General features: G+C 48.4%; 1 protein-coding gene across 2 annotated transcripts; it reads right to left on the reverse strand.

Annotated features, from left to right (window-relative positions):
- Positions 1–7,865: 7,865 nt before the first annotated feature.
- UCK2 (uridine-cytidine kinase 2) lies at positions 7,866–92,104 on the reverse strand. 2 transcript variants are annotated; one of them, XM_075321991.1, is made up of 7 exons: positions 91,923–92,104; positions 52,885–53,044; positions 41,731–41,827; positions 32,859–33,001; positions 23,020–23,117; positions 10,551–10,599; positions 7,866–8,882 (listed from the first exon to the last, which is right to left on the reverse strand). In XM_075321991.1, exons 1-7 carry the CDS (start codon positions 92,016–92,018, stop codon positions 8,740–8,742), a joined length of 786 nt encoding a protein of 261 aa, XP_075178106.1. In that variant the 5' UTR covers positions 92,019–92,104; the 3' UTR covers positions 7,866–8,739. The 2 variants fall into 2 exon arrangements, with proteins under 2 accessions (XP_075178106.1, XP_075178107.1); XM_075321992.1 differs by lacking the exon at positions 91,923–92,104 and adding an exon at positions 91,222–91,240.
- Positions 92,105–144,179: the final 52,075 nt, after the last annotated feature.

A 144,179-nucleotide genomic window follows, 5' to 3' on the forward strand; every position in this document is an offset into this window, starting at 1 on the left:
CCAGAGGTTTACATACATACCAGAAAAAGTATTCTCTCCAAGTGTGATGATAAATACAACGCAAAGAATTTGTGCACTGATCATTTTCTGGATGACAGAATCAACGACAGCTCATCCGAAAACCTCAGCTTCAACAGCCGAGTCATTAAAATGAGAAACTGTAAATTGTGATGGAAGAACGGACCCTGGGACAAAAGGTCTGGGCATTCCAGAAAGGCCATGTAACATTACCTAGCAGATTGAATCTGGAGCTACTAAATTGACTGGAATTCCCTCTGCTCTGATCTTATTGAGAAGTCTAGGAAGAAGAAGTAGAGGTGGAAAGCGCTATGACAGCGAGAATTATGACCATGGGATTGCTAGAGTGTCAACCCCAACAGCCTGAGATTCCGCATTCTGGGGACAAATTTCAGCACCTTGTGGTTTCACCTGAAAGCTTTCAGATCGATATCTGTTGTGCCCAGGCGAAGACAGACTTCACTGAACACCTCCGGATGAAAACCCCATCCTCATGGATCTATTCACTGGTGACCTAAAAAGTCTGCCACCCAATTGTCCAATTCAGGAATGTGACCTACTGAGATCAGAGGCACCTGGTTCTCTGCCCAATCCAGGACCCTTGCAACCTCCATCATGGCGGACTGACTCCTTGTCCCCCTTGACGGTTGATATAGGCTACTGCTGTGGTGTTGTCTAACTGAAACCTGATTGGCAACCCGAAAAGTAGGTGCTGTTAATGGAGAAGAGCCCAATAAATAGCCAGGAGCTCCAAAATATTAATTGGGAGAAGCCTCTACTGACTGTCTCATGTTCCCTGAGCTGAAAAACTATGAAAAACCACCCCCCAATCCTGTGGCTGGGATCCATAGTCAGAACCTGCCACAATGAGTCAGAAGGAGCAACCCTCAGTGATAAGGGGAAAAATTAACCACCACATGACAGACTGGCGGTAACAAAGTAGAAGGCGAATAGGCCGATGCAGGGATTGTAACAACCTGTCCCAACAAGCCAGAAGAGTGTTCTTCAACTGCCTTAAATGAAACTGACTGAATTGGACAGACCCGAAAGCCCCCAAGACCCATGCAAAAATGCTTGTCTGGATGCCTCAGGACCCAGACAGAGGATGGAAGAGCTAGCCTTTTCTCCTCTGGGAGAAAGACCGACACATGAGCAGTGTTGAGAATCATTCCCGAAAAGTGCAGACGCCGAGTGGGAACTAACATGGACTTTCTCAGGTTGATAACCCACCAAAACAGCTCAAGGTGTGTAGCACAACTTCAAAACTCCAAAATGTTCCGAATGTCTTCCCACTTGTGTATTGTAAGTCGTAATCATACCCAGAGGACTCCGGGTTCATATCTTTCCGGCCTGGGAGGATGACCAGGATTTTAAAGCCAAATGACAGCAGGGTTTGGCTAAGTGTTCATCTATTTTGATTGATTTGTTGTTGGAGCACAATAGGGGCCAGCCTTCACATCTTAAGAGTGTGATTAAAACTAGGGAGCAACTTTTAAGTAAGTTTGACATAAAGGGTATGGTTGAGCCATTTCAGCAAAAGCTCAAGGACACCATCGAGGTCTTTGAAAAAGATATCATCCAGGGGAAAAAAAAGGAAATTGGCCCAGGACAAAGCTGATTTTGAAAAAAACAAACAGATTTACAAGTGGTCACATTCTGGTAATCAAAGGAAATCAGTACGTGTTGACACTACTTTGACTTCCGCTCCGCGTGAGTCTGCGTTGAGCGATTTTTTTTATCCTCAGAGGTGAGCGACCTCGAAAACGTACCTGGAGGGGCCGTGGCAGATCCGCCAAGAAAAAGGGGCAAGAAGTACAAGCGATGGTCACCTGCATACAGACGGGAGACGAGGAGAACCAGGAAGGAGCAATGAATTCTGAGAATGAAGGTAATCTGCAGATTATTAATTTATAAGATACTTTCAGATACAGAGATTAAACTTTCAGATACAGAGATTAAACTTATGTCCAAGGGATTGTCCTTCTCTCCTACAAATCGCCTTGATAAATTCATTCTTACAAAGGATCTTTACCTTTTTTGCAGGCAACTTGCCTTCAAGCTCCTTTATAAACAACCAGCCCTTATTGATTCAATGCCCTTGGATGAGAGACAGGCCTTTCAGGATCTTCTGGAGCTTTTGGAGAACCATGGAGGTGCAGGTAGGCGACCAGTTTTTACGGGTAGATTATTGTCGCAGGCTACTCCATCCCTTACATTTGTTCCCCGCTATCCAAATTTTCTTTGACAAGACATGTAAAGATATCCATGGGCTGAGTGAGGGAGCCTCTGTGAGTGGTAATCTTACCAGAGAAGAACTTGGGATTTTGAACAAACTGAGAAGAGATAATTCATTTCTTATAAGGGAGGCGGAGAAAGGGGGAAATATAGTTCTATGGCCCATTGAACTATACCTTAAAGAAGCTAAGAAACAGCTAACACCTTCTGTTACCAGGTGCTGCCCTCTAACCCCACGGCCATTTTTAAGAGGAAGTTGGATCAACTATTGGAGAATGCGTTTAAATTCAACATCATCACCCAGAAAGAGTTGAAGTTCATGACCACGAATAAGCCTGTAACACCGACTTTTTACATGCTTCCGAAAGTTCATAAGGATGTGACCAAGCCCCCAGGTAGGCCGATTGTCTCGGGGATTGGGGGACTCTTTGAGCGCCACTGTATTTATCTTATTTCTTACAACCCTTTGCCCAGTCATTGTTATCATATGTTAGGGACTCCACACACCTCATTGTACAACTTGAGGAAGTGATTGTACCGGTGGGTGCTTTACTTGTTACATTGGATGTGGAGTCCCTATATTCAAATATTCAACATGATTTGGGCATTGCGGCGGTGACATTATGGACCTTCAGACATCTAGGGACAGAGGTCATGATTCTTTCTTGATTGATTTATTATGCTTTGTTTTGGAGAGCAGTTACTTCATCTTTGACCACACTTACTATAGGCAGGCGGCTGGCACAGCGATGGGCGCGTGCTGTGCCCCGGCCTCTGCTAATACGTTCATGGGGTGGTGGGAGGATACATTTGTACGCACCCAGGATCTGTTCAAGAAGCATGTCATGCAATGGCTTCGATTCATCGATGACATTTTGTTTCTTTGGTCAGGTCCGTGTGAGGTGTGTGAGGAGTTCATTGCTGTATTGAATGGCAACCCCTATCATATCAAACTGACCTCGACAATTTCAGATGTATCAGTTGAATTTTTGGATTTGAAGATCTCTGTGGATGATTGTAAATTGGTCACCTCCATCCATCGTAAAGTGACAGCTACGAATAACATTCTACATTACTTGAGTTTTCATCCTCCCCATGTTCGCAGAGGGATCCCCAAGGGACAATATATTCGTATCAGAAGAAACTGCAGTAGCCTAGAGGATTTTAATCATCACGCCCTGGACCTGACTCAGAGACAAAAGAGGATACCCACAGAAAGTGGTATCAGGGGCTTTTCAGTTCTCTAGGAATGTAAATAGGTCCGAACTTTGGGTCACAAGGAAGAAAAACCAGCCAAACACTGTAAATTTGACTTACGACTTACAATACAGTGGAAGACATTTGAACATTTTGGACCGTAATTGGGGCATTTTACAGAGCGACGAGAGATTGGTACATCATATCTCTGCACGACCCACGCTGATTGCAAGGCGAGCTGAAAATCTGAAGAGCCTTTTGACAAAGAGCCACTTTAGAAGACCAGTGACCAGAACAGGCTCAGGAACAAGGTTAAAGGGTATGTACCCATGTGGGTCGTGTAACGTTTGTCCATTTATGGTGGCCTGATAATGTGGAATTATATATCATCCCCAGAATCATTAGGGCCAGGAGATTCCATAATTGTTGCTCACGAATTGTCATTTATGTGTTAATATGTGCTTGCCCAAAATTGTACATAGGACAGACAATGCAGGAATTACGCAGAAGATTGCAGCAACACCTATCAAATATCGGCACAGCCAGGACAGATAAAGAAAAAGGTAAGAGTATTTCATCAGTGGCATCGCATTTTTTGGAACATCATTCGGCACGTCCTAGAGCATTATGGTCGACTCTGTCAGCCCAAACATTCGAGGGGCTGATTTCAGCAAGGAACTGCTGTGCCGTGAGTCCAGACATATTTTAGAATTACGGAGTCTGGTTCCACAGGGACTTGAGGAACTCCTATATACCGGTTTTTACAAAACAATGTAAACTTGTGAACTATTTTTGTTTCCTTTCCCTGTAGCTCATGTGATGATGTTACGGATATTGGATATGGATTTGAGCTCTGAATAAGGAAGGTGGAGTTATCTGGACACGTCTAATGGATGGATATCTATTAAATATATTTTTATTAATGAGGACTATTATTTGTCGTTATCTGGCACTATCATTTATTTTTTGGCATGCAGTGTTAAATTTACATCTATGCTCTGTGATTAATCTCATTTCTGTATGCATGTATTGATGTGTATTTTGTCTAAATCAGGAATAATTATCTCTGAGTATAAGAAATTCCATATGAAATTTGTATCAGTAGTTACGCGAGAGACCTTATGGTGATCAGTACAATTGGTTCACTTTGTAGTTGCGACGATTATCTCCATATTATCGTGTAGGGGAGATTTAATGGAAGTGAAATTACTTCTACTTAGATACATCAGGGAGATTGGCCCTAGGCTACTAGACATGGGATATGAGTTTGTTCACATTATTCATATACCGCGTTAGATACTGGTATAGACAGAACGCTTTTCACATATATGTCACTTACTATATTGATGATAAACAATTCAAATTAATGAGATTGTATTTTATACGGATTACTGGATAGATTTGTAATGTAATGGATGATTACATGTAGTTCGCCATTAATTCAGTCTTTCTGTATCATGAATGCGGTTCCCACCCTCAGTTATGTTGGCTATTATGATCGGGTTGAGAATATTTTAGATCTCCCCCTTGTTTTGAAAAAAAGAGGAAGGAGAAAAGGGGGGAGAAAAAAAAGATTTTTTTAATTTTTTCAAGGGGAATTTTTTTTTTTAATTTTCTGCACTTGCGTTAATTCTCTAGGGTGTGTGTGAAACATACCCGAACAAACTATGCTCATAAGCAGACCCTGGTATATAGGCTGGTTCAGTGTTGGATATTCACAAAATTGATAGCCTTTTTTCCATGTTTAAATCCAGTCTATATACGTGTGATAATGTGTATACACTTATAAGTTGGTGTTACTTGTTGACACTGTGATATATGGCAAGCTTCGTCCGACATGTACATGTGCGCCGACTGGGTCTTTACAGGCTTGTGCGATGTATTGTGGTGGTTTACGTCTGGACTCTGACCCATTTACCCGTGTCACTAGGTTACAAGACATGCGCATTGCTGGCAGTCCGCCGATAATACAGGTTGTCCAAGAATATACTTTATCTTTTGGTAGACATAGAATCTAGGTGGACTATTGTGTGGGGAAATATATAACAATTTATTGTATTATGCAAGTAGGAGTGCACATGGTGAGGTTGATTTTCCCACCGTTGATCTTTTCCTATCACGCACATACTCAGTTACCCACATAGGGATACGTGCCGCCTGTCTTCATTGCACGGACCTGATTATTTCCGGGTGTCAGCTAAACATTGCATGCTGCGCGCTAGCATGATTAGGTACAGCTGATAATTGCTCGACTCCTGGGATAAATAGCACTTTAAACGGTGTTGTGATGGTTATTTTCTGGCCCTTGAGGAAGCCACATCTCCAGTGGCCATATGCGTGGGGAAACACCCCATACTTGCGCCGATCCTGACACCCCACACCACCTTACTTTTGGGGCTTCCAGCAGGTGGTAATAAATCTTGATGATGATTTTCTGGACGAACTTGGTTAGTCAGTGACTTATTCAGGTAGGCATTGAGTTTGGTATATTGATTTCCTTATTATAAGGTTCCTTTCATCACTTTTTCTGCTAGCATTTTGTACCTATTATATTGTACTTCTTGATGGTGGTGCCAGATAGGGTACTATACGGCATATTGGTACAGTGACAATTTATACACAAATCCTGCACTTATGCCTGCAAATATTAATTGGTACGTGTAGTACAGTTTTTTTTCAGGATCTTTGTGTCGGTTCTTAACATGGGACTGTGTTTTGGGGTGTTTGTTGAATATCTATATTTTAAATGTTTTTAGCCTTTTCACTGCTCCGTGTGAATATTTTGTATGCATAACATTTGTACCAATAAATTATATATTTGTTGATTTGAACAAAGTCTCATAGGTTGATCCCAACATACAGCAATTCTTTTTTGAAATTCCCAACCCTGCTATCACAGTGACCAGCGCCACATTCACAACCTTTGTACCGCAGTGACCAATGTCAGATCTTGGCTTTGCACTGAGTGGTTTCCAAATGATTAGTGCAAAGAGAGAGTTCTTTTCCTGCAAGAGGACTCAGGATTCCATGATCCTACAACATTGAAGTTGCCGTAAAAGTAAAGCCCTTCTTAGGGACCATTCCCAACACGTTTTATGTCAATTTTTCTGACTAATCACATTCGGCTGCATGACCTTTAAATATACTTAACATCTCCAGACTGGCAATAGGTAGTCTTTATAGTTCTGGTTGTTACAGACCACGATATAAAAACAAAATTCCAGTTTGGTCATTTATTCTTTCCAATAAGCAGTTAAAAGTTAGAAAAGGGAGATCTTTTTTTCATGGAATTCCTAGGTTTTTATTTTTCTAGCTGTAACAACAGTTTTCCAAATGCCAAATTATGAAATAGACTTCAAATAAGGTTGACAGTACTGACTGCAAGAATAAGGATTAATTCAGACAACCGTATAAAATTTAGACAGATCAGACCGAAACGCACGAACTGTCCAGCAGGTCTCCCGACCAGACTTCTACAGCTTCTTACATTTCTATATAACTGTCACAGTTGGGCTGGGAGACCTCCCAGCTAGTCCGTGTATTGCGGTCAAATTTGTATGGTGTGCATGCACCTCAACACTTAGGGTGAAAATGTAAAGTGTCATGTAAAGTGTCATAGTTGACAAACAACCCTGTGGTGTCCGGCCAAACAAAATGCTCCTTGATAATTCACACGATAGTGGAAAGGATGGTATATGTGTCTTCTCTGTTAAGGTTTAGTCTTTCCCCTTTAGGAAAAGATCTCAGCAGGATCCTATCAGCTGTTAATAATTATCCCTCTGCATCTTTATATGCCTGTATTTATCCTTGGTATGCTGCTGGTGAGTAAAAAAATTTTTATACCGTCCGGCTTGTAATCTTCTGGAGAAATTGTGTTGCATGTTGCTATTCCTCTCCTCAACTCACCTTAGAAAGAAGTTGTTTGTTCGCTTTCCCCTGTATGCACGCTTTAGGACTTAGTAGGGTTTTCTAGTGCCTATCACACCTGTTCATTGCCCAGGTCAGAGTCAGGCAGGGCCAGGTATCCTGCTTGGCAAATAGATTCCATACCCATCTAGAGATGTCAGGGGAACAGCGAAAGGTTTTATCAGGGGTCACTATCTCCCCCTCCCCTAGACAGTTTCTTCCCATCACTTTTGGTCTTTCGCTCTATTTCCCCATACAGCACCTCACAAGCAGGGTTAGACAGTGATTTTTTTTTGTTGCAGGCCATGTTCACAACAACCAGATGCCAACCTTCACTTTACTGAATAAGGCATAAATATGAAGAGATCCATCTATATCAATTTTAAAACACACACACACACACACACACACACACACACACACACACACACTTGGAGGGAAGGCTGAAGCCTTCACAAATTATAATATACATTATGTATACACACATTGCAATCCATAATACAATAACAGATCATTCAAGTAAAACTTTATTTTTTTTTATTCCAACGTTTTTACTTTTATATTTGTGGCACCCAAACATTAGATTGTATAACTTGATCCACAAAAGAGTAATGTCAGTAAAGATTAAAAAAAAAAAAAAAAAAAATATATAATAAGATAAGCAATATCACATGACAAAGTAAATACAATAAATATTTGCCAACTTCAAAAACAATGAAACTTGAATTTCCCCAATTATCCACACCACTGGCACGCGAGAAGGGCAAGGGTTTTGGTCTGCCAAGGTAGGAATCGCCGGTCATATTAAACCCTTGTTTAAAAGGCTGAAACAAATAGAATCAAAATGAAACTTCCATGCTGACAATTCAGATTCCAGGTATAACCCAATACACTCACAATTTTCTCTCAATGAACACTTTGAATTCAAAAACCTTTGAAAATACTTTTGTGGAAAATTACTGTATTGTACAGAAATTCACATTGAGAACAAAAAATACAAATATTGGATTCCACAAGATGGATGAGTTTCATCTTACAGTAGTCACTGAGCGTTCAAGTTTTGATAACCGTAGCCACCATACCATTTCCCTAATTCGAAGTTAAAAAAGGGAAAAAAAAAAAAAGAAAAAAAAAGAAAAATAAAAAAAAACCCTCACCATCAGCGTATTAAGCCACTGAGTCAACCCCTGCACAGCCGCCAGGAACATCCAGCAGGTTTGGTTCTAGTTGCAGTAGTCAAGTAATACTTTTCTTGCAGAGCACTTGTCAGCATGTAAATATGCCGGAAGAAAACATTTTGCTCCAAGTAAAGCCTCGATTGTAGTCTCTTCATGGCAGAGCTGCAAGGAACACGTATTGGTTTGCTTGTACACGGCTGGCATTTTAGTGAGGTCGGCTGCTGCTGGACTCTGAGGAATGCCTGCTCCGATGGCTGCTGTAACCGTTCATACAACCATTGCTCTGACGCTTCGTTAATCCACCATTTAAAATATCCTGGATGTGCTGAACAATCAAGTTGATTGCAACTGTGCCAGGAAAAAGAAAAAAAAAAAAAAAAAAAAAAAAAGAAAAGAAAAAATAAATAAATATATAAAATAGTAAATACGTTTCATATAAAAACACAAAACACTACATATCTATATATTTCAGAATTGTGCACAGGATTTTTTTTTTGTTTCCTTGTGGTGAAGGTTCTAGCAAGAAGTCCTATCTAAAAGGAGAAGCAGCAGCTCACTGGAGGAAATGTTAGGGGTAGCGGTGCACGGACAACCTGATCCAGCTCACAGGTAAGCAGCAAAAATTGAACGCCAACGTCGAAAATTTAGAAATTAGTATGAAATTAAAGCGCCCATAAGAAAAATATTAGGGCATGTGCAGAGCAAGGAAATGTCAAAGTGTTTCAAGCAAAAAAAAAAAAAAACAAAAGCTCAATCATGAATAAGCTTTTTTGCTTAAAACACGTTGACATTTCCTTGCTCTGTACATGCCCTAATTTAATTTTATACTAATACATTTCTAAATTTTATACGCTGGTGCTGGATTTTTTCATCTTCAATTCTAGCAAGCTAGATGCGCAGCAGCAGATGCGGCACCCCCAGGTGACGGGCGGCTGATCACCATGCTAGCTTTAGTTAATTAGAAAAAAAAAATAAAAAAAATATTGCAAAAAAGGTTGGTCTCATGTGGTTGTCAACCATTAGAGACTTTTTCCCCACTCTCACTTGATTGCATGTACTGGGGGAGATATATTTTTTTTTTTTACAACTGGGCTTTGTTAAATCTTTTGCAGAAATTGTCTTTACAGCCTCTGTTGCATAGTTTACTGCTGGCTGCAGATTAAGTTAACTGGTAATCTGTCAGTGAGCTCGTTCTGAATGGCGGTTTGTAACAGAGGCTAGGTGCTTACTGCATTTGTGCTCCGGAACCATCTCATTGAAGGGACTGAAATACTTCAAGCGTATACCGTGCAAACGCTGGCCATGATTACAATGGTGGCGATGATTGGGAGGGGGGAGGGGGGGGGGGGGGGGGGAAGGGAATTAATTTACACAGAGGCCATGAAACTACATGGGGAAGGAATAATAAGAGGGATCCACATAGTCCGGCCCCGCTGCACAGATTTTCTGAACCTTATACAAATTTTTACTGCAATGAAAGCTCCTATTGATTCACCATCCTAGCGCCAGCATGGCACTGCCTTTATTTTATATGTGCAAATCCTGATGGTTGATTCTCCTTTAAGGCCAAAATGGTGGCTAACCCTTTGAGGCTATGTGCCCACGCTGCGGAAAATGCGCGGATTTTGCCGCGGATTTCTCAGAAATCTGCAGCACAGCTACTCCCCAGCCATTTCTATGGCATTTGGGAAATGCTGTGCCCACGCTGTGGATTTTTCCGCAGCGGAAATCATGCGGATGTCCGTGCGGAAAAATCTGCAGCATGTCAATTATTGTTGCGGATTTACCTGTGGATTTTGCCTATTCAATTGAATGTAAAAATCGCAAAATCCGCAATGAAATCAGCGTCATATCTGCAACAAATCCGCACAAAATCAGCACCTATGAAAAGGTGCGGATTCCGGGAGAATGCTGCGGATTTAGCTGCAGAAAAATCCGCAGATACAGAGTCCCATGGGCACATAGCCCACATTTTAATGTGCCCCACTTGGCTTAAAATTAACTCCCGCTACTTACCCAGGTTGTCAGCGCCTCTGGGAATGATCACATCAGCATATTTCTTGGTCTAGGATACAATAAAGGGGTAAAGGGGTTATAAAATGCATTCAGCGCTCATGCCCACAGCTCATCTGTGACCGCTGTCTCTTAGGAGTTCTAGTAAGGCACACGGAGTCCACTATACACCAGTGACTGCACCACCACGGACGAGGCCTACTTTGTCCTGCATGACCTAACATTTTAGCTTTTTTACCAAAAGGCTTTTAGTGATTTGATGTCGCAGAATTTCTTCAATCAATTATGTAAATTCAGTTACTTGCATTTTTATTGGATTATTTTGAAGCTGCGGATTTTTTTTGCCTCGGTTTGGTGGGTTAGGCTTTATTTAAAGCTGGTTTTGATACTGCCTGGTATTTTGCTTTGTCAAAGCTTTGATATACTTAGGCTATGTGCCCATGTTGCGGAAAATGCGCGGATTTCTCGCGGAAAAGCCGCGGATTTCCTGAAAATCTGCAGTTCAGGTATTTCCCAGCCATTTCTATGGCATATTGGAAATGCTGTGCCCACGCTGCGGATTTTTCCGCAGCGGATTTCGTGCGGATTTTGATCTGGAAAAATCTGCAACATGTCAATTATTGTTGCGGATTTTCATCCGGATTTTGGCTTTAAAATTGGGAAGAAAAAAAAAAAAATCCACACCAAAATCCGCAGCAATTCCGCGGTAAATCCGCACCTTTGAAAAGGTGCAGATTTTGCGGGAAAGCTGCGGATTTTGATGCAGAAAAATCCACAGCTACATTCTCCCGTGGACACAGCCTTACAGTGAAAGAAATAATTCTTTGATTCTTTGCTGATTTTGTAAGTTTGCCCACTGACAGACATGAACAGTCTATAATTTTAAGGGTGGGTTAATTTTAACAGTAAGAGAATTTCCAAAATAAAATCCAGAAAAATCACATTGCATAAGTTTGCATTTTGCAGAGATTAATAAGTATTTGATCCCCTACCAACCATTACAAGTTGTGGCTCCTACAGACCACTTAAGACGTTCCTAATCAACTCGTTACCTGCATTACAGACAGCTGTCTTACATTGTCCTTTGTATAAAAGACTCCTGTCCACAGACTTCATTAATCAATTCTGGTCACCGATATATAAGAAGGACATAGCTGAACTGGAGAGGGTGCAGAGAAGAGCCACCAAGATTATTAGAGGAATGGGTGGGCTGCAATACCAAGACAGGTTATTAAACTTGGGGTTATTTAGTTTGGAAAAACGAAGGCTTAGGGGGGATCTAAATCACAATGTATAAATATATGAGGGGACAGTACAGAGACCTTTCCAAAGATCTTTTTACACCTAGGCCTGCGACTGGAACACAGGAGCATCCGCTACGTCTTGAGTAAAGAAGGTTTAATCATAATCACAGACGAGGATTCTTTACTGTACGAGCAGTGAGACTATGGAACTCTCTGCCGCATGATGTTGTAATGAGTGATTCACTACTAACATTTAAGCAGAGCCTGGACGCCTTTCTTGAAAAATTTAATATTACCAGTTATGTATATTAGATTTTATGACAGGGTATTGATCCAGGGAACTAGTGTGATTGCCGTATGTGGAGTCAGGAAGGAAATTTTTTCCCCATTGGAACTTGTTTGCCACATTGGGTTTTTTTTTTGCCTTCCTCTGGATCAACATGTTAGGCTACGGGTTGAACTAGATGGACTTAGAGTCTCCCTTCAACCTTAAAAACTATGATACTATGATACTATGAATCACTCAGACTCTAATCTCTACAACATGGGCAAGACCAAAGACCTTTCTAAGGATAGACCTGCACAAGGCTGGAATGGGCTACAAAACCAAAAGTAAGACGCTGGGAGAGAAGGAGAAACTGCTGGTGCAATAGTAAGAACATTGAAAAAAAGTACAAAAGGAGTGTCAATTGACATCGATCGGGGGCTCCATGCAAAATCTCACCTCATGGGGTATCCAGGATCATGAAGAAAGTGACAGATCAGCCTAAAACTATACGGTGGGGAACTTCTTAATTATCTCAAGGCAGCTGTGACCACTGTCACCAAGAAAACCATTGGTAACACATTACACCATAATGGCTTTTGATACAGGTAAAATATAACTTTGTACCGTGTTAGCCAGTATAGATAAAAAATTGTTTAAAATTCTTTTTTCCTTAATTGTATGGAAAAAAGAAAAGATCTACCTGTGGCCAAACATTTTTGTTACCCAGACCACAGCATCATGGACATGAAACTGCTGGTATTGAAAGGAAATTTCAAGTCCAAGAGAGATAGGAGACTATGGGAGTACAAACTTATGATGACCTTTCACACATTCAGAGTAGGAATGAATGTGTCTCATGGATTCATGTCTTTTTACATCAGTTAAGAGATGTGCTCCTCTGACCATTCGAGCGTGTCACAGCCCGGACCAGACTCTAATCAGAGGACAATAAAACTTTCACACTGAACTGCAGCAATATTTATGGCCACAACAGTTTGCCCCCTGCCATAGTGATAGTTCTGTTTCATGTAACTTTTTTTTTTTTTTTTTTACTGCCCCATTCTATGTTCTGTTGTGTATAAATATGTGACTCTTCAGATTTTGTGTTATACCATGCCTGATGAAGAGACCTGAGTAGTCTCGAAAGATTGCCATTACCATCTTTTCAGTTAGCCATTAAAAAAGGTATCAACCACTGAGGACTTCGGTTCTTTTAAACAATTTTTTAACCATAATGGCTTAAAATCCTGCAGTGCCCGCAAAGTCCCAGTGCTCAAGAAGGCACATGGCAAACTTTAGACAGGCCTGCACAATGAACACCTGGATGATTCTGAGAGTGATTGGGAGAAGGTGCTGTGGTCAGAGGAGACAAAAATTGAGCTCTTTGGCATTAACTCAACTCGCCATGTTTGGAGGAAGAGAAATGCTGCCTATGACCCAAAGAACACCGTCCCCACTGCCAAGCATGGAGGTGGAAACATTATGTTTTGGGGGTGTTTCTCTGCTAAGGGCACAGGACTACTTCACCGCATCAATGGGACAATGAATGGAGCCATGTATCGTAAAATCCTAAAGTGACAATCTCCTTCCCTCCACCAGGACATTAAAGAAGGGAATTTTGTTTACTTACCGTAAATTCCTTTTCTTCTAGCTCCAATTGGGAGACCCAGACAATTGGGTGTATAGCTACTGCCTCCGGAGGCCACACAAAGTATTACACTTTAAAAAGTGTAACCCCTCCCCTCTGCCTATACACCCTCCCGTGCATCACGGGCCCATCAGTTTTGGTGCCAAAGCAGGAAGGAGGAAACTTAAAAATTGGTCTAAGGTAAAAAACTCAATCCGAAGGATGTTCGGAGAACTGAAACCATGAACCAAATAACAATTCAACATGAACAACATGTGTACACAAAAGAACAGCCCGAAGGGAACAGGGGCGGGTGCTGGGTCTCCCAATTGGAGCTAGAAGAAAAGGAATTTACGGTAAGTAAACAAAATTCCCTTCTTTGTCGCTCCATTGGGAGACCCAGACAATTGGGATGTCCAAAAGCAGTCCCTGGGTGGGTAAAAGAATACCTCGATAAAAAGAGCCGAAAAAAAAACGGCCCTCTCTTACAGGTGAGCAACCTCCTCCTGAAGGACTCGCCTACCTAGGCTGGCATCTGCCGCCGCATAGGCATGAACCTGATAGTGTTTCGTGAAAGTGTGCAGACTCGCCCAGGTAGTGCTGACACACCTGCTGAGCCGTAGCCTGGTGACGCAATGCCCAGGATGCCCCTACGGCTCTGGTAGAATGGGCTTTCAGTCCTAAAGGACTCGGAAGCCCCGAAGACGGTAGACTTCAAGAATCCGTTCCTTGATCCACCGAGCCAAGGTTAACTTGGAAGCCTACGACCCCTTACGCTGGCTAGCGACAAGGACAAGGAGCGCATCAGAACGGCGCAGGGGCGCAGTGTGCGAAATGTAGAGCCGAAGTGCTCTCCCAAAATCTAAGAAGTGCAAATCCTTTTCACACTGGTGAACTGGATGAGCCAAAAGAAGGTAAGGAGATATCCTGATTGAGAAGAAAAAGGGGGATACCACCTTAAGTAGGAATTCCGGGACCGGACGCAGGGCCACCTCGTCCTGGCGTAACACCAGGGAGGGGGCTTTGCATGATAGCGCTGCTAGCTCCGACACTCTCCGAAGTGATGCGCCTGCCACTAGGAAGACCACCTTCTGCCAAAGGCGTGATAGAGATAACTCCGAGGACACTAAGAGCCAGGCCACAATGGCCACGCAGTGAGGTTGAAGGCCGCAGAATTCAGATGGAAAATGGCCCTTGAGACAGCAAGTCTGGTCGTTCCGGGAGTGCCCACGGTCGACCCACCGTAAGGTGCCACAGATCCAGGTATCACGACCTCCTCGGCCAGTGTAGAGCAACGAGGATGGCGCGGCGGCAGTCGGACCCGATTTTGAATGACACTCTGGGCAGCAGTGCCAGAGGGGGCAATACATAAGGCAGTCGAAATTGCGACCAGTTCTGAACTGATGCGTCCGCCGCCAGCGCTCTGTGCTGGTGGTTGATGTACGCGACCGCCGTGGCGTCGTCCGACTGTATCCGGATCTGCCTGCCGTCCAGCCACCGCTGGAACGCCTGTAGGGCTAGCTACACTGCCCTTAATTCCAGAACATTGATCTGAAGGGAGGACTCTGTCGGAGTCCAGGTTCCCTGAGCCCTGTGGTGGAGGAAAACCGCTGTCCACCCTGACACTCTCGTCCGCCCAGGATGGGAGCAGGAAGGATTTTTCTTTCGACAAGAAGATAAGAAGCAACCACTGAAGAGAGGTTTTGGCTGCCAGAGAAAGAGAGACGTTCCTGTCTAGGGACGTCGACCTCCTGTCCCATTTGCGGAGAATGTGCCATTGGAGTGGACGCAGATGAATACTGCGCAAAGGGAACTGCCTCCATTGCTGCCACCATCTTCCCTAGGAAGCGCGTGGGGCGCCTCAAGGGTTGTGACTGAGCCCGAAGGAGAGAGTGCACCCCTGTCTGCAACGAACGCTGTTTGTCCAGCGGAAGCTTCACTATCTCAGAGAGAATGAAACTCCATCAAGAGGTAAGTCAGTGATTGGGTCGGTGTCAATTTTTACTTTGGGGAATTGATGATCCAACCTAACCTGTGGAGAGTCTCCAGAGCAATGTTCGGACCGAGTTGACATGCCACCCGAGAGGGTGTCTTGACTTAGGAGATCGTCTAAGACAGGGATCACCGAGTGTCCCGGAGAGTGTAGGCCCGCCACCACTGATGCCATGACCTTGGTGAAGCCCCGTGGGGCTGTCGCCAGGCCGAAAGGCAGAGCCACAAGCTGAAAGTGTTCGTCCCGGATGGTGAAACACAAGGCGCGTTGATGCTCTGGTGCAATCGGAACATGGAGATAAGCATCCCTGATGTCGATTGATGCTAGGAAGTCTCCTTGGGATCGAGAAGATGACAGAGCGGAGAGATTTCATCCGAAAAAGTCTGGTTCTCACGTGTCTGTTGAGCAGAATGAGGCCCAGAACTGAACGGAATGATCCGTCCTTTTTTGGTACCCCGAACAAGTTGGAGTAAAGCCGCGACCACGTTCTTGAAGCGGAACGGGGATCACAACTCCATCTGCCGTCAGAGTTCACCGGCTGAAAAAATGCACCGGTTCGCTCGGGGGGCGGAGATGTTCTGAAGAAACGAGTCGGAGGACGAGAGCTGATCTCTATCCTGTAACCGTGAGACAGAATGTCTCTCACCCATCGGTTTTGGACATGTGCCCACCAGGCATCGCAAAAGTGGGAGAGCCTGCCACCGACCGAGGACGCGGTCTTGGTGAGGCCGAAGTCATGAGGAAGCCGCCTTGGAGGCGGTTCCTCCGGCGGTCTTTGTAAGACGTGACTTAGACCGCCATGCAGAAGAGTTCCTCTGGCCCTCCTCTGACCTGTTGGACACGGAGGAACGGAACTTGGCTGAGTACCGAAACGACCGAAACCTCGATTGTATTTTTCGCTGCTGAGGTCTGTTTGGTTTGGACTGGGGTAAGGACGAGTCCTTTCCCTTGGACTGTTTAATAATTTCATCCAATTGCCCGTCAAACAAACGGTCGCCAGAAAATGGCAAACCGGTTAAGAACTTCTTGGAAGCAGAGTTTGCCTTCCATTCACGTAGCCACATGGCCCTGCGGGCTGCCACCGAATTGGTGGATGCTACCGCTGTACGGCTCGCAGAGTCCAGGAACGGCGTTCATGGCGTAGGACGAAAAAACCTACGCTTGAGAAGCCAAGGACACAACCTGCGGGGCAAAGGTACGTGCGACCGCATTAATCTCAGCCAGAGAAGCTGAGATAGCTTGGAGTGCCCTCACGGCTGCGAAGGCCGGAGCAAAACATGCGCCTATGGCTTCATAGATGGATCTCATCATAAGCTTTATTTGCCTGTCAGTGGCATCCATGAGAGATGAACCATCTGCCACTAATACTACGGATCTAGCCGCCAGTCTGGAGACTGGAGGATCCACCTTGTGACACTGAGCCCAACCCTTAACTACGTCAGGGGGAAAAAAGGGTAACGTGTGTCATTAAGGCGCTTAGTAAAGCGCTTGTCCGGAAAGTTCTGTGCTTCTGGATAGCCTCTCTGGAGTTAGAGTGATCGAAAACCGCACTCCGTGTACGTTTGGGAAACCTAAACTGGTGTTTCTCCCGCTGTGAAGCCAACTCCTCCATAGGAGAAGATGGGGGAGAGAGGTCTAGCACCTGGATGATGGACGCTATAAGGACATTTACTATGGCGTCCCCTTCAGGTGTATCCAGATTGAGAGCAACATCAGGGTCAGAGCCCTGAGCTGCGACCTCCGCTTCATTCTCCTCAAGCCGAGACCCCGAACAGCGTGATGAAGTCGTGGAAGGTTCCCAGCGAGCCCGCTTAGCCTGTCTGAGGCCGCGGTCCGTGTCGGAGTTCTCACCGTGGGATCTGGGTGTTACCCCAGGAGCCCCTTGTTGTACCGACCCAGAGGGGCCTGGGAGCGATGAACTCACAGCGCCCTGGCCCTGTGTTACCGGTCTGGACTGCAAGCTTCCAGAATCTTAGCAGCCCCTCTGTCCATAGACTGGGCCATGGAATGTGAAAGCGACTCAGAGAGTTGCTCAGTCAAACGTGCAAACTCTGTCCCTGCCATCTGTGTAGTGAAAACCGGTGGTACCACCTGAGCCGAGGGTCCCACCAGTGCCGGAGGCTCCGGCTGAGTGAGTGCCCCAGGGGCCAAGCATTGCACACAATGATAGGTGGAACCTGCCGGCAATATAGCCGCACAAAAGGTACAGGTTGCAAGAAAGCCTGTGCCTTGGCACCCTTACTGTTTGCGGACGACCTGCTGTTGTCACCTCTTAGAGTAATCAGTGAGGGTATATAGCCAAAAGCAAATAGTGCTGCCGAACAGTGAAATCATATAAAAATATATATATATATATATATATATATATATATATATATATATATATATATATATATATATATATATATATATATATATATATATATATATATATATATATATATATATATATATATATATATATATATATATATATATATATATATATATATATATATATATATATATATATATATATATATATATATATATATATATATATATATATATATATATATATATATCTATCTATCTATACACACACACACACACACACACACACACACACACACACATACATACATACATACATACATACATACATACATACATACATACATACATACATACATACATACATACATACATACATACATACATACATACATACATACATACATACATACATACATACATACATACATATATATATATATATATATCAGCACCTGCTTGGGAAACTGGTGCCCCACAGTGCTCAGTGAGGGGGGAGGAGGATACCAAGTATGCTCCAGCCCTCACTGCCGACGTCCAGTCGGCCGTCCCGTCGTTACCCCTGACTGGCAGGCCCGGGAACGGGAGTATATGGTACTAGGCCACAAGAGCCGGGGACTAAAATTAAAAACGCGGCCGGCAAACAGGCGCGGTAGTCCCGGTCTCACAAAGCACACAGCAACCGCTGCGGCGTTTGTAACCCAGGTGCTGCATGCAGCGTCCCAAGGGGGACACAGAGTACCTTATGGATGCAGGGCTCTGTCCCTGATGATGTCCAGTCTCCTGTCCGTCAGAATCCCCCAGGGGCTGCGGATGGAGCCCGGTCCCAGTGCATGGCGACCGGTTAGGAACCCCCTCTCCCAGAGCTGCAGAGCACAATCTGAGATCCTCCACCGGCAGCATCATACTGAGACCCATATAACAATGGCTGCCGGCATTCCGAGGGGAGGAGGGAGCCGTGGGCGGAACCACAAAAGTGCGGGAATCTTGCCCCATAGTGATCAGTGAGGGGGGAGGAGGACAGCGAAGTGTGCTCCAGCCCTCACTGTCGGCATCCTACCGACCGTCCCGCCCTTCCCCCTGACTGGCAGGGCCAGGGGCGGGAGTTTAATACACTAGGCCGCAAGTGCCGGGGACTAAAGTAAAAACCGCGGCCGGCAAACAGGCACGGTCGGCGCGGTAGTCCCGGTCAAAAAACCACACCGCAGTCGCTGCAGCGTCTGAAGGCCAAGGTGCATCATGCACCGTCCCAAAGGGGACACAGTACCTGTAGATGCAGGGCCATGTCCCTGACGATACTCAGTCTCCTGTCCAGCAGATTCCCCCAGGGGCTGCGGAGGGAGCCCGGTCCCAGTGCCTGGATGACCGGTTAGGATCCCACTTCACCCAGAGCCCCTAAGGGATGGGGAAGGAAAAACGGCATGTGGCTCCAGCCTGTGTACCCGCAATGTGTACCTCAACCTTAACAGCACCGCCGACTCAGTGGGGTGAGAAGGGAGCATGCCGGGGGCCCTGTTAGGGGCCCTCTTTTCTTCCATCCGATATAATCAGCAGCTGCTGCTGACTAAAATGTGGAGCATTGTGTGAATGTCAGCCTCCTTCAACACAAAGCATAAAACTGATGGGCCCGTGATGCACGGGAGGGTGTATAGGCAGAGGGGAGGGGTTACACTTTTTAAAGTGTAATACTTTGTGTGGCCTCCGGAGGCAGTAGCTATACACCCAATTGTCTGGGTCTCCCAATGGAGAGACAAAGAAAATGGGTCATGGCTGGGTCTTCCAGCTCGACAGATGACCCAAAACATACAGCCAAGGCAACAAAGGAGTAGCTCAAAGAAGCACATTTAGGTGATTGAGTGGCCCAGCCAGTCTCAGAAAAGTTATGGAGGAGCTGAAGTTCCTAGTTGCCAAGCGACAGCCTCAAAATCCTAATGATTTAGAGATGATCAACAAACAGCAAAGCTAATACTTTAAAACGTAATACTTTGAGAAGTTTGTGCATAGCATAAATTGTGTGAGTCAGTATTTCTATTTGTGTTGTCATATTCTGAGAGGTGCAAGTATCTGTTGTGAGAAGTCTTACTTTTCATGAAGTTGAAATAGTACCATATTTTTCGGACTATAAGACCCACCCTGGTTTTAGAGGAGGAAAATAGGAAAATAAAATTTTAGAGCAAAAAATGTGGTCATGACACTTCTGGGGCAAGGATCTGCTGCTGACACTGTTATGGGGGTAATGTCCCCAAATTCTCTACTAAGGTACCCCATCCTGGTAATGATCCTCCTGCCTTGAATATAATATATTATATATTATATATGCCCTCATCCTGATAAATACCCCCATCTGTGTATATGGCCTGCATCCTGTGGCGCACACAAAAAAAAAAAAAAAAACCACACCCCACAAACCACACCCTACAAACATTTATACTCCCCTTTCCTCTCACTCCACGCAGCATCGCTCATCTTCCTGTGTGTGCCAGCAGCAGTGCTGCTGACCTGTGTGGAGTCGTGCACACAGGGATGATGTCATCGCTGTGCGCACCGCTCTCCACACACATCAGCGGGCCGGCAGACAGGAGGATGAGCGATGCTGCAGGGATCGATGGCTGGTGAGTATACTTATTCACTGCCCCCCGCGCTGATGATTATGATGAGCGGGCCCACGTGGTCACGGCAGGCGCTGCTACAGCCTGCTCATGCCCCCGATGACCCGCTCCACTCTCATTCCCCGCTTATGGACTCTGACCCCTACATTCCGACTAAGACGCACTCCCCACTTTCTCCCAACAATTGTGAGAAAAAAAAAAAAATCTTATAGTCCAAAAATTACGCTAATTCTATTCGTTTTAAAAGGATATGTAATTAAAAGGAATAATTATATTATTCCTCACACATCTATCCATCTCTAACCATTCAGTATAGTCTACATGATAGAGGAAAATATACTATGTAGGTTAGTTTTGGCTATGTGTAACTAACAGTAGACGGCCCATACAAAATCCTATAGAAACTAGGTATTGGTAAGCAGAAAAAAAACCCAACATGTGGACTATGAGATCGCTCTATGTAATTATATATATATATATATATATATGCTAGCTATCCAGCTAGATAGCCCAGTTTCCCCTTGTGCCATTTGTGTGTACAGAAGACTGATCCTTTTCACTGCACTTTTTTGTAGGAGAGATAGACAAAACTAAATTTGTATAACCACATGCCAACCTTCGCAAACACCGAATAATAAAGTTATGATTCTGCAGAATTTACTTCAGTTGTAAACTTTTTTTTCACACCTAATAAACTAAAGTGCTCCAACACTGCCAATCCCTTTAGTTGTCCATACCAGGTACAGCAGCTGTAGGGTTAACCCCTTCAGCCCCCGGGCACTTTCCGTTTTTTGAGTTTTTGTTTTTTGTTCCTTTTCTTCAGAGAGCCGTAACTTTTTTATTATTCCGTCAATCTTGCCATATGAGGGCTTGTGTTTTGCGGGACGAGTTGTACTTGTAAATGAAACCATAGGTTTTACCATATATTGTACTGGAAAACAGCAAAAAAATTCCAAGTGTGGAAAAACTGCAAAAAAGTGTGATCGCACAATAGTTTTTGGGATGTTTTATTCACAGTTCACTATATGATAGATACATCAGTTTTATGTGATGCCTCAGGTCGGTGCGAGTTTGTAGACACCAAAAATGTATAGGTTTACTTGTATCTAAGGGGTTAAAAAAAATTCACAAGTTTGTCCAATAAAAGTGACGCACGTTTTGCGCCATTTTCCGAAACACGTAGTGTTATTTTTTGGGATCTATGGCTCAGTGATGGCTTATTTTTTGCGTCTCAAGCTGACATTTATAATGGTACCATTTTTGCGCAGATGCTACGTTTTGATCGCCTGTTATTGCATTTTGCGTAAAACTTGCGGCGACCAAAAAACGTAATTTTGGCGTTTGGTAAACGGCGTAGTAGCAAAAAAATTCCAATCAAATTAATTTTTATATTTTGATAGATCAAGCATTTCTGAACGCGGCGATACCAAATAAGTATATTTATTTTTTAACCCTTTAATTTTTAATGGGGGGGGAAAGGGGGGTGATTTGAACTTTTAGGTTTTTTTTTAAAAAATTTTTTTTTATTTTACTAGTCCCCCTAGGGGGCTATAGCGATCAGCAATCCGATCGCTATCTGCTGATCACAGCAATACAGCTGTAAACAGCAGATTCAGTCACTTTGGTTTTCCCTCTGCTCTCGGCCGAGGGAAAACTAAAGTGAAATATCATAGCAGCAGGCGTCATCACATGACCCTGTGCTACGATGGCAACCACCGATAGTCACGTGATAACACACGTGACTTCCGGTGGGGGCGGTGGTAAGTAACAAACATGGCCGCGCGCATTTAAATCTTGCTGCCAGACTTTGACAGCAAGAGTTAAGGGGTTAATGGCCGCGGGTGGAAGCGATTCCACCCGCGGCTAGCAGGCACACATGTCAGCTGTTGAAAACAGCTGATGTGTGCCGATCCACGCCGCCTGCCCGCGGCAGGGGGCGGGGCTTAACGGGACACGATCCTGGACGGATAGATCCGTCCAAGGTCGTGAAGGGGTTAAAGAGGTCATCCAGGACATCAGACACTGATGACCTATCAAGGCAAGCTCATCAGTGGGAGTGAGGCACCCAACAATATGTTGTCAGCCAGAAATACAGGAGTTACTGCTCTGCACAGCGCAGCTTTGAACATGGCCGGGTACCGCACACCTGCCCACTAATGACTGAATAGGAAGCAAATGTTCAGGATCGGAGCCAGTCCCAGCAGAAGAAGCGAAAAATCGCATACACGTCCTGATGTGGGAACTTAGTCTTAGTATACATGTATAAAATACACAGCCTTCTGCATTTAGGGCCGAATCAGGAACAGATCATTAAGGGGCTTTTCTCACAAAGAAAGTGATTTTTTTTGTATTTTTGATATACAAAAAAAAAAAAACAAAACAAAACAACCACACACACACACACTTAAGTGTACTTACGGGTAGGCAGAATTCTTCAAAGGCTGGCTTCACAAACTTTATATATTGTGAGAGCACCTGCTCCAAATCCCGGCCTCGTTCATTGATGTCTCTGAGAACTGCAAAAAAAAAAAAAAAAAAAAAAAAATCAATCATGTCAAGTATGCAATACAAGAAAACAGTGGCACTTTTCATTAGGAAAACTTGCAATTTGTTGGTTTTTTTTTTAAAAATTTTTTCCCACTAGGTCTTACTCCCAAAAGTGGATTTGAACATGTGACAGAGCATCTATAAGACTCTGCCATCGGTAGGATCTGACAAGCCAAGGTGCGGGTCAGCAACTGAATGGATCACACTGCAATTAGGCAATAAAGGCCGATATAGGGAAGACCACCAAAACCCTCAGGTACAATACAAGAGACTGATCACAGATTACAAGGAGCCAACATGAGAAGTGTGGCTCAATGTGCACGCTGTCCAAGTACCACAGGCCTCAGGATAGTCATGGGTTCTGCAATCAATACATGAGACGCACGGGAATAGTGACTAGGATCAAACCATGAGCAGATTTTAAAATTAAAAAAAAAAAAAAAAAAAAAAAAAAAAAATTTAATTCCAAAATTGAAAAATATGCAACATGCTGGAAATGAATCCCAAAAACCATCAAATCTGAAATCTGGACTAATATATGATCAGGTTTCAGATTCAAATAAAATGAGACAAGCCTCATCGGAAGTGGCACTTTTCACACTCCTTTACTAGTGAAGCGGACATGGCTACTCCAGGCGTCTGATTACAGATCCTAACAATTTCCCTTACTTTACAAAATGGAAAAAACAGTTAAGGCATCACCATGAATCATCCACAAATCATAAGACCACCACGAAAGCAGAGCTTATGTCCTGTGGGTAGTGGTGATTACACAGCAATAAGAAGGGGCGAAGTTCCTCATGAGCTCACCCTTATTCAGGAGACAGATTATCCAGCTGGGTGGGTCTAGAAACTCGAGAGGTCTTGCCAACAGACAGAAGAAATCATTAGACTAAAGTTGCAGCTCTGGCTATGTACTCAACCATAAGAATTTTTCTACTTTTTATATAAAAATAATGCTTTATTAATATCTAATGAACATACATACATGAATTACATAAAAACAGGGGGGAAAAAAAAAGGAAGGATGATTAGCCCTGTCCTTTCTCCTGCCTCTACTACGGGGGTCGGCGTCCTACAATTACAGACGCCCCCGTTCCACGACGGCTGACCCTGGGTTGCCCTCCCTACTGATTAGTATGTGCATCCCTCTAAAGAATGAATCAACCCCAACAATAGTATCACCACTGTGAGGAAGAGGTGCTCAGTCAATAATGGCTAATTTGTCTGTATCACCAATATGACCTACGGGGATTTGGGGCCTAAAGGTCCAGTCACACTAAGCAACTTACCAGCGATCCCAACAACGATAGGGATCGCTGGTAAGTTGCTAGGAGGTTGCTGGTGAGATGTCACACTGCGATGCTCCAGCGATCCCACCAGCAACCTGACCTGGCAGGGATCGCTGGAGCGTCGCTACACGAGTTGCTGGTGAGCTCACCAGCAACCAGCCCCCAGCGCCGCGTGGAAGATGCTGCGCTTGGTAACGAAGGTAAATATCGGGTAACCAACCAGATATTTACCTTGGTTACCAGTGCACGGAGCTACAGAACAGAGCAGAGAACAGGGAGCAGCGCACACTGAGCGCTGGCTCCCTGCTCTCCTAGTTACAGCACACATCGGGTTAATTACCCGATGTGTGCTGCAGCTAAATGTGCACAGAGCAGGGAGCAGCGCACAATGCTTAGCGCTGGCTCCCTGCTCTCCTAGCTACAGCACACATCGGGTTAATTAACCCGATGTGTCCTGCAGCTACATGTGCACAGAGCAGGAGCCGGCACCGACAGTGAGAGCGGCGGAGGCTGGTAAAGGTAAATATCGGGTAACCAAGGACAGGGCTTCTTGGTTACCCGATGTTTACATTGGTTACCAGCCTCCGCAGAAGCCGGCTCCTGCTGCCTGCACATTTAGTTGTTGCTGTCTCGCTGTCACACACCGCGATCTGTGCTTCACAGCAGGACAGCAACAACTAAAAAATGGCCCAGGACATTCAGCAACAACCAACGACCTCACAGCAGGGGCCAGGTTGTTGCTGGATGTCACACACAGCAACATCGCTAGCAACGTCACAAAAGTTGTTCGTTAGCAGCGATGTTGCTAGCGATGTTGCTTAGTGTGACAGGGCCTTAAGGGTCAGAGACTGTCAGTCGGTCTGTGTGCTCAGTAACAGATACAGATAAATAAACATATTAGATGATTTGCTATTCAAGAAATGATTATATATACCCATAAGAATGTTATGGGCATTAGTTACAGTACTCAACTTACTAGTAACTAGTCATTTATGACTTATTACATATATAAATAACATACCACACTTTATATTAGTCCCTCGTCCTCCAATTTGTTACATTACGGTAGATTATTTCCATCTATATATCTATATTAGGTGTCCTAACATAACAGAATATCAGAGCCAACTACCCCGGACAACAAATGATTATAGTTCCAGGGTTAAATGACCTATATACACCTGGGTACTACGCCATAATAAATCATAACTTAAGTTACAACCATCTATACATGCGCTTATACTTCCCCTTTAGAACGGGAATGATATTTATATTGCGCATGCGCGAGTACGTGGGACAGTTGCCACCACGGAACCTTTACTTCCAAGACATATGGAAGGGAAACAGGGTTGCACACCACCCGGTCACATGATCGGGCGATGACGCGAACTCAGCACTGGAAACCAGAGGAGGTGGGGAATAAGTGGCGTAACGTCACTTCCTGTCTCTCCGGATTATGGCGCCAAACACCGCTTTAAATGGGGTGTTCAGTCCAGCTAGGTGAGCGATCACTGAGCACCAGACCTGGGACCCTTCATACGGACCTCAAAAGGTAGGACCCCTTATGCCATGTGGGAATGTAGGTTTAAAGATTGAAAACAGACCTACATACTTTTTTATATCTTAGACACCTGCTGCTGGGGATTACTGTTACACCATTGTGGGATATTAACCAGGTATTTAATTTTTAATAATTAATTAACTTTTAATTAATGTTTATATTGCCATTTTCTGGGGTACTGGGCATGGCCTATAATTGTGATATAGACAAAGTATTGTATGTCTTCATATAGGTCTATGGGTTTGCTGGTCCCTGCCTATTAATGCAGGAGTTAGTACTGATCCAGCATAGTGTTACTACAGGGCGATTGACCACCTGGAAGTATCCACTCCCTCAGATCTAAGCAAGGTATTTCCACTCCTTTTACTTGTTCCAATGTACTGTATTTTATCTTGGTAATCCTTATTCCATGTGCCCTCCCTTAATTCATAGGTTGTTGGTGTGATGATCACATGGGCCACACTTTAAAGTTATAGGCGTTGTGAACTCATTGAGTACCCATAGAAAAATATACAGAAAAATATATACAAGAAAATCAGACCAATCTGGAGCCTGAGACCAAGTATGGAATTATTACTGTCATACAACATTATGCAAAATTAGCTCTTACTGATAATTATGAGCAATAGGTTGTTCTCTGTTCCTGTTAGGGTCCAGCTATCCTCTGGGCACAATATTGACAGACTACGGATAAGAGGACCATCACGTGGAAAGGTATTATTCTGAGCACCTGTACACTGAGTGATAGGAATGTCAACCCATGGAGGGTATTAACAAATTGTGTATATCAATATAGGCAATATCCTCGCCCTGATACATCCCAGGATACACTAGCTGTGAAGCAATACTTCTTCATCCCACTTATCCCTTAGAGTGGCGAAAAGGATTTTATCAGTACGGGTTAGTAGTAGTGTTTTGATATACACCGACACCTTTGAGATAATTATTGGATTGTAATGAGGGCATTATTTATTTTGTGTTTTTTCAGAATTGCCAAACGGAATATCTTTCAAGATACAGTTGCAAAGCCCCTGATGAGCCCTTAGATTTTAAAAGGGCGAAACGCGTCGGGCAGTCTTTGAAAAACTAATCTGGCATTTCTTGGATAGCAAATCATCTAATATGTTTATTTATCTGTATCTGTTACTGAGCACACAGACCGACTGACAGTCTGACCCTTAGGCCCCAAATCCCCGTAGGTCATATTGGTGATACAGACAAATTAGCCATTATTGACTGAGCACCTCTTCCTCACAGTGGTGATACTATTGTTGGGGTTGATTCATTCTTTAGAGGGATGCACATACTAATCAGTAGGGAGGGCAACCCAGGGTCAGTCGTCGTGGAACGGGGGCGTCTGTAATTGTAGGACGCCGACCCCCGTAGTAGAGGCAGGAGAAAGGACAGGGCTAATCATCCTTCCTTTTTTTCCCCCCTGTTTTTATGTAATTCATGTATGTATGTTCATTAGATATTAAAGCATTATTTTAGCCCCCAGCTTTCATTATAAGAAGGCGGACATTCCTTTGAAACGCGTAGACTTGGCCTAAATAAAGAAAATATAGCAAAGAATTCATCACATCGTTTGGCTTCATGGTTTTAGCGCAGTGTTAAACCCGACTTTCTTATCCATTCATGATTCCCCATTAGATATTAAAGCATTATTTTTATATAAAAAGTAGAAAAATTCTTATGGTTGAGTATAATACCTACTTTAATATTGGAATCGGTATATAATTTAAGCTCTGGCTATGTATTCTTTCCCCTCATCACTGCTGGTTACTTGGGTGTGACGTGCTGCGTCTTAGGCCGGCTTCTCACTTGTGAGTTTCTCGCAGTAGTGCAATGCGAGAACGTCTCACATTGGAATCGGACACGTTAGTGAATGATTCAGCTCGCATTTGCTATTCAGTCCAAATCGGACTGAGGATATAAAAAAAAAAAAAAAAAAAAAAAAAAAAAAAGAAAATCGCAGCATGCTGCTTTTTTGCGAGTCTCTCACCATTTTTCTCAATGATTTCCTATGGAAGCGCGTTTAAAGAAGGATCACACACGCGCACCAGCATTCTAATTTGCGAGTGTGGCAGTAACTTCGCTCATTCATTATTCAACAGATGAATGTGACATCACATTTCCAAAGGTTAATTATCTGACACATATGTAATCGAATTAATTTTATTAAGATGTTGCAGGAAACATGCATCTCAATCGCATCACACACGCGAGTCAAATCATTTAATTATTCAAAACAAGCACTTGCGTTGTACTTGCACCTAACGTGAACTAAAATCAGCCGAGTTTATTTCAGCCCAGTCGGACCGATTTTACACGCATAGGCGTGTTTCCAGCCTTACAGGTCTCAGATAGTCTGACTACCTCTAGTGGCTGTTGACTTCAATTAAGTGAATGACATCGGATTATAAACTCCATTTCTGCAGCATGGTGTACTGGTACAATGTATTTGTACTTAAAGTGTCAGCTGCTATCATAGTGTGGTCCTGTTCTTAGGATCAGCTGGTCCTGTTCTTAGGATCAGCTATAGACGTTTTGAGCTGTCCAACACCCCCACCAACCAGCCATCATCACCTCTGGGGTCGGTCAGGGGAAAACCGTGCAGCTGCATCAATAGTAGTGGCTCTGCTACCCGGACGCAGCCATTACATGCACATCAGACCATTGTCGGAGCTGGAAACAGCCGGTCAGCAAGGGCAACTGACCTCAACCCATCTTATATTGAGGACTTTTGCTGAACAGGGCCTCAATATAAGAAATAGTGGATAACTCCTTTTATTTGTTTATTACAGCTACTAATTTTACACAAAGCTAAATAAATCCCATAATGATGAAGTAAGGAATTTGATAAGTGCTTTAGCTGACAGTGAAATCTGGTAACAGATCAGCTTTAATATATACGATACACTTACTACATAATTTCGTGAGCGCGCAAACCTCACCAGCGGTCACACTGTGCTCACGGTAGATGCTAGACTGTATGGGCCGCTTCCAGGGATGAGGTCCCTTTTGTCACGTGATAGTATTTTGAACACGCCACTATCACGTGACAAAAGGGACCTCATCCCTGGAAGCAGCCCATACAGTCTAGCATCTGCCCTGAGCACAGTGTGACCGCTGGTGAGGTTTGCGCGCTCACGAGATTATGGGTGGGTACTTGCTGATAACAATCAAAGTCCCGCCCATAATCACTTGCCTGCGCACACGTCACCAGCGGTCACACTGCTCAGTCCCGTGAGACTGGCACTGGGCATGCGCGGGGATGGCTGGAGCAGTGGGCGGTGCATCAGCTATGGAAAGGAGCGATGGGGGGGCGGCATACAGGACCAGGAGGCAGAATAACTGACGCCAGAAAGCCCGCCCCCGTGTCACATTTACAGTATCTGAATACAAAAAGGTACCACTTTATAAAGTCTTTATTTTGGTCTCACATGGGGCACAATCATAACAGGGACCTTTCTAGAATGCAGCCCAGGAGCTGCAGAGGGGGAATCTTTTAAGTTTTGGGCGAAATTTCTGCTGACAGGTTCCCTTTAAATACAAAAATCTAATAAAAATGTATGACGTTTGTATTAGGAAACAAGAATGGGTATGATTGCCGTGCTTGTAATGTGTGTAAATTATATATAATAAATATATAAAAAAAAAAAAAAAAAAAAAAAAAAAAAAAAAAAGAAGAGGAAAGCGAGGGTTCTCTGAAACGCGTAGAAATAAAATCACTATTGACAGACTCCTGGATGTTTGTATGGCAGCGCGGCAGTCATACCCATTCTTCTCCTGGTGTTTGCGGTTACATTTGTGGGGCTGCTGCAGCCGGCATTTTGGTCATTTCCACTTGGCCTGCCATGGTGAGCATTTCCAACTTTTTTTTAATCATAGTTTTCAAATAAAACCCATTGTACTTATTTCCCCCCTCCAGCTTACTGCATCCATTAGGAATTCTTATGAGATTGAAGACTGCAAAGTTGTAAGTGAACACAATGTCTGAAATAGAAGACGTTTGTAGATGGCAGCAGAAATTGACTGGACTTTTACTTGGCTAATGCCATAAACCAGCTAAATTGTGTCAGATTTTAAGCAATAACTATGGAATTTTTTCACATTCACCTACAAAGCTATACAAGACAACACAAAAGGATTTAGATCTTTTAGTACCAAGTGTAGTAGTCATAGGTGCCACATTTGGGATTATAGACCGCCATTTGCTTTCATACTGCAGCAAAATGTTATGGAGCAAGAAACCTTATTTTGCCACAATATAAATAATACTGAGTAGGCTATGTCCGCACTTTGAGTTTTTACCTGCTTTTCAGCAGCGTTTTCAACTGCAGCGTTTTCATGCCAAAAGGCATGCGTTTTGATTTTCCAGCTAAGTCTATGGGAAATGGGGATTTCCTGTCCGCACTTTGCAGTTCAAAACGCTGAGTTTAATTTGCATAATTTTGGGCAAAAAAAACTCAGCGTTCAAAGAAACAGCATGTCAATTGTTTTTGCCATTTGGGCTGCGTTTTGCTAACATTGAAGTCAATGAGAAATTGTAAAAAGCAAGCAACATCAAAATTCCAGCATTTTACATGCTTTTTGGCAGCAGAAAACATGCGTTTTGGACTACATAAACTCATGCGTTTGACATCAAAATAATGGAATAATATGTCCCTTTACACACACACAGTATGACAATTAAATTGATGAATATTAATTTGTTATTTTAGCAATAGTATAAAACTGCTATAATATTAAATATAACTATTTTCGTTATGATTTAAATTAGATTTGTTTTCTTTTTTTTTCCATAGTGTTTGACTTTAAATTTTATTCAGCAGTGTCATGTTCAAAACGCGTCTGTTTAAGCAATGGAAAATCATGTAAAACGCGGTAAAAACGCATGCGTATTTATCGCGTTTGTGCTCAAAAGCAACTTTTGCAAAAGAAATTTCTGCCAGAGGATGTGTTTAGAACTGCAACTAGGACGACGCAAAATGCGCACATAGCCCAACGCTGAACTCTGAAGTGTGAAACTTTAAGTATTAGGCTAGTTTCACACTACGTCTTTTTAACATCTGCTGAAAACGTTTTTTTAGCGGAAGTACGGATCCTGCTTTTACAGCAAATAACGTATGCAAACGCATATGTTATTTTGCAGGATCCTGCACTGGATGTTTAGGGCGGGCATTGTAGTCATGTGATCGGGAGTGAGGGGAACTAGACTGGGAGGAGGCTTCTGACAGCTGCAGACGCTGGTAACCAAGGTAAACATCGGCCTTGGATACCCGATATTTATCTTGGTTACGAGTGTCTGCAGCTGCTAGGAGCAGGGCTGCCTGCACGCGTAACCAACGTAAACATCGGGTAACTAAGAGAAGTGGTTACGCGATATTTACCTTGGTTACGAGTGTCCGCAGCTCTCAGGTGGGGGAGAGGGAGGGAGGGAGGAAGGGGGAAAGACAGAGATAGAGAGAGAGAGAGGGTGAGGGAGGGAGGAGGAGAGAGAGAGAGAGACAGATCACGCGAGACTGGTTCTGGGCATGCTCAGTACTTTCTGGGCATGCTCAGTACAAAAGCAGGATCCTGTCTATCAGCACGCCAGCGTTCACCTGCGTTTGCGTGCGTTATAGTCAGGATCCAGCAATTTGCAGTATTTGGACGGAGCTCAAAAACGCTACAAGTAGCGTTTTTGAAACATGTTAAAAAACTGCAAGTCACTGGATCCTCACTATAACGCACGCAAACGCAGGTGAACGCAGGTGGACGCGAGTCCATTGCAAATGCATTGAAATGAAAACGCATTTGCACTGGATCCGCTTGTCCGCTAAAATAACGTTAAGGACGGATGTTAAAAAGACGTAGTGTGAAACCAGCCTTACAAAATATTGTGTCTATGTACAGCACAATTCTCAGTATCTAAAGATTGCATAGCCAAGTGTTGGAAGTAGACAAAATCAGGATTTTCAGCATAAAAGTTTTTTTTTTAATAATAAAACTAACACCACACAGCACCCACTTTGTGGCTTGGAGATTAGTGGACCTTACACATTTCTGCCATATTCAAACAATAGTTATTTTTTATTTGCCTTAGTATATTGGGAGGGAAGGGGAGGACACACCACACAAACTGTTCCACCCTTACACCCCATACAAAACAGCACTTGAATGGCATTGGAGCTCTATATTTTTTTTTTACTATGGACTGTCTCCGTTGAATGCGCTTGATGCACTTTTTTTGGATGGGCAGTGGGACGGAGGGGGTGGGGGGGGGGGGGGGGGGGAGAGGTTTGGTCCATCAATCTTTCTCATCCCTCAATAAAACCCACCAACCTGTGCACAGCTCCATAAACTATAAGTGGGTTATGCGTTCTCCCCATGACGGCGTGTGAACGGAACCAGGCTACAGCTATGTTCACATTGCGTTTGGCTACTGTCAGTGGCTCTGTTGGGGCTTAGGTCTGAAGCCCCGGAAAAAATGGGATTTGACTGCTTGCCAGGGCTATTGACACTAATGATGCAGGCAGTAACCGTGCTCTGTCGGACATCAGGATCCGTAGTATCCACCCATTTGAAATGGGAACCAAAATGTGGTTGACCACGCATTGCTTTCCAGCACAAATAGGTGAATACTGCAGAAGGTGTGTCTACTAGGGCTCATTACGACTCCATCAGCACTAAAATAAAAAAAAAAAAAAGTCAATAGCCCCTTTCGTGCAAACATCGGACCCAAGCTTTCCAGGGCTTCAAATATAAGCCCCAACTGGGTCACTGAAAATAGGATAAAACACAATGTGAATATAACCCAACAGAGAAGGTAATTTGCTGATTTAATATCCTCACATCTAATTTATCAGACGAACCTCTTCTTGAGAGCCTAGTGTCTGCATCTGTGTCCACAAACAATTTCATCTGGAACATGTCCCGGATGTCTTGAACGTAAAATGCCAAAATGCCCTCAAAGAGTATTACATCCGCTGGATAAACGGTTACAGACTCCTCTTTCCTTAAGAGAAAGGAAAAGAATACACAATAATTCATTATAAGTCACATCCAGATCAAGTGTCAGGACGCCATACACAACGGATGATGGAACGATCAGGAAAGTCATTCACAAGACAAACCCAGTCACACATTTATGCCCATATTAGCCATTACAAACATGTTCTATCACAATAGGCAAAGCACACAAATATTTTCAGTATATATGATATATATTGCTCAAAAAAATAAAAAGGGAACACTTAAACAGCACAATGGTATTTTAGGGTTCCCTTTATTTTTTTGAGCAGTATATATATTTTTCACCTTATACATGACAGATTTAATATACAGTGTTTTTCGTTTTATAAGACGCACCAGATTCACCAGAGTATAAGACCACCTCAAATTCAGAACAAGAAAGTGAGAGAAAAGAAAAAAAAAAAAAAAACAAAAGAAAGGAGAAAAGGTGGTCTTGTAATCCGGTGGTGTCTTACCAGAGGGGGCAGTAGCAGAGGAGGCTGCGACGGAGGAGGCAGCAGAGGCTGGGGTGTCTGTGCTGGGGCAGCTGTGCTTGGGCTGAGGCTGGTGCTGCCGTGCTGGGGCTCAGGCTGCGACAGCTGCTGCTGTGGATGGTGAGGACATCAAAGAAATGGCGCCTGGAGTCAGCGCTCTAGGTTCGAATGGCAAGCGGAAATCTCATCTGCGACAGCGCCACCTTTGGGCACCATTTTCCTGAAGTCCACTGGAGGGAAATCGGCACCTGCGCAGATGAGAGCTTGAGCCAAGAGCTCCAACTGCACACGCTCCAACTCCGGGGCGGCATTATTTGAAGTCCTCATCGCCCGACCCGCAGCGCCAGTAAAGCTGCCGGAGACCCCGCACAGCAGCTGGTGACACTACACAGCTGCTCTGGCACCAGCCTCTGCATACCCCGCACCAGCCCAGCCGCCGCAGCATTCCCCGGCCCCTTGCAACCCCCTTCACCACCCCGGTGAGCTACATTCAGATTATAAGACGCACCCCTCACTTTCCTCCCAAAGTTTTGGGAAGAAAAGTGAGTCATATAATCCAAAAAATATGGTACATTTTTGTTAGAGGGAAGCAATCACCAGGATCTCAGTATATAAGCTAAAGCCAGTGCTATACTGGCACTATCAGCCTGATCTCTACATACCTGTAGTGGTCAGCTCGGATGTATAGGTATTGAAATCCAAGAAAGTAAAGTTTATAAAATCAGCAGCTTGAGTGACAGCAGCTGAGGATCAGATAATATCTGGGGGGTATTCATAGTTCTCCCCTCCCCCTGTTAGAATTAGCAGAAGTATTATACCATCAACCTAGCAGGACCTGTGGTGAGGTCATACCCATGTGACTAGAAGGGGCGTGGCCTAAGCCAACAAAGCTATCAGTCAGCAACATTTGTTGGCTGAGGCCCCACCCCTTCTAGTCACATGGGTATGACCTCACCACAGATCCTGCTATGTTGATGGTATAATACTTCTGCTAATTCTAACAGGGGGAGGGGAGAACTATGAATACCCCCCAGATATCTGCTCTTCAGCTGCTGTCACTCAAGAAGTTGATTTTATAAAATTTTACTTTCTTGGATTTTAAAACCTACACATCAGAGCTGACCACTAAAAGTATGTAGCTAAGCAGCCTGATAGTGCCAGTATAGCACTGGCTTTAGGTTATATAGGAAAATCCTGATTGGTGCTCTTTAAATGTGTGTCATGTATAAGGTGGAAATATACATCATGTATAGGCGTCACTTGTAATTACATTAAATATTTCTCACAAACGTGAGTGACTTATCTATACCTCTTACAAAAGTGAGTACACCTCCCCTTTTTTCAGATATTTTATGTTTTCATAGTACATACTAGAGATGACACACAGAGCAGTCAGTGTGCAGCTTGTATAAGGCCCAGTGCCCACACTGTAGTTTTGACTCGTATTTCCAGAAATCTGCAGCAAAATCTGCATGTCCATTGTGAAGCCAGCAAAGTCTGAGAATTCAGAAGTGCTGTGCCCACGTTGCTTATTTTTCTCTTGCGTATTTGGTGCAGAGAAAAAAAAAAAAAAAAAAAAAAAAAAAAAAAAAAAAAAAAAAAAAAAAAAAAAAATCAGCACGCAAGGGAAAAAATATTCAAAAACATGGGCACAGCACTTCTGAATTCTCACACTTTGCTTGCTTCACAACGGACATGCAGATTTTGCTGCAGATTTCTGAAAATCTGCGTCAAAATCCACGTTAAAATATGCAGCATGGGCACAGGGCCTAACAGTTGTAAATTTGGTGTCCTCTAAATAACTAAACACCCCATCATTAATGTCTAAGCCACTGGGAACAAGTGAGTACACCCCTAAGTGAAAAATGGCCAAATTGAGCCCAATTAGCCATTCTCCCTCCTCAGTGTCATGTGACTCCGTGTTACAAAATCTCAGGTGTGACTTGGGAGCAGGAGTGACACATTTGGTGTCACACGCACTGCTCACTGGAGGTTCAACATGGCAAACAATTCTGAGAATTGGGGGGGGAGGGGGGTTTGAAGAAAAAAAAAAAAAAAAAAAAAAAGTATTTTTGGTCTGCATAAAGATGGTCTGGGCTATAAGTGTTGAGTGTGTCATGGCTTGTGGCTGTGTGAGTGTGAGTGTTGCGGGGAGCTACAGTTCATTGAGGGAACCATGAATGCCAACATCTACTGTGCCATACTGAAGCAGAGCATAATCCCCCTTTGTATTCTAATGTGATAACGACCCCAAACACATTTCCAAGACTACCCTCAGTTTCTTTAGCAAGGCAGTGGTAATGGTGCTGGACTGGCCAAGCATGTCTCCAGCTCTAAACCCTAGAGAGCAGGGGTGGGGGAACCTCAGGCTCACGGGCCGTATGCGGCCTGCGACGACTTTTTATGCAGCCCCTGGGCACATTGCCCGTGACTGTACTATTCCAGAGGCAGCCACGGTCCTGTCAGCTGCCGGCTCTTTAAAATCAGAAAGTGTGGTGCGCATAGCATTAGGCTCTCAGCACACTGGCTTGTACCAGTGTGCTGCCGATGTACTTTGTGGGCGGGATAAGCGTGAGATATGCTGTGCTCCTGTGTGTCGTCCCCCCCCCCCTGTGATGTACATATGCCCCCAGCCCCCCCCCCCCCCCCCGTGATGTACATATGCCTCCAGCCCCCTCCCCCCCCCCGTGATGTATGTACATATGCCCCCAGCCCCCTCCTCGTGATGTACATATGCCCCCAGCCCCCTCCTGTGATGTACATATGCCCCCAGCCCCCTCCTGTGATGTACATATGCCCCCAGCCCCCTCCTGTGATGTACATATGCCCCCAGCCCCCTCCTGTGATGTGTATGCCCCGCATCTCCAGTGATGTATATGTCTCCAGCCCCTCCTGTGATGTATGTGCCACCAGCATCTCCTATGTGATGTATATGAGTTACCAATCTGTTGACTGCGCTCCAGACTAAAGCCCGCTTTACACGCTGCAATGTATCTTACAATGTGTCGGCGGGGTCACATCGTAAGTGACGCACATCCGGCATTGTAAGGTACAATGCAGTGTGTGACAGGTACGTGCGATTGAACGGTAAAACGTTCATCGCATACACATCGTACCTGTCTCTGGAATTGCACGTCAGATTGTTAATCGTACCCGAGGTAGCACACATTGTAGTGTGTGACACCCCGGGAACGATGAACAGATCTTACCAGCGTCCTGCGGCTCCCGGCCAGCAATGCGAAAGGGAAGGTGGTGGGCATGATGTTTACGTCCCGCTCAGCTCCGCCCCTCCAATTCTATTGGCCGGCTGCCGCGTGACGTCGAACGTCCCTCCCATTCCAGGAAGTGGACGTTCGCCGCCCACAGCGAGGTCGTATGGACGGGTAAGTACGTGTGACGGGGGTTACTGGTATGTGCGGCACGTTCAACAAATTGAACGTGCTGCACATACGATGGGGGCGTTGCAAATCGCATACGTGTAAAGCAGGCTTTAGACAAACCTGGAAAAGCAGTTGTGAGAGAAGCAACATGTTCAATGTCGCTGAATATCACAGCAACACCAAAGAGAAGCAACTGCAGCCACCACAGTTGGGGTGTAGGGGTGAGTTAAATTGTTTGACGAAATATATTAGGGTAATTTTCAAGCTGTTAATTTTTTGCGGCCCCCGAAGGTTGGTAGAAATTTCCAAATGGCCCCCGGCAGAAAAAAAGGTTCCCCATCCCTGCTTCTGTGGGGAATCCTCAAATCAGAAAGTGGAAAACAAGGTCTCTAACATCCAGCTCTGTGATGTTGTAATGGGGAGAGAAGAGGATCCAGTGGCTCCTGTGAGTCTAATGATCTGCATGTCCAAGAGAATTAAGGCAGAGCTTGAAAATAATGATGAAAATAGACACTTTGAGCACAATTTGGCCATTATCAGTTTGTTGCCAACGGTGTAGACATTAATGGCTGTGTGGAGTTATTTAGAGGGCACCATATTTACACTGTTACAATGTAAACAGTGTACAGCTTGTGTATCACTGTCATCTTCAGTGTTGTCCCATGAAGCGATGTAATAAAATAGTTACAAAAATGTTAGGGGTGTATGCACTTTTGTAATGCGAGACTTTATACAAACATTTAAGTCAGTATAATGTATAAGTTGAAAATATATATCGTGCATAGGTGTCATTTACATGTTAGTAGTTCTGTAACTTGACATTACATATTCTGAAGGTGCGCGATAGGCCATGAGTGTTCAATTTATAATGGAGAAGCAGAAGTCCATTGTCACATGACAATAAGTTGACAAAATACTTGAGTGATCACGAAGTCAGCTGTCAGAGCAAAATCCTAATGGTGCGCATATTACACCCCTATAAGTGGCTACGGTGAAAGAAGAAATTCAGAGTGTAGCTTTATCTCCTTAGGACTATGAACGTTGATAGGAAGCACATTGTGTCACACAGACTTCCAAACCCCTGGCATTTAGTACACCCACACATACTGCAGGATTCCAAGCCTTGTGGGTGGTACTCTGTGCGAGATCTAGGCTAACGAGCCCGGACCTGCGATGAAGGAGCTTTAAAGTATAGGATAGTTTCAGACATTTGTTACATTAATGGGTGCACCAGATCTATGCAGAAATCCTCGTGAAACATCTCCCCATCAGTGGTAAATTCACAAATTAATGGTAAAACTGAAGTCCAGACCACCTTGCAACTGTCAGCAACTATTATGCTGCGGACATGGGAGGAGGATGTAGATTGGAATGCCCCCATAATGCCAAATTGGCCCTCATCCTATAGCAAAATTTGCAAACAGAGCACAAAATCTAACGAAGGTACCTGAAACATGAATAAACAGAGGTCTATTCTCTCCTCAGATGTGGACATAACAGGACTAGGTTTTGAGAATAAGGCACCATACTAAATTTAGAGTAGTGGCAATTAAAGGGAATGTCACCAGGTTTATGTCACCTAGTTTAAGAGCAGCAGAGACCCTTATCCCAGTGATGTGTCACTTACTAGGCCATTTACTGTAGTGATTTTCCAGGTACACCACTAGTGAACCTGCTGACATGTAGTCCTCCATTCATGAGCCATATAGTGGTGGTGTTTGAGTTATACAGAGGTCATCATTAGAAGATCTGGTAGATATCCAGCAGATAAAGCTGAAGCAAGCAGCCCAGTAAGTGACATCGCTGGAATCAGGGCCTCTGCTCCTATATCATTGTGATATTAGATGGGGCAGCAAAAACCTGGTGACAAATTCCCTTTAACCCCTTCACGACCGCGGGCAGTAAAATTACGTCCTATTTTAACGTGACTTAACGACCAGGGACGTAATTTTACGGCCTAAACTTCATTTGATTGCCGTGGCCATAGCAACGGCTTTCAAATGATGTCCCCTGCTGTTTCTTACAGCAGGGGACCTTTGCTTGACCCCGGGGGGGGTGGCATCGCCACCCCCCATAGGCGATCGATGTGATTGGCTGTTCAAATCTGAACTGCCAACCACATCGTTCGCACTAATTTCGGCAAAAATAATGCCCGAATTAGTGCGATACTGTGAGATCCTGCTATGATCTATTGTAGCAGCTACAGCAGATCATAGCCGGATCTCTAAAATGTCGCCCCCAGCCCCTGCAGCACTGATTGGAGCGATCGTGCTATGACGCGCACTCTCTCCAATCAGTGTGCAGTGGGGCGGTCTGATCTGCGGGTGGCTGCCCTCCCCAGGCCTGTCCTGGTCTGGGGACCCTCCTCCAACATGTCTGCAGCGTGGAGTGGCTGGTACTTTTGGTACCACGCCACCGCTGCTGCTGCCGCTGCCTCTGATGTCACCGCCGCTCCTGCTCCAATGGTAAGTATTCCGCTCCCTGCGCGCTCCCGTGAAGGACCCTGCCCGTGCCCCCCCCCGATCTGCCCCCCTACGCCCCGATCTGCCCCCCGCGATCTGCCTGCCTCCTCTGTCATCTCTATTCTGCTTCCAAGGTTCCTTCCTTCTGCCTTTGCTTCTCCGCCCCCTCTGCCCCCCCCTCTCCCCATCCCCCTTCGCCCCCCCCCCCACCCTCCCCTCACTGTCTCACTGCCTTCTTGTTCCTCTGCAGCTCTTCTGGTCAGTGATCCTCTTGGTACTGTGAGTGAGTATAACTTTTCTTGTATCCTGTCCATTTTTACACTTCATCCGTCCGTGCGTCCCGCCAAGCGCTGATCAGGGATGCAGATAACGGATCGGCATCCGTGGTCAGTTTTTGGCGTGACTTTTTTTTTTCCCGTATCCCCAACGCTTTTTGTATCTCATCCGTCCGTGCGTCCTGCAGCGGCCGATCAGTGCACTGCGTCTGTGCGTTTGAAAAGTCAAATGGCGTTCCTTCTCTTCTGAACCCCACCATGTGCCCAAACAATTACTTTCCACCACATATGAGGTATCTGCGTACTCAGGAAAAATTGCACAATATGTTTTATGGTACATTTTTTTCCTGGTACCGTTGAAGAAAAAAGAAAAAAAAAAAAAAAAAAAGCTACCTGGTTGATCAAAAATTTTGTGGTTAAAAAAAAAAAAAAAATTAAATAATTTTCCCGGTTCAACGTTATCAACTTCTGTGGAGCCCCTGGGGGTACAAGGGGCTCACCAAACATCTAGATAAATTCCTTGAGGGGTCTAGTTCCGAAATGGGGTAATTTGTGGGGGAGCTCCACTGTTTTGGAGACCCCCTATGGTGCCTAACGTGACATGGCGTCCGCTAATGATTCCAACCAATTTTGCTGTCAAATGGCGCTCCTCTTCTGAGCCCCGCCATGCGCCCAAACAATTACTTTCCACCACATATGAGGTATCTGCGTACTCAGGAGAAATTGCACAATACGTTTTATGGTGCATTTTTTCCCAGATACCCTTGTGGAAAAAAAAGCTACCTAGTTGAAGCAACAGTTTTGTGGTAAAAAAATTTTTCTTCTTCTTTTCATAGCTCAACGTTATAAACTTCTGTGAAGCCCCCAGGTGTTCAAAGTGCTCACAAAACATGTAGAAAAATTATTTGAGAGTTCTAGTTTCCAAAATGGGGTCATTTGTGGGGGAGCTCCATTGTTTAGGCACCTCAGGGGGGTCTTCAAACCAGACATGGCGTCCGCGAATGAGTGCAGCTAATTTTGCGTTCAAAAATTCAAATGGCGCGCCTTCCCTTCCGAGCTCCGCTGTGCTCCCAAACAATTGATTTTTAACACATATGGGGTATCAGCGTACTCAGGAGAAAATGCACAATAAATTGTAGGGTGCACTTTCTCTTTTCTCCCTTGTGAAAATGAAAATTTTATGGCTAAAGTAACATTTTTGTGTTCAAAAGTAAAATTTTCATTTTTTCCTTCCACATTGCTTTGGTTCCTGTGAAGCACCTAAAGGGTTAATAAACTTCTTGGATGTGGTTTTGAGCAGAGTGAGGGGTGCAGTTTTTAGAATGGGGTCACTTTTGGGTATTTCCTGTCACCTAGGCCTCTCAAAGTCACTTCAAATGTGATGTGGTCCCTAAAAAAAAAAAAAAAAAAAAAATTTCTAAATTTTGTTGGGAAAAAATGAGAAATCGCTGATGACCTTTGACCCCTTCTAACTTCCTAACGAGAAAAAATTTTGTTTAGAAAATTGCGCTGATGTAAAGTAGACAAGTGGGAAAGTTTATTTAGTAACTATTATGTGTGACATATCTCTCAGATTTATGGGCATAACTTTTCAAAGTTTGAAAATTGCGAAATTTTCAAAATTTTTGCAAAATTTCCTAAATTTTCACAAATAAACGCAAAAATTATCGGTTTAAATTTACCACTGACATGAAGTACAATATGTCACGAAAAAACAATCTCAGAATCGCCAGGATCCGTTGAAGCGTTCGAGTTATAACCTGTCAAAGTGACACTGGTCAGAATTGCAAAAAATGGCCAGGTCATTAGCGTGTTTTAGTGGCCGGGGGTGAAGGGGTTAAAGCAGTTTATGGAATACAGTAAAAGATTAATGCAAAGGTTTCTGTTTAAGTGAATCAATCCCCAGATATTTGCTATAATTTACAATGGTGTATGTACACGAGGAGGCCATGTAATGTATGTCACTGCACCAACCAACGTATGATCAATAACCGAATATCAAGAAGTCAAATATTTGGCAAACACATTTTATATTATGCTTCCCCCCCCCCCCAATTCACTTTTAGGATGAACACATTGATCTACTTTTATTATAGTCTATGTAAACTCCTTGTCCAATTACCTGGAGTGGGTAACAAAGTCATAAACTGGGATCTGCACAGTTTTTCCTTCCATTAGCTCTTGGAGAGTCTTCAAGATAAGTTCATTGTCGAAGGCATCTGTGGAAAAAATGATTAATTACAAGGAGGCAAGTGCGCCACAAAAAAAGGACTTTGGAAGTCAATGTATAGTTCTACATAAGACACACACTGAGGGCAAATCAAAGTACTGTAGTGCACATGCTGGCGGTCTGACCCTTCCTCGGGCCCGAGCATTACAGTACTTGCAGGGCAGATCATAGTGCGCATGTGCAGGAGCACAGTGGTGGCCTCTGTCGTGACAGACGCGTCAAGAACACAGGGTTAGGAAAGAGGATAGAGACTGCATAAGACTGAGGAGGCGCTGGACTGACAGCAGCGACGCCCATCGGACAGGACCACCCCCTAGGTGAGTATAATAAAGCTGTTTATATGGTATACACAGCAGCTTGGGCTCTTATATACAGCGTTCAGGCATTCTATATACAAGATTACTGGTGGTGGCCGCAGCTCATAAGGAAAAAACCTGGTGACAGGTTCCCTTTAAGATCATACGGGAATCCAAAATATTGAGGATTTATGCTTTGTACTACATACAAGGAGGCAAGTTTTATATTTTGGAATACCAGTTTACAAAATCCTGCCTACCATCCCCTGATCCAGTAACTTTATAATGAAATTAGTTCTCATCCATTAAACATTGTTATCCTCTACAAGACATGTGATGTACTGGGTACGTCATTAACGTCAGTGCCATTCTGACCAAGGTCATACCCAGTAAGTCATGGCGATTGCGGGGGTTCCTGTGCTGTACTCCCGCCGGATCTGTGGCTTATCCTTTAGCTGGGACCTGGCTCTCACTGCCTGGAACCGTGCCACCGCCGCTCCCAGCGGTTAAACCCCCTAAATGCTGCGATCAATATGATCACAACATTCAGGAGCCAGGGAGAGGAATCACTTACATTTCCCTAACGATCAGGCCCCTGTAATGTGATTACAGGGACTATCGCTGCCATGGTAACACTCGGTCATCACCATGACTACACTAGGTCACCCAGCTACGGATTGCCTCACAGATCATGTCGGATGTACAGTCTGAGGTGAAGCAACGATCACTGATGTTCCCGCGACATGGCACCCGCAAACCATTCCAACTAAATGTCATCTCAAATACGGTGCTGCTTCCCTTCACTTTGCCTCAAAAGTAGTTTTCAACCACATATGGGGTATCTGTGAAGAAATTCCACAGTACATTTTATGGTGCATTTTTTCCTGAAGCCCTTATGAAAATGCAAGACTTTAGCCATAAAGTAACATTTTTGCGTAGAAAAGTAAAATTTTCATTTTTTCACTTACACATTGCTTTTGTTCCTGTGAAGCACCTAAGGTAACTCCTTGGATGTGGTTTTGAGCAGAGTGAGGGGTGCAGTTTTCAGAGTGGGGTCACCTAGGCCTCTCAAAGTCACTTTAAATGTGATACCTCAAAAAAAAAAAAAAAAAAAAAAAAAAGTAAATTTTTGTGGAAAACTGAGAAACTGCTGATAAACAGAACCGTGCTAACTTCCTAATATTAGGTTTCAAAAATTGTATTGATTAGAGTAGACATGTGGGAATGTTATTTAGTAACTATTTTGTGTGACAATTCAGATTAATGGGCATAAAATGTCAAATTTTGAAAATTATGAAATGTTCAAAATTTGCCAAATTTCCAATATTTTCACTAAAAAAATATTGTCCCAATTTTACCATTATTATAGAGTATAATTTGTCACAAAATAAAAAAAGTGTCAGAATCAGCAGGATCTGTTGAAGCATTAAAAAAGTTATTTATAAGCTGTTAAAGTGACACACTGGTCAGAATGGCAAAAAATGGCTCGGTCATTAACCCCGGAGCAAGGTTTTCACCTTAGTGACCGGGCCATTTTTTGCAATTCTGACCAGTGTTATTTTGACAGGTTATAACTCTGGAATTCTTCAATGGATCCAGGTGATTGACCGTTTTTTCGTGACATTGTACTTCATGACAGTGGTAAAATTAAGATGATATTTTGTGTTTGTGAAAATATTGGCAATTTGGCAAAGATTTTAAAAATTTCAGTTTTCAAAACTGCAATTTTTATGCCCATAAATCTGAATTATGTCACACAAAATAGTTACTAAATACACTTCCCACATCTCTACATCAGTGCAATTTCTGAAACAATTTTTTTTTTTTTTTTTTTTTTTTGGAGTTAGAAGGGCTCAAAGTTTATCAGCAATTTCTCAGTTTTCCCAAAAAAAAAAAATAAATTTTTTTTGGACCATATCACATTTGAAGTGACATGAGAGGCCTAGGTGACAGAAAATACCCAAAAATGACATCACTCTAAAAACTGCACCCATCACACTGCTCAAATCCAAATCTAAGAAGTTTATTAACCCTTTAGGTGCTTCACAGGAACAAAAAAAAGTGTGTAAAGGAGAATTTTTTTTCTTGTTTTTTTACTTTTCTACACCAAAATGTTACCTTAGCAATAAAATGTAGCATTTTCACAAAGGAATCAGGAAAAAAATGCACCCTACAACTTATGGGGTTTTCAGTGTACTCGGAAGAAATTCCACAATATGTGGCCGAAAACTACTTTTGAGGCACAGTGCAAAGTCAAAAAGGGAAGGAGCACATTTAGTTGCAATGGTTTGCGGTTGCATTGTCACATCAGCAGAGTCCTGAAGTGCCAGAACAGCTGAAACCCCTACACAAGTGACACAATGTTACAGGCTGCACGCCTCAATAAACTCATACACTGGTGCAGTGAGTATATTGACACTACAGGTGCGTCACAAAATGTTATAGTATTGGGCAGTAAAGAAAAAAAATAAACAAAAAAAAACAACAAAGGATTCAGATGAAACCCACGATGGATCCATTCACTAATGAGGCAGTAGAGTTACTCCAAACTCAGTTTGGTCTCTGTTCAGTGGTGTCCGTCTTTTCAATGGTGAACAAAAACTGTTGCAGACTGCACTTTTGTGCACGTCTGAAAAGACTCAAAAATATGGACATCGCCGGATCCCAGCCCACACCTCATTACGGTGAATTTTCAGTTGGGAATTGTCTGAATCACATTTTGTCAGATTTGCACAATGTCCAGTGCAAGCGCTCAGTGTAGAGCACAGGATAAATATGAGCTGCGCTGTACTGAAAGCTTGAAGAATTGTCTTTATTTTTAACGCCATTTACCTCACGATCTGGGGGGGGGGGTTATTAGCTGGCTTTATTCTTTAGGTAAGTACAATTACAGCTATACCAGGTTTATATAGTTTTTAGTTTTGGTTACTATCACACTAAAATTTGCTTTTTATAAAATAAAGATTTTTTGCATCACCGGATTTTGAAGACTGAAGTTTTTAGATTTTTTTCTGCTGACAGTCATGTGATGGCTTGATTTTTGCAGGATAAATTGGAGTTTTTATTGCTACCATTTTGGGCGCACATTTTTTGATCTCTTTATAATTTCACTTTTTGTGAGGCAGAATCAAGAAACAGAATTTCAGGAATTGTTTTGTTTTTACTGTGCCATAAAAGCGATAAACCAGTTTTATTCTTCGGGTCGGTATGAAGACAGGGACACCTCATTTATATACCGGATTTTTCGGACTATAAGACGCACTTTTCCCCAAATTTTTTTGGGGGAAAGTGGGGGGTGCGTCTTATAGTCCGATGGCTGCGGGGAAGGGGTGTGCAGTGGTGATGGAGCAGGTCATCAGAGGCAGGAGAAGGCTGTAGCAGCACCTACCGTGACCACGTGGGCCCGCTCTTTAGCCTCATTCCATAGGTATTGGCATCCAGACGCACATCATCTCTCAGCCCTGAAGCCTGCGCTAAGAGGTGGGCGGGATGATAGGCGGGGGATGCACGCATACTAAACAGCCCACCCGCATGATCATCCCTGGCTCCTACAGCCTTGAGTGAACATGTGTGGCTACTGCCCCCCGCGTACCATCATCAGCACAGGGGAGCAGTGAATAAGTATACTCACCGGTCACCGTTCCCTGCAGCATCGAGATGTCCTCCTTCCCGCTGCGCACAGCGATGACGCCATTGCTGTGTGCATGGCTTCACACAGGTCAGCGGCACTGCTGCTGGCACAAACAGGAAGACGAGCGATGCTGCGTGGTGTGAGGAAAGGAGAGTATAAATTGTGTGTGCGCCATAGGATGCAGGCCATATACCAGGATGGGAGCACATACCAGGATGGGGAGCACATACCAGGATGGGGATAATATACAAGCTAGAAGGATCATTACCAGGATGGGGTACCTTAGTAGAGAATTTGGGTACATTACCCCCCACAACAGTGTCAGCAGCAGATCCTCACCCTACAGCAGTGTCATGACCACATTTTTTGCTTAAAATTTTATTTTCCTCCTCTAAAACCAGGGTGCATAAAAAAAATATATTATATTATAATATATATATATATATATATATATATATATACACATACATATACACATACATACACATACATATACACATACATATACGTATGTATGTATGTATGTATGTATGTATGTATGTATGTATGTATGTATGTATGTATATATATATATATATATATATATATATATATATATATATATATATATATATATATATATATATATATATATATATATATATATATATATATATATATATATATATATATATATATATATATATATATATATATATATATATATATATATATATATATATATATATATATATATATATTTATATTTATTTATATTTATTTATATTTATTTATATTTGGTATATTCTGAAAGCTACAGTTTATTTTTTTTCCCCCGATGGGGCTGTATGGCAGCTTGTTTTTTTGCAGGACAAGGTGACGTTTTCAGCTGTAACATGTTTACAAAAAATGTGACTTTTTGATTGCGTTTTACTCCATTTCTTTGGGCAGGTGTATGATGAAGACAGAGTTTTTGCTAACTTTTTTTATTTTTTTTTTTTTTTACTGTGTTCACTGAAGGAGTCAACTAGTGTGACAGTTTATTAAGTTTTTTACTTTACTTAGCCCCTTTCTGGGACACTAACTTTCAGTGATCTGATCACTGATATAACCCCCTGCAGAGCTTGATCACGCAGTGTATTATAAAATGTCAGGGCTATAGTAGCTTTGCCACTTCGCCTTACACATCATGCAGGCCACATGGTGTCTCAAAGTTTAGTAACCCTGGGTCGTCATGGTGAGGACCCAGAGTTACCATGGCAGCGATCGGGTCCCTGTAATTGCATTACAGGGGCCCGATCGATAGGGAGAGGTAAGTGATTCCTCTTCCTGCCTCCTCAATGTTGCGAGTATATTGATTGCAGCATTTAGGGGGTTAAACTGCCGGGAGTTGTGTGGGCACCACTCCTAGCGGTGAGAACAGGGACTCAGCTACAAGATTAGCCGTAGATCTGGTGGGGATACAGCACGGGAACCCCTGTGATCACCATGACGTACTGGGTACGTCCTTGGTCAGAATGGCACAGACTTTCATGATTTACCCAGTACATCACATGTCATGTAGAGGTTAAGGTGAAAACCTTGCTTTGGGGTCAGTGGCGTAGCTAGGGTTTCAGCTCGGGCGGGGGGGGGGGGGGGTGGGGGGGTGGGGAGGCAAAAACATCTGAGTGGGCCCCTTACCAGGCAACTATGATAACACTGATGGCGCAGACTAATCGTGGGTATAGTGGAACCTCGGCAGATGACACTGATATTACCGCTATATGGTGACTATATAGTGGTAGATATCGGTGCTGCAGCACATACAAGAGATCACAGTGCAGTTATAGATGGTGACTTACAGCTGACGTTCATTCAGATGGAATTGTTCACCTTTTCCGTCTGGCCCAGACAGACATGACAACTTCTTCCAGCCACAACTCATCTACAGAAACTACCACAAAGACACTTTACTCCTCACACTTCCGGCCCCGTACCCCATCTAATCCCAACCTGCAAAAACTCCTCATCCTGCCGTCACCCCAATATTGAGCCGCTGCTGCCGTGTGTGTCCCTATTACTGCTCCTGCTGTATGCACAAAAACCGACTCTTACTGCCACACATAATAATGCCCCCACTGTGTCCCCCACATAATAATGCCACCACTGTGTCCTCCACATAATGCCACCACTGTGTCCTCCACATAATGCCACCACTGTGTCCTCCACATAATGCCACCACTGTGTCCTCCACATAATGCCACCACTGTGTCCTCCACATAATGCCACCACTGTGCCTCCCACATAATGCCACCACTGTGCCTCCCACATAATGCCACCACTGTGCCCCCACATAGTAATGCCACCACTGTGCCCTTTACATGGTAAAATGCCTCATTTGTACACACACACAATCCTATACACACACAATCCTATACACACACACACAATCCTATACACACACACACACAATCCTATACACACACACAATCCTATACACACACACACACACACACACACACACACACACACACACACACACAATCCTATACACACACACACACAATCCTATACACACACACACACAATCCTATACACACACACACACAATCCTATACACACACACACACAATCCTATACACACACACACACAATCCTATACACACACACACACAATCCTATACACACACACACACACAATCCTATACACACACACACACACAATCCTATACACACACACACAATCCTATACACACACACACAATCCTATACACACACACACAATCCTATACACACACACACACAATCCTATACACACACACACACAATCCTATACACACACACACACAATCCTATACACACACACACACAATCCTATACACACACACACACACAATCCTATACACACACACACACACAATCCTATACACACACACACACACAATCCTATACACACACACACACACAATCCTATACACACACACACACAATCCTATACACACACACACACAATCCTATACACACACACACACAATCCTATACACACACACACACAATCCTATACACACACACACACAATCCTATACACACACACACACAATCCTATACACACACACACACAATCCTATACACACACACACACAATCCTATACACACACACACACAATCCTATACACACACACACACAATCCTATACACACACACACACAATCCTATACACACACACACACAATCCTATACACACACACACACAATCCTATACACACACACACACAATCCTATACACACACACACACAATCCTATACACACACACACACAATCCTATACACACACACACACAATCCTATACACACACACACACAATCCTATACACACACACACACAATCCTATACACACACACACACAATCCTATACACACACACACACAATCCTATACACACACACACACAATCCTATACACACACACACACACAATCCTATACACACACACACACAATCCTATACACACACACACACAATCCTATACACACACACACACACACAATCCTATACACACACACACACAATCCTATACACACACACACACACAATCCTATACACACACACACACAATCCTATACACACACACACACAATCCTATACACACACACACAGACACACACACACAATCCTATACACACACAGACACACACACACAATCCTATACACACACAGACACACACACACAATCCTATACACACACAGACACACACACACAATCCTATACACACAGACACACACACAATCCTATACACACACACACACACACAATCCTATACACACACACACACACACACACAATCCTATACACACACACACACACTCCTATACACACACACACACACACAATCCTATACACACACACACACACTCCTATACACACACACACACACACTCCTATACACACACACACAGACACACACACACACTCCTATACACACACACAATCCTATACACACACACACACACACAATCCTATACACACACACACACACAATCCTATACACACACACACACACACACAATCCTATACACACACACACACACACAATCCTATACACACACACACACAATCCTATACACACACACACACACACAATCCTATACACACACACACAATCCTATACACACACACACACACACAATCCTATACACACACACACAATCCTATACACACACACACACAATCCTATACACACACACAGACACACACACACAATCCTATACACACACAGACACACACACACACAATCCTATACACACACACACACAATCCTATACACACACACACACACACACAATCCTATACACACACACACACACTCCTATACACAGACACACAGACACACAGACACACAGACACACAGACACACAGACACACAGACACACAGACACACAGACACACAGACACACAGACACACAGACACACAGACACACAGACACACAGACACACAGACACACAGACACACAGACACTCACATGCTGGGGGGCATTTTACTTTTGATGATTGGAGGACACTCCTCTCTTGTGCGGCCACAGACTTTGATGGTAAATCCCTCTAGGCTAAAGGACCTGTGGTGACGTCACGCCCATGTGATTAGAAGGGGCAGGGCCTCGGCAACACGGCTGATAACAGAAAGAAACTCCAGGTGTCCTGGAGTTCTTTATGATAGAAGCGGGAACCGAGGTAAGACCTCCAGATGGGGGGGTACAGGGGGGCCGCAGGGGGTGGGGGAGCGAAGCCTGCATGATTATAGTGGACGGGAAAAACATGGCCACGCCCACTAACAAAGCTGGTCACGCCTACTACACAGGCAGCTCCTAACCACTGGGATCTTGCCTGATGTTCCTCGGCTGGATGGAGGCAGCGCGCGCTGCATGACGTCATAACACACATGGCCGCACAGTGAGCGGCCGAGTCTGCTCTACTATGCGGCGGTCAGCACTGTCTGCGCCTGTCAGTGTGCCCTGCCACATCATAGTATAAGAGACACGGCCGCACGCAATTCACTGTGCGCAGCCATGTGTGTTATAATGACATTATGCAGCAGGCGGCCGGCCCTCTAATAATAGCTGGGAGAGCAGCCTGGTGGGCAATTGCCTCTCCGCCCCTACCCGGCGCTGTGCGATGACGTCACCACGCTGTGTCCTGCGTGTGTGCCGTCATCAGCAGCAGTGCAGGGAGATCATGTCTCCTCCGCACTGCCACAGAGGTTACTATATCGGCGCGCTGTGCACGCTGATATAGGTAATGGTATTGCAGCTCCGGATGGGCCCCCTCTGAGCACGGGGCCCGGGGCGGCGGCACCCTCTGCCCCCCTGCTAGCTACGCTACTGTTTGGGGTAATGGGATTATACAAGTAAATAAATTGGAGTGTTAACACGCTAATGAATGCGCAAAGTGAGAGGCATGGTTGCCCTCACCTGTGGGACGCTGGTGTTTGACTCAGTGCGCATGATCAGAAGTCCTTGAACTTTCAGTCATGCGCACTATGAAGCCAGGTGTGTGCATCACGGCTTCAAACTGGTGTAGTGCGCATGACCGAAAGTGCCAGGAACTTCTGATCATGTGCCTTGACCCTATGCACAGCGCTTTGAGGTGAAGTAGCGCTGGGCAGTGGGCATTGAATAGCATGTTAGCACGCAAACAGGGGCGTGCTAAGAGGGCGGAATGAGCACAGGAACTAACACCCTTGGGACTAGTCTCTGTGCTCATTACCATATATACCCCGTTTTTCCAAATATAAGACCTACCCCAAAAATAAGCCCTAGCAGGGATTTTCAGCATTTTCGGAGCAAGGCTTAAATATAAGCCCTCCCCCGAAAATAAGCCCTAGCAGGGATTTTCAGCATTTTCGGAGCAAGGCTTAAATATAAGCCCTCCCCCGAAAATAAGCCCTAGTCGCGCATCAATAATGAAGTGTCCATGCAGCTAAGTTAAAGATACTGCAGGACACTTCATTATAGACAGCGGGCACCCCGTAATCACACTCACCAGACGCCGAGCGGGAGGACCTGCAGTGGATCATACACCCACACACATCCGATTACATCCACACACATCTAATTTCACACACAAACATCGGATCACACTCACCACATCCAGCGACAACAATTTCTTCTCGCCGGCAGAATCCTGAGAGGCTGTGTGGTGGAGCGCAAGGACCTGCTGCAATGATAGCTTACAGGACCTGCAGACACGTTACTTCCTTCCATCATTCCCTGCGGCCAGAAGCATTGTGTAATACTGGATGTGATGAGTGTATGTGTGATCTTCTGTGTGTGAGGGTCAGCCAGAAGCAGGGGAGGACAGCATGCAGCACCCACCAGAGATCACAGGGAGGGCTTGGGAGCCACGCAGACGTCCGTGTCTGGTAAGTATGAGTCTCCTGGGAAGAAGGGTGTCTGCTTTCTTGGGGGGTAAGCTTACCCCCAACCATGTTTCTCCAGGAGTAAAAACCTCAAAAAATAAGCCCTAGTGCTTTTTCAGGGGGCAAAAAAAAAAAAAGTATAAGACAGTGTCTTATTTTTGGAAAAATATGGGTAAGATCTTTCTAAATACTTTTTCTAAAGATCTCCATCTATGCTAGTGTATATAGGGACGGTTAGACAGGGATTAGAAATATGCACCAGAACTGCTCGTGGCTCTGGGTGCATATTGCACCAGACAGGTTCCCTTAAATCAGTTTTCTACTAGGGGCTGAGAAAATTGGTATCATGTAATAAGCTACATACAAGACTGGGTGACAAAGGAGAGCCAACGTTAGCACGGAGGTAAAAAAAAAAAAACCAAAAACCTCACAACAGCAGATGTTTTGTGCTTACAAGAGACTCGTTTAGCAGGAAACCCTGTTCCGGCCTCAAGGAAAGGAGAAAAAAAAAAAAAAAAAAAGGAAGAAAGTGGGCAACGAGGAAATATTCTCTGCACAGCAACAATTCGTAAGGAGTATCATATATAATGTGTGCTGTAGACAAGAGTTTTTTTTAATCCAAAAATATCCTGATAAGAATCAACTCCTCTAGAATATCACATAATCTCAGCTTCCAATGATGAACAGGTGGGGGCCTGAATCTGGGATTCACAGGCAAAGTGTCAGTCAGAACATACAGCCGGTCTTACCTGGGTGATCAAAATTGAACTGGCCTTTGAGAGCTTTACTCTTCTGCTCCGGGGTCAATATGCGATAAAAGCTGTCCTGACTGATCATAACCACCTGCTTCTGGCGATGATCCACCTCATTCTGGCCCAGGAGCTGCACGATCTTGGAGCATACAGATGACTGTACAAGAATTAGACAAAAAAAAAAAAAAAAAAAGGATTTATGATATGTTCTGATGTATGCAGTGCCGTTTACCTTTCAGACTCCTCTAGCACAGTGCAGACATTGTCATCACCAGCGTCATCCAAGTAGCCGCCCATAACCTCGCGCATGCGCAGTGGCACCATCGCTTGACACTTTTCAAATCGCGAGCGAGTAACATGAGGGCAGCGGCCTCATCTATGTCAATCAGCGCTGGAGGAACGGCAAACAGCGGCAGGAATGGGAATAACGGACGCAATACAGCCCGCCCCCGTGGCCAGCAAAGCTCATTAGCATACCAAAAGGTAAGATTTTATAAAGTGTTTTAGGTCTGAAAGGGGGGCCAGTAACAAGATGAACCTTTCTAGAATGCAGCCCAGGAGCTGCAGAAGGGGATTCTTTTAGTTTCATAGCGAAAAATTCTAGTGACAGGTTCCCTTTAAAGTCACACCTTACTCCACTTACCAAATTATGCAAGTTTGATTTAAGGGTCAGATATCTATTTTTTTTTGTTTTTCCACAAATGCCTGTATGATAGTGCGTCAGGGCTAATGGATCTGAAATTATCACAGGTGTTTGAGGTTACAGTTTGTCAGGACAGCCCAATAAAAAGGAAAACGACACATCATAAGGCTGAAGTCACACGGGTGTGAGTCGCGCAAGAATTGAGTAGCAACACCCGGCTCAGCCTGCCGCTCTACGGACAGGCGTGTGCAGCAGCATAGAAATACATGTACCTGAACGCTCCTGTCCAGACAGCAGGCGGCCATGATTTATAATGCTACTCCAGCTTTAAGCAGGTCACAAACCATATGGGAAATAAGGATCTTTGCTCCCGAAAAGCTTCAAATAGTGCAATGCCTTGGACAAGTTATGAAAATATTAGCACTACATTGTACTGTGAAGATGTTTGTGGCAGATACACAGCACAGACTGGTTTGTGCAGATAAAGGCATAATGAGGAAGGTTTCTACCAGGCAAATTCATTGGCTTAGGCTACTTTCACACGTGCGTTGGACGGCTTCCGTAGCATTGCGTTGTGTGACGGATGCGTTGCATATAGTGGCACAACGGATGCTACGGATCGTAGAAAACAACGGAAAGCTTTTTTTTTTTCTTCTTTACCGGCAGCAGACTATTGTGAACGATCAGCTGAGCGCTCTCAATTGCCGACGGGCGGGCGCTCAGCTGAACGTTCGGCCACCGAGAGACAAAATAAAAGTTCGTGATTTAAAAAAAAAAAAAAAAAAAAACAAAAAAAAAATTACATGCTGCATTTCTTCCGCCCAACGCAGCATCAAAATAATGACACTGCGTCGTCCAGCGGATGCAACGCTGACACTTGCGCTACAGTGCGTTGTCCATACAAGTCTATGGAGAATAGCGGAGTGCGTTCGCTAGTCCATAGTGACGGACTCCGCTGAACGCAAGTGTGAAAGTGCCCTTAAAAAGGGAACCGGTCATCAGAAATTTAGCTATAAACCTAAAAAAAGTTTCCCCCTCTGCAGCTCCTGGGCTGCATTCTAAGCAATGTTCCTCTAGTTTTTCTGGCCCCTTTTATACCAAAATAAACACTTTATAAAGTTGTACCTTTTCGTATGTAAATTTCGTAAATTATCCATGGGGGCGGGCTGCCTGGTGTCAGTTACTGTCCTCCTGCCGATTTACGCCACCCCCGAAAGCTGAATTTCAAACCTGAGGACGCCGCCCCTGGGCGCCCGAGGTCCCGCGCATGCGCTGTGCGACTGTAGCGGGACTGTGCACTGCGTGCACGTCTGACCGCTGGTGGAGTTTTGCGCAGGCACGAGGTTATGGGCGGTGCTGTGAGTGTCATCAGCAAGTGCCGCCCATAACCTCGTGACCGCACTTTCCCCTCTGCCTCCAGCGTTCTGTGCCGGCCAAATGACCAGACGTCACCTCCTTCCCATTGTACCCTGCAGCAGGAAATAGATGGGAGGAGCGGAGCAGGCCACCACAGGAGAAGAGAAGAGCGCCGCCACGAGAGCATGGGCGGGCACTTGCGATGCAATCACAGCGCCGCCCATACTCTCGTGCCTGCGACACGTCACCAGGTGTCCTGGCGTGCATGGGACCTCGGCGCAGTGGGCGGCGTCCTGAGGGATGATTTGGAGCGGGGGGGGGGGGGGGGGACGGCATAAGGGACAGCAACGGACACAGACGGTCCGCCCCCATGGGGAATTTACAAGATTTTCATACCAAAATGTTTAACTTTATAAAGTATTTATTTTGGTTTAAAAGGGGACACAAAGTACAGAGTACAGAAACCTTACTAGAATGCAGCCCAGGAGCTGCAGAAGGGGAAACATTTAGGTTGAAAGCCAAATTTCTGATGACAGGTTCCCTTTAAGTGAGCAGCTGCTAATTTACCATTACAAAGCAGCACACGGGTATTTGAAGCTGCTGGTGCCTCTAGAGTCCCACGGACCTCAAGGTGTAGGAGCCTCCAGTCGTGCATAAATCTACATTTTGGCTATTTCTAAACAGTGCTACTCCTTACAAGCAAAAACTGTTCCAGTGGGCCCATATACACATGAAAACTGTAAAGCAGTCTAACAAGGAGTGCAATGCAACCCTATGTGGTCCAGATGGATGGCCAACATGCCCTGACAAGGCTGCAAGGAGGTGGCAGAGTCATGTGTTAGTTATTGAGGGGGGGGCAAGCAGTTTCCCAGGCAAATGCATGAAGCCAGAGTTAGGCCTTGTGAGCACTAGGCGTTTTTGCCGCGTTTTTAGCGGCGTTTTTTACCGCGTTTTTGTGCTGAAAACGCAGTGACATTGCTTCCCCAGCAATGTCAATGGGTTTTCAGAAGTGCTGTCCGCACACAGCGTTTTTTTTTAGCTGCGTTTTTGTGGTGACCACAAAAACGCAGCATGTCAATTATTTCTGCGTTTTTCACTGCGTTTTTCACTCATTGAATTCAATGAGATGTTAAAAACGCAGTGAAAAATGCATATAGCCGCGTTTCTATGACTAAAAACGCAGCTATAAACGCAAGGGGTGGGCACTACAGTGACGTGTACAGGAAGAGGATTCCTTCTGTTGGTAAACACAGAAGCATGAATCCTCCCGGTACCGCCACTGCTGCTTCCACCTCCCGTCCTGTGCATGTCAGCTCCGTGCGGCGCCATGTCTGGGCGGGAGGTGGAGGCAGCGGCGAAAATCAAAGTGAACAGTAGAAAAAAAAAAAAATGTCATATATACTCACCTGTCCGCAGGGTCCCGGTGCCATGCCCGCTCCCATCTCCTCCCGGTCCCGCCGCTCTGGCTGTGTGCAGTCTCCCCGGGGCAGGACCTGGCCGTGGATCACCTGATGCAGTCACCTGACGCATCAGCTGATCGTAGTCTCGCCGGCTTTTTCGCGCCCGGCCGGCTATCAGCTGATCCTGCCGTCAGGGGACTTCATCAGCTGATTACCGGCAGCTCTTGCAGCGATCGGACGGGATCAGACTCCTGTCCAATCGATCGCTCCAGGAGCTGCCGGTAATCACCACAGCACATAAGTGAGTATTATTTTTATTTTTCTACTGATGCATCAGCTGATTGTATAATCGGCTTTTATACAATCAGCTGATGTGTGATGTGATTCACATCCTTGAACCTGACATCATCTGATCGCTTTGCCTTCCAGCAAACCGATCAGATGATATTGGATCCTGATTGGACGGCGCGGGACCCTGACCCAGGATTACTGCGGAGGGGGGTTTATTTCAATAAAGATGGAGTCACTAATTGTGTTGTGTTTTATTTCTAATAAAAATATTTTTCTGTGTGTTGTGGTTTTTTTTTATCTGTACTAGAAATTCATGGTGGCCATGTCTAATATTGGCGTGACACCATGAATTTCGGGCTTAGGGCTAGCTGATAATATACAGCTAGCCCTAACTCCATTATTACCCGGCTAGCCACCCGTCACCAGGGCAGCTGGAAGAGTTGGATACAGCGCCAGAAGATGGCGCTTCTATGAAAGCGCCATTTTCTGGGGTAGCTGCGGACTGCAATTCACAGCGGGGGTGCCCAGAAAGCATGGGCACCCTGCACTGTGGATTCCAATCCCCAGCTGCCTAGTTGTACCCGGCTGGACTCAAAAATTAGGCGAAGCCCACGTCATTTTTTTTTTTTAATTATTTCATGACATAATTAAAAAAAAAGGGCTTCTCTATATTTTTGGTTCCCAGCCGGGTACAAATAGGCAGCTGGGGGTTGGGGGCAGCCCGTACCTGCCTGCTGTACCCGGCTAGCATACAAAAATATGGCGAAGCCCATGTCATTTTTTTTTTTCTTTTTGGGCAAAAAACTGCATACAGTCCTGGATGGAGGATGCTGAGCCTTGTAGTTCTGCAGCTGCTGTCTGCTCTCCTGCATACACTAGTTCTGCAGCTGTCTGCTCTCCTGCATACAATGAACATTTTGAAGAAGGAAATGACTTTTTTTTTTTTTTTTTCATCAACAATCTTTAATGGCATTGTGCACTGATTAAAAACGCAGTGAGCAAAAACGCAGCAAAAAACGCACCAAATCGCGGCAAAAACGCACGCGTTTTTGCCGCGGGTGCGTTAAGACAAAAACGCACATAAAAACGCAGCGTGAAAAAAACGCCTAGTGCGCACATACCCTTAGGCTATGTGCGCACGTTGCGTACAAGCCCTGCAGAAATTTCTGCAGCGATCTGAAGAGCACATGTGCGCTTTAGATCGCTGCAGAAATGTCCGTAGTGAGCGCCGATTCCATGCGCTCTGCCTGCAGCTCCTCCCATAGACAGAGCAGGAGCTGCCGGCAAAGCGCAGGAAAGAAGTGACATGTCACTTCTTTTTGCGCAGCGCTTCGGCAGTAGCCGAAGCGCTGCGCTCTTAGACGCCACGTGCGCACGGCCCCTGCACAATCTCCATAGACTGTGCAGGGGCCGCAGGACGCATGCAGTTACGCTGCGCTACAAAGCGCAGCGTAACTGCATGTTTTTACGCAACGTGCGCACATAGCCTTAGGCTGCTTTCACACTACGTTTTTTTAACATGCGTCATGAACGTTTTTTTTAACGCAAAAACGGATCCAGTGCAAATGCGTTTTCATTTCAATGCATTTGCAATGGACTCGCGTTAACATGCGTTTGCGTGCGTTATAGTGAGGATCCAGCGAGTTGCAGTTTTTTAACATTTTCCAAAAACGCTACTTGTAGCGTTTTTGAGCTGCGTCCAAATACTGCAAATTGCTGGATCCTGACTAAACAGCACGCAAACACATGTGAACACTGGCATGCTGATAGACAGGATCCTGCTTGCTCTACTGAGCATGCCCAGAAACCAGCCTCCGTGATCAGTGTCTCTCTCCCCCTCCCTCTCTCGCCTCCCATCTCTCTCCTCCCTCCCTCCTCCCTCTCTCTCCCCCACCTGAGAGCTGCGGACACTCGTAACCAAGGTAAATATCGGGTAACCACTTCTCTTAGTTACCCGATGTTTACGTGTGCAGACGCTCATAACCAAGATAAATATCGGGCATCCAAGCAAGTTACCCGATGTTTACCTTGGTTACGATCCTCTGCAGCTGTCAGATGCCGGCTCCCAGTCTGTCCCATTCAGTTCCCCTCACTCCCGATCACATGACTCCAATGTCCGCCCCTAAACATCCAGTGACAGGATCCTGCAAAATAACATGCGTTTGCATGCATTTTTTTGCTGTAAAAGCAGGATCCGCTTTTACAGCAAAAAAACGTTCGTGACGCATGTTAAAAAAACGTAGTGTGAAAGCAGCCTTATGCACATGTACTGCCATATGGAAACGTGCTCAGAACTGGAAGCACGAGCTGTGCGGCCATCACACACTGGAAAGAAAAATATGAACGTCTACCTACATGAATGCCACGACACATTTTCCATATATATTGAGTGTTGCCAAGTTTTCACACTGAAGAATTATGGAGGTTTTGTAGTTATTGTTAGCAGCCCAGTATGTGCTAACAACAATATGGCTTTAGTTACAGCTCCCCCAGCTCGTCACCTCACAGACCCACAATGCTGAACAATGCACTACCCGGGGGTAGAAGAATTACTGCTAATAAAGTCAGCTGCACAACCTCACACAACATCCATATTGCATCATATAGCGATCCTGAAACCATACAAAGGATGAACTGGTGGGTTTCTGGGCATCCCATAGTGTACATTAGCTGTTCAGCCTACGTTTGGGTGGGGGCACAGCATCAGCCACCCCTGAGATGTCGGCAGCAGCCCATTGAGAATACGCATGCTTAGCCCAATGTGTGCAAAATTATACCACTGTCACAGCAGAACGGTGCTTAGCATGCAACGCTGTAGACATCTACAGATCCCATAGTAATGGTCTACTGTAATACACCAAAGAGCCAGCCAAGAACACACCACATACCTAGACAGATGGCTACAAGATTAAACTTGTCCATCTCCTCTATTGGAATGTCATCCCCTTCCCTGCCACAGGCAAGTGACTCAGACAGACAACATTATGCCACTGACAGGTGAACATAGACCAGTCATGGTGAACCTTTTACAGGCCGAGTGCCCAAACTGTAGCCCTAAACCCAATTTTTATTTTCCGAAGTGCCAACCAAATCCTATTATGTAAATAATCGATTTTAACCTTACCTTTGCCGTCTTCTCTTCTCTTCAGCAGGGGGCATCACGCTCATGCATGCTTACCACACATTGAAGCTGAGCCCCTGTCCTTTCCAGACACAGCAGTTGATCTTTCTGGAAAAAAATTGCAGCATATTAGAGATTTTAGCATGAAATGCAATCAGAGGTCACATCTACATTTCAAAGTCTGAACATCCTGAAATCCCATAAAGACGTACGAGTTGCTCCCCTCCCCTTTCATTGTGTACTTATGTCCCCTTCCTGGCCACTTCTTGGTAAACATGTCCCCCATCCGGATATATATTTCCTACATTCTGGTATATTTTTCCCCATCATGGCCCCATCCTGGTAAATGTACCCTATTGTGGCATGTTCCCCCATCCAGGCATGTACCCCATTCCTGGTAAATGTCCTACATCCTGGTTAATTTACCCCAATCCAGGTAAATGTTCCCCTTCCTGGTAAATGTACCCTATCCTGGCATGTGCGTTCCCCCACCCCCACCCCATGCTGGCATGTGCGTTCTCCCACCCCCACCCCATGCTGGCATGTGCGTTCCCCCACCCCATGCTGGCATGTGCGTTCCCCCACCCCCACCCCATGCTGGCATGTGCGTTCCCCCACCCTGGCATGTGCGTTCCCCCACCCCCACGCTGGCATGTGCGTTCCCCCACCCCCACGCTGGCATGTGCGTTCCCCCACCCCATTATGGCGCTGGCACTGGCCCCTCCATCCCCACCTTGGCACAGCCGCACATGAGTTTTTTAAAAAAAAAAAAAAAAAAAAGCAATACACAACTTACCTTCCTGCACACGCTCCCCCGCTGCTGGGTCCTCAGTTGCCACGTGGCCATTAGACGTCATTACGCCAGCGCCGCTCGCAGACGTTCCTCCGTCTCCGAGGCAACACACCTGCAGCCTAGGAGGGGAGGAGTGTCAGAGCGAGGAGAAATGTCTCCTCCGCTCCAACACAGCTTTGATCTGCCGGTGCGACTGCACCAGCAGATCAAAGCGGCAGGATCAGGCGACAGCACGCGTGCCAGCAGAATGGGCTCTGCGTGCCCCTGATGGCACGCGTGCCATAGGTTCGCCATCACTGCCATAGACCATCTCCTGGCACCTATCCAGGGACGGGAGCTCCTCAAGGTTAAAAAAAAAAAAAAAAAAAAAAAAAAAAAAAACACAACCAAACAAAAAGTGAGAAACATAGCATTTCTGTCAGACTGGATCTATGCATCTCAATAGCCTTTCTTGTGACTAGCCAGTCTGGTCCAGTCACACAGGGCAGCAGACATTGCTCAAAAATTTGTGCTGGAGAGGATAGAAGGGGTCAGAACACAGATTGTGAGGTAAGCAGACCACCCTGGCTCAATGGCCAAGTGAGCATGAGAACAAAACAGTGGCCTGGCCAATGTGATCACCTAGATCTGCCTGTAATTGTATCTAACATTCTTATGTCTAGCCATGTACGTGTGTCACTTCCCCAGGAGACACTAAGCCTGGGGTCACAATATGGCTATGTGCACACGCTGCATGTTTTTGACGCTGCGTTTTTGGCCGCTAAAACCGCACAAAAACGCACCCGCGGCAAAAAACGCATGCGTTTTTACTGCAATTTGGTGTGTTTTTGCTCTGCGTTTTTCCAATGCATTGCCAGGGGGGAAAAAAACCGCAGGAAAGAATAGACATGGACATTTTTAAGCTCAAAAACGCAGCTTAAAAAAAAAAAAAAAAAAAAGTTGTGTGCGGACAGCGAAAATGAAAAAACTCAAGACTTTGCTAGGGAAGCAAAGTCATGCAGTTTTGAGGCCAAAAACGCACCCGAAAAACGCCGCAAAAACCGCACTGTGGGAACTTACCCTATGTCTGATTTTACATGGCCACTGGTAACCGGCTGTCATTTTTTCCTCATGCCAAATACAGTTGTGATCTGGAATAATAGTCAGTGTCATTTAGGGTACTCTCACACTTGCGTTTTTTTCCAATCCGCCCTTTTGGAAAACAGTGGAATCAGTTAACAGATTCTGCTGTTTCCCATAGACTTGTATGGATGACGGATTGTGCCAAAAGTACCTGCGTTGCTTCCGCTGGCAGACGCTGCGTTGCTTCCTCCAGGCGGAAGCAACGCAGCATGTAACTTTTTGAGCGGCGGAATCCTCTATTTTTCATTGTGCATGCGCATTTTTTTTTCTTTTTTAAATCACAGAAACTTTATTTTGTCTCTTGGTGGCTGAAAGTTCAGCTGAGCGCCCGGCAGCCGGCTATTGAGAGAGTCAGCTGATAGTCTGCCGGTAGAACTAAAGGACAAAAAAAAAAAAAAACCCTTTCCGTTTTGTACGATCCGTTGCGCCACTATATGCAATGAATCTGTTGCATCCGTCACACAACGCAATGCAACGGATGCCGTTCAACGCAAGTGTGAAAGTAGCCTTATTTAAATCCGGTTCAACTCATCTGATTTCCGGGGTGAGCGAGCTCTAAGAAGGCCGCACTGCGCCTGTGATAGTGGGAATCACTACTTCCTACCTAAACTATGTAATAGACCATGTACTTTTTGCCACCCTCCCCTCATGGCATTTGTTCATGAATGGGACTCCCACCCTCCCCTCAGGACAGCGGGGTATACACGGGCACACACTGCAGTCTCAGGGGAAAATGTTAAAGCTAATCTTCAAGTACCATCAAATGGTTTTAATTTTAGGACATCACTCCCAAGCAGGGAGATGCCATATTTTAACGGGAATCTGTCACCAGGTTTTTGCTCCTCTGAGAGCAGCATGATGTGTCACTTACTAACCTGTTTTCTGCACTGTTTTCTCAGCTGCAGATCTAGCAGTTATACAGAGCTCATGAATATGCTGGACTACCTGCAGCACGCCAAGTAGTCCTGTAATGATAAAAATCGCTGTTTAATCAGCAGTAAATCAAAACTACACTAAGCAGCCTAGTAAGTGACACCTTGCTGGAATCAGAATCTCTACATTATGCTGCTCTGATTAGGTGGCAAAAACCTCATGACAGATTCCCCTTAACAGCTTCAAAACGATGTCAATCTGAGGCTACATTCGCACAATGCGTTTTTCATGTTGCAGAATTTGTGAACCATTCCTGCATGTATTATGTAAATTACGTTACCTGCCTGCGTTGTCTTCTTGGTGGGTCATATTTTAGGGTGTGTGCCTACGATCAGTATTTGCAGCGGTTTGGACACACCATGCTTCAGCTGCATTCAAAACACTGCGGTGTACAGTACAAGCACAGTGGATGGATTTCTAGAAATCGTGTGCCCACTAGAAAACATTGAGTGCATGGGAGGGGGGGGGGGGGGCAGAGCTAGTGGTTAAACCCCCAAAACCACTCTGGGTCCATAGAGAAGAGCTTTTATTGTAGTGGACAACCAAAGCCTCCTTTGCCATGCTTCCACAATGAAGTTTTTAAGGAGGAAGGGGGGGGAAACAAACCTCCCAAATCATGATGAAAACAGTTTTGCCATATTAAGGCCCTGTGCGCACTAGGCAGCTTTACCCGCTTTAATGTTTGTAATCTTCCTGCAGACATTTCCCAGCAAAACCTATAGGGGGGGGGGGGAAGAATAGCTGTGCGCACACTGCTTTTTTTTTTTCAAGAAAATTGTTTCTTTCTGAAGAGTTTGAGAAAATTTCTTGAGAAAATGTGCATGTCACTTCTTTTCCACAGGCAGCTGCGGTATACCCCCGGTAGCAAATGTGCGGCATACCCCCGGTATAGCCGCGATTTACCTGCGGTAATGCTCATCGCTGCCTGCGGTTTTGTAGGAAGTGATGTCATTATGACAGAAGAGGAAGCGGAGCAGAGTAAACACACACAGATCACACTCCCTGGACGCCGCACAGAAGCACGTCCGACGGGTGCCTGTGCAGTCTGTGTCCCGCTCCAGCCCCGCTGCTGCATGCACTGCTGTGTGTCAGTGTCTGCCCGCAGTCTCAGCAGCTTGTCACCCTGCAGCGCAAACAGACACTGACACAGCAATGCGTGCAGCCGCGGGGATGCAGAGCGCTGCTGTCAGAAGGGGAGATGAGATCATTACCTGCTATGATGATCTCCTGCCCCCTGACGTCACTGCTGTCTATGCCAGTCTTGTGAGCGGCCTGAAGACTGTCACTAGCGGTGACGTCACGGGCTCTCGCGCTACTGCTGACAACGCGGCGGGCATAGAAGTCAGTGACAGCAGTGACGTCAGCAGTACAGGAGATTATCACAGCAGGTAATGGATCTCATATATCCTCCGGACAGCAGCGCTAGTCATCCCCTGCAGTGACCTGGGCTATTGATGTTAGCTCAGGTCACTGCATTGCTCTCCCAGCCAATGGGGAACATTCTGCTCTTCATTGACTGGGACAGTGACTATGTTATGGATCGCCGTGGGACCGACAGACCCCCCCCCCCCCCCCCCCCCCTTTATTGGATTTCGCCGGACGTGGAATTGATTGTTCTTTTCAATAAATTGGTAAAAGAGGGAATGTTTTGGGGAGTGTTTTTTTCAAATAAAACTTTTTTTGTTGTCTATTTTTTATTTCTTACTGACTGGGTTGGTGATGTCTGGTATCTGATAGACGCGTGACATCACAAACCCCAGGGCTTGATGCCAGGTGACATTACACATCTGGCATCAACCCCATATATTACCTTGTTTGCCAACGCACGAGGGCAACGGGATGAGTTTGGGGGCGAAGCGGCAGGATTGGCACGTCTAATGGATGCGCCACTTCTGGGGCGGCTGCGGCCTGCTATTTTTAGGCTGGGGAGTGTCCAATAACAGTGGACCTCCCTAGTCTGAGAATACCAGACCACAGCTGTCAGCTTTACCTTGGCTGGTGAGCCAATTTGGGAAGGGGGGACCCCACTTTTTTTGTTTTAAAGTCCCAAAAAAAAGTCCCTCCAGGACTATTCCTCCCATCATCCTCCTCTCCCCCTCCAGGACTACTCCTCCCATCATCCTCCTCTCCCCCTCCAGGACTACTCCTCCCATCATCCTCCTCTCCCCCTCCAGGACTACTCCTCCCATCATCCTCCTCTCCCCCTCCAGGACTACTCCTCCCATCATCCTCCTCTCCCCTCCAGGACTACTCCTCCCATCATCCTCCTCTCCCCCTCCAGGACTACTCCTCCCACACACACAAAACATAGCTCCCCCCAAAACACACACACAATGCTGCAGACACACAGCGCTCTACAAACAACGCAACTCACACACCCCCAGCCATAACATTTACAGCCATAACATTTACAGCCATAACATAATTATATATATATATATATATATATATATTGTTGTGTGTAGTTACCAAGTGTTTGTGTAGGGCGCTGTACATGTTCTGGGTGTTGTCTGGGTGTGTGACGGGGGGGGTGAGAGCGGTGTTGTGTGTGTTGCGCGGTTTGTGTGTGGTGTGTTTTGGGGGGGGGGGGGAGGTATGTTTTGTGCAATGTGTGTGTTGTGGGGTATGTGCGTATATTTGTGTGTTCCGCGGTGTTTGTGTGTTGGGTGTTGTGTGTGTGCAGCGTTGTCTGTGTGTGTGGGTGTCTGTAGGGCAGTTGTTTGTGGTTCCCAGTGTGTGTGTGTGTGTGTGTTGCGGGGAGGTGTGCACTTCCCATAGTGCTCCATCCCCCATGCAGCTCATCCCCCATCGTGCTCCATCTCCCATGCTGCACCAGCATCAGCCCCTCTCTCGTCCCCAGCATCAGCCCCTCTCTCGTCCCCAGCATCAGCCCCTCTCTCGTCCCCAGCATCAGCCCCTCTCTCGTCCCCAGCATCAGCCCCTCTCTCGTCCCCAGCATCAGCCCCTCTCTCGTCCCCAGCATCAGCCCCTCTCTCGTCCCCAGCATCAGCCCCTCTCTCCTCCCCAGCATCAGCCCCTCTCTCCTCCCCAGCATCAGCCCCTCTCTCCTCCCCAGCATCAGCCCCCTCTCTCCTCCCCAGCATCAGCCCCCTCTCTCCTCCCCAGCATCAGCCCCTCTCTCCTCCCCAGCATCAGCCCCTCTCTCCTCCCCAGCATCAGCCCCTCTCTCCTCCCCAGCATCAGCCCCTCTCTCCTCCCCAGCATCAGCCCCTCTCTCCTCCCAGCATCAGCCTCTCTCTCCTCCCAGCCTACCCCAGCCTCAGCCTCCCCCCAGCATCAGCCTCCCCATCCAGCCTTCCCTAGGATCAGCCTCTCTCCTCCCAGCCTCTTCCAGCACGCCGTGCTCCTCTGCCGACACTCACAGATCCGATCGCATACACCCACACACACCCGATCGCATACACTCACACACACACATTGACGATATTGCACATACGCGCTCATACTCACAACATCCGGAGATACCACATGCTTCTGGCCATGTGATCCTCCGGCAGGTCCTGGAAGCTCACAGCACAGTATCGCCGCCGAGAAGCAAGCGATATCCCAGGATGTTTTGAGTATGTGGATGCGATGTGTGTGTGGTGTGTGTGTGGGGTGTGTGTGGTGTGTGTGGTGTGTGTGTGGTGTGTGTGTGTGTGTGTGTGTGTGGTGTGTGTGGTGTGTGTGGTGTGTTGGTGTGTGTGGTGTGTGTGGTGTGTGTGGTGTGTGTGGTGTGTGTGGTGTGTGTGGTGTGTGTGGTGTGTGTGGTGTGTGTTCCGCCGCTGCAGGACCTTGATGTGTGGATGCGATGTGATTGTGCGTGTGATGTGAGTGTGAGTGTGATCTGATGTGTGTGTATGTGTGTGTGTGTGTGTGTGTGTGTGCTGTTATGTGCGTGTGTGTGTATTTTCTGCCGCTGCAGGACCTTGATGCGCTGGTAACACTGCTACCATGGTTACCAGCGTATCTCGTCCCCCGCTCGCATGGGAGCCCACACCAGCATACGCCGGCCAGCCCCAGCAATGCGAGGGTATGTGTCGGCTGGTTTTGGCGGCGTACGCTGATGTGGGCTCCCAGGGGTACAGTACTCACCTGGTAGTCGTGGCTCCGTGACCATGTCGGTTCGGGGGAATGCGTGGGGGGGGCGGGGCCAGAGCTAGCGTGCATTACGTGAGGGGGGCGGGGCGTGGCAGAGTTGCCAATGCCTGCAGGGTGCCGGGGCGAAAGGCCAATCTGTGGGGGGGCGGAGCCTGGGCGAGCGGCCAATCAGCTTTGTGTCACCGTAAGGACACAATTTTGGAGCAAGACAGACGCAAATATATATATATATATATATATCTCAAAAATCATACCGTAACTACACAATAAATTCTAGAATACCCAATGCGTTAGAATCGGGCCACCTTCTAGTAATATATATATATATATATTCATTCACTTATATAGCGCTATAAATTCCACAGCACTTTACATACATTGTGAGCTCCAATGGGGACAGTGTTGCCCATCTAGAGTCCCTAACCACTGAGCCACCGTGCCGCCCTAGACGTAGATTACTGGATCCTACAAATCTGGCCAGATTCAGAGGAGAGCTTGTAAGCTAAAGGATAGGGCATGCAAGTGTGGACTCCTTGCCCAGAAAACTGGCCACCTCTGGTCAACTACAAGTAGCCGGTAACCTAGGCAAAGAGCTGTGCACAATAAAAATCAAAATCTCTCTATTCAGAATAAAGAGGATTTTAAAGCAGTAAATTGCAGTGTTGCTTGTGTATACAAGTACTTTGCAATGATACCATTTATCAAGATGGGACCACGCCTTTAATCTCGCATGTAATGATTTTATAATATGCAATTACAGATTTCTGACCAAATTTTTCCCATGAAAAAAAAAAAAAAAAAAATCAGATAACATGTTATTACAAGTGGCGTACACAATGGAACTGTGCAATCCCAAGCCGCCTTTACTGCTGACGAAGCATAGATCACTGCATTCATCCAGACTCTGGGATGGGAGGCACTAACAGCAGCTGGAGGAATCCTCATCTGGTCTCTACCATCAGCTGGGGATCTACAGGTGACTGATGTGGTTTCCACCATCATGACCATTGTGTATTTACATCGAAAGTGATCATTTAGGTCGTAATGCTTTGACCTTAATGGTACTTTCCGCTGCTACGTATCCTTTACTAGAACACCCAGTTACCTTCAGGGGTGCTTGTGTTAGGCTAAGTTCACATTTCCGCTAAAATCTATCAGTCACAATCCGCTGCTCTTGTAAACAGCGGAATCCGTTTAGCGGATTCCGCTGCTCCCATAGACTTGTATGAGCAGCGGATTGTGACTGATGATGCTGCGTTGCACCCTCCGCCCGACTGATCAGTCGTGGAACGACTGACCGCCGGGCGGGAGGAACGCAGCATGTAACGTTTTTTGAGCAGCGAGATCCGTCGGATTTCGCTGCGCATGCTCTCTGGCTCCCTGCACACGTCACCAGCTTTGGTTGGTTACCCGATATTTACCCTGGTTACGGTGCAAGGAGCCAGCGCTAAGCGGTGTAGGCCCGTAACCAAGGTAAATATCGGGTAACCAAGGTAAACATCGGGTGCTTTGCTGTTACCCGATGTTTAGGCTGGTTACGTGTGCAGGGAGGCCGACACTTCCCCGCTCGGCCCCGCCCCCTCCCGCACTCCGCACATGTATGTACACACACACACACACCTGTCCCCAGCCATGCAGACAAGCACTGACACCCTCGTCTGGCCCCGCCCCCTGCTCGGCTCCGCCCCCTCCCGCACTTTGCATGTGCACACACACACATACATACATACATACATACATGCACATACACACACTCACTCACACATACACTCACCTGTCCCCAGCCATGCAGACCGCAGCACTTCCACTGACATCCTCAGCGCCTGGCCCCGCCCCCCGCTCGGCTCTGCCCCCGAACTCCGCCCCCCGCACACAACGGAATCCGACAAAGAATTCTGTTCTTTGTCATCCGTTGTACAGCGTTGAACAGCGCATCAGTCACATGCGTCAAGCGACGCATGTGACTGATACAAATCAACGGAAATGTGAACTTAGCCTTAGCTGTCGTAATTTGGTCCTGTCCAAGTTGCCGTATGCATCTATTACCAAAAGTATAAAGTGGTGCCTTGTGGAACATGATCTGAAGATTTTACATTCTGTAAACCTGTTAGGTGCTGCCCCCCTCAGAGGAAGGGGGATGGGGAGGCACAAATTTGGGCTTTACACAGGTATATTAGCTCCAGCACATTTCTGCGCCCCACCCCCACCCAGGAGCCTGAAGTGTGACGTATCAACAATCCAGATATGGCAGAAGTGTGTAGAATGGGCACAGGAATACCTCTTCTGTATATAGCTACAGCCCAAAGCAACATCTAAACTTCAGTCATTACTAAGGGGCTGATGACAGTCTGAGCAGATGCTTAGAAAGGAGTTTAAAGAGGAATGGACACTAATGTGAGTATAACACACACACACTATATATTATACACTGATGGAAATGCTGTGGTTCTCATGAATCTGCTGTTAAGTCATTCTGCACTTCTATTTCTGAGATATGGCCCAATCCTCAAAAGTACAGTAACTCGAATGTTAAAAGGGAATTTGTCACCAGGTTTTTGCTCCCCATCTGGGAGCAGCATAATGTATGGGCAGAGACCCTGATTCCACAGAGGAGTCACTTATTGAGCGGTTTGCTGTCATTTTGATATAATCAATGATTTCCCTGCTGCAGATCTAGCAGTTCTACCTGCAATACGCCATTGGATTCAGGGTCTCTGTCCCTACATTATGCTGCTCACAGATGAGGTAGCAAAAATCTGCTGACAGATTCCCTTTAAATAGTGGGGAATTCATTATACTTATAACGACTGCACTACCATTACTCATTTCCACCTTCAAATTTATAAACACATTGCCAACTAGGTGATACTTTTTTTCATACCAAAGGGGTGTTAAAGTAAAAAGGTGTCCAGTCAGACCGTTGAGGATGTCTCCATCTGCAAGTATAGACGTTCAAAAGCCAACACAGGCACGGCTCACCCCACCTCTTTACAGCAGCGGATTTAAAAAGGGAACTTGCCACGAGGATTGTATACCCCAGACTAATTACACTTATGTAAAGGCAGTGATATACTGCGCTTGCAGGAATCCTTTACCGTTTTAGAGAAATCCACCTCTGAAACCTTAAACAAAATGAGCGGTAAGTGCAGTGTGTGGGACAATGCTGTCGTCTCGCTCACGATCCCTTGCCTCACCAGGCCATCATTCCCCGCTGTGATGCATATGCAGCAAGGTCCTGGTGATGTTCTCAGAGATGGACAATTAATGACGGTGCTTGCATAACTTCTCACTAGAGAAAGCAGGTCAGAGACAGGCAGTGGGCAAGGAACGGAGACCAATGCATTGTCCCATCCACTGCACCTTACTCAAGATTTCAACAATTCACAGCAATAAGGATTTCATTAAGCACAGTATGGCACATTCAGCAATACAGCGCCTTTACATAATTGCCATAGTAAGCCTGCTCAATCCGACTCCAACCCTTCTCCTGACAGAACGTAGCCATGTGTGTAGGTCATCTTGCTCGCACCGGCCTTTTCAGCTTTGCCATACATTTTTAATAGGATTGAAATCAGGGCTTTGTGATGACCACTCCAAAACATTGACTTTGCTATCCTTAAGCAACTTTTGTAACCAGTTTGACAGTATACTTCAGGTCACTGTCTATTTGGAAAGACTCATTTCCTTCCTAACCCAAGTTCCTGGCTGATGTCTTGAGATATTGCTTCAGTATTGCCCCAATTTCTTTCCTTGTGATGCCATCTATTTTGTGAAGTGCACCAATCCCACCTGCAGCAAAAACAACCCCACAACATAATGCTGCCACCACCGTGTTTCACAGTTGGGATGGTGTTCAATTTTAGTTTTCTCAGACCACAGGACATGTCTCCAAAAATTTAAGGTCTTTGTTCCTGTGTGCATTTCCAAAGATTAAGGCTGCTTTCACACTGTTTTTTTAACATCCGTGATGAACGTTTTTTTAACGCAAAAACGGATCCAGTGCAAATGCGTTTTCATTTCAATGCATTTGCAATGGACTCGCGCCAACATGCGTTCACATGCGTTTGTGTGCGTTATAGTGAGGATCCAGCGACTTGCAGTTTTTTAACTTATTTCAAAAACGCTACTTGTAGCGTTTTTGAGCTACGTCCAAATAGTGCAAATTGCTGGATCCTGACTAAACAGCACGCAAACACATGTGAACGCTGGCGTGCTGATAGACAGGATCCTGCATGCTCTACTGAGCATGCACAGAAACCAGCCTCGGGTGATCAGTCTCTCTCTCCACCTCCCTCTCTCTCCTCTCTCCCCCGCCTGAGAGCGGAGGACGCTCGTAACCAATGTAAACATCGGGTAACCGCGGTCTTAGTTACCCGATGTTTATGTTGGTTACATGTGCAGGGAGCTGGCTCCTAGCAGCTGCAGACGCTCGTAACCAATGTAAATATCGGGTATCCAAGCAAGTTACCCGATGTTTACCTTGGTTACGAGCCTCCACAGCTGTTAGAAGCTGGCTCCCAGTCTCTTACGTTCAGTTCCCCTCACTCCCGATCACATGACTCCAATGCCTGCCCATAAACTTAAAGTGACAGGATCCTTTAACCCCTTCACCCCCGGCCACTAAAACACCCTAATGACCGGGCCATTTTTTGCAATTCTGACCAGTGTCACTTTGACAGGTTATAACTCTGAAACGCTTCAACGGATCCTGGCGATTCTGAGATTGTTTTTTCGTGACATATTGTACTTCATGTCAGTGGTAAATTTAGGCCGATATGTTTTGCGTTTATTTGTGAAAATTTAGCGAAAATTTTGAAAATTTCGCAAATTTCAAACTTTGAAAATTTATGCCCATAAATCTGAGAGATGTGTCACACAAAATAGTTACTAAATAACATTTCCCACATGTCTACTTTACATCAGCGCAATTTTCGAAACAAAATTTTTTTTCCGTTAGGAAGTTAGAAGGGGTCAAAGGTCATCAGCAAATTCTCATTTTTCCAACAAAATTTACAAAATAATTTTTTTAGGGACCACATTACATTTGAGGTGACTTTGAGAGGCCGAGGTGACAGAAAATACCCAAAAGTGACCCCATTCTAAAAACTACACCCCTCACACTGCTCAAAACCACATCCAATAAGTTTATTAACCCTTTAGGTGCTTCACAGGAACCAAAGCAATGTGGAAGGAAAAAATGAAAATTTTACTTTTTAACACAAAAATGTTACTTTAGCCATAAAATTTTCATTTTTACAAGGGAGAAAAGAGAAAGTGCACCCTACAATTTATTGTGCATGTTCTCCTGAGTACGCTGATACCCCATATGGGGTAAAAATCAATTGTTTGGGCGCACGGCAGAGCTCGGAAGGGAAGGAGCGCCATTTGAATTTTTGAACGCAAAATTAGCTGCACTCATTAGCGGACGCCATGTCGGGTTTGAAGACCCCCTGAGGTGCCTAAACAATGGAGCTCCCCCACAAGTGACCCCATTTTGGAAACTAGAGGCCTCAAATAATTTTTCTAGATGTTTGGTGAGCACTTTGAACCCCTGGGGGCTTCACAAAAGTTTATAGCGTTGAGCCGTGAAAAGAAAAAAATTTTTTTTTTACCACAAAACGGTTGCTTCAACTAGGTAGCTTTTTTTTCACAAGGGTAACAGGAAAAAATGCACCATAAAATGTATTGTGCATTTTCTCCTGAGTACGCAGATACCTCATATGTGGTGGAAAGTAATTGTTTGAGCACATGGCGGGGCTCAGAAGAGAAGGAGCGCCATTTGACTTTTCAAACGCACAGACGCAGTGCACTGATCGGCCGCTGCAGGACGCACGGTCGGATGCAATAAAAAAAAGCGTCGGGGATACGTAAAAAAAAAAGTCACGCCAAAAATTGACCATGGATGCAGATCCGTTATCTGCATCCCTGATCAGCGCTTGGCGGGAAGCACGGACGGATGAGGTGTAAAAATGGACAGGGGATACGGAAAAAAAAAAAAAAAAAGTTATACTCACAGTACCCAGAGGACTAGCAGGAGGATCACTGACCAGAAGAGCTGCAGAGGAACAGATGGCAGAGAGATGGACAGCTTTACAGGAGCAGCAGGCAGATCAGCAGAATGCCCAGGAAGGACCCAGCGATGGACGCAGATGTGATCAGGCCGGTGAAGACAGGTAAGAGGACGTCGGGGGAGAGCAGAGGGGGAGGGGGGGGGGGGGGGTTAGAGCAGAGGGGGGGGGAGGGGGTGAGAGCAGAGGGGGAGGGGGGGGGGGTTAGAGCAGAGGGGGGGGGAGGGGGGGGAGAGCAGAGGGGGAGGGGGGAGAGCAGAGGGGGAGGGGGGGAGAGCAGAGGGGGAGGGGGGAGAGGGAGCTGCAGAAGCAGAATAGAAATAATGGGGGAGGCAGTCAGATCGCGGGGGGAGCGGATCGGGATGTCGGGGGGGGGGGGGCACGGCAGGGGCTATCACGGCAGCGCGCACGGGCTGCAAAGTGAGCACAGTACTCACTTTGCAGCGGTGACCTCAGCAGCAGCGGTGGTAGCAGATCGGGATGCCGGGGGGCAGATCGGGGGGGGCACGGGCAGGGGCCTTCACGGGAGCGCGCAGGGAGCGGAATACTTACCATTGGAGCAGGAGCGGCGGAGACATCAGAGGCGGCGGCGGCAGCAGCAGCGGTGGCGTGGTACCAAAAGTACCAGCCACTCCACGCTGCAGACATGTTGGGGGAGGGCTCACAGGCCAGCACAGGCCTGGGGAGGCGGCCACCGGCAGATCAGACCGCCCCACTGCACACTGATTGGAGCGATTGCGCGTCATAGCACGATCGCTCCAATCAGTGCTGCAGGGGCTGGGGGCGACATGTTTGAGGTCCACCTATGATATGCTGCTGCAGCTGCGGCATCTCATAGCTGGATCTCACAGGATCGCACTAATTCGGGCATTATTTTTGCCGAAATTAGTGCGATCGATGTGGTTGGCGGTTCAGATTTGAACAGCCAATCACATCGATCGTCGATAGGGGGTGGCGATGCCGCCCCCCCTGGGGTCAAGCAAAGGTCCCCTGCTGTAAGAAACAGCAGGGGACATCATTTGAAAGCCGTTGCTATGGCCACGGCAATCAAATGAAGTTTAGGCAGTAAAATTACGTCCCTGGTCATTAAGTCACGTTAAAATAGGACGTAATTTTACTGCCCGCGGTCGTGAAGGGGTTAAAATAACACATGCGTTTGCATGCTTTTTTTTGCTGTAAAAGCAGGATCCTTTTTTGCAGCAAAAAAAAAAAAAAAAAAAAACAAAAAAAAAAAAACAAAAAAAAAAAAACACGTTCATGACGCATGTTAAAAAAACGTAGTGTGAAAGCAGCCTAATATTGCTTTTTGTGTGTCTTTGAGTAATGACTTCATGGCAGAGTGGCCTTTCAGACCATGTTGATACAGTACTCATTTCACTGTGGATAATGACACAATCTTACCATCTTCACAAGGTCTTTTGCTTTTGTTCTTGGGATGCACATGTCTGACCAAAGCACGTTCATCTCTGGTACACAGAACCGGTCTCCTTTCTGAGCATTATGATGGCTGGACATTCTCATTTTGTTTGTACTTGTATATAATTGTTTATACAGATATATGGGGCACCTTCAGGTATCTGGAAATTGTATCCAAGGATGAACCAGAGTTGTGCAAGTCCACAATTCCCTTCCTGAGATCTTGGCTGATTTCTTTTGACTTTCCCATTATGCTGCACAAAGAAGCAGTGTGTTTCAGGTGTGCATTAAAATACTTTCACAGATGTGGCTCATTAACTCAGATGTTGCCAATAAACCTATCAGAAGCTTCCAAAGACATGACATCAGCATATGGTCTGTCCTATATTGTTTAAAGGCATAGTCATCAAGGCCAGAGTCAAATTCCAAGTGCCTCGCATCTAACTCACGTGAGTCTCATTGTATCACCCAGCACGGACTCACACTCTGACAGGAGCGGGTCGGCTGCATGTATTTCTATACAGCTGAGACACTCCTGCCCGGAATGTGTGCGGCCATGACGGGCGATGCAATGAGAAACTCGCGCGAGACACACGCAAGTGTGACTCTGGCCTTAGGGTGCTTTACACGCTGCGACATCGCTAACGATATATCGTCAGGGTCACGTCGTTAGTGACGCACAACCAGCGCCGTTTGCGACATTGCAGTGTGTGACACCAAGGAGCGACGATCAACGATTGCAAAAACATCAAAAATCGTTGATACGTTGCTCCTTTTCACATCGTTGCTGCTGCAGGTACAATGTTGTTCGTCGTTCCTGCGGCACCACACACCGCTACGTGTGACACCGCAGGAACGATGAACATCTACCTGCGTCAGGGAGGTGGGCGGGATCTTCCGCCCGCTCATCTCCGCCCCTCCACTTCTATTGGACGGCTGCCGTGTGACACCGCACGAACCACGGCCTTAGAAAGGAGGCGGTTCGCTGGCCAGAGCGATGTCACAGGGAAAGCAAATCCGTGTGACAAGTGTAAGCGATGTTATGCGTCACAGGCAGCGATTTGCCCGTGTCGCACAACCGACGGGGCGGGTACGCTCGCTAGTGATATCGATACCACAGCGTGTAAAAGGACATTTTTGTGTACTCACCGTAAAATGTCTTTCTTGGAGCCTTTCATTGGGGGACACAGACCGTGGGTTATATGTTGTCTCCAGGGGAGGCGTGACACTAGATTTAAAAAAAAGTTAGCTCCTCCTCCCAAAGCATATAACCCCGGCTAGGCGGGAACTAGCCCAGTTTGGTGTAAAAAGCAGTAGGAAAAGGACAACCAAAACCACAAGGGCGGGAGCTGTGTCCCCCAATGAAAGGCTCCAAGATAGACATTTTACGGTGAGTACACAAAAATGTCCTTTCCTTTCTCGCCTTTTCATTGAGGGACACAGACAGTGGGACGTCCCAAAGCAGTCCCTGGCTGGGAACTGAACTAATAACAGTGTATAACATCAGACTAAGGCTATGTGCACACAGTGCGTTTTTCGGGTGCGTTTTTGGCCTCAAAACTGCATGACTTTGCTTCCCCAGCAAAGTCTATGAGTTTTCATTTTTGCTGTCCCCACACAGCGTTTTTTTTTCAGCTGCGTTTTTGTGGTGACCACAAAAGCGCAGCATGTCAATTATTCCCGCGTTTTTCACTGCGCTTTTCATCCATTGAGTTCAATGGGATGTTGAAAGACGCAATGAAAAACGCAAATAGCTGCGTTTTGGTGCGTTTCTAAGACCAAAAACGCAGCTATAAACGCAGGAGGTGGGTAGTAAAGTGACGTGTACAGGAAGAGGATTCCTTCTGTCAGTATATACAGAAGCGTGAATCCTCCCGGTACCGTCACTTCCATCTCCCGTCCTGTGCATGTATGCTGCCGTCTGGGCGGGAGGTGAAAGCGGCTGCGAAAACAAAAGTTAACAGTAGAAAAAAAAAAAAAAAAAAGTTATACTCACCTGTCTGCAGACTCCCGGTGCCATGCCCGCTCCCATCTCCTCTCACGGTATCGCCGCTCCGGCTGTGTGCAGACGGCCGGGAAACCTCCGATAGATGCAGGACCTGGCGATGGATCACCTGATGCAGTCACCTGACGCATCAGGTGATCGTAAGTATTGCGGTGACGCGGGCGCCCGGCCGGTATCAGCGGATGCGTCAGGAGACTTCATCCCTGATTACCGGCAGCTGCTGCAGCGATCGGACGGGATCAGACTCCCGCCCCATCGCTGCCGGTAATCAGCACATAAGTGAGTATTTTTTTTTTTTTTTTTTGCACCGATGCATCAGCTGATTGTATAAACAGCTTTTATACAATCAGCTGATGTGTGATGTGCTTCAGCCCCTAGAACCTGACACATCATCTGATCGCTTTGCCTTCCAGCAAACCGATCAGATGATATTGGATCCGGATTGGACAGCGCGGGACCCTAACCCAGGATTACTGCGGAGGGGGGTTCTTTATTTCAATAAAGATGGAGTCACTAATTGTGTTGTGTTTTATTTCTAATAAAAATATTTTTCTGTGTGTTGTGTTTTTTTTTATCTTTACTAGAAATTCATGGTGGCCATGTCTAATATTGGCGTGACACCATGAATTTCGGGCTTAGGGCCAGCTATACAGCTAGCCCTAACCCCATTATTACCCGGCGAGCCACCCAGCTTCAGGGCAGCTGGAAGAGTTGGATACAGCGCCAGAAGATGGCGCTTCTATGAAAGCGCCATTTTCTGGGGTGGCTGCGGGACTGCAATTCACAGCGGGGGTGCCCAGAAAGCATGGGCACCCTGCACTGTGGATTCCAATCCCCAGCTGCCTAGTTGTACCCGGCTGGACTCAAAAATTGGGCGAAGCTCACGTCATTTTTTTTTTTTTTTTTTTTTAAATTATTTCATGAAATTCATGAAATAATTTAAAAAAAAAAAAAAAAAAGGCTTCCCTATATTTTTGGTTCCCAGCCAGGTACAAATAGGCAGCTGGGGGTTGGGGGCAGCCCGTACCTGCCTGCTGTACCCGGCTAGCATACAAAAATATGGCGAAGCCCACGTCATTTTTTTGTTTGGGGGGGGCAAAGAAATCCTGCATACAGTCCTGGAAGGAGGATGCTGAGCCTTGTAGTTCTGCAGCTGCTGTCTGCTCTCCTGCATACACTATTGGATGGAGTATGCTGAGCCTTATAGTTCTGCAGCTGTCTGCTCTTCTGCATACACTAGTGGAGAATGAAGAACACATTGAAGAAGGAAATGACAGACCTTTTTTTTTTGTTCACTGATAAAAAAAAACGCATAAGGACGCAGTGAGCAAAACGCAGCAAAAAAACGCACCAAATCGCGGCAAAACGCGTGCGTTTTTTGCCGCGTTTTTTCGACGCAGGTGCGTTTGTAGCGGCCAAAAAACACGCACTGTGTGCACATAGCCTAAGAGCTGACTAACAACCGCAACAGCAGTGAACTCAATGAAAACACTGTCAGAAGCGAGCAGTGGCCACTTATAAATGGGCCACTGCCGCCTGAAGGACTTGTCTTCCAAGAGCAGCATCCACGGAGGCATGCGTATGCACTCTGTAGAATTTTGTAAACTTGTGCACACTGGACCAGGTAGCGGCCTTGCAAAGTTGGGCCGCCGAAGCCTGATGGCAGATAGCCCAGGAGGCACCCACTGCCCGTGTAGAATTGGCATGCACAGATTGAGGGGGAACGGCACCTCGTGCTTTGTATGCCTCACAGATGGCAGTCCTGATCCATCGGGAAATCGTGGATTTAGATGCTGGGTTGCCCTTCTTGTGTCCTACAGGGAGGACGAAAAGGGCATCGGACTTGCGCAACGGCGCGGTCCTGGAAATGTAGATCCGCAGAGCCCTGACAAGATCCAGATTGTGAAGGGTTTTCTCAAAAGGAGTGGATCGGGGCCGGGCAGAATGACGGCAACACAATGTCCTCGTTCAGGTGGAAAGAGGATACGACCATCGGAAGGAAGGTGGGGGAAGGCCGAAGAAACACCTTATGATGGAATATCAGGTAAGGTGAACGACAGGAAAGAGCTGCCAATTCAGACACTCGCCTGAGAGGTGATAGCGACTAAAAAGGCAACTTTCCAAGATAGTCGTTGAAGAGAGACTTCTCTCAGAGGTTCGAAGGGAGGAAGTTGAAGAACTCCTAGAACCAGATTCAGATCCCAGGGATCTAAGGGGTGGCGATAAGGAGGGACCAAATGCGCTACCCCTTGAAGAAAGGTACAGACCTGAGGTCGAGAAGCCAGCTGCTTCTGGAAATAAAATCGACAAGGCAGAAACTTGTCCTTTAAAAGTACTGAGAGCAAGACCCGAGTCCAGACCGTCTTGCAGAAAGGCAAGAACGTCAGGGATTGAAAAGGTCAGGGGTGACCGACCATGACGGTCACACCAGGAAAAATAGGTCTTCCAGGTCCTGTGGTAAATGCTGGCGGAGGAAGGCTTCCGAGCATTAAGCATGGTATGAACTACCCTGGAAGAAAAACCCGATCTGGCTAGAATCAGGGATTCAAGCGCCACGCCGTCAAATGCAGCTGTGCTGTATTCTGGTGGAATATTGGCCCTTGCGACAGAAGATCCGGGCGGTCAGGAAGACGCCAGGGAGTGTCGTTGAGAAGTTGGAGCAGTTCTGGGTACCAGGCTCTCCTGGGCCAGTCCGGGGCCACGAGGATCACTGGCATTCCCTCCGCTTTGATTTTCTTGATTACTCTCGGAATGAGAGGAAACGGAGGGAAGATGTAGGGTAGGCGGAACTGCGACCATGGAAAGACTAGAGCGTCGGAGCCCAACGCTAGCGGGTCTCTCGACCGCGATATAAAGGGACGTATCTTGGCATTCATTCGAGACGCCATGAGGTCCACATCCGGGAGCCCCCAACGAAGAGTGATCTGATGGAACACTTCGTCGTGGAGGGACCATTCTCCCGCCGCTAGACCTTGCCTGCTGAGAAAGTCTGCGGCCCAGTTGTCTACCCCTGGGATATGGACAGCTGAGATGATGGGGGATGTGCTTCTCTGCCCAACGAAGAATCTTTGATACCTCCTTCATCGTTGCCCTGCTGCGAGTTCCTCCCTGACGGTTGATGTAAGCCACGGCCGTGGCATTGTCTGACTGGATCCGAACAGGGAGGCCCAGTAATAAGGGTTGAAGATTCTGAAGGTCCAGAAATATGGCTCTGATCTCCAGAACATTGATGTGCAGAGAGCGCTCGGAAGGAGACCAGCGTCCCTGAACAGTGTGGTGGAGAAACACCGCCCCCCAGCCTATCAGGCTGGCATCCGTCGTGACAACCTGCCAGTGGACCGGGCGGAAGGATTTCCCTTGAGATAGGGATGAGGCTTGAGTCCACCAGACGAGGGAGCTGAGCGCAGACCGAGACAGGCGGACTGACCGGTCCAGGGAAGCTGGATTCTTGTCCCAGGAGGATAGAATATCCAGTTGTAGAGGGCGCAGATGGAATTGGGCAAAGGACACTGCTTCCATGACCGCCACCATTTTGCCTAACACTCTCATTCCGTTCTGAAGGGATGTGTGACGGCGAGAGAGGAGGGATTGAGCAGCCCGAATCAGGGAAGCCCTCTTTTCCTCTGGAAGGAAAACCCGGGACTGAGCCGTGTCTATCAGCATACCTAGGAAGGTGATGCGCTGATGGGGAATGAGGGATGACTTGTTGAAATGGACAAGCCACCCTAGCCTTGACAGGGTGTCTAGGCAAATCTGCACGCTTTCTGAGCAAACGTGAGGAGAGCTCCCTTTGACCAGAAGGTCGTCCAAATAGGGAACGACCAGGATGCCTATGGGGTGTAAAATGGACATGATGGCCGCCATGACCTTTGTGAACACCCGAGGCGCAGTAGCTAGTCCAAAGGGAAGGGCCCTGAATTGGAAATGACGGTGTCCTACGGTAAAACGAAGGAACCGTTCATGAGAGACACATATGGGAATGTGTAAATAGGCATCTTGAACGTCTATGGAAGCTAGGAATTCTCCAGGTTCCATGGCGGCTAGCACCGCTCTCAGAGATTCCATTCGGAAAGTACGAATTCGTTTGAATTTATTTAGCCATTTGAGGTCCAAGATAGGGCGGACAGAGCCATCTTTTTTGGGAACGACAAAAAGATTTGAATAGAAACCTTTGCCGCGCTGTTCCAGGGGCACAGGAATGATAATGTTTGCCCTTTGTAAAGAATCTATGGCCTGAATTAAGGCCTGGTTTTGCGTCTTGGACTTTGGGAGACGAGAACGCAAAAACCTGGTGGCCGGCAGGGAATGGAAATCGATCTTGTAACCCGAGGTGACGATTTCTCGAACCCAGGCATCGTGAGTGTGTTCTAGCCAGATATCCCAGAAAAGCAGAAGCCGCCCTCCCACAGGAGTCAGATCTGCGGGATACCTTGCGTCATGCTGAGGGGGCCTGTACAGATTGAGGTCCCTTGGATTTGGGCTGCTTGGAGTGGGAAAGCCAAGAAGAGCCCCTTGAGGAACCGGATCCTCAATCTGAGCGTTGAGACGGTCCTTGGGCCGATTGCTTTTGGGGAGCAGGCCGAGAGGACTGCCTGCGCCAGGAAGAGTTTTTGAAATTTCCGGCTACAGGCCGCTTTTGTGGTAGAATGGTACTTTTACCACCCGTCGCCTCAGATATGAGCTTGTCCAGGGATTCACCAAATAGACGAAGACCCTGGAAGGGAAGTGTGGACAGGGACTTCTTGGAGGCACTGTCCGCAATCCAGATTTTTAGCCACAGAACGCTGCGGGCGAAGACAGCATTGGCTGCAGTTAGGGCTGACCGGCTGGCTGCATCTAGAGAGCCGTGAAGATGATAATTAGAGGCGAGAGAGAACAAATCAAGAATCTCAAGAGCCTCCGGAGGAATATTGCAAGGGCGGAGCAACTTGCGCAAGTTCCTACTCCACACGCTCATAGCTCTAGCCACCCATGTTATGGCAAACAGGGGGCGTAGAGAGGAGCCCGAAGCCTGAAAAATAGATTTGACCGCAGCCTCAACTGCGCGGTTAGACGAGTCCTTAAGAGACGCGTTGTCTGAAACAGACATAACCGTGTGTTTAGCCAGTCTGGATACTGGCGGATCCACCACGGGGGGTACCGACCAGGTCTTAACCATTTCCGGGGGAAAGGGATAAGCGAATGAAGGAGGATTTTTTATTAAATCTCCTAACAGGGTGATCCCACCGTTTAGATACGATTTGATGAAAAATCGGATCCTGGGCAAAGGACTTAGGAGGCTTCTTGGCTCGCTTGATTGCCGACTGAGAAGTCGGGTCCGAGGGCTGATCAGAAATCGACAGAGTGATTGACAGCCGCTATCAGAGTGTCTTCCATATGCCTAGACTCTGAATCAGAGTCAGAGTCTCGGGAATTGTGACTACTAAGGTCACGGAGTCTGAGTCAGACTGACCATCGTGTGAGTCAGATGAGGCGGAGCGGTCGCAATGGCGCCTTTTGCAGACAGCCTTTTTACGTACTGGGGATGATACACCAGACGAAGGCGGGCTCCTCTGAGGTAGCTGAGCCGGGGGGAGGCTGTGGGAGCCGGTGGAAGGCTGAGATATCCGAGCCGCCAGGTCATCTAACCTTTTAGACATCAGAAGAGCCCATGCAGGGATAGCCTCCTCAGACGGGGGTGCTGCCTGAATGGCGGCCGGGGCCGAACCCACAGATTGCACGACCCCCTGGTCCGGCAACGCCTGTTGTGACATTGTAGTAGGGGCATCGCAGCCTCAGCAGAGTGGATAGCTTCGCCCATTTGGAAACGAGCTTCCACAGGTGGTGCAAGCATAGTACAGGTCCATAGAGGATGTCTGGGAAGCTTTATCACCCTTGCGGTTTTTACGCAGGTCAGCAACAAACGTATAATTATACTGTGAGCCTTTAGCAGTATTACACTACTGTGGGTGAGGAGCTACTAGCAGTATTAGAAAGGGACTGCTATACAGAGCCAGTATATACCAATAGTAAAGTGGCACACACTGCAAAACAGTCAGTATATACCTGCATCACACAGGTAGAAGAGAAGACCGGGTTTATGCCGCGCTAAAAACCACTGATGCGTGTAAATTAAAAGATTTCCTTTTTTATTGGACAGTTCCTAGGCGTTTCAGAGACATCAGTCTCCTTCCTCAGGAAAAGATGGATTTCTTTTCCTGAGGAAGGAGACTGATGTCTCTGAAACGCGTAGGTACTGTCCAATAAAAAAGGAAATCTTTTAATTTACACGCATCAGTGGTTTTTAGCGCGGCATAAACCCGGTCTTCTCTTCTACCTGTGTGATACAAAATTCCTCTCCCGGGGCTGCAGCTAAACCACCGGGCACTCACAGGCTATCATAAGGGGTTGTGACTGGCACAACCTCACCAGGTGAGTGCTTCTTTGTCTTGTCTGTCCACCCTCATACCGGGTAAGACCCTATTGCGCTTTTTTCCCCCCTTTACAGTTTTACAAAGTATATACCTGCAGGCACAGTCAGTATATACCGCTGAAAGCTGATATACACCGCCATCCAGCAGGCACACACCGCTAGGAAGACAGCGATATACCACTGAACAGAGCGGTATATAGTGCTGCAGAGTTGCAGAGCCAAGGAGGCGATCTCACCAGTGTCTGCTCCCCATGTGTATAATGGCGTCCAGTATTCTCTGGCAGCGTGGAGGGGAGAGACAGCCCACTAGAGGGAGCGGCATCTAGAGCAGTGAGAGGGGCGTTGCTAAACCTGCAGGCCGACGCCGGGAGCTAAATTAATGATGCTTCCCCGGGATCACGGCCTGCATCACCCCATCGGTGCCTTCTCAGGCGGCAGTCTGGATGCAGGGGACTGACTCGTCATCTCCCTACCTGCTCTTGCTCCGTCTGAAGACGCGTCAGTCCTGGGATGAGGGGGATCTCTGGGAAGGGACGCATCTTCGGCTCAAGGCTAGTAGGTACTCTGTTCTGCCTAGCCCTCTGGAGCTACCTCGGAGGTGCTTACAGGGAGCCTGGAGGGGTACGCAGACCCGACCACTTGGGCGCGAGGGAAGACTGACGGCTTTTGCACGCCAGGTTTCCTCTGCCCGTACACGGGGGGGGGAGAAACGGGGGTGGCAAGGCACCCTCGTATTGCCCCATAGTCAAAAATAGGAGAAAAACAAAAGAAAAATAGAAAAAAAAAAAAAAAAAAGCTGGCCTGCTCAGGCCAAACGTGTCAGCCTCCCTGCTGACACTAAAAAGAACTGTGCTAGTTCCCACCTAGCCGGGGTTATATGCTGTGGGAGGAGGAGCTAACTTTTTTTTTTTAAATCTAGTGTCAAGCCTTCCCTGGGGACAACATATAACCCACTGTGTGTCCCCCAATGAAAAGGCGAGAAAGGAAGTACCCTTTGGTGTTAGCCTGTGTGCGCACGTTGCGTTCAGTTATTTGCAGAACTGAACGCATCCTCTGGCAGAAATTGTCAAAATTGGTTTTGACCACAAACACAGGAAATAAGCAAGCGTTTTTATAGCGATTTGCCTCGTTTTACATGCAATTTCAGTGCTTAAAATGAGATGCGTTTTCAACACAAATACACAACTAAATAAAAAAAGTTTGAATATTCAAACAGTAGGAGAAAAAAAAAAAAAAAATTGAAAAAAGTTAATCATACACTATAATTATAATTTACCGAAAATTTTTATAGCAATTGAATGTTCAAAATAAACGAAGTATTGTTTTACTCATTTTTTTTTAATGTCTGAATGGACGTGAGGGCAATTAGAAACTGCTTGCCCTCAATGTCAAAAACGCATGCATTACACATCAAAAAAGCATGAAAAACACCAGAATTTTCTTTTAGGATGCATTTTGATAATTCTCATTGACTTCAATGTTAACACAACGCTGCCAAAATGGCAAAAACAATTGACATGCTGCTTCTTCAAACGCAGAGATTTTGAAAAATTTTAAGCAACTAAAGCGCTGCGTTTTTAAATGCATTGTGCACACAAGAAAGCCCTAATTTCCAGAGACTTTGCCTGGAAATCAAAACACATGCAATTTTGCATTAAGCTATGTGCCCACGTGTGTGCGCTCTGCACAGCAGCGTAATGTCACTGCATGTTCGCTTCTGAGTGCAGCTGAAAAGCTCCGTTCTGAAGCTTTGGCGACTGCTGATTTCATGCGCTCTGGATGCAGCCCCTCCCATAGACAGAGCGGGGGCTGCATGCAAAGCGCACGAAAGTAGTGACATGTCACTTACCAAATCTCTGCGTTCTAATATGCCACGTGGGCATGGATTAGGCACAATCTTCATAGATTGTGCTGGGGACGCAGGACGCATGCAGTTACGCTGCAGTGCAGATCGCAGCGTAACTGCATGAAAATACGCCACGTGCGCACATGACCCAAGTAAAATTTTGACTTTGCAGAAAGGAATAAAAATTGCCTTAAAACCTTCATTATTCTGGCATTTGGCAAATAGAAATAATTTTGGTTCCTCATTGACCTAAAACAGGAAAAAGGTTTATTCCATGTCACATAGCAAGAAAAACCTGCAGATGTGTCTTTTTAGAGAGAGGATGTAAACTTCTGGTTTCAACTGATGTTTGTGATAAATTTACTGTAGTAAAATGGTGACATCACTGCTGATCATGTAGCTGAAGCACAGCACAGATCATCTCATCTAATAGGCCAGACATTTCTAATGTCCCCAATTTCTAATGAAATATTCAGCCCATATAGCATTGAACCGCTGTTCCCAATTTATTCCATATTTTAGGAGTTGGTCCATTTTATACAGACTCCACAGCCCTGATAATTGCCATTAGTTTAGAGTATAAAGTCCTTATAACATGTTCTGTAACAGATCTGATTCTGGAAATAGAGCTTGCCCTAAAACACCCATTTAACAGACATTAATTTAGGCTCATACTGTAGATATGCCTTAAAATGTTTAAGGCCCTGTGCGCACTGGAAAACGGAATTTTCTTAAGAAAATTTTACAGGGTCTGAAAGATTATCGCACCTGAGGTAAAAAAAACGCGGCAAACCGCACCCGAAAATCGCAAGCAGTTTGCAGCGGTTTTACCGCAATATTGTTTGCGGTATTGCCGTGTGCGGGTTATTACATGTGTTTTATGCATTCAACGCAATAAAGCACAAGAAAAAAAAAAAAAAGACAGAGGGATAGAGAGTCCCTGTGAGCACACGCATCTCTCCCCAGCGGTAATGTGTGTTTACATTACCGGCTGTGGGAAATGACCTGTGGTTACCTCTGCTGTCTCGCTGCGAGAGTGTCGGCTGGATGCAAGCATCGCAGGACGTGGATTACGCCGGAGCTGTGTGTTTGGGAGGGGTTAATAAAAAGGGGTGAACGAGGCTTTGTGTTTTATTTAAAATAAAGGATTTTTCGGTGTGTGCTTATTCACTTTACTTATGGGTTGATCATGTCAGCTGTCTCATAGATGCTGCCATGATCAAGCCTGGACTTAGTGGCGGCGATCCGCCGCCATTAACTACTTATATTACCCTGATTGCCACCGCATCACAGCAACAAGAAGAGCCGGGACACTCCGGTAGTGCCGCATAATGGATGCGACAGTCCCGGGGCAGCTGCGGCTGATATTCTCGGCTGTGGGCGGGGGGCATTAACCCTGGCCCTCGCCCACCCCAGCCTGAGGATAACTGGCCGCCGCTGTGTGCTTACCTGGCTGGACGGTAAAAATACGGCGGAGCCCACGTATTTTTTTTTTTCTATATGTCAGTTTGATTTGTATGTGTATTCTATATGTCTGTGTGTGAGTGCGATGTGTGTGTATTCTATGTCTGTGTGTTTACTCTCTGCTCCGCTTCCTCTTCCTGTCATAATGACATTTACTTCCCTGCAAACCACAGGCAGTGATGAACATTATGTCCCGAAACCGCGAAATACCGCAGGAAAACGCAATGAACCGCAAAGAACTTGCTGCCTGCGTTATTCCCTGCGGGATTTCACGATTACATTACAGTCAATAGAGTGAAATGCCGCAGCAACGAGCGGAAAAGAAGTGACATGCAATTGTTTTTGCTGCGGGAATCCCGCAGCAAAACATGCAGCTGTCAAAATCCGCATAGTGCGCACAGCATTTTTTTTCCCATAGGTTTTGCTGGTGATTCACTGCAGAGATGTTATGAACGAAACATGCAGCAAAACCGCAGGAAATCCACGGCAAAAAACGGCAAGTGCGCACAGGGCCCAACATGGAAAGAAAGTACTCCCCATAAAATTATCTTTTTGGAGGACCAGTGTGCACCAAACTGAAGCCAGGAGGAGCAGCCAGTCCTCTGTAAAGAGAAAATATCATTTATTGCAGTAACTTGTTTGTTTATTCCAGAGGCGCAAACTTCACACAGTAATACACGAGAAATTACATGAGATCATGGAACATCTCTGCAGACCAATACTCAAGATGTGGGAAGACGTGCGCACAGAAACACCCCGGATAGAGGGCACCATGACGGGCACCAGTAAAGGATCCAGCGTGAGACATTACACTATGGCTGAAGGACCAGCCGGCGAGAACACTTTATGCTTCATCAGCAATGAACAAATCTGGGGATTTCTGCCGAACTTTTACTGTACACGTCACTGCGTGAGGTACAGCAGCTGAATGGTTAAGTCTTGCTTCACTCACATCCTCTGCCTGAAGAGGTCTGCAACGGGAAAAAAAACGAAGACTTGACCTAATTCCCTATGGCTAGAGTATCAACAGTGTTTATTGTGACAGCACACAATCCAGCCGCACCTAATTCATCACAGTCCATCCACTGCTCAGCCAGCCCTGCTTACCGGGGGGACACACTATTGCCATACAACCAGAGGCTGGCCATACAGAGCTTATACGGACAAAGACCCCATAACCATCGTTACATGGGGGTTTCAGAAACAAAACACTAACAGAACAGAGAAGTGAATCCTAGGGCCGCAGCACGTCGGCCGGCACGGTCATGTGTCACAGGCTGGGGGCCGGCAGCAAAGGCCTCTGTGTCACAACCAAGTCTTTTCCTAGAGGGAATATATTTTTAGAAATGTTTGTTTTCTGACATTATGGAGGACACAGTAACACATGGTTTTCCATTATACACCCTGGAACGGCTAAAAGATTAGCTCCTCAGAGGTGGTAGGGGCCGCGCTTACAGAGCAGACATACCTGGCACAGCAGCCCCCGCTCGGGGCGGCACAGGTGCCCGACTGCAATTAGCTATTAACATACATCCTTAGTTTGCTAAAAGCTATGATAACCTACAGCACAAATCTGTGTGCTGAGAGAATCCCTTTAGGCAGCGTCCAGATGACTGATCGGGGCGGTCATCTGTATGACACATGGTAATGACCATCCCTAATCAATGTGCCAGTGGACAGAACTACAGACACGTCTGTCCTGATAAACGCTCATCTAAACCAGTCTGGAGTTGTCGCTATTTGCCAAACACAGGAATGGACCAGAAAGAAGAAGTCAAGAACACAGATATCCACTGCCGTGTCTATATGCAAACCTTAGTGACTCCAGACAAGCCGGAGTGTTATGACCCGGAACCATGGAAGACCACTATAAATCATTGGTAAAAGGTGACAAGAGCATTGGCAACTAATCTGGCTGCCATCCCCTCCCTAATCAACACCAGAAGTAGCCGAGGGGTGAACTAACATCCTGTGCACCGCGAACCCAGACGGAGAACTAACTATCCTAAAGGAAGGAAAGATGAATAACTCTCTGCCTCAGAAAATAGATTGAATGTGAAGGGCTTGCTACTCTTTGGCAAAGACTGCGGTCATATAGGAAAAATACAATACACAGATGATAGTATTGGCAAAAAGGTGAGGCCCCCAATAACTAAATAGGACAGGAAAGGGACTGATGGTGGCCAGAGAAAAATCCTGCAAAAGTCCAAAAACCTGATAGTACAAAAATCCCTCAGATTGCTAGATCTGAACTCTGTCCTATAACAGGCGCTCTTGTCATACCAATGAACAGAAAGCAGGAATCATTACAAATTAAAGAAGCAACAAACACATGGACTTATAGGAGCAATACTCCAAACATAGCTGCAGGGAGTTTCCCAGCTAAGCAACAGAAAGGGAAGATTCCTGCATGCAAATAAACTGACAAACTCAGATAAGAGCAAAAAGAACCAAACAACAAATAAAAGAGCCAAGCACTTATCTGGAGCAGGATGAAGCAGGCTGGTGTACAAAGAACAACTGACATCCGGCATAGCCTGCTAGCAGACCAGGATTTAAATAAGCAGAGAATTAGCAATGAAAATGCCCATTGCTCAACACACCTGGTCTCTGACCAAACCATTCCTGGCCACAAGAGTGAGCCTCACAGCAGCAAAAGCACAACTGACATTCACAACAGCGGAGCTCCAGGACTTGTAAGAAACCTGTCTCAGGCCCTGTGCGCACGCTGTGGATTTACCCGCGGAATTCGCTGAAGTAATGCTGCAGAAAAGCTTTAGAACATTTCTCCAGCAAAATATATGGGGATTTAAAAAAAAAAAAAAAAAAAAAAAGTGTGCACACACTGCATTTTTTGTCCCTGCGGATTTTGCTGCGGAATTATTGTGCATGACACTTAATTTCTGCAGGTACTTGCGGTTTTTGCCATAAATAGTAAAAACCCGCAGGGACCAACCTGCGGAAAAAAACGCACCAAACCACAGCTAATCCGCATGCGGATTTTGGAGCGGTTTTTTACCGCATGTGCAGTAATCTTTCCAAATATCCATTTTCTAGTGCGCACAGAGCCTCAAGAAGGAAAGAAAGTCACCTACTGATAGATTTGCATTTTACCCCACATTGTTACTGTCGTGGTCTACACCATACCCTGCAGTACTGACATTACCATGGAGAGAACAGGAATCCAACCACATTGGTCCTGTGTGCACGTCGTACAGAAAGACAGGCAGCGCAGGGGAGGGCATACAACGGGGCAGCAATACGACTGGGTACAACAGTCATATGGAAACATGCTATGGAGAACAGTTTATGCACAGAAACCTCTACTAACAATTACTCAGTGCGAATCGGCCTATCTGCACCAGCTGCTGATAATTTTCAGCCCTGGGTATTTGGCCGGCTGGCTATTATGACCACAGAACAGATATCATCCACTCCTGCTGGTGCCTGAGCCGCACCTTTATCAGGCCCCAACACCTCCATTCTGAAGAAACATTGAGCATTAGAACTAGGTCAGGATGGAGGGCGCAGTCGGCAGATAATGGCACCCGGTATGGATTACTCGTGCTGCACTCACAGCACATGGCATCAAATAACTCCTGGGCACCAGTGTGCGGAGTCCAGGCCACGGGACCAAGGACTTCTAGAGCCCAGCCTCACCTGTGCAGGCTACACACCGGACTGCAAACGGTTAACCAGATCCGTCTCCCCACACCAGATGCAGCGTGTAGCACAAGCAGAATGAGGACGCGCCATTTCCCATCAGGTTCATGGAGCCCCACAATACCCTATAGCTTTCTGCTCAGGGGGTACCAGGTGTATTACACAGCGGTGTGCGGTACAAGCTATTGTGAGTGGTGGGCATGTTCTCATCTTTAGGTATATAAAGCGTCCCCAATACTGAGGCCTTTTCCCACAGATGCTACTGGAGACATCCAACACATGGGATACCCGGTGTACCCCAATACTCCATTATACAACTACACCAATACAGAGGAAAACAGGAGTGTACCCCAATACTCCATTATACAACTATACCAAGGAGTGTACCCCAATACTGAGGCCTTCTCCCACAGATGCTACTGGAGACATCCAACACATGGGATACCCGGTGTACCCCAATACTCCATTATACAACTACACCAATACAGAGGAAAACAGGAGTGTACCCCAATACTCCATTATACAACTATACCAAGGAGTGTACCCCAATACTGAGGCCTTCTCCCACAGATGCTACTGGAGACATCCAACACATGGGATACCCGGTGTACCCCAATACTCCATTATACAACTACACCAATACTTCACCATTACAGAGGAAAACAGGAGTGTACCCCAATACTCCATTATAGAACTATACCAAGGAGTGTACCCCAATACTGAGGCCTTCTCCCACAGATGCTACTGGAGACATCCAACACATGGGATACCCGGTGTACCCCAATACTCCATTATACAACTACACCAATACTTCACCATTACAGAGGAAAACAGGAGTGTACCCCAATACTCCATTATAGAACTATACCAAGGAGTGTACCCCAATACTGAGGCCTTCTCCCACAGATGCTACTGGGGACATCCAACACATGGGATACCCGGTGTACCCCAATACTCCATTATACAACTACACCAATACTTCACCATTACAGAGGAAAACAGGAGTGTACCCCAATACTCCATTATAGAACTATACCAAGGAGTGTACCCCAATACTGAGGCCTTCTCCCACAGATGCTACTGGAGACATCCAACACATGGGATACCCGGTGTACCCCAATACTCCATTATACAACTACACCAATACTTCACCATTACAGAGGAAAACAGGAGTGTACCCCAATACTCCATTATAGAACTATACCAAGGAGTGTACCCCAATACTGAGGCCTTCTCCCACAGATGCTACTGGGGACATCCAACACATGGGATACCCGGTGTACCCCAATACTCCATTATACAACTACACCAATACTTCACCATTACAGAGGAAAACAGGAGTGTACCCCAATACTCCATTATAGAACTATACCAAGGAGTGTACCCCAATACTGAGGCCTTCTCCCACAGATGCTACTGGGGACATCCAACACATGGGATACCCGGTGTACCCCAATACTCCATTATACAACTACACCAATACTTCACCATTACAGAGGAAAACAGGAGTGTACCCCAATACTCCATTATAGAACTATACCAAGGAGTGTACCCCAATACTGAGGCCTTCTCCCACAGATGTTCTGGAGACATCCGCCAGCTGGGACCACATAGGGTACACCCTGTATCCTCAGAGTACCTTACACCAATGCTCCAGCATTAAAAGACACTATACCGGAGGACCGTACACATATACATACCTGCGTGTATATTCTGAGCCCACACACAGTCTGACAGCGGCTGCCATGTGCCCCGCTGATTGCGCACCCCTCCCGCCCGCCGCCCTCACGGCTCGGGCTCCCTCCACCGCAGGAGGGCCACAGACCCATGCGCGGGTGGAGAACACGCGTCCACGTCGTGGCGTCTCGGAAGCGCCAGTCCTGACAGCACACGGCTCCCCCCCATTCATACTGCTCCTCTACGATAGGCAGCAACGTGCCCGACTGCCATAGCGGCTGCACCGGCCTGGGCCGCACACTGCCGTTCCCCGCACACTGCCGGCTCTGCACACTGCCGTTCCCCGCACACTGCCGGCTCTGCACACTGCCGTTCCCCGCACACTGCCGGCTCTGCACACTGCCGTTCCCCGCACACTGCCGGCTCTGCACACTGCCGTTCCCCGCACACTGCCGGCTCTGCACACTGCCGTTCCCCGCACACTGCCGTTCCCCGCACACTGCCGTTCCCCGCACACTGCCGGCTCTGCACACTGCCGTTCCCCGCACACTGCCGTTCCCCGCACACTGCCGTTCCCCGCACACTGCCGTTCCCCGCACTCTGCCGGCTCTGCACACTGCCGTTCCCCGCACACTGCCGTTCCCCGCACACTGCCGTTCCCCGCACACTGCCGTTCCCCGCACACTGCCGTTCCCCGCACACTGCCGGCTCGCGGCTGACTCACTTTTCCGCTGGCCGTGCCCCCACTGACCCCGATCAGGAAGGGCTGTCCGTTGTGCGGCGTGTGCTCGGGCAGTGATTGCTCGCTGTCCCCGGCCATGCTTCCCCTCGTGCTGCCTCTGTCCAGTCTCCAGTGTGTCTCGGCTCTCCGCTAGGCCCGCCGCTGCTGCTCCTCCTCTTCATGATGATGCCCTGATCTCTTATTTGAGGAGTCGGTGGGGGCTGGATCTAGCCCCTGTGACTGTATTCCCCGGCTGCTCGGCACGATGCCAGGCGGCGGCCGGTACCTGCTCTGGTCTTCGGTGTCATGTATGTGGCGGTAGTGACCTACACTCATCTGACTGCTAATCACCCAGAATATAGAGCCATCCTGTATCTGCCACCATTGTGACCGGCTCTACAGCCCCTCTATTATGGCGCAGACTCGACCTCCCGTCCATTCATCGTGCATGGAACAGAACAGTGCAATGTCAGACCATCCCATAGACAATGGAGCGGAGGCCGAGCTCCAACGTCTGTTCCGTCTGTTGCCCTGGGCACCGTCGGCAGGGGTCGCCTGGTGTGGCGTCCGAGGCCTTGTCCCTGCAGCTGAATTTTGTTGCCCCCATAGTGAAATTCGCCGCTCTCTGAGCTGATTGGAAAGCTGACAGCCGGCTCCCGGCATAACACAGGTCTATCAGCCACGGGTACAACTGACGCCTTCACCAGTCACCACAGCCTCAGGGTCAGGGCGACATAAGCTGCCAGATCAGGTCACTGCCACATAGGAGCATTGCATAGAGCTGAAGACCCCAAAGAGTCATTTTATTGGGAGGATATAAGGAAACAGTATGGGGAGCAGGGTGGGAACGGGTCTATAACATTATGGGGAGCAGGGTGGGAACGGGTCTATAACATTATGGGGAGCAGGGCGGGAACGGGTCCATAACATTATGGGGAGCAGGGCGGGAACGGGTCCATAACAGTATGGGGAGCAGGGTGGGAACGGGTCCATAACAGTATGGGGAGCAGGGCGGGGAACGGGTCCATAACAGTATGGGGAGCAGGGTGGGAACGGGTCTATAACATTATGGGGAGCAGGGCGGGAACGGGTCCATAACAGTATGGGGAGCAGGGCGGGAACGGGTCCATAACAGTATGGGGAGCAGGGCGGGAACGGGTCCATAACAGTATGGGGAGCAGGGTGGGAACGGATCCATAACAGTATGGGGAGCAGGGCGGGAACGGGTCCATAACAGTATGGGGAGCAGGGTGGGAACGGGTCTATAACATTATGGGGAGCAGGGCGGGAACGGGTCCATAACAGTATGGGGAACAGGGCGGGAACGGGTCCATAACAGTATGGGGAGCAGGGCGGGAACGGGTCCATAATAGTATGGGGAGCAGGGCGGGAACGGGTCCATAACAGTATGGGGAGCAGGGCGGGAACGGGTCCATAACAGTATGGGAAGCAGGGTGGGAATGGGTCCATAACAGTATGGGGAGCAGGGCAGGAACGGGTTCATAACAGTATGAGGAGCAGGGCAGGAATGGGTCCATAACAGTATAGGGAGCAGGGTGGGAACGGGTCCATAACAGTATGGGGAGCAGGGCGGGAACAGGTCCATAACAGTATGGGGAGCATGGCGGGAACGGGTCCTTAACAGTATGGGGAGCAGGGCGGGAACGGGTCCATAACAGTATGGGGAGCATAGCGGGAACGGGTCCATAACAGTATGGGGAGCAGGGCGGGAACGGGTCCATAACAGTATGGGGAGCAGGGTGGGAACGGGTCCATAACAGTATGGGGAGCAGGGCGGGAACGGGTCCATAACAATATGGGGAGCAGGGCGGGAACGGGTCCATAACAGTATGGGGAGCAGGGTGGGAACGGGTCTATAACATTATGGGGAGCAGGGCGGGAACGGGTCTATAACATTATGGGGAGCAGGGCGGGAACGGGTCAATAACAGTATGGGGAGCAGGGCGGGAACGGGTCTATAACATTATGGGGAGCAGGGCGGGAACGGGTCAATAACAGTATGGGGAGCAGGGCGGGAACGGGTCCATAACAGTATGGGGAGCAGGGCGGGAACGGGTCCATAACAGTATGGGGAGCAGGGCGGGAACGGGTCCATAACAGTATAGGCAGCAGGGTGGGAACGGGTCCATAACAGTATGGGGAGCAGGGCAGGAAGGGGTCCATAACAGTATGAGGAGCAGGGCGGGAACGGGTCCATAACAGTATGCGGAGCAGGGTGGGAATGGGTCCATAACAGTATGGGGAGCAGGGCGGGAACGGGTCCATAACAATATGGGGAGCAGGGCGGGAACGGGTCCATAACAGTATGGGGAGCAGGGTGGGAACGGGTCTATAACATTATGGGGAGCAGGGTGGGAAAAGGTCTATAACATTATGGGGAGCAGGGCGGGAATGGGTCTATAACATTATGGGGAGCAGGGCGGGAACGGGTCAATAACAGTATGGGGAGCAGGGCGGGAACAGGTCTATAACATTATGGGGAGCAGGGCGGAAACAGGTCAATAACAGTATGGGGAGCAGGGTGGGAACGGGTCCATAACAGTATGGGGAGCAGGGCGGGAACGGGTCCATAACAGTATGGGGAGCAGGGCGGGAACGGGTCCATAACAGTATGGGCAGCAGGGTGGGAACGGGTCCATAACAGTATGGGGAGCAGGGCAGGAAGGGGTCCATAACAGTATGAGGAGCAGGGCGGGAACGGGTCCATAACAGTATGGGGAGCAGGATGGGAACAGGTCCATAACAGTATGGGGAGCATGGCGGGAACGGGTCCATAAGAGTATGGGGAGCAGGGCGGGAACGGGTCCATAACAGTATGGGGAGCAGGGTGGGAACGGGTCCATAACAGTATGGGGAGCAGTGCAGGAACGGGTCTATAACATTATGGGGAGCAGGGCGGGAACGGGTCAATAACAGTATGGGGAGCAGGGTGGGAACGGGTCCATAACAGTATGGGGAGCAGGGTGGGAACAGGTCCATAACAGTATGGGGAGCAGGGCGGGAACGGGTCCATAAGAGTATGGGGAGCAGGGCGGGAACGGGTCCATAACAGTATGGGGAGCATAGCGGGAACGGATCCATAACAGTATGGGGAGCAGGGCGGGAACGGGTCCATAACAGTATGGGGAGCAGGGTGGGAACGGGTCCATAACAGTATGGGAAGCAGGGCGGGAACGGGTCCATAACAGTATGGGGAGCAGGGTGGGAACGGGTCTATAACATTATGGGGAGCAGGGCGGGAACGGGTCCATAACAGTATGGGGAGCAGGGTGGGAATGGGTCCATAACAGTATGGGGAGCAGGACAGGAACGGGTCCATAACACTATGGGGAGCAGGACAGGAACGGGTCCATAACAGTATGGGGAGCAGGGCGGGAATGGCTCCATAACAGTATGGGGAGCAGGGTGGGATTGGGTCCATAACTGTATGGGGAGCAGGGCGGGAACGGGTCCATAACAGTATGGGGAGCAGGGTGGGATTGGGTTCATAACAGTATGGGGAGCAGGGCGGGAACAGGTCCATAACAGTATGAGGAGCAGGGCGGGAACGGGTCCATAACAGTATGGGGAGCAGGGTGGGAACGGCTCCATAACAGTATGGGGAGCAGGGTGGAATCGGTCCATAACAGTATGGGTAGCAGGGCGGGAACAAATCAATAACAGTATGAGGAGCAGGGCAGGAACAGGTTCATAACATTATGGGGTGCAGGACGGGAATGGGTCCATAATAGTATGAAGAGCAGGGCGGGAACGGGTCCATAACAGTATCGGGAGCAGGACTGGAACGGGTCCATAACAGTATGGGGAGCAGGGCGGGAACAGGTCTATAACAGTATGGGGAGCATGGTGGGAACGAGTCCATAACAGTATGGGGAGCAGTGTGGGATTGGGTCCATAACAGTATGGGGAGCAGAGCGGGAACAGGTCCATAACAGTATGAGGAGCCAGGCGGGAACGGCTCCATAACTGTATGGGGAGCAGGGTGGAATCGGTCCATAACAGTATGGGGAGCAGGGCGCGAACAGGTCCATAACAGTATGGGGAGCAGGGTGGGATTACGTCCATAATAGTATGGGGAGCAGGACTGGAACGGCTACATAACTGTATGGGGAGCAGGGTGGAATCGGTCCATAACAGTATGGGCAGCAGGGTGGGAACGGGTCCATAACAGTATGGGGAGCAGGGCAGGAAGGGGTCCATAACAGTATGAGGAGCAGGGCGGGAACGGGTCCATAACAGTATGGGGAACAGCGCGGGAACGGGTCCACAACAGTATGGGGAGCAGGGTGGGAACGGGTCTATAACATTATGGGGAGCAGGGCGGGAACGGGTCTATAACATTATGGGGAGCAGGGCGGGAATGGGTCAATAACATTATGGGGAGCAGGGCAGGAACGGGTTCATAACAGTATGAGGAGCAGGGCAGGAATGGGTCCATAACAGTATGGGGAGCATGGCGGGAACGGGTCCTTAACAGTATGGGGAGCAGGGCGGGAACGGGTCCATAACAGTATGGGGAGCATAGCGGGAACGGGTCCATAACAGTATGGGGAGCAGGGCGGGAACGGGTCCATACCAGTATGGGGAGCAGGGTGGGAACGGGTCCATAACAGTATGGGGAGCAGGGCGGGAACGGGTCCATAACAATATGGGGAGCAGGGCGGGAACGGGTCCATAACAGTATGGGGAGCAGGGTGGGAACGGGTCTATAACATTATGGGGAGCAGGGTGGGAACGGGTCTATAACATTATGGGGAGCAGGGCGGGAACGGGTCTATAACATTATGGGGAGCAGGGCGGGAACGGGTCAATAACAGTATGGGGAGCAGGGCGGGAACAGGTCCATAACAGTATGGGGAGCAGGGCGGGAACGGGTCCATAACAGTATGGGGAGCAGGGCGGGAACGGGTCCATAACAGTATGAGCAGCAGGGTGGGAACGGGTCCATAACAGTATGGGGAGCAGCGCGGGAACGGGTCCACAACAATATGGGGAGCAGGGTGGGAACGGGTCTATAACATTATGGGGAGCAGGGCGGGAACGGGTCTATAACATTATGGGGAGCAGGGCGGGAATGGGTCAATAACAGTATGGGGAGCAGGGCGGGAACGGGTCCATAACAGTATGGGGAGCAGGGCGGGAACGGGTCCATAACAGTATGGGGAGCAGGGTGGGAATGGGTCCATAACAGTATGGGGAGCAGGGCAGGAACGGGTTCATAACAGTATGAGGAGCAGGGCAGGAATGGGTCCATAACGGTATGGGGAGCAGGGTGGGAACGGGTCCATAACAGTATGGGGAGCAGGGCGGGAACAGGTCCATAACAGTATGGGGAGCATGGCGGGAACGGGTCCTTAACAGTATGGGGAGCAGGGCGGGAACGGGTCCATAACAGTATGGGGAGCATAGCGGGAACGGGTCCATAACAGTATGGGGAGCAGGGCGGGAACGGGTCCATAACAGTATGGGGAGTAGTGTGGGAACAGGTCCATAACAGTATGGGGAGCAGGGCGGGAACGGGTCCATAACAGTATGGGGAGCAGGGTGGGAACGGGTCTATAACATTATGGGGAGCAGGGCGGGAACGGGTCCATAACAGTATGGGGAGCAGGGTGGGAATGGGTCCATAACAGTATGGGGAGCAGGACAGGAACGGGTCCATAACACTATGGGGAGCAGGACAGGAATGGGTCCATAACAGTATGAGGAGCAGGGCGGGAACGGCTCCATAACAGTATGGGGAGCAGGGTGGGATTGGGTTCATAACAGTATGAGGAGCAGGGCGGGAACAGGTCCATAACAGTATGAGGAGCAGGGCGGGAACGGGTCCATAACAGTATGGGGAGCAGGGTGGGAACGGCTCCATAACAGTATGGGGAGCAGGGTGGAATCGGTCCATAACAGTATGGGTAGCAGGGCGGGAACAAATCCATAACAGTATGGGGAGCAGGGTGGGAATGGGTCCATAACAGTATGGGGAGCAGGACAGGAACGGGTCCATAACAGTATGGGGAGCAGGGCGGGAACGGGTCCATAACAGTATGGGGAGCAGGGTGGGAATGGGTCCATAACAGTATGGGGAGCAGGGCAGGAACGGGTTCATAACAGTATGAGGAGCAGGGCAGGAATGGGTCCATAACAGTATGGGGAGCAGGGTGGGAACGGGTCCATAACAGTATGGGTAGCAGGGCGGGAACAGGTCCATAACAGTATGGGGAGCATGGCGGGAACGGGTCCTTAACAGTATGGGGAGCAAGGCGGGAACGGGTCCATAACAGTATGGGGAGCATAGCGGAAATGGGTCCATAACAGTATGGGGAGCAGGGCGGGAACGGGTCTATAACAGTATGGGGAGCAGGGTGGGAACGGGTCCATAACAGTATGGGGAATAGGGTGGGAACGGGTCTATAACATTATGGGGAGCAGGGCGGGAACGGGTCCATAACAGTATGGGGAGCAGGGTGGGAATGGGTCCATAACAGTATGGGGAGCAGGACAGGAACGGGTCCATAACACTATGGGGAGCAGGACAGGAATGGGTCCATAACAGTATGAGGAGCAGGGCGGGAACGGCTCCATAACAGTATGGGGAGCAGGGTGGGATTGGGTTCATAACAGTATGGGGAGCAGGGCGGTAACAAATCCATAACAGTATGAGGAGCAGGGCAGGAACGGGTTCATAACATTATGGAGAGCAGGACAGGAACGGGTCCATAACATTATGGGGAGCAGGACGGGAATGGGTCCATAATAGTATGAAGAGCAGGGCGGGAACGGGTCCATAACAGTATTGGGAGCAGGACTGGAACGGGTCCATAACAGTATGGAGAGCAGGACAGGCGGGAACGGGTCCATAACAGTATGGGGAGCATGGTGGGAACGAGTCCATAACAGTATGGGGAGCAGGGTGGGATTGGGTCCATCAGAGTATGGGGAGCAGGGCGGGAACGGGTCCATAACAGTATGGGGAGCAGGGCGGGAACGGGTCCATAACAGTATGGGGAGCAGGGCAGGAACGGGTCCATACCAGTATGGGGAGTAGGGTGGGAACGGGTCCATAACAGTATGGGGAGCAGGGTGGGAACGGGTCTATAACATTATGGGGAGCAGGGCGGGAACGGGTCCATAACAGTATGGGGAGCAGGGCGGGAACGGGTCCATAACAGTATGGGGAGCAGGGTGGGAACGGGTCCATAACAGTATGGGGAGCAGGGCAGGAACGGGTCCATAACAGTATGAGGAGCAAGGCAGGAATGGGTCCATAACAGTATGGGGAGCAGGGTGGGAACGGGTCCATAACAGTATGGGGAGCAGGGTGGGAACAGGTCCATAACAGTATGGGGAGCATGGCGGGAACGGGTCCATAAGAGTATGGGGAGCAGGGCGGGAACGGGTCCATAACAGTATGGGGAGCATAGCGGGAACGGATCCATAACAGTATGGGGAGCAGGGCGGGAACGGGTCCATAACAGTATGGGGAGCAGGGCGGGAACGGGTCCATAACAGTATGGGGAGCAGGGTGGGAACGGGTCTATAACATTATGGGGAGCAGGGCGGGAACGGGTCCATAACAGTATGGGGAGCAGGGTGGGAATGGGTCCATAACAGTATGGGGAGCAGGACAGGAACGGGTCCATAACACTATGGGGAGCAGGACAGGAACGGGTCCATAACTGTCTGGGGAGCAGGGCGGGAACGGCTCCATAACAGTATGGGGAGCAGGGTGGGATTGGGTCCACAACTGTATGGGGAGCAGGGCGGGAACAGGTCCATAACAGTATGGGGAGCAGGGTGGGATTGGGTTCATAACAGTATGGGGAGCAGGGCGGGAACAGGTCCATAACAGTATGAGGAGCAGGGCGGGAACGGGTCCATAACAGTATGGGGAGCAGGGTGAGAACGGCTCAATAACAGTATGGGGAGCAGGGTGGAATCGGTCCATAACAGTATGGGTAGCAGGGCGGGAACAAATCCATAACAGTATGAGGAGCAGGGCAGGAACAGGTTCATAACATTATGGGGTGCAGGACGGGAATGGGTCCATAATAGTATGAAGAGCAGGGCGGGAACGGGTCCATAACAGTATCGGGAACAGGACTGGAACGGGTCCATAACAGTATGGGGAGCAGGGCGGGAACAGGTCCATAACAGTATGGGGAGCATGGTGGGAACGAGTCCATAACAGTATGGGGAGCAGGGTGGGATTGGGTCCATAACAGTATGGGGAGCAGAGCGGGAACAGGTCCATAACAGTTTAAGGAGCCAGGCATGAACGGCTGCATAACTGTATGGGGAGCAGGGTGGAATCGGTCCATAACAGTATGGGGAGCAGGGCGGGAACAGGCCCATAACAGTATGGGGAGCAGGGTGGGATTACGTCCATAATAGTATGGGGAGCAGGACTGGAACGGGTCCATAACAGTTTGGAGAGCAGGGTGGGTACGGGTCCATAACAGTATGGGGAGCAGGGTGGGAACGGCTCCAAAACAGTATGGGGAGCAGGACGGGAATGGGTCCATAACAGTATGGAGAACAGGGCGGGAACGGGTCCATAACAGTATGGGGAGCAGGGCGGGAACGGGTCCCTAAAAGTATGAGGAGCAAAGCGGGAACGTCTCGATAACAGTATGGGGAGCAGGGCGGGAACGGGTCCATAATAGTATGGGGAGCAGGGCAGGAACGGCTCAATAACAGTATGGGGAGCAGGACAGGAACGGGTCCATAACATTATGGGGAGCAGGACGGGAACAGGTCCATAACATTATGGGGAGCAGGGCGGGAACGGGTCCATAACAGAATGAAGAGCAGGGTAGGAACGGGTCCATAACAGTATCGGGTGCAGCACTGGAATGGGTCCATAACAGTAAGGAGAGCAGGGCGGGAACGGGTCCATAACAGTATGGGGAGCAGGGTGGGATCGGGTCCATAACAGTATGAAGAGCAGGGAGGGATCGGGTCCATAACAGTATGGGGAGCAGGGCGGGATCGGGTCCATAACTTTCACTGGCGGACATATAGCCGCCGGTGCAGCCAGTGTGGCTGCACAGGGGCCTAGAGGGGAGAGGGGCCCCCCGCACAACCAGGGTCTCACTTGCCTGGCTAGACAGTGTGAGCTCCAGGTCATCGGCGGGCTCCCTGTGCTTGATATAGAAGGGGCCCGCCACCGATAACCGCGGTTGTTTGAACGTGCCTATGGGCCATCACACGTCACTGCTGGCACTGAGCACTGACGTCAGCATGCAGTGCATAGCAGTGACATTTAATGGTCGTCAGCCTATCCAAAGTCGTTTAAGTTTGCGAAATGCCTCTGAGAGGCCAGCGGCCATTAAAGGTCACTACTATGTGCCTGGAACTGCTGTCACCGCGGTGCAAACCAATTGCTGCTTACTTGCCCCAGGGTTATGGGGTACTCGGTCCCGGGGGGTGTACTACTGGGATGTGTCACTGGGTGGTCGTTGCCCGGTTCCATGACCGCTTTAAAAGGGGTTATGTACAAGGAATAAAGTTGTTTGTGTGACGCCACTTGCGGGTTTCAGTTATAGAAATAGAACCACCTCTGCAGTCTCTCCGCTGGGGCTGATGTTGACAGCAGCCTGGATGTTGGGCCCTCCGCAAGTAGGGCCGGGGCCCCAGGGGGTAGGTGATGGGGTTAGGCATGGAAAGAAGGTAGGCCACACAAGGGATTACAGTGTAAGTTTGGTTCTCTTTACTCACAGTGGTTGGTAACTTGTACCTGGAGGAAAGCTGGTATTCACTTTTGGTTCCCTTAGTTCCAGTACCAGTTGATGACTTGATGGCTTCTTTCCCTGCTCCTTTCTCAAGATGGTGGGTCCCCGTGTCTTGGAGCGTCTGGGGGTCCCGTCTTGTTAGTCTCTCAGTCTCTGGTCCATACGGCGGGCAGTGTTAACCCAGTAGGGTCAGTATTCTGTTCCGGTCCCTGGTTCTCCCGTTACTGCTGGTGCCCCCGGACTTCTAAGGTCAGTGAGGTCCTGGATAGTCCCCTCACTGTGCAGACTTTATCAGGTCTGCCTAGAACGTTTGCCTAACCTAGGGCTCTGTACCCCGTCAGGAGGGCCGCCGTCAGCATTCGGCAAACCTCGTCAAATGCCGGGGTCCTGAGCTGCCAAGGGGGCCCACTCACGGTAGCAGGAGTGGCGCACCGCTACTCAGGGGGGCCCATTGCCCGCGCTGTCACAGGCCTCCCCCCACCAAGGATCGCACTTTCAATTCTATTAGCATCGCAGTTGCCGATACAAATGCGAGCAATAATGAGAGAGTGAGCGGCACACTCCCTCTCTCACCATTCTCCCTTTGTGACTGTCATCGGCGCTCTAACAGCTCAGCAGCGGAGCGCGGTGACGTCATCACTGTGCGCCTGCAGTGAGGTCAGAGCGACAGCTGTGAATGCGCCGAGGAGACCAATCAGCGGGGGAACGAGGAAAAGTGAGTATGTATTTCATCACTGTATGCTACATGAGGGTGCCTACTGCTATCTAGCTCAACACTGTGCTATATAGAGGCTGTATACTACATGAGGGTGCCTAATGCTATCTGACGCTGCACTGGGCTATGTAGGGGCTGTGTACTACATGACGGTGCCTAATGCTATCTGGCTCTGCACTGTGCTATCTGGGTCTGCAGTATGTTATATAGGGCTGTGTGCTACATGAGGGTGCCTAATGCTATCTGGCTCTGCACTGTGGTATATAGGGGCTGTATACTACATGAGGGTGCCTAATGCTATCTGGGTCTGTATTGTGCTATATGTGGGCTGTATACTACATGAGGGTGCATAATGCTATCTGGGTCTGCATTGTGCTATATGCGGGCTGTATACTACATGAAGGTGCCTAATGCTATATGGGTCTGTATTGTGCTATATAGGGGCTGCATAGTGCCATATGGGGGCTGCATAGTGCCATATGGGGGCTACATAATACTATATGGAGGACTATGGGGGCTTCATAACACTATATGGAAGAATATGGGGGCTGCATACTACTATACCCCCAGAGTTGTATGTCACCCCCCACCTCAGAGTTGTTTGTCCCCCCCATCTCAGAGTCACTGCCCTCCTCTAGAGCTGTATGTCCCCCATTGCTGTATACCCCTTTCCTCAGTAATATGTATTCCCCCCAGTAATGTGTATGTCCCCAGCCTCTCTTGTGATGTATATACAACAGTGTTAGTGTGCTCTATGTGCGGCCATGTCTGTTAAGCCCGCTTTACATGCTTCAATATATTTCACAATACGTCATTGGGGTCAAGTTGTAAGTGACGCACATCCGGCATCGTTAGTGAGGTATCTGCGTGTGACATCTACATGCGATCAGGATTGAACGCAAAACCGTTGATCGCAAACACATCGTATCTTTGTCTAGAATTGAGCGTTTTGTTGCACGAACCTAGTCAATTGGAACGTGTGACATCCCTCATACGATTTTGATGTCTGAGGCTATGTGCGCAGGTGTGCGCTCTGCACCGCAGCTTAAAAAAGGTCCGCTTCAGAGCGCAGCTGAAAAGCTGCATTCTGAAGCGCCTCACAATGTCTGTCATTCACTAATCTCTGTCAGTCGGTCACTATCTCTGACCCTCTCTCTCTGTCCATGTCAGTCTATCCCTCTTACCCCCTCTCTCATACTCACCGATCCCCGGCGCGGCGCTGCACGGCATTCACACTGCTCCGGCGGCTTTTACTATTTTGAAAAAGCCGGACGCTCATTAAACAATCTCGTATTCCCTGCTTTCCCCGCCCACCGGAGCCTATGATTGGTTGCAGTGAGACACGCCCCCACGCTGAGTGACAGGTGTCTCACTGCACCCAATCACAGCAGCCGGTGGGCGTGTCTATACTGTGCAGTGAAATAAATAATTAAATAATTAAAAAAACCGGCATGCGGTCCCCCCCAATTTTAAAACCAGCCAGATAAAGCCATACGGCTGAAGGCTGGTATTCTCAGGATGGGGAGCTCCACGTTATGGGGAGCCCCCCAGCCTAACAATATCAGACAGAAGCCGCCCAGAATTGCCGCATACATTAGATGCGACAGTTCTGGGACTATACCCGGTGTTACGGGGGGCTGTCTGATAATAACCGAAAGGAGTATCAGACAGTCAGGGTCCACCATGCAAAGACTTTGCTGCAGACTATGGCAGAGTGCAATACCTCTGTTAACTCACAGAAGGATATAATAAGTAAGTAAAGCAATTCCTCCCTTACTTGGAGGGTGTGTGGAATGATCTCTGTTAATAATCACAGAGACAAAGGCAATGTGTGCAAAATGGCACCTACCTAGGTCCGCTCTTCTAGTGGTGCAAAAGAGACGAACAGCAGCGTAAGCCGCACAAAGCTCCTACCTGCGTTCGCTCCACTAGTGTGCGAGGACACGAACCACTAGATATGGCACCTGCCTAGGTCCGCTCTTCTAGTGGTGCAAAAGAGACGGACAGCAGCATAAGCCGCACAAAGCTCCTACCTCTGTTCGCTCCCCTAGTGTGCGAGGATACGAACAACTGCCAGACGCAGTATAAGGAACGTTACCCTAGCGGCAACGTCCACCTACGAGTAGAATCACAAGGCCCAGCCAGACCATGTGCCTCAGGCACCTGCCTATGTCCGCTCCCCTAAGAGGTAAGGATACGGACAGCAGCCGAAGCTGTAAGGTATAAGAACGCTACCCTGCCGGTAGCGCTCACCTAGCATAGACAGAGGAATGCCTAGAGGAACGCGCACAGAGCGTCTACTCATATGCATGAACCAAGAGGACTGAGCACCATGCGGCGTGTGTCAGGGTCTTATATAGACTCTGTGCCTCATCCAAGATGGAGGACACCAGAGCCAATCCGCTGCCAGAACGACAGGAGTGACGTCATGCTGGCCTATCACCGAGCAAGACGTCACAAGCACATGACCAGCGACCAATCGGCATAGAAGGTGTCAGAGACATGTGACCTCGTGTCAGCGATGATGTCACCCGCACATGTGCAATGGCTCCAAGATTGGACTTAGTCTCCGGCGCTCGCACATGTGCAGTAGCAAGAAATCTGGACTTAGTCTCCAGCGCTCGCACATGTGCAGTAGCAAGAAATCTGGACTTAGTCTCCAGCGCTCGCACATGTGCAGTAGCAAGAAATCTGGACTTAGTCTCCAGCGCTCGCACATGTGCAGTAGCAAGAAATCTGGACATAGTCTCCAGTGCTCGCAGCAACCGTAACAGTACCTCCCCCTCAAGGGCCCCCCTCCCGGCGACGCAGGTAATCGGCAACTAAGTCGGGAGCATGGACAGCCTCCTCAGGCTCCCAAGAGCGATGTTCCGGGACATAGCCCTCCCAATCTATCAAGAAGAACCTGCGCCCTCTAACCATCTTAGAACCAACTATGGCTCGTACCTCATAGCTAGAGCGAGAGGAATCAGAGGCAGGAGAGTGCACTTCACGAGCGTGAGGTAAAATAGCCGGCTTTAGCAGTGAGACATGGAATTTGTCATGAATCCTAAGATGGACAGGTAACTTCAATTGATAGACTACAGGATTTACCTGTCGAAGAACCTCATAAGGACCCAGGAAGCGAGGAGCAAATTTGACAGAGCTCACTCTAAGTCTCACGTGTTTTGCAGAGAGCCACACAAAGTCCCCTGGAGAAAAGACAGGAGCCGGGTGACGAAACCGATCGGACACCGTCTTCATACGGTCCTTAGCTGCTTGGATCGACTCTTGAGTCCGATCCCAAACCTCTCTGGCATTAGTTGCCCAGTCGGCCACAAGAGGAGGAGGTGCAGCAGCGGGAAACGGTACCGGTACCCTAGGGTGTTGCCCATTATTGAGTACGAACGGTGTCTGCCCAGTGGCCTCAGCCAGCGAATTGTTAAGGGCAAATTCTGCCCAGGGTAGGAGGGAGGACCAGTTATCGTGGTTCTCAGCAACAAAGTGTCGAAGGTATATAATCATAGATTGATTGGTACGTTCAACCAAACCATTAGTCTCCGGATGGTATGCCGAAGAGAGATTCAACTCAATTTGCAGAAGGCTACAAAGATCTCGCCAGAAACGGGAAGTAAATTGCGGGCCTCTATCACAAATGATACGATCTGGCATCCCGCGAAGCCTAAAGACATGCTTGAGGAATAGTTTGGCTAGTACCCTGGAAGATGGGATTCTCGATAACGGTACGAGATGAACCATCCGGGAGAAATGGTCCGTAATGACCCACACAAATCTATGTCCCTGTGAACATGGAAGATCACCCACAAAGTCCATGCCTACCACCTCCCATGGTCTATCTGGCACTGGTAAAGGATGCAAGAGCCCAGCTGGTCTCTGCCGTAATGGACGGTTGCGAGCACACGAGTAGCAGGAACCGACATATCTCTTGACGTGGCTGGCTAAGTGTGGCCACCAATACCACCTCTCCAGTAACTCTCGTGTCCGCCTAATACCAAAATGCCCACCCACCTTTGAGGTGTGGGCCCATGACAGTATATCATTCTGTCGATCAGGCGGAACAAAGGTCTTGCCCGGTGGGATTTGGTCTAACGTCACAGGGGAGAGCGTATGAAAAACCCTGGAGGGAAGGATAAGACGAGGTTCGTCAATCTCTTCCTGGGTAGAAAGCATAGAGCGAGACAGGGCGTCTGCCTTGTTATTCTTACTCCCAGACAGATAGTTGATGGAGAAGTGAAAGCGGGAGAAAAACAAGGACCAGCGGGCTTGGCGAGGATTCAGACGCTGAGCGGTTTGTAAGTACGTCAGATTCTTATGGTCTGTATAGACCTGGAAAGGATGTTTCGCTCCTTCCAGCAAGTGACGCCACTCCTCCAAGGCTAATCTCAAGGCGAGCAGTTCCCTATCCCCAATGGTATAGTTTCTCTCTGCCGGTGAAAAGGTTTTAGCAAAGAAGAAACACGGCCTTTTTCTACCTGCACCGTTCTTTTGATACAAGACCGCACCAGCACCCACTGAAGAGGCATCAACCTCTAAGAGGAAGGGCTTATTCTCATCGGGTCTTTGAAGAACGGGAGCAGTTGAAAAGTGTCTTTTTACTGCCTCAAAAGCCTGAGATGTCTCAGTAGACCAGGCTTTGGGATTAGCACCTTTCTTAGTCAAGGCCACCAAAGGGGCCACCAAAGTAGAAAAATGGGGTATGAACTGCCTGTAATAAATTTATGAATCCTAAGAAGCGTTGCACCGCCTTCAAGGAATGAGGTTCGGACCATTGCAGGACAGCAGAGAGCTTCGCAGGATCCATAGCCAGACCCTCTTGTGAGATAATGTAACCCAAAAAAGGCAATGAGGACTGCTCGAATACACATTTCTCGAGTTTAGCAAACAATGAGTGCTCCCTTAAACGGGAAAGGACACGAACGACATCCTGACGATGAGTCTCCAGATCAGGAGAAAAAATCAGGATGTCGTCCAGATACACCACTACTGAGGATAACAGTAAATCCCTGAACACATCGTTTACGAAGTCCTGAAATACTGCGGGTGCATTACATAACCCAAAAGGCATGACGAGGTATTCATAGTGACCGTCTCGGGTGTTAAAAGCGGTCTTCCATTCGTCACCCTTTCGAATTCGTACCAAGTTATACGCACCCCGCAGATCCAACTTCGTAAAAACTTGAGCTCCTCTCAGTCTGTCAAAGAGCTCCGAAATTAAAGGTAATGGGTATTTGTTCTTTATTGTGATTGCGTTGAGACCCCTGTAATCTATGCAGGGACGCAAATCACCCTCTTTCTTCCGAACAAAGAAAAACCCAGCTCCCGCGGGAGAGACAGACTTACGAATGAACCCCTTCTCTAAACTCTCTCTTATATAGGTCGACATGGCCTCCGACTCAGGTATCGACAGGGGGTAAACCCTGCCTTTAGGTGGAACCGAACCTGGGATAAGGTCTATGGCACAGTCATACGGCCTATGGGGTGGAAGAACCTCAGCACCCTGTTTGGAGAACACGTCAGCGAAATCCAAATAGGGTGTAGGTATGGGAGAGAGATCAGTTGATGCAACCGCAACGACCTTAGGTGGTAAGGGAAGACATCGGGACTGACATTTCGAACCCCAACTAATAATGCTGTCAGACTCCCAGTCAATGTGAGGAGCATGAGTCCGAAGCCATGGAAGACCCAGAAGGACGTCGTCTATACCCTCAGGCAAAACAAGAAAAGAAATCTCCTCTATGTGACCCTGAGACAGGGAAAGGCGCAAGGGAACTGTCCTCAATGTAATGGAGTCAGACAACATAGTTCCATTAACAACACGGACAGGAATAGGCGCCTCTAACATGATAGAGGGAATATTGTGTCCCTTTACAAATCCTGAGAACACAAAAATCCCGTCAGCTCCGGAATCCACAAAAGCCATAATAGGCCATGTATTCTCAGATAACGAGAGCTGACCTGGGATACAACACTTAGAGGGTGCAGAAGACGTCTCTAGTAACCCCCCTCTAATGGTTACTAGGCCAGGGAGTTTCCCTGACGACTAGGACACTTGTTGGCATAGTGCCCAGCCTGACGACATACGTAACATATAGGAGGACCAGACTTGCGTAGTCTGGAGAACGTATGACCTAACTCCATAGGAGTGGGAGATGTTTCAGATGCTGAGGAAGATGGTAGTGGACCCTCAACAACTGGAATAGCCCGATGCTTAGGGCGTGAGGAAGAGACCTCGAGTCTACGTTCCTTATGCCGTACATCGATCCTCGTTGCTACTGTGATCAAGTCCTCCAGAGAAGCAGGAACCTCACGAGTAGCAAGGGCATCCTTGACATAGCCTGCCAACCCTCTCCAGAAGATAGGAATCAACACCTTCTCTGGCCAATCTAGTTCTGCCACCAGAGTTCTAAAAGCAATGGCATAAGAACTAGTGGATAACGAACCCTGAGATAGATCTAACAGTCTCAGGGCCGCATCATGGGTAACCTGCGGACCCATGAATACCGCCTTAAGAGCATCAAGAAAGTCTTGATGTCTCAGAGTAACCACATCAGAGCGCTCCCATAGGGGAGTCGCCCATTCTAAGGCTTTGTCCTGAAGTAAGGAGATGATAAAGCCTACTCTGGACCTCTCCGTAGAGAAGCGAGAAGAGTTGACCTCTAGGTGTATCTGACACTGACTAATGAAACCACGACATGATCTGGCATCGCCAGAATATCTGTTTGGCAGAGCAAGTCGAGGATCATGTGCAGATGTCACCATGGTCTGAGGTTTATCCTCTATACTCTTGAGCCGTGACTCAAGTACTTGTATGTAACGGTGTAACTGCTGATATTCTGCCATAACTGCCAGACCCTTGGCTCAGTCCTAATGTTACGGGGGGCTGTCTGATAATAACCGAAAGGAGTATCAGACAGTCAGGGTCCACCGTGCAAAGACTTTGCTGCAGACTATGGCAGAGTGCAATACCTCTGTTAACTCACAGAAGGATATAATAAGTAAGTAAAGCAATTCCTCCCTTACTTGGAGGGTGTGTGGAATGATCTCTGTTAATAATCACAGAGACAAAGGCAATGTGTGCGAAATGGCACCTACCTAGGTCCGCTCTTCTAGTGGTGAAAAAGAGACGAACAGCAGCGTAAGCCGCACAAAGCTCCTACCTGCGTTCGCTCCACTAGTGTGCGAGGACACGAACCACTAGATATGGCACCTGCCTAGGTCCGCTCTTCTAGTGGTGCAAAAGAGACGGACAGCAGCATAAGCCGCACAAAGCTCCTACCTCTGTTCGCTCCCCTAGTGTGCGAGGATACGAACAACTGCCAGACGCAGTATAAGGAACGTTACCCTAGCGGCAACGTCCACCTACGAGTAGAATCACAAGGCCCAGCCAGACCATGTGCCTCAGGCACCTGCCTATGTCCGCTCCCCTAAGAGGTAAGGATACGGACAGCAGCCGAAGCTGTAAGGTATAAGAACGCTACCCTGCCGGTAGCGCTCACCTAGCATAGACAGAGGAATGCCTAGAGGAACGCGCACAGAGCGTCTACTCATATGCATGAACCAAGAGGACTGAGCACCATGCGGCGTGTGTCAGGGTCTTATATAGACTCTGTGCCTCATCCAAGATGGAGGACACCAGAGCCAATCCGCTGCCAGAACGACAGGAGTGACGTCATGCTGGCCTATCACCGAGCAAGACGTCACAAGCACATGACCAGCGACCAATCGGCATAGAAGGTGTCAGAGACATGTGACCTCGTGTCAGCGATGATGTCACCTGCACATGTGCAATGGCTCCAAGATTGGACTTAGTCTCCGGCGCTCGCACATGTGCAGTAGCAAGAAATCTGGACTTAGTCTCCAGCGCTCGCACATGTGCAGTAGCAAGAAATCTGGACTTAGTCTCCAGCGCTCGCACATGTGCAGTAGCAAGAAATCTGGACTTAGTCTCCAGCGCTCGCACATGTGCAGTAGCAAGAAATCTGGACTTAGTCTCCAGCGCTCGCACATGTGCAGTAGCAAGAAATCTGGACATAGTCTCCAGTGCTCGCAGCAACCGTAACACCCGGCTCTTCCCGATTTGCCCTGGTGCGTTGGCAAATCGGGGTAATAAGGAGTTATTGGCAGCCCATAGCTGCCAATAACTACTAGATTAATCATGTCAGGCGTCTCCCCGAGATACCTTCCATGATTAATCTGTAAGTGACAGTAAATAAACACACACACCCGAAAAAATCCTTTATTAGAAATAAAAAACACAAACATATACCCTGGTTCACCACTTTAATAAGCCCGAAAAAGCCCTCCATGTCTGGCGTAATCCAGGATAGTCCAGCGTTGCTTCCTGCTCTGCTGCATGAAGGTGACAGGAGCTGCAGAATACACCGCCGCTCCTGTCAGCTCCACGCAGCTAATGAAGGGAATAGCGCGATCAGCTGAGCTGTCACTGAGGTTCCCCGCTGTCACTAGATACAGCGGTGGCCACGGGTAACCTCAGTGACAGCTTAGCTGATCGCGCTACTCACCTCAGTTGCTTTTAGGCTAAGAAAAGGGAGTAATTACACATATAAAGTACAAAAATTATCTTTATTAAATCTCATAACAAGACAAACAAATACACATATATGTGAGTTAAAAACACGTAAAAAGAACAAAGTATACAGTGTACAAAGCACATTTGTGGAGTGTAGACACCAATGATGATAGCACAGTCGCTGGCTGACATGGCATAAATACTCTAGAAGCTATCTGAATTTTTTTGTGTGATTAATAAACAATATACTATAAGTTTTAAGAAAAAGTCACAGTAAAATACTGAGTGCAAATCCTGAAATGTATCTGTATGGAAATCACAGTTTTGATTCACAGTCCACACTTAATTGTGTCTAAACTGTTATATAAACACCAAGTATTTAATGTTTCAATTCGATTATAGCTGAACCATTGTATAAACACATCTGAGTTTCCAAAAACAGCAATCTTAAGTAATATTTAATACAGGGATTCAGAGCCTACATTGCTGGGTTGAAACCATGTAGGCTTCCACCCACTCTCACTTCAAACCCAGCGGGCGATATATATAAAGATCCTGTTCTAACGGCCAATTTGAGCCCAGTTATAGTCAGTATAACTAGTCAGCTCCCTGCTGATCTGACTGGCTCCACAATGTAACCGCCTGTACGCCCCAAGTGAAAAAGTTCAGATAATGCTCAGCAGTCCGTGCTATGAAATCATACCCATGTTGGTTTTCAAATCCGGTGTCACCTCCTATGCCCCGATGCGCATTTCACATCGAGCTTCCTCAGGGGGCTGCTAGCTAATCGGCACCCTACGCCTTATGAAGCTATCATTGTTTAAACAGACCAGCTGGTAATCATTAGCGGCGCGTGCCTGCCGATGTCCACCCACTGCCCCAGAACCGCCGCTCATCAGCTGTGTGAGACACGCGCACACCAACTATAGAGTCAGCGCGCACGTGCTATCTTGTAGACAGCAGCGCGATCCCGGGCAGGGAGCGGAGTGCAGCAGGCACGCGCACAGAATCGCAGCGGTACTGCAGTCAATGCATTCAATGCGATGATACTGGCATTAATCAAGCAGTAGATGCACCAAATATTTAAAGCATTCCACATATATCTTAAAATCATACAATACCTGGTGTTTCTAAATGCTCAAAAATGCAGATGTCACTACACCTTTACAATTTCTAAAAACCAACTAGAGACAGCAATGAATAAGCATATAAACCTGCACATATAAATATACAATCTTATATCAAAGTATTCCAATAACACTTGTTTAGAAACTATTACAGGCACTATTTTTATACTTTCAGTTTATATATCCAATTATTAATACACCTGCATATAGCCCATCAGAGATTTGCATAGAGTCCTTATGCGATGCACAGCAGTAAAGTCAATTTCGGATGGTGAGATCTGGATAAACAATACTTGATAGATAGAGCTTCAGAGTGATTCCTAGGGGTAGCGTATACTGTAATGTGAATTAAAAACAAAATAAAACCGATTAAAAAAGTGAAAATGGAGGAAAAATGGAGATAACACATCATAGTCAGATATTGGAAATGGAACATCATGTAAATAAATAAGTAAATTACTTGGACAGGGAATTCACTAGAGAAAACACTAGAGAAAGCAAGAAAAGGAATTTGTTTCATTTAGTCCTTGAGGGGACATTGTGCCCAGCATTGTGATCCACTTGCATTCTTGCTGGAGTAATCTCTTTTTAATATTGCCTCCTCTAATGCCCATAGTTACATGTTCAATTCCTCTTACTGAGAAAGATCGAGGGTCACAGTTGTGTTTTAATTTGTAATGCCGAGGAATAGTCTTTAGCTCTTCAAGATTCGTAATACTTTTTGCAGCTATAATGTCCCTGACATGTTCTCTGGTCCTTACTCTCAATTGTCGAGATGTCAGACCTATGTAAATAAGGCCACAGCCACAAGTAGCATAATATATCACCTGCGTTGTTGAGCAGGTGCTATATTGGTTGATTCTAAACTCTTTATCCCCTCCAGATGACCTAAAGGTTTTTATTTTCAACATATTGGCACAGGCCATACAATCTCCACATGGGAAACATCCTCTCACTGGTGAGCCTGTGCCAAGAGGTCTTTGGGTATTTGCCACATAGTGGCTCCTTACCAACATGTCCTTTAGGTTCTTTCCTCTCCTGTAAGTCATCTGAGGGTAGTCCAATAAGTAACTCTGCAGGCTTGGCTCCGTTTTCAATATGGACCAGTGTCGCTGCAGAATCTCCTTCACCTTGTTATGTTGTGGATTGTACGTAGTAACGAATCTGATGCTATTACTATCCTTTTGTGGCTTGAGGGAAGGTTGCAAAAGTGACTCACGTGTAGATTTTTTAGCCCTATTGTATCCATGCTTGATGGATCTTCTACTGTATCCTCGTGACTGGAAACGCTCCCTAAGTAAATCCGCCTGATGTTCGAATTTTTGCAGGGTGGAGCAGATGCGTCTCGTCCTCAAGTACTGCCCAACTGGGATGGCTTTGATAGTACTATAATGATGACTTGACCCTGCATGCAGCAGGGAATTAACTGCAGTGGGCTTCCTGAATAGATCCGTCTGTATTCTTCTATTGGTATCAACTTCAATTCTAACATCCAGGAAGTCCACCACATCCCTGCTGCTCACATGGGTCAACTTGATATTAAAGTCATTCATGTTAAGGTACCTCATAAACTGCTGGAGTCCATCCTCACTCCCTTGCCAAACAAACAAAATATCATCAATGTATCTTATCCAGAGGGGTACATGGTCCGCCGCCTGTGCGCCCTCGCCCCCCCCACAAACCTCTCTCCCAAAACCCCAGAAAGAGGTTTGCAAACGAAGGCGCACAGGCCACCCCCCATCGCGGTACCCCTCCTCTGTAGATAATATTGCTCTTTAAACGTAAAATAAATATGTGTAAGGATGAACTCCAGCAGCTCGAGCACCAATTCACACGTGGGGCCATCCCAGTTGCTACCACCCAGGAAGAAATGCACCGCCTCCAAACCCTGCTCATGTTCAATACATGTGTAGAGCGATTCCACATCATCAGTCACGAGGTACATATCCTCCTCCAGATGTATTCCATCAAGTCTTGGCAGCACCTCCGTGGTGTCACGGACATATGATGGCAAGGCCTCTGCCAAGGGCTTTAGATAGAAATCTACAAATTTACTCACAGGGTCACTGAGTCCCTCTAAGCCCGACACAATGGGTCTCCCTGGTGGCTCAGTGGCATTTTTGTGAATTTTTGGCGTGAAATAAATTGTTGGAGTTCTAGGGTACTTTACGCTAAGGCCCTCATAGATGTTCTTGGGGATTACCCCTTCTGTAAATGCATCATACAGCATCAGATCCAATTCAGCTGCATAGGCTAGCGTGGGATTGGCAGACAGCTTAGTATAGGTTGCTTTATCTCTAAGTTGTTTCAAAGCCTCCTTTTCATACATTTGTTTTGGCCACAGCACGACGTTCCCTCCCTTGTCTGCCGGTTTTATAACTATGTTGTCCAATGATTGTAATTTCTGCAGAGCTTTCCGCTCTGCTCTTGTAAGATTGTCAGATCGTCGTGCTGCGGAGATCTCCCCCAGATCCCGGATAACCAGATCTGTGAAAATCTCCACAGCAGGGCTCAAGGACAAAGGAGGGAACGTCTGTGATCTGGGGTATAGGTGTCTAGGGAAATTACCTCTACTAGTGACGTCCTGCTCGTCCAAGAGTGAGTTCAAGTTCCTAAGTGTTTCTTCTTCCACCAAAGCCTCCGGAGTGGTCATGGATACATCAGATTTCTTATAGTGGAGCTTCTTTAAGATCAGTTTCCTCGAAAAAAGGTTGAAATCTTTTATGGCTGTGAACAGATCAAAGTTATTAGTAGGGGCAAAAATTAGACCCCTCTCAAGAAGCTGTTTTTGGGCATATGTTAGTACATATTCAGATAAGTTAATCACCTGCAATTTATTGGGATTATTCTTCCTGAATCCTTTTCGCTGTGCCCCACTAGCCATATTTTTCTCCATATCATTATATCTCCTATCTGTAGATCTCAAAGCCATGCCATTGCCTGTTGTAGATTCTTGATTAATTGAACCCTCATTGGACGTGCAGGACGTCAGTGAGCCTGTTCTGGATCTAGAATTCTTCCATTTTCCTCTCTGTTTTCTTTGCCACCTATACATGTTATTCTGGTTTCGATCTATTGTATCTCTTTGGAATTTTTTTGTCTTAATGTCGCAAATCTCTTTTTCCCATTTACTAGATTCATCCTCTATTTCTGCATTAAGTTTAATTAGTGCTTCGCTGGGCAAGTTACTATACACAAAAAAAAACAGTTTTTCATTTTCCATAAATATTAATATGCTAACTCCATTATACGCTTTTAGGCTAAGAATAGGGAGTAATTGCACATATAAAGTACAAAAATTATCTTTATTAAATCTCATAACAAGACAAACAAATACAAATTACCAGCCCTCCATGTCCGGCGTAATCCAGGATAGTCCAGCGTTGCTTCCTGCTCTGCTGCATGAAGGTGACAGGAGCTGCAGAATACACCGCCGCTCCTGTCAGCTCCACGCAGCTAATGAAGGGAATAGCGCGATCAGCTGAGCTGTCACTGAGGTTCCCCGCTGTCACTAGATACAGCGGTGGCCACGGGTAACCTCAGTGACAGCTTAGCTGATCGCGCTACTCACCTCAGTTGGTGCGTGGAGGTGACAGGAGCGGCAGTGTCTTCTGCAGCTCCTGTCACCTTCATGCAGCAGAGCTGGAAGCGACGCTGGACCATCCTGGATTACGCCGGACATGGAGGGCTTTTTCGGGCTTATTAAAATGGTTAACCAGGGTATATGTTTGTGTTTTTTATTTCTAATAAAGGATTTTTTCGGGTGTGTGTGTTTATTTACTGTCACTTACAGATTAATCATGGAAGGTATCTCGGGGAGACGCCTGACATGATTAATCTAGTAGTTATTGGCAGCTATGGGCTGCCAATAACTCCTTATTACCCCGATTTGCCAACGCACCAGGGCAAATCGGGAAGAGCCGGGTACAGTCCCAGAACTGTCGCATCTAATGTATGCGGCAAATCTGGGCGGCTGCTGGATGATATTGTTAGGCTGGGGGGCTCCTCATAACGTGGAGCTCCCCATCCTGAGAATACCAGCCTTCAGCCGTATGGCTTTATCTGGCTGGTTTTAAAATTGGGGGGGACCGCACGCCGTTTTTTTTAATTATTTAATTATTTATTTCACTGCACAGTATAGACACGCCCACCGGCTGCTGTGATTGGGTGCAGTGAGACACCTGTCACTCAGCGTGGGGGCGTGTCTCACTGCAACCAATCATAGGCTCCGGTGGGCGGGGAAAGCAGGGAATACGAGATTGTTTAATGAGCGGCCGGCTTTTTCAAAATAGTAAAAGCCGCCGGAGCAGTGTGAATGCCGTGCAGCGCCGCCCTGGTTATCGGGGATCGGTGAGTATGAGAGAGGGCTGCTCAATTCAATCACTCAGGAGATTAGCGGTCACCGGTGAGTCCTTCACTGGTGACCGCTAATCAGGACGAGACACAGACAGAGCCGCGGTATGACAATGAAGTCGGGTGAAGTTCATCCGACTTCATTCTCATCGTGCTGCTCTGTCTGTGTCTGCTGTCATCTGCCATTCAGCGCTGCTACATGGCTGTCTGTGTCTGCTGTTAGCAGAGCTGAATGGCAGATGACATAGTAAAAACGCATCCCTACACATTACACACGCTTGGCAAGTCAATAAATAAAAAATAAAAAAAAGGGTGCCCAATGCATACGTCACAGAACACATGATCTAAAGGATCGCACATAAAATTGATCAATTTAACGTAGACTACTAACGCACGTGTGACAGGAAATGAACGACCTACGTGCAATCTCATTAGATCACATATGCGATCTGGGCGTGTCACATCGCAAACGTGATTGCACAACAAATTGCAACGTGTAAAGCAGGCTTTAGTGACTGCCACAAATCTAGGAGGAACTGGATGGAGACGAGCGGGGAGATGAATGAGGCTGTTGCCGCCTTCCCAATATTAGAAATATATATAAATAAATAAAAATATAAAAATAATGTGTGTGTGTGTGTGTGTTGTGAGGTAGCGTGGTCGGCTGCGCAGCAGAAGACACGGGATCCAGGCATTAAGGTTCACAGCACACGGTTTTAATGTCCAAACAAAAGTCCATAACAAAATACATGTGCCTCTCCAGCAGAGAGCTCAGGAAGTTCTGTTCACTTCCCCACACCCGGCACACCTGCCCTTGTTCCTCATTCTATTTAACCCTTCCTTCAGCCTGTAGGGAAACAGCATTAACCCTAGAGTGGATCTACTTTCTATCATGAAGTGAGCACAACCGGGGCGAGACATACCGGCCGTCATAGATAACCCCGGTCACAGTCTCACATACCCCCCCCCTCAGTTCAAGCGTGCGGGGTTGAACTCCAGCCATCAAACACGGGCCACGGGACAAGGCATCGGCGTTGCCCTGCAACCTACCGGCCCGGTGTTCAACCGTAAACCGGAAGTTCTGCAGAGAAAGGAACCACCGGGTAACCCGGGCATTCCGTTCCTTGGCGGACCTCATCCAGACCAGCGGAGAGTGATCAGTCACCAAGCGAAACTGCCGTCCCAGCAGGTAATAGCGCAGGGACTCCAAGGCCCACTTAATCGCCAGGCACTCCTTCTCCACTATGCTATAATTCCGCTCGGGAGGGGTGAGCTTCCTACTTAAAAAGGTGACGGGATGTTCCTCCCCCTGAACCACCTGAGACAGCACTGCACCCAGGCCGACCTCTGAGGCGTCAGTCTGTACTATGAACTCCTTCCGGAAATCAGGGTGTACAAGAACGGGCTGTCCGCACAGGACCTCCTTCAGGGCCCGGAAGGAGTCCTCGGCCTGCGGAGTCCAGCGCACCATGACGGACTTCTTGCCTTTGAGAAGGTCCGTCAAGGGGGCCGATAGTCCCGCAAAATCCTTTACAAACCTCCTGTAGTACCCCACGATACCCAGGAAGGCCCTAACCTGCTTCGTGGTCAGGGGTCTAGGCCACTTCTGGATCGCCTCAACCTTGTTAATTTGGGGCTTAATTACTCCTTGGCCTATCATGTAGCCCAAGTAGCGGGCTTCCGTGAGTCCCAACGCACATTTCTTGGGATTGGCTGTCAATCCGGCTGTTCGAAGCGCGTCCACCACCGCTTGTACCTGTTCCAAGTGGGTCTGCCAATCGGAGCTGTAAATAATGATGTCATCAAGGTACGCTGATGCATACGCCTGGTGGGGTTCCAGCACTAAGTCCATCAACCTCTGGAACGTGGCCGGAGCGCCATGTAACCCAAAAGGCAAGACAACATAGTGGAAGAGACCCTCCGGCGTAACAAAAGCGGTTTTCTCCTTGGCGGACTCCGTCAATGGCACCTGCCAGTACCCCTTGGTCAGGTCGAGCGTGGTAAAATATCGCGCCTGTCCCAGCCTATCAATCAGCTCATCCACCCGGGGCATGGGGTATAGATCGAACTTTGATATTTCGTTCAATCTCCTAAAGTCATTGCAGAACCTTAAGGAGCCATCGGGTTTTGGTATTAGGACAATCGGACTAGCCCATTCACTCCGGGATTTTTCGATGACCCCCAGGCGTAACATTGTCTTTACTTCCTCCGATATGGCTTGTCGTCGAGCCTCCAGTACCCGGTATGATTTCAGGCGTACCTTCAGGTGGGGCTCGGTGACAATATCATGTCGTATCAGACTGGTCCTACCGGGCAGCTCGGAGAAGACATCGGGGTTCTGCTGAACCAACCGTCTGGCCTCTCGCCTCTGAGTCTTGGTGAGGGCTTCTCCAATCCTTACTTCCGGTTCGTCCTCTCCGGAGGTCGCTGGAGCCGGATGTGAACGACCCGAGGAGGAGGGAGGTGGGGAAAAAACAGCCATCAGGCTTTCCCGTTCCTGCCAAGGTTTTAATAGGTTGACATGGTATATTTGTTCAGGTTTCCGCCTACCGGGCTGCAATACTTTATAGTTAACCACCCCGACTCTTTCCTTTATCTCGTAGGGGCCTTGCCACTGAGCCAGGAATTTACTCTCCGCCGTGGGGATCAATACCAACACCCGATCCCCGGGTTTAAAGGTCCGCATGGTGGCTTGTCTATTGTAGCGGCCGCTTTGCGCGGCCTGAGCCTCCTGTAAATGCTCCTTCACAATTGGCATGACCGCGCTTATGCGGTTCTGCATACCCAAAATGTGTTCAATCACACTTTTATGGGGGGTGGGCTCTTGCTCCCATGTTTCCTTTGCCAGGTCCAACAATCCCCGGGGATGTCGCCCGTATAACAATTCAAAAGGCGAATACCCCGTGGATGCCTGTGGCACCTCTCGTATGGCAAACATCAAATAGGGAAGCATCATATCCCAGTCTTTCCCGTCTTTGGAGATCACCCTTTTGAGCATGGTTTTCAGGGTTTTATTGAAACGCTCGACTAAACCGTCCGTTTGAGGATGATACACAGACGTACGCAACTGCTTGATCTGGAGTAGCCGGCATAGCTCTTTGGTCACTTTAGACATGAATGGGGTCCCCTGATCCGTAAGGATCTCCTTGGGCAACCCCACCCGGCAGAACACCGCAAACAACTCCCGAGCTATAAGCTTTGCTGCAGTATGTCTGAGGGGTATCGCCTCGGGATACCGGGTGGCATAGTCAACGATCACTAGGATGTGTTGGTGCCCTCGAGCGGACTTTACGAGGGGCCCCACCAGATCCATCCCTATCCGTTCAAAAGGGACTTCTATAATGGGTAAAGGTACCAACGGACTGCGAAAATGGGTTAGGGGTGCGGTAAGCTGACACTCCGGGCAGGTTTCGCAGAACCGTTTTACCTCCCCAAATACCCCGGGCCAATAGAACCTTTGCAATATTCGCTCCTGCGTTTTCTTGACCCCTAGGTGGCCACTCATCAGGTGTTTATGAGCCAAGTCGAGGACCCGCCGGCGATGCGGCTGGGGCACCACCAACTGTTCTACCCCCACGCCCCGTATTTCATCTACCCGGTAGAGTAAATCCTGCTTAAGAGCGAAATGGGGGTACCTTACCTGGGCACCGGGCAGCTGTGCCACCCCGTCAACTACTGTCACCCGACTCCGGGCATGTATTAACGTAGGGTCCTGGAGTTGGGCTGTCCCAAACGTATCCGGGAACGCCTCCAACTCCGGGATGGGCTCGACCATCTCAGCCTCTCCTGCCAATACCTCTAGGGGTGACCTATCGGGTTCACACTCTGTCGCTATCATGGTGACCCCTACGGCAGGCGTCCCGGATTCAGGATTGTAGGGCTCAGGTCCCGGACTGACCAATAACTGAGGGGACTTAGGGGGTCCCTTCCATAAAGTCCAAAAATAGGGCAGATCCCTTCCTAGGATCACGTCATAAGGAAGAGTGTTAAGAAGTCCCACCTCATGTTGTACCTGACCGCAAGGTGCTGTGATGGTGACAATCCCCGTGGGATAGTTGCGGCGGTCCCCATGTATGCAAACCACCCCCACGGTACGCCCTGTGGCCTTTACTTTAGCCCTCAAGGTGGATCGCACAAGGGTCACTAAGCTTCCGGAATCCAACAATCCTGTAACCGGACATCCATTCACCTGTATTTGGCACAAGTGGGGCTCCGTCTCTGGGGAGACCAGGTCAGCGGTACACACCACCTGAGCATACATTGAACCCCGCCGGGTAACCCCACAATCCATGGGCTCCGTGGTGAGTGGACACTGGGCTTCCATATGTCCCACCCGCTGGCACCGACAACATCTAATGGGGACGGAAGCCCCCTTGACGGGTTGTCGTTTAGGGTACAGAACCTTCCGGACCTCGGGAATGGCGGCCGCGGCCTCAGACGGGACGGTAGGGGACTCCTGCACCGTTGTCAGTGGTGGGTCCTTGGCCCTAGGCTTGGAGGGGCCGGACCGACGGGCGGTACGCAAAGTCTCAGTGTCCCGTATCAAGTCCTGCGTAGCCACATGCCGCTCTACCAGGGACACTAATTGGTCCAGGGTACTCGGGTCACCCTGTCCTACCCACCTTTGAACGGTGACGGGTAAAGTGCGCACAAAACGATCCACTACTACCCTTTCCACCATTTGCGCCGGGCTCAGAGTGTCAGGCTGCAACTACTTTTTTACAAGATGCAACAAGTCATAGGCCTGGGAGCGTACGGGTTTGGCTTCCTCATAGAACCACTGATTTACCCGCTGAGCCCGTACATAGGTATTCACCCCCAACCGAGCCAGTATTTCGGCTTTCAGGGTCACATAGTCAATGGCGTCCTCGGTACAGAGGTCCAGGTACGCTTTTTGGGGTTCCCCCGTCAGATAGGGTGACAATACCTCAGCCCACTGGGGGGTCGGCAGCTTTTCCCGCTCGGCCACCTGCTCAAACACCGCCAGGAACGCTTCCACATCATCACCCGGGGTCATCTTTTGCAACGCTTGTCTCACCACTTTCCGGACGCTGCCGTCGTCACCCGGTCCCGGGGTTGTTGCTGCCGGTCCGGCACGGATCGACTTGGCCAGGAGAACCATCTGTTCTTGGTGCCTTTTTTCCTGCGCTTGCAAGGCTTGCTGCTGACGTTCCAAGGCCCGGAGCAGGTGTGCATTGGTCTGTTGCTGCTGTGCATTAGCCTCTTGTTGCTGTGCATTAGCCTGTTGTTGCTGTGCATTAGCCTCTTGTAGCTGTGCATTAGTCTGTTGCTGCTGCCTTAGTATGTCCTCCATGGCGTCGCCGGGTTTGGGCTGTAGTATAGCCGCTCGAATCCAGGACATGTGCTACCGGGTCACCAGGGACGGATGCTACACCTCACCGGCTGTCATGCCCGCATTCTCCACCATATGTGAGGTAGCGTGGTCGGCTGCGCAGCAGAAGACACGGGATCCAGGCATTAAGGTTCACAGCACACGGTTTTAATGTCCAAACAAAAGTCCATAACAAAATACATGTGCCTCTCCAGCAGAGAGCTCAGGAAGTTCTGTTCACTTCCCCACACCCGGCACACCTGCCCTTGTTCCTCATTCTATTTAACCCTTCCTTCAGCCTGTAGGGAAACAGCATTAACCCTAGAGTGGATCTACTTTCTATCATGGAGTGAGCACAACCGGGGCGAGACATACCGGCCGTCATAGATAACCCCGGTCACAGTCTCACAGTGTGCACGCATGTATGATGCACATATCTATGTATGTCAGTGTATATGACTGTCTAGATTTATGTTTATTTATATGTGTTTTTGTGAATTTCTGTTTAAATATGTACAGTGCCTACAAGTAGCATTCAACCCCCTGCAGATTTAGCAGGTTTGATAAGATGCAAATAAGTTAGAGCCTGCAAACTTCAAACAAGAGCAGGATTTATTAACAGATGCATAAATCTTACAAACCAACAAGTTATGTTGCTCAGTTAAATTTTAATAAATTTTCAACATAAAAGTGTGGGTCAATTATTATTCAACCCCTAGGTTTAATATTTTGTGGAATAACCCTTGTTTGCAATTACAGCTAATAATCGTCTTTTATAAGACCTGATCAGGCCGGCACAGGTCTCTGGAGTTATCTTGGCCCACTCCTCCATGCAGATCTTCTCCAAGTTATCTAGGTTCTTTGGGTGTCTCATGTGGACTTTAATCTTGAGCTCCTTCCACAAGTTTTTAATTGGGTTAAGGTCAGGAGTCTGACTAGGCCACTGCAACATCTTGATTTTTTCCCTCTTGAACCAGGCCTTGGTTTTCTTGGCTGTGTGCTTTGGGTCGTTGTCTTGTTGGAAGATGAAATGGCGACCCATCTTAAGATCCTTGATGGAGGAGCGGAGGTTCTTGGCCAAAATCTCCAGGTAGGCCGTGCTATCCATCTTCCCATGGATGCGGACCAGATGGCCAGGCCCCTTGGCTGAGAAACAGCCTCACAGCATGATGCTGCCACCACCATGCTTGACTGTAGGGATGGTATTCTTGGGGTCGTATGCAGTGCCATCCAGACACGTGTGTGGTTGGCACCAAAGATCTCGATCTTGGTCTCATCAGACCAGAGAACCTTGAACCAGTCTGTCTCAGAGTCCTCCAAGTGATCATGAGCAAACTGTAGACGAGCCTTGACATGACGCTTTGAAAGTAAAGGTACCTTACGGGCTCGTCTGGAACGGAGACCATTGCGGTGGAGTACGTTACTTATGGTATTGACTGAAACCAATGTCCCCACTGCCATGAGATCTTCCCGGAGCTCCTTCCTTGTTGTCCTTGGGTTAGCCTTGACTCTTCGGACAAGCCTGGCCTCAGCACGGGTGGAAACTTTCAAAGGCTGTCCAGGCCGTGGAAGGCTAACAGTAGTTTCATAAGCCTTCCACTTCTGGATGATGCTCCCAACAGTGGAGACAGATAGGCCCAACTCCTTGGAAAGGGTTTTGAACCCCTTGCCAGCCTTGTGACCCTCCACGATCTTGTCTCTGATGGCCTTGGAATGCTCCTTTGTCTTTCCCATGTTGACTAAGTATGAGTGCTGTTCACAAGTTTGGGGAGGGTCTTAATTAGTCAGAGAAGGCTGGAAAAAGAGATAATTAATCCAAACATGTGAAGCTCATTGTTCTTTGTGCCTGAAATACTTCTTAATACTTTAGGAGAACCAAACAAAATTCTGGTGGTTTGAGGGGTTGAATAATAAATGACCCTCTGAATAAACTTTTCACAATTTAAAAAAAAAAAAATAAAAAAAGAAATAATATTCTTTTTTGCTGCAATGCATTTCACACTTCCAGGCTGTTCTACAGTCCAAATGTCACAATGCCAAGTTAATTCCGAATGTGTAAACCTGCTAAATCTGCAGGGGGTTGAATACTACTTGTAGGCACTGTATATGTAATATGCCTGTATGTGTATGTATCTGTGCATGTCTATGTGTGGATGGGGCCCACTGAGACTCTTTCGCCCAGGGCCCACAAAAACCTGGAGCCGGCCCTGCCCGTGGGTGCTATGGTTCCGGGAGTACTCTGCTGTACTCCACCGGCAACCACACGCCTGGGCCCTCAGGTCATCGTCACACTCCCGTGTCAGTGCAATTACGTCCGTCTCCTCTCACTTCCACTGGATCGGCTCCACCCCTGGCTGGCCATCCATTGGGTCCACTCTAGTCTGTCACCAGTCTGTGGATGGGGAGAATACTGGGATTTTAATGTGTTTTGCTGTTACCTTCACTGGTCTTCCAGGTCCCTAGGGGTAGGCCCTGCATCTTTGACAGGATGCAGTACCTGGTAGTGCCCTGATGGGTTCAGGGGCGCTACACTTACCGCATCACGCTGTGCCACTGAGGCTGCAATGACCTGCCGTCAGACTGCAGAGACTGAGTACACACTGAGGGACAGTGTGAGAGAGAGAGCAGCGTGGGGTCAGTGAACCACATGGAAAATGAGGGGCACAGTGTGGAGAAGTGGGAGCATAGGGGGGTATTGTATGGAGAAGTGGGAACATGGGGGTGATTGCATGGAGTAGTGGGAGCATAGTGGGAGATTGCATGGAGAAGTGGGAGCATGGAGGGATTGTATGGAGAAGTGGGAGCATAGTGGGGGATTGTATGGAGAAATGGGAGCATAGTGGGGGATTGCATGGAGAAATGGGAGCATAGGGGCATCATTAGGGATAAGTGGGAGCATAGGGGGTAGTATGGATACATGGGAGCATAGGGGGATCAGTAGGGATACGTCGGAGCATAGGGGGGCAGTATGGATAAGTGGGAGCATAGGGGAATCAGTATGAATAAGTGGGAGCATGGGGGGATTGTATGGATAAGTGAGAACATAGGGAGGCAGTATGGATAAGTGGGAGTATAGGGGAATCAGTATGGATAAGTGGGAGCATGGGAGAATTGTATGGATAAGTGGAAGCATAGGGGGTCAGAATGGATAAATTGGAGCATAGGGGGGCAGTATGGATAGGTGGGAGCATGGGGGGATTCTATGGAGAAGTAGGAGAATAGGAGGGATTGTATGGATAAGTGGGAGCATAGGGGGATTAGTAGGGATAAGTGGGAGCATAGGGGGGCAGTATAGATAAGGGGGAGCATAGGGGGCAGTATGGATAAGTGGGAGCATAGGGGAATCAGTATGGATAAGTGGGAGCATGGGGGGATTGTATCAATAAGTAAGATTATAGGGGGGCAGTATGAATAAGTGGTAGCATAGGGGCAGAATGGATAAGTGGGAGCATAGGGGAATCAGTATGGATAAGTGGGAGCATGAGGGATTGTATGGATTAGTCAGAGCATAGGGGGGCAGTATGGATATGTGGGAGCATGAGGGATTGTATGGATAAGTAAAAGCATAGGGGGGCAGTATGGATATGTGGGAGCATAGGGGGGCAGTATGGATAAGTGGGAGCATAGGAGAATCAGTATGGATAAGTGGGAGCATGAGGGGATTGTATGGATAAGTGGGAGCATAGTGGAATCAGTATGGATAAGTGGGAGTATGGGGGGATTGTATGGATAAGTGGGAGCAAAGGGGGGCAGTATGGATAAGTGGGAGCATAGTGGAATCAGTATGGATAAGTGGGAGCATGGGGGGATTGTATGGATAAGTGGGAACATAGGGGAATCAGTATGGATAAGTGGGAGCATGGGGGATTGTATGGATAAGTGGTAGTTTAGGGGGGGCAGTATGGATAAGTGAGAGCATAGGGGAATCAGTATGGATACGTGGAAGCATGAGGGGATTGTATGGATAAGTGGGAGCATAGGGGGGCAGTATGGATAAGTGGGAGCATAGTGAAATCAGTATGGATAAGTGGGAGCATTGGGGTATCAGTATAAATAAGTGGGAGCATTGGGAGATCAGTATAAATAAGTGGGAGCATAGATGCATCAGTATGGATAAGTGGGAGCACAGGAGGAACAATATGGATAAGTGGAAGCATAGGGGGATCAGTATGCATTAGATAAGTGGGAGCATAGGGGGATCAGTATAATTAAGTGAGACCATAGTGGGGACAGTATGGATAAGTGGGCGCATAGAGGAATCAGGATGGATAAGTGAGAGCATGGGGGAATTGTATGGATAAGAGCATAGGGGGACAGTATTGATATGTGGGAGCATAGGGGGAATCAGTATGAATAAGTGGGAGCATGGGGGGATTGTATGGATAAGTGGGAGCATAGGGGAATCAGTATGGATAAGTGGGAGCATGGGGGAATCAGTATAGATAAGTGGGAGCATGGGGGGATTGTATGGATGAGTGGGAGCATAGGGGGGCAGTATGACTAAGTGGGAGTATAGGGGAATCAGTATGGATAAGTGGGAGCATTGGGGGATCAGTCTAAATAAGTGGGAGCATTGGGGGATCAGTATGGATTAGATAAGTGGGAGCATAGGGGGATCAGTATAAATAAGTGGGACTATAGTGGGGACAGTATGGATAAGTGGGAGCATGGGGGGATTGTATGGATAAGTGGAGCATAGGGGGATAGTATGGAGAAGTAGGGGATCTATATGATGAAGTGGGAGCATAGGGGGATCAGTATGGATTAGATAAGTGGGAGTATAGGGGATCAGTATAAATAAGTGGGAGCATGGGGGGATTGTATGGATAAGTGGAGCATAGGGGTATAGTATGGAGAAGTAGGGGATCTATAAGTTTAAGTGGGAGCATAAGGGGATCAGTATGGATTAGATAAGTGGGAGCATAGGGGGATCAGTACACTGTGTGCAGAATTATTAGACAAATGGGTATTTTGATCACATGATAGGTTTTATACATGTTGTCCTACTCAAAGCTCTATAGGCTTGAGAGCCAACTACCAATTAACTAAATCAGGTGATGTGAAATCCCTGTAATGAGGAGGGGTGTGGTGTAATGACATCAACACCCTATATAGGGTGTGCTTAATTATTAGGCAACTTCCTTTCCTTTGGCAAAATGGGTCAGAAGAGAGATTTGACGGGCTCTGAAAAGTCCAAAATTATGAGATGTCTTGCAGAGGGATACAGCACTCTTGAAATTGCCAAACTTTTGAAGCGTGATCACTGAACAATCAAGCGTTTCATGGCAAATAGCCAACAGGGTCGCAAGAAGCGTGTTGGGCAAAAAAGGCGCAAAATAACTTCCCATGAATTGAGGAAAATCAAGCGTGAAGCTGCCAAGATGCCATTTGCCACCAGTTTGGCCATATTTCAGAGCTGCAACGTTACTAGAGTATCAAAAGCACAAGGTGTGCCATACTCAGGGGCATGGCCAAGGTAAGGAAGGCTGAATAACAACCACCTTTGAACAAGAAACATAAGATAAAACGTCAAGACTGGGCCAAGAAATAACTTAACACTGATTTTCCAAAGATTTTATGGACTGATGAAATGAGAGTTCCTCTTGATGGGCCAGACGGATGGGCCAGAGACTGGCTCAGTAAAGAGCAGAGAGCTCCACTCCGACTCAGATGCCAGCAAGGTGGAGGTGGGGTACTGGTAAGGGCTGGTTTCATCAAACATGAACTTGAAGGACCTTTTCGGATTGAGGATGGAGTGAAGCTCAACTCCCAGACCTAGTGCCAGTTTCTGGAAGACAACTTTTTCAAGCAGTGGTACAGGAAGAAGTCAGTATCGTTCAAGAAAAACATGATTTTCATGCAGAACAATGCTCCATCACATGCACCCAACTCCTCTACAGCGTGGCTGGCCAGTAAAGCTCTAAAAGATGAAAAAATAATGACATGGCTCCCTTGTTCACCTGGTCTGAACCCCATAGAGAAGCTGTGGTCCCTCATAAAATGTAAGATCTACAGGGAGGGAAAACAGTACACCTCTCGGAACAGTGTCTGGGAGTATGTGGGGATGCTGCATGCAATGTTGATTGTAAACAGATCAAGCAACTGACAGAATCTATGGATGGTAGGCTGTTGAGTGTCATCATAAAGAAAGGTGGCTATATTGGTCACTAATTTTTTTGGGTTTTGTTTTTGCATGTGTGACGCCCTGGACTAGCCAGGTAGTCACATACATAACAACATACACACCCCTACCCTAGGCAGTTACATCAGTCAATCAAAAACCCTTGTTGCCTCCCTCCAGGGTCTGATGTCCACACCAGGTGGGGCGGAACCAGGTGGTTGGCCCCACCCACTGAGGAGTTCACAAGCCTGGAGGCGGGAAAAGTGTCAGATCAGTTTAGGAGGTGAAAGTGAGAGGAGTAAACACTTCAGGTGTCTGGGTAGGAGCCCAGGCACTGACAGCAAGGTTGGCAGACAGTGGTGGCCGTCTGCAGGAGTTGGTGGAACTCCGCAGAGCCGTAAGGACCGGGGTCGGGCGTCGGCCCGCCGGTACCGGACCGGGGAACGGAGTGAAGCTAAGCACACAGGCAGGGCCATCGGACCGCGACCAGGCTTGGAGCCGCCGTCAATAGTCAAATCCAAATGTGACAGGAACCCCAGGGGTTTCCTAACAACCAAGTCCCGATTGAAGGCAACCGTCCACCCAGAGAGGATATACAGCCACCGCCACAGGCTAGAGATCCAAGGGCCGGCGTCTGCGGGCAGAACGGGCTCCTACGGCACCTATATGCCGGGGAGCGGACTACCGGTGGGCAACCACAGGAGTCAGAACATTTCTAAAAGGTGCAGGGAAAGACAGCCACCATCAGCCGTCCGGGGAGAGCACAACAACAACACTGCAGCCGGCTGCGGGACCCGTCCATCCGGCCGCTTTGGTTTACCAGCGACTCTGTCAGTGATTGTCTGAGTGAGTACACCAGTGCCGTCCGGCACCGCGTCGCGCAGTCCCAGCCATCCGGCCTCCCCGTTACACCACCGGGCCCCGGGATCACCAACCCCCTACCCACGGAGGGGACAACATCCTAGCTGCACCCTACCATCTCTCCCGGGTTCCCCGTTACCAGCAGCGGTGGTGCCATCATCACCACGTCCCGTGGGTGGCGTCACAAACAATCTCCCTAACCAAACCATCCCTTTTCACTCACGGGCGAGGAGCGCTGCTCGAGTCCCCGGGTCCGGTCCACCGCTCGAGCCACCGAGCAGCAGCAGCAGCCCCGGACCCGAGCGTGGTGAGCACGTCCCCTCCGCCTGAAACACATGTCAGAAATGTTTATTTCTAAATTTTGTGCAGTTATATTGGTTTACCTGGTGAAAATAAACAAGTGAGATGGGAATATATTTGTTTTTTATTAAGTTGCCTAATAATTCGGTACAGTAATAGTTACCTGCACAAACAGATATCCTCCTAAGATAGCCAAATCTAAAAAAACTCCACTCCAACTTCCAAAACTATTAAGCTTTAATATTTATGAGTCTTTTAGGTTAATTGAGAACATAGTTGTTGATCAATAATAAAAAAAATCCTCTAAAATACAACTTGCCTAATAATTCTGCACACAGTGTATAAATAAGTTGGAGCGTAGTGGGGACAGTACAGATAAGTGGGAACATGGGGGGGCAGTAAGGAGAGGTAGATCTGTTTTCTGGTAACAACCTTACCATTGTTAAAGAAGCCTCCCTTTAAATGTTGTATTCACTAAATGTGTGTATGTGCATGTGCATGTACTGTATGAGTGTGATCATATACTCACCTACCACGGCTCTCTCTGGTGTCCAGCGCCGGCCTCCTCTTCTCAGTGACGTTGCCGCGCTCCAGACTCTCCAAGACAAGCAGCTCTGCGTGTCCCAGAGGTGACTTTCTGCCTCAGTGAGGAGGGGCGTGGGGCCTATACACAATTCTTGCACAGGGGCCATTTGCTCTTAAGGCCGCTTTACACGCTTCAACATCGCTAGCCGATGCTAGCGAAGTTGTGCGTGATAGCACCCGCCCCCATCGTACGGCCGATATGTGGTGATCGCTTCCGTAGCGAACATTATCGCTACGGCAGCATCACATGCACATACCAGCTCTGCGACGTCGCTGTCACCGGCGAACCGCCTCCTTTCTAAGGGGGTGGTTCGTTCAGCGTCACAGCGACGTCACAGTAGCGTCACCGAACCGCCGCCCAATAGAAGCGGAGGGCCGGAGATGAGCGGACGTAACATCCCGCCCACCTCCTTCCTTCCTCATTGCGGGCGGCTGCAGGTAAGGTGAGGTTCCTCGTTCCTGCGGTGTCACACACAGCAATGTCTGCTGCCGCAGGAGCAACGAACTGCTTCGTACACCGATCAGCAGCGATATTCGAGAATAGGGGGACATGTCACTGATGAGCGATTTTGACCATTTTTGCGACGATTCAAAATCGCTCATAGGTGTCACATGCAAAGACATTGCTAAAGCGACCGGATGTGCGTCACAAATTCCGTGACTCCAACGAGATCGCTTAAGCGATGTCGCAGCGTGTTATGCCCACATTAGTGTCCGCAACTGCCATAACAGTATGGGGAGCAGGGTGGGAACGGCTCCATAACAGTATGGGGAGCAGGGCGGGAACAGCTCCATAACAGTATGGGGAGCAATTCGGGAACGGGTTCATAACATTATGGGGAGCAGGGTGGGAACAGTTCCATAACAGTATGGGGAGCAGGGCAGGAACGGGTCCATAACAGTATGGGGAGCAGGGCGGGAACGGCTCCATAACAGTATGGGGAGCAGGGTGGGAACAGTTCCATAACAGTATGGGGAGCAGGGCAGGAACGGGTCCATAACAGTATGGGGAGCAGGGCGGGAACGGCTCCATAACAGTATGGGGAGCAGGACGGGAGCGGGTTCATAACATTATGGGGAGCAGGGTGGGAACGGCTCCATAAAAGTATGGGGAACAGGGTGGGATTGGGTCCATAAAGGCTGCTTTACACGCTGCAACATCGCTAACGATATATCGTCGGGGTCACGTCGTTAGTGACGCACATCCGGCGCCGTTAGCGACATCGCAGCGTGTGACACCAAGGAGCGACGATCAATGATCGCAAAAGCGCCAAAAATTGTTGACTGTTGACACGTCGCTCCTTTTCATAATATCGTTGCTGGTGCATGACGCTGGTTGTTCGTCGTTCCTGCGGCATCACACATCGCTATGTGTGACACCGCAGGAACGACGAACATTTCCTTCCCTGTGTCCACCGGCAATGTGGAAGGAAGGAGGTGGGCAGCATGTTCCGGCCGCTCATCTCCGCCCCTCCTCTGCTATTGGGTGGCCGCTTAGTGACGCCGCAGTGACGTCGCTATGACGCCGAACGCACCTCCCCCTTGAAGGAGGGATTGTTCGGCGGTCACAGCGACGTCGCTGAAAAGGTATGTGCGTGTGACGCTGCCGTAGCGAAAATGTTCGCTACGGCAGTGATCACCAAATGTCGCACGAACAACGGGGGCGGGTGCTATCGCTAGCGATGTCGTAGCATGTAAAGCACCCTTAACAGTATGGGGAGGAGAGCAGGAACGGCTCCATAGCAATATAGGGAGCAGGGCGGGAATGGCTCCATAACAGTATGGGGAGTAGGGTGGGAACGGCTCCATAACAGTATGGGGAGCAGGGCAGGAACGGGACCATAACAGTATGGGGAGCAGGACGGGAACGGCTCCATAACAGTATGGTTAGCAGGGCGGGAACGGCTCCATAACAGTATGGGGAGCAGGGCGGGAACAGCTCCATAACATTATGAGGAGCAGGGCGGGAACGGATCCATAACAGTATGGGGAGCAGGGCGGGAACGGGTTCATAACATTATGGGGAGCAGGGTGGGAACGCTCCATAACAGTATGGGGAGCAGGGTGGGAATGGCTCCATAAAAGTATGGGGAGCAGGGTAGGAACGGCTTCATAACAGTATGGAGAGCAGGGTGCGAATGGATTCATAACATTATGGGGAGCAGGGTGGGAACGGCTCCATAACAGTATGGGGAGCAGGGTGGGAATAGCTCCATAACAGTATGGGGAGCAGGGCGGGAATGGCTCCATAACAGTATCGGGAGCAAGGCGGGAATGGCTCCATAACAGTATGGGGAGCAGGGCGGGAACGGGTTCAGAACATTATGGGGAGCAGGGCGGGAACAGCTCCATAACAGTATGGGGAGCGGGATGGGAACAGGAACATTAACTGTATGGGGAGCAGGGTGGGAACAGGTGCATTACCAGCATGGGGAGCAGGGTGGGAACGGAGTTATATGAGGATTGTGATACTATGTTTCTTTATTGATGTATTTATGTACTGCTAGTGGTTCTGATTATGTATTTCTGGAGTGATGGTGGATATAGTTGTGTGTATTTGTGTGTTGGTGTGTTTATGCTTGGCTGTAGGTGTATTGACATTGAAGGGTCCTTGGCCTTTTGGGACCTAGGTATCTTTCACTCAGATCAACCCGGCAACATAGAGTGCTTTTTTTTGGAATGCAGGTGCATGCAGTGTATTAAGGATCTGGTTGATCCAAAGGACAGCAGAATATAGTGCAGATTTTCCTGTTTTATAGCAATTTTGACATACACTTGCAAAACAGAGGAACGGTTAGTTTGTACAATTGATCTCAAGGAATTGGTTAAGTTGAGCACACGCAGATGTGTCACTGGTATTGGAGAAGTTTGTTATTGGCACATACATACCCCATAGATTTCTTTTCTGGAGGACACAAAGAGCATGCGTTGTGTCGCGGGCGGAGGGGACGCGCTCGCCATGCTCGGGTCCAGGGCTTCTGCTGCTGCTGCTCGGTGGCTCGAGCGGTGGGCCGGACCCGGGGACTCGAGCAGCGCTCCTCACCCGTGAGTGAAAAGGGATGGTTTGTTTGGGGAGAGAGTTCGTGACGCCACCCACGGGACGTGGTGATGATGGCACCACCGCAGCTGGTTACGGGGATCCCGGGAGAGATAGTAGGGAGCAGCTAGGATGTTGTCCCCTCCGTGGGTAGGGGTTGGTGATCCCGGGGCCCGGTGGTGTGACGGGGAGGCTGGATGGCTGGGGTGCAGGGTTGCAGGGACAGCGCGGCGCGGTGCCGGACGGCACTGGTGTACTCACTCAGACAATCAATGACAGAGTCTCTGGTAAACCAAAACGGCCGGATGGACGGGTCCCGCAGCCGGCAGCAGTGTTGTTGTGCTCTCCCCGGATGGCTGATGGTGGCTGTCTTTCCCTGCACCTGTTAGAATGTTCTGACTCCTGTGGTTGCCCACCGGTAGTCCGCTCCCCGGCGTATAGGTGCCGTAGGAGCCCGTTTTGCCCACAGGGGCTGGCCCTTGGATCTCTAGCCTATGGCGGTGGCTGTATATCCTCACGGTGTGGACTTTTGCCTTCTGTCGGGTCTTAGTTGTTGGGAAACCCCTGGGGTTCCTGTCACACTCGGATTTGACTATTGTCGGCGGCTCCAAGCCTGGTTAGGGTCAGATGGCCCTGCCTGTGTGCTTAACTTCACTCCGGTCCCCGATTCGGTACCGGTGGGCCACCGCCCAACCCCAGTCCTACGGTTCTGCAGAGATCCGTTAACTCCTGCAGACAGCCACCACCGTCTGCCAAACTTGCTGTCAGTGCCTGGGCTCCAACCCAGGCACACGCAGTTTCCACTCCTCTTTCACCTCCAAAACTGGACAGTCACTTTTCCCGCCTCCAGGCCTGTGAACTCCTCGGTGGGTGGGGCCAACCGCCCGGCTCCGCCCCACCTGATGTGAACATCAAACCCTGGAGGGAGGCAACAAGGGTTTTTTGTCTGACTGTTGTAACTGTCTAGGGTGGGGGTGTGTATGGTGTTATGTCTGTGACTACCTGGCTAGTCCAGGGCGTCACATTCCCCCTTGGTGAAATGCAGACCGTCCGCGGGCTGCCCGTCCATCACCGGTTTTATTTTTGTTTCTGCAAAAGATAAATTAACATATCAAACATTGAACATAAGTATTTTCTTCAGTTCTTCCCTTACGGGAGGCTCGGTACTTTAACGTTGCAACATATAAAACATTTTTATTACTGACGGACGGGTTCATGGTCATCCGCTCCCCCACCCAAGTAACCTACACCTTGATACTGCCCCTAAGAAGCGGGCAGCACCCCTTTACCCCAGTCCTGGTCCAGGTTACCCGAGTGGGAACGGGTACGGTGTCTCGCACCCGGCTGTCACTTCAGGGGACCCCTGACCCCCGGAGGATGGCCACCGGACCAGGTGGTGGCCGGGCCCCAGCCTACTCTGCTGCGGGCCCTTCCTCCAATCTGCCTCTCCGGAGGCGGCATGGAACGGAAAACGGCCCACAAATTATTTACAAACCCACAAGTTCGTGGGTGGCCTGCTAGTTCTCGGCCATGTTCATGAGCAGTTTCTCATGTGGGCGGTAAAAACACATAGGGTCCCTACGGGGACAACTTGCCGACAACGGCCGGGATAATCACTGGTTGCTGATCAGATGAAACTTCAGTTTTGATTAGTGGTCATTCATTCAACGGAAAAACAAAGTGCTGAGGGTCCCAACGGGGACAACTTGGTTGCAACGGAGGACCGCGGCCATCATTTGAGGTCACCTTCCTCATAGGCCTCCTCCAACTCAACATCCGGACGGCACGGTGGGGGAGGGGACTGGGACCGCTTCTGAGCACTGCGGCCTACCCTCTGCTTGACATCCAGGGTGAACCAGCACCTCTCCAAGCAATGTCGGGTGTAAGTCACCAAGTCGCCCGGTTGTAAGTCGCGACCAGGATGACCAGTTGGCAGGTGAGAGTTCACATCTCGGCGGGCCACGAATATCTCGGCCTCCAGGCCCGGTTCGTACACGAAGCCGTACCCCCGCTGAGGATCAAATCGCCTCACCTGGCCTTCATACACCTGGCCCCGCACCCGAAAGGTGGCATTGCGGAGATTGTCCTTCTCCTTCATGACGCGTGCCAGCATTTCGGCCTTCTGCTGCTCCCTAGCGGCAATTTCCTGGCCCAGCTGGCTCGGCTCCCTGTCCCAGTAAGGGGCGTTTGCTTACCCCTGCGCGCGGGTTGGGCCCCGCTGGACTGCGCCCACACCGGCTAAGACCGGTAATCTCTTGTGGAGGTCCTGCGGTGACGTAGCCTGGGCTGCTGCTTTGCAGCGATGACCCGGCGCAGCCTCAGCCGGGGCGTGGGGTGCAGGGACAGCAGGCCTCACCTGCTGGGCCTTCCGGTTCATGGCTTCCACCTCTCCGGTAGCCGGACGGACTGCCGGGGCCGGGACGGTCTCGGGTGCAGCTGCTTCCGGGGCCAACGGCTTCTTGTCGCGGACGGGCACCTCCCGCGGGATCTTCCATGGCAGCGGGAGGGATGTGGGCCGTTCACGAACAGCGCCTACAGGCTGGTCCTCCAGGGCGGACGGACTAGGTTCCGCTGCCGGTGTCGGGGACAGCGAGCCTAGTGGCGAGGCGACAACAGCCAGTGCGGGTGGCGGGGGAGGCAGCAGGGTGAGCGGGCGCGGACCGGGCCCCTCAGCCGCAGCGGCCGGTCCTTCAGGGACACAGGGGTGTGGGTTGCTTACCCGCTCCTCCAGCACTGCCTCCACCTCGCGTTTCCGCACGGCCACCGCCACCTCCTCCATTTCGGCCACCCACCGCTCCATCAAGAATCGGACCTGGGCCTGCAGGCGGCAGCACATTTGCGCGGTCCGGGCCTCCACCCACGCCACTGTTCCTGGCGTGGGCTCCGGAATCTCTGCGTGGCCGGACGGGACGGACATGTCAGCGCTTGTGCTCCCAGGAACCGGATGTGTAGCAGAGTCCTGGCGTCCCTGCTCTTTATACCCTTGGTTACATGAGGCAGGCCTTCACCCGTTCCCCCTTGGTTCTTTCTAGCACTTTTTTCTTGCTCGGGGAAGATGCTCGAGCGGGAAATCTTCGCGCCAAAAGATGGCGGCACTCCAAATTTTAGGTAGATCGATTCTATCCTGTTCGCAGACGCCAAGTTGTCGCGGGCGGAGGTGACGCGCTCGCCACGCTCGGGTCCGGGGCTTCTGCTGCTGCTGCTCGGTGGCTCGAGCGGTGGGCCGGACTAGGGGACTCGAGCAGCGCTTCTCACCCGTGAGTGAGAAGGGATGGTTTGTTTGGGGAGAGAGTTCGTGACGCCACCCACGGGACATGGTGATGATGGCACCACCGGTGCTGGTAACAGGGATCCCGGGAGAGATGGTAGGGTGCAGCTAGGCTGTTGTGCCCTCCGTGGGTAGGGGGTTGGTGATCCCAGGGCCCGGTGGTGGAACGGGGAGGCCGGATGGCTGGGGTGCAGGGACTGCGTGGCGCGTTGCCGGACGGCACTGGTGTACTCACTCAGACAATCAATGACAGAGTCTCTGGTAAACCAAAACGGCCGGATGGACGGGTCCCACATCCGGCTGCAGTGTTGTTGAGCTCTCCCCGGACGGCTGATGGTGGCTGTCTTTCCCTGCACCTGTTAGAATGTTCTGACTCCTGTGGTTGCCCACCGGTAGTCCGCTCCCCGGCGTATAGGTGCCATAGGAGCCCGTTTTGCCCGCAGGCGCTGGCCCTTGGATCTCTAGCCTATGGCGGTGGCTGTATATCCTCTCTGGGTGGACTTTTGCCTTCTCTCGGGACTTGGTTGTTGGAAAACCCCTGGGGTTCCTGTCACACTCGGATTTGACTATTGTCGGTGGCTCCAAGCCTGGTCGGGGTCCGATGGCCCTGCCTGTGTGCTGTACTTCACTCCGGTCTCCGATTCGGTACTGGTGGGCCACCGCCCAACCCCGGTCCTACGGTTCTGATCGGAGATCCGTTAACTCCTGCAGACGGCCACCACCGTCTGCCAACCTTGCTGTCAGTGCCTGGGCTCGAACCCAGGCACACGCAGTTTCCATTCCTCTTACTTTCACCTCCAAAACTGGACGGTCACTTTTCCCGCCTCCAGGCCTGTGAACTCCTCGGTGGGTGGTGCCAACCGCCTGGCTCCGCCCCACCTGGTGTGAACATCAGACCCTGTGGAGGGAGGCAACAAGGGTTTTTTGTCTGACTGTTGTAACTGTCTAGGGTAGGGGTGTGTATGGTGTTATGTCTGTGACTACCTGCCTAGTCCAGGGCGTCACAGTTGTCATTATAGACACGTTTTATTGCAAGATACTGGTGTTTGCTTTTTATTATACATAGAAATTTCTGTTCAACCAGGTTGATCCATGCAGTACACATGTAATGTTGCCAAGGCGTAGTGCTGCCACCAGGTTTGCACCGTTATCGCATACGGCCTTCCCTGGCTCCAGGTTCAATGGAGACAGCTATTGATCAAACTGGGCCTGGATAGCGGTCCACAACTCTGCAGCTGTGTGACTGCAATACATATAAATTTACATTACACTTATTGCTAATATTCTTTATCGATTCATGGGTTAACAGCTGTTATACAGGTTTTTGCCTGTATATCCTTATGGGATCAGTCTCAAACATTGACAGCATGTATATCACAATAAAGGTGTCTAATCACCCAAAATAGCTATTATTTAATGTTTGCATGCTGCCTCTGCTGAAAATTTGATTACATGAAATAAAAAGGTGATAATAATTATATTTTTATACTATAATATATGGGATCTGTCCCTATGAAAGTTTTTACATTCTATTTTCATCCCATGTTAGATTTATAACTGTTATACCATTTATGTATTATTATTATTATTATTATTATGTATAAATTATTTGCAACTTTCCTTACTGTGGGGTGTTAGCACCACCTGCTGGCCATCTATAGCCAGGAATGTTTCGTATTGTTATTTTTAATATGTACAGTGGAACCTTGCTTAACGAGAACAATCCGTTCTGAGAGTGTGCTTGTTAACCAAGTTACTCGTTCAGCAAAGCAAGATTTCCCATAGGAAATCACTGCAATGCAGACCATTTGTTCCACAACTTGTTAAATGTCCCATCCTGGTCCCCTATTGTGTCATTCCACACACGAACAAACACACACAAAAAAACACAAACTCACACAAACACACACAAACACACAAGCACGCACGCACACGCACATATTATGCTCACCTTACCTTCCGTTTCATCGGCGGTCTCCTGGGACTTGCTGTTCTCCGGTACGGGCTGTGTATCTGGTTACCATAACGATGAAGGAGGAACTTCCACTGCCAGAGCGCTGTTGTGAAAGACAGGAGCCGCTTGCCTCTGATTGGCCAGCGCGCTGCCTTTGAGTAGCGTCTGATAGCGGAAGTTCCTGCTTCGTCGCTATGGTTACCGATGCACAGCCTGGAGTGGAGCGGCGAATTACAGGACCTAGGAGGCCGGCGATGGAACTGAAGGTACACATATTATGCTTACCTTACCTTCCGTTCCATCACCAGCCTCCTGGGTCTTTTAGTGCGCCGCGAGGACGTCGCAATGTACCAGCGGGCTACAAGAACCATGAGGCCGGCGGTGGAACAGAAGGTAAGATGAGCATAATACTGTATGTGCGTGCGTGTTTGTGTTTGTGTGTGCTTGTGCGTGCTTGTGTGTGTTTGTGTGGACTGCAAGTGCGGGTCAGAGCGTGGTGGATGTATGAAATCGGAAGTGTGTGCGGTGAGGATTTTGCTCGTGCGACAAAGCTTTCTCGTAAGCCGAGTTACAAATTTACAGAAAGCTTTGCTTGTTAAGCGAAATTCTCGTTAAGTGGGTTACTCTTTAAGCGAGGTTCCACTGTATTAATAAAATTGATTGCTATTTAAAAGATTTTTGCTGTGTTACAGAATTATTTTCTCTTTAACCTATATCTATATATATAATTGCCTTATTCTGTCTGTCTGTCTGTCTTGCTCCAAAATTGTGTCACTGTGACAGTGCCACCGTGACAGTGTCATTAGAGTGACAACTGTCGGATTGGCTGCTAGGCTCGGCCTGGCCCCACCTGTTACATCTCGTGGCTCTCCTGAGGCAAGGACTGAGGCAGTCTCCCATTCCTTGCCTGCCACGAGCACTCCTGCTCAGCAGCGCCGAAGGTCTGCCAGACTGCGCAGTGTGCAGGAGATACCTTCTCAGAGAGGCAGCAGAAGGGTGACACCTAGTGGTTCTCCTGTTACAAGGAGTGAAGCGGTCTCCCATTCCTGGCCTGCCGCAGACTCTCCTGCTCAGCGGCCCCGAAGGTCTGCGAGGCTGCACAATGTGCAGAGGTTTACTGCTCAGGGAAGCAGTGAGATTCCCGTTATCGCTCCACATTGTGAGACCGAGGATCCCGCCTCTATTTCCCAGAGGCAGGAGGGTGAGCTTGTGCAATGCGTGGTGGGTCCTGATTCGCTCACTGACGTCACACGGCTTGATGACGAGGCTGGTGACGTGGTGAATCCTGACTGGCCAGGCTGGGACGTCGTGGACCCTGATTGGGTCAAGTCCGTCATCTCCGCCTCGCGCCCGCCCTCGGGTGGAGCTGCACCTCCTTAAAAGCTCCCCCTGCCATCATGGCGGCGCGCGACCGTCCTTCTATGCTTGGATGTCTGGCAGCGTGCTGCCACGCCACTGCTCAGGCATTACCGTCTCTTGTGGGCTTGGCCCTTGCTGCTCCGGCAGTACCTCGTTTGCAGGCCGTGTTCCCGCCTTGCTGCTCCGGCAGTACCCCCGTCAACAGGCCGTGTTCCTGTCCCAGGTGAGCTCCTCAAGTCTCCATTGGACTCACCTGGTTATTGAAAGCACACGTGCGTGGGCACCTCTGTGCTACCCTCGTGCCATATTCTCATGACTTCCACTGGCACACGTGCGTGGGCACCTCTGTGCTTCCCCGTGCAACAGGTACACCGAGCCGTGAGATCTGTGCCATACAACCCTCACGGGTTAGGGCAGATCGGTGTACATAGATCGTCTGTGACATTCCAGACGATCGCTAGCAGCAACCCGCTCACTCTTCACCCACCATAGCGGCGGTCCCTTACACCGCACAGTGGACCTTGACCGGCGGAAGCAGTCCATTTCCCATCTTGGCACGCTTCCCCGGGTCCCCCTCGTAACATTACGGTCGCGCCAAAGGTCTGGCTATGGCTGAAGAGCAGCAGCAGTTGCTGCGTTATGTGCAGCAGTTGGAGTCACGATTGGCAGCAGTGGAGCAGTCTTCCTCCGATAAGACTACTCTGATGACAGTCGCCACCCAGGCGGCTACCCAGGCTGTGCTATTGGGCGGAAGGTCTCCTCGCCTTGCGCTTCCAGAGCGCTTTAGCGGCAACAGCTCTGAGTGCCGTGGTTTTATAAACCAGGTTACCACCTACTTAGAGCTGTCCGCGACTCTTTACGCTACCGAGAAGGCGAAGGTAGCCTTCGTCCAGTCCCTGCTCACAGGGAGAGCGCTGAAGTGGTCCACGCCGTTGTGGGAGCGCGGAGATCGTGTGGTGAATAACTTAGCAGCTTATCTTGGGGCCATGAGAATGGTGTTCCTCGGGCCTCAAGTCACCCACGATTCTGCGCTGCGCCTCCTACGACTTCGGCAAGGGTCTGCTTCAGTCGGGGACTTTGCTGTACACTTTAGGACACTGGCCGCAGAGCTGGACTGGCCGGATAAGGTCCTTGTCCCTGTGTTTTGGGAGGGCCTGGCAGGGTTTGTCAAAGACGCACTGGCCACACGTGAGGTGCCTGCCACTTTAGAGTCCTTGATTCAGGTTGCCTCTTGCATAGACATCCGCCAGGCGGAGCGAAGGCTCGAGGTCTCTTCAGCACCCACGTCTTCTCGGCCTAAAAAGCGTCTGACTCCCGTCTTCCATCAGACAGGTCCCCCAGCCAGTCCTGTAGGCGACTCCGTGGAGTCAATGGAGGTGTCCAAGGTGGTCTCCTCTGCCCCAGGTTCTCGGTCTTGTGTCATCTGCTTTTCCTGTGGGCAGAGGGGACACATAGCTACTCTATGTCCCAAACCGTCGGGAAAAGACAGCGTCTAGTTTCTATCAGAGGGGGGACTCTAGACGCTACTTCTCCCTCTAGGTTGACTATCAGCGCCCAGTTGCAGTTCGGCACTACTCTCTTCTCTGCCCTGGCTTGCTTGGACTCAGGCGCTGAAGGCAATTTCATCTCGACCTCCCTGGCAACCCGATACTCAGTTCCCCTGGTTCTGTTGCCCAAGCCACTCAGGGTCCGGGTAGTCGACGGGTCCATACTACTCGATCCTATCACCCAGATCACCATCCCTCTCAGGATGGATGTACCACCGGGACACCATGAGCAGGTGTCCTTCCTGGTGCTTCCAGGGGGGACGGATGAGATCCTACTGGGCCTTCCCTGGTTGAGACAGCATGCTCCTATACTCAACTGGGCAACAGGGGAGATCTCATCCTGGGCAGGATCCTGTAGAGAGCACCTCGTGACTACCGAACCACCCGCTACCATTAGGTCGGTTGGGTCCTCAGGGAATACTGAGGGGCCGGGTTTACCGACACCTTATGAGGCCTACAGGGATGTCTTTTCCAAAAGGGCCGCAGATACTCTTCCTCCCCACCGGCCATATGATTTTCCGAATAGACCTGAAGCCAGGCTCCGAGCCCCCTAGGGGCAGAGTGTATCCACTCTCTGCTCCAGAGACGGAGGCTATGTCCAAATATATTCAGGACAGCCTGGCGAAGGGGTTCATTCGCAAGTCTATTTCACCGGCTGGTGCAGGGTTCTTTTTTGTGCAGAAGAAGGAAGGGGATCTGCGCCCCTGTATCGATTACAGGGGATTAAATGCAATCACAATCAAGAACAAATACCCTTTGCCCCTCATTACTGAGCTATTTGATCGATTCCGCGGGGCAAAGGTCTTCACAAAGCTGGATCTACGCGGGGCGTATAATCTAGTGCGAGTCCGAAAGGGCGATGAGTGGAAGACCGCCTTTAACACCAGGGACGGTCACTACGAGTATCTAGTAATGCCCTTCGGACTCTGCAATGCCCCCGCCGTATTTCAAGACTTTGTGAATGACATTTTCCGGGATTTGTATCTTTCCGTGGTTGCATACCTGGATGACATTCTTATCTTCTCCCCCGATCTTACCACCCATCGGAGGGATGTCATCCGAGTACTTAAGAGGCTCCGCACCCATTCGTTATATGCTAAGCTGGAAAAGTGCGTTTTTGAACAGGAATCCTTGCCGTTCCTGGGGTACATAGTGTCCAGTCAGGGGTTAGCAATGGATCCGGGGAAGTTGGAGACAGTGATGAACTGGCCTGAGCCCCGCTCGCTGAAGGCGATCCAGCGATTCTTGGGGTTTATCAATTATTATCGCCAGTTCATTCCCAACTTCTCGACGGTGGCAGCACCCATCATTGCCCTTACCCGCAAGGGCGCTAATCCCAAAGCATGGACACGGGAAACGGTAGAGGCATTTCCCACTCTCAAAACTCACTTCTCCAGAGCTCCCATCCTTCATCGTCCAGACATCTCCAAACCCTTCCTACTGGAGGTAGACGCCTCTTCGGTCGGTGCAGGTGCAGTCCTGTACCAGAAAAACGAACGAGGAAGGAAACATCCGTGTTTCTTTTTCTCCAAGACCTTTTCTCCGGCCGAGAGGAACTACTCCATAGGGGATAGGGAGTTACTGGCGATGAAACTAGCATTCCAGGAATGGCGGCATCTCCTGGAGGGTGCGAAGCATCCATTTGAGGTTTTTTCTGACCACAAAAACCTCACATACCTCCAGACAGCACAACGCCTGAACCCAAGGCAGGCCCGTTGGTCTTTATTCTTCTCCCGGTTCCGCTTTACTATCCGCCACCTGGCCGGTGAGAAGAACGTACGGGCCGATGCCTTGTCACGTTGTATGGTTGTGTTGGAGGAGGACGAGGAGGAGCCTCGTCTTATACTACCCCCGGACAGCTTGAGGATGGTCACTCCCACTTCTTTGGACCAGGTGCCACCTGGCAAAACCCTCGTTCCCCCTGAACTACGGAACGAGGTGCTATCGTGGGCCCATGCCTCCAAGGTCGGGGGTCACTTCGGGGTCAAAAGGACCAGAGACCTGGTGACCAGGCATTATTGGTGGCCGAGACTACCCCAGGACATACAGGAATATGTGGGAGCCTGTATGTCGTGTGCTCGGAATAAGCCGTCCCGGCAGAGACCGGCAGGTCTTCTTCACCCACTGCCAGTGCCGGATCGTCCCTGGGAAGTGGTGGGGATGGACTTCCTGGGAGATCTGCCCAAGTCAGCAGGGCACAGGGTCGTATGGGTCATCACGGACCACTTCTCTAAAATGGTCCACTTGGTGCCTCTGCCACGACTCCCGACGTCACGTGCTCTCGCCACCTTGTTCATTCGGCATGTATTTAGGTTGCATGGCATGCCTGACAAGGTGGTGAGCGACCGGGGTCCCCAGTTCTCGTCTCGCTTCTGGAGAGAGCTCTGTAAGCTCCTGCAGATAGAGCTGAACATCTCCTCCGCATACCATCCCGAGACCAATGGACTAGTGGAGAGGACTAATCAGACCTTGGTAACTTACCTCCGCCATTTTATATCCGCGCACCACGACAACTGGGCTAACCTCCTTCCTTGGGCCGAATTTGCCATTAACAATTCGGTCCATGAATCCTCTGGCCAGACTCCGTTCCTACTCAATAACGGACAACATCCCAGAATCCCGGTTCCGATGCCCATTACGTCACCCGATACTAGAGTGGAGGATTGGGCGACCAAGGCCCGGGAGATCTGGGATGACACCCAAGAGGCTCTTAAAAGGGCTAAAGACCGGATGGTGACAACGGCTGATGTTCGCCGCCGCCCTGCACCATCCTTCGCCCCTGGTGACCTAGTATGGCTGTCCTCTAAGAATGTTAACCTACGGGTACAGGCAGCCAAATTCGCCCCTAGGTATCTGGGTCCGTTTAAAGTACTACAGCAGGTAAACCCAGTGGCATATCGACTCCAGCTCCCTCCACGCTGGGCTATAACCAACACCTTTCACGTGTCCCTCCTGAAACCCGTACGACTTAATAAATTCTCGGGGTCCCTGCCGGCTCAAACCGACTCCCTGTCCGACGACCCTGAGGTGGCAAAACTTGTGGAGACAAAAGTCATACAGGGCAAGAGGTACTACCTCGTGGAGTGGGCCGGCCGTGGTCCGGAGCATAGATCCTGGGAGTTGGAGGATCATATCCGCGCCCCGGGTTTGATAGCGGCCTTCGAGCACGGACAGGGGGGGGGGCCTAGACGGGGGGGTAATTGTTACGCTCACCGAGGAGCGGCGAACGTCCGGAGGTGGACCCACTGGACCGTGCACCGGACTCCCCTGAGAAGACGGCCAGCAGCGAACCCCTATACAGGGACTGTGCGGCGCCTCCCCAGAAGGCCTAAATGCACGGCAGCCAGGGACCGGAGGTAGGAGTCTCTGTACGGCCAGGCGAGGCTCGGGTACGATGTCCGCGGCAGGCGGAACACGGAAGT

This window comes from Anomaloglossus baeobatrachus, chromosome 8 (genome assembly GCF_048569485.1).
Source record: "Anomaloglossus baeobatrachus isolate aAnoBae1 chromosome 8, aAnoBae1.hap1, whole genome shotgun sequence".
Taxonomy (NCBI): domain Eukaryota; kingdom Metazoa; phylum Chordata; class Amphibia; order Anura; family Aromobatidae; genus Anomaloglossus; species Anomaloglossus baeobatrachus.

What these genes read in the sequence shown, in the direction of transcription:
- UCK2 (XM_075321991.1), bottom strand. Translation starts at nt 92,018, where the DNA reads ATGGCCGGGGACAGCGAGCAATCACTGCCCGAGCACACGCCGCACAAC. An exon ending in GGGGCACGGCCAGCGGAAAA is followed by an intron (nt 53,045 to 91,922) that starts GTGAGTCAGCCG and finishes ATTCTTGTACAG; the next exon opens with TCATCTGTATGCTCCAAGAT. An exon ending in GTTCAATTTTGATCACCCAG is followed by an intron (nt 41,828 to 52,884) that starts GTAAGACCGGCT and finishes TTTTTTCCACAG; the next exon opens with ATGCCTTCGACAATGAACTT.